This window comes from Acomys minous (genome assembly GCF_964271855.1).
Source record: "Acomys minous genome assembly, chromosome: 5".
NCBI classification, from domain to species: Eukaryota; Metazoa; Chordata; class Mammalia; order Rodentia; family Muridae; genus Acomys; species Acomys minous.
Genome location: NC_140494.1, coordinates 77,671,883 through 77,809,497, shown reverse-complemented (window position 1 = coordinate 77,809,497; position 137,615 = coordinate 77,671,883). Strand labels below are relative to the sequence as shown.

Below are 137,615 nucleotides of genomic sequence, written 5' to 3'. Positions count from 1 at the left end.
TATCTCCCATTGAAACGCTGCAAGGAATACATGCGATGTAATCTAAAGTAACTTATTCATTATCACGTGGTGGTGTTTTCTCCAGTTCTTCTGGAAGACATGCTTTTCCCACCCTAGGCATTTGCATCCTTGAAGACTGAACCAGCTCTCCTTTTTTCCTGCTGTTGTTTTTGTTTGTTTGTTTTTTGTTTTTTGTTTTTTCTCTCTCACACATAATCAATTCCAGTAAAATTAGCAGCATAGAGCGTCTCTCAATTGGTTTAACTAACTGGAGTGAAAGGAAAACCAAATGCCTACCGTAGCTTGAAAGGCTCCAACCATGTACCAAAGTTTCTTCAACAGAAAAATTAAGGAAAATTAAAGACTAAGCAAAACAAGAAAATTTAAGGAATAAGTAATGATGATGATGACGATGACAACAACAATGATGAAGTAAGTACAAAGACTGGAGAGGTCGTGAAGCAGTATGGTTCATTCTGTGTGCATCTTCCTGAAGCCTCCAGAATTAGTTACCTCGTTTGCAAGATGGATTCTTGTTAATACTGAGCAATCTAGAGAGAAGAAAGATCCACAAAGGCATTCATTTCTGGCTCATCGTTTTATCCATTCGACACTCAGGCTCATTTCGTCGTTCTCATTGTGGATCTAATGACATCCTCCTACGCATCTCTCCGCAGCAAGACTTGTGGGCTCCAAAACTGGCTTGATGGAGAAAATAGCTCTCCCAGGCCGGAAGCAAGTTGCCACCTCATTTGTCTTGCTTTTCCACCTTTGTAAGCACAATGTGTTCAGCATTTCCTCCCAATGAGAAGCACTGTAGCTGAGACTGGGGATGCTGCAGTTCCCAGGAAGGTTCAGGAAGGTTGCAGGCCCTTTGAGGTGCTTTGAGCAGCTGGGCAGTGGTGGCACACGCCTTTAATCCCAGCACTCGGGAGGCAGAGTGGATCGCTGTGAGTTCGAGGCCAGCCTGGCCTACAAAGTGAGTCCAGAACAGCCAAGGTTACACAGAGAAGCCCTGTCTCAAAAAAACTGAGGCAAGAAAAGTGATGTTTTTGAGCTCTATTTTCACACAAAGCCACCCTAACATGGGCAAGTTCTGGTAATGAAAGAAATGAGGGTCTGGGGAGATGGTTCAGAGGGCAAAGTGCAACCTGTGCAAGCAGGAAGAGCTGAGTTTGGATCTGAAGTATCCACATGACAAAGCCAGGTGTGGTGGCATGGGGATGCACACGTGTAATCCCACACCTAAGCAGAGCCAGCAGGATCTCTGGAGCTCACTACAGCCAGTCTAGCAGGAAAGGCTATTTTCAGGTTAAGTGAGAGACTCTGCCTCAAAAAATAGGGCAAAGCATGACAGAGAAAGAAATCCAAACTGGGGCACGGGAGGGGGGAGCTGGAGAGATGGCTTAGAGGTTAAGAGCACTGATTGCTCTTCCAGAGGTCCTGAGTTCAATTCCCAGCTCACAACCATCTATAATTTGAGCTGATGCCTCTTCTGGCCTGCAGGTGTACAAGCAGACAGATCACTGTATACATAATAATAAATAAGTCTTAAAAAATAAAAGATATCCAAATTAGACTTCGTGGACAAGGTCACATGCACACACAACAAGGTCACATGGGCACATATATAACTTAAACTTAAAAATGAGACATTTCAGCCAGGCACAGTGGCACACACCTGTAATTCCAGCACTCGGAGACAGAGCCAGGCAGATCTCTGTGAGTCCAGGACAGCCAAGGCTAAAACTAAGTTGCTTTTTGTCAAGACATTTTGTCATGGCAACAGAAATGAGATGAGTACAATTATCATGTATTTTAAAAATTAGATAATCATTGATTTCACTTTAGATTTTTATATTTCATTGATGGACTCAGTTAAATACATTCAAATACTGAGCTAAAGCATACTGCTAGAAAAAGAGAGCTGAGGCTGGGGAGACGGCTCAGTGGTAAAGAGCGCTGCCTGCTCTTCCAAATGTCCTGAGTTCAATTCCCAGCAACCACATGGTGACTCACAACCATCCATAATGTGATCTGATGCTTTCTTTGACAGATAACGCACTCATATACAATACATAAAGTTTAAAAAAAGAAAAACAGACCTGCCCAACAGTAGGTGTTGGTTGGAAGAAAACATTCCCTACTCCCAATTAGAAAAATCTAATTTTTATCATTCAATGGACATCATAGTCACATCCTGATTTCCAGTAGTTTGCACCACTAGAAATGTAAATTTTATTGTATCACTGAATAAAGTTGCAATGAATTTTACACAGGCTTCTCTTTTCAAAAAAGAAAGGGAGAATATTAGCCAGCAATAACTATGTATTGCTAGTTAGTCTGCCAGAGCACAAAACAGGATCCACTTCCTTTCATATCATCTTTTTTCCTTTTTCACATATACATTTATATTATTACACATAAATAAAATAAACTACACACAGCAAGTAAAACCACAGAACAACCAGGAATTATATTCATGTTACAATAATAGTGTTTTGGCTGTTTGTATTTGGCAACCTTGAAGAAAACATTTTCTTATCTTGTTGAGTCTAAAATTCTGAACATAATCCAGTATCTATCATATCTCATCTCTATCAACTTAAAACATCTATCTAGACCTAAAAAATCTTAACCCCTAAACAACCAAGCTTAACTGTGAAACTAAACTATTTGGTCTTCAACCCCATCAGAGACTTGAGAAGAAGTAAAATTAATTACCTGAGTAAAGAGGAAGTTCAGGTTAGCAGCTTCCAAATTAGAAAAAAAAAAAAACATGACAGAGACAGTTTGCTGCTTGGAGTCACCCATAACTCTCTAAAACATTGGAGCATCATCTTCAGCCTTCTGGCCCAGTATATCTGACAGACACATTTGTGAGGCAGGAGCTATTGAGGACATGCTTCCCATCTTGGCAGAGTTTGGCTGTCAACTCTGCCTGCATCCAAGCTTGCCCAGTTTTAGGCAGAATTCTGTCAGTGGTCGAAACGAGGACATTTTTCCCAGTGGCTGGTTTGCCACACTTGAAGCCATCTCCATAAGGAGGTTCACTGATGCTCATCACCATCTTTGAGGTAGGCTGGGTGTTGCCAGGAGTTAACCTGTCTTGTTGTCAAAGAATCATTAAAACAATATAAACATCTCTAAGTACCATATTCTGTGGGACTCTGAGGCTTTTGAAGACTTTATCTAACTCTTTTACCTTATCTGTCTATAGAATCATACCTATCTGTTACATCTAGGATGTATATCCTTGTGATATAAATAGACTAGTAACTGAAATGGCCATGTTCAGTTGACAATTAACTTGTCTAACCTACTTATCCTAAACAGCCTGCAGTAGCATTTTCAAAATATTGGAGGTAAAAAAAATATATATATATGGAACATTTCACGACTTTGTGTGTGCGCAGGGGCCAATTTTATTATATATATTCCAATTGCATATCATTCCAATTTTAGTACATGTGCTGCCAAAGCGAGCACTCATATCATCTTGTGGAAGGCTGAGGACATAGAAAATATTGGGAGAAACTGCACTTGTTTTTAAAGGTTTAATATATATATATATATATACACACACATATATATATACACATATATATATATATATACACACATATATATATATACACATATATATTTTTTTTTTTTTTTGGTTTTTCAAGACAGGATTTCTCTGTGTAGCCTTGGCTATCCTGGACTCACTTTGTAGACCAGGCTGGCCTCGAACTCACAGCAATCCGCCTGCCTCTGCCTCCCGAGTGCTGGGATTAAAGGCATGCGCCACCACGCCTGGCGTTTAGTAGATATATTTTAAGATTTATTTTTATTTTTTTAATTGTACGTGTGTGTGCAAGAGAGTTATGTGCATGTGAGTGTACATGACCACACAGGCCAAAAGAATATTTTAGATCCCCTTAATTAAGGGCAGTTGTGCCTTGCTGAGTGATGTTGGTGCTGGAAACAGAATTCGGGTCAACTGTAAGAGCTGTATGCATTCTTAATGCCTGAGCCACCATCTCTCCCAGCCACTGTTTTTAAATGTAATAATTTACACCTAGACTTTAAATATGTGTGCTACATATCCACATAGGAAATGTACATTTAAGTAGGCCACAAATATGTTAATTTGATCTCCCCTTTGATATAAAATTCTGTGCTATTTTTCTTCTATGTAAAAACCTTCCCTTTTGTTGTTGTTGTTGTTGTCAGAAGAACGTTTCTCATAAGGTCTTGCCCTCTTTAAGCTGTAAGTGCAGAGAACAGCGTAGCCACAGGCATAGTGCCACCCAGAAAACATCTGGAACGTAGGCATTTTCATAACAGAGGCGTTGTGCCCAGCGACCACCTCTTTCCCACTTCCTTCTATGCCCCACCCTGGAAAATTCATTCTCCTCCACACCAGAGAGTTTACTTGTTTAACAACCTCACGTAAGTGCACTCACACAACGAGGAGCAAATTGCACCTTGTGTCATTAAAACACAAAGAAGCAAAAGTTCCTGCCATGAAAAGGAGCTGGTGACGAGCACTGCCTGGTTCCAGGGTTAGCTATGGAACAGCAGTGTGGGGCAGCGGGCTGTTAGTGGGTGGTAGCAGTCAGTGGAGGAAAGCTGAGATAATCCAGAGAGAGATAACAAGTTGACCCTTTTTTTTTCCTTGAAATTAATTTTTTTTTCTAGAAGGGAGAAACAACTCATTGATAGGCAGAAAGACAAATCCTAGGTTTGTCTAGTGACATGGACGATGGTCAGGTTGCAGAACGGCTGGACAAGTCATCTCAAGGCTGGTTGGAATTGTCTACCTATGTGTTACGGTGATATTTTGACAGGTATGACTTTCAGAAATCATTTGCTCCCACCATCCTTTGAGCAGAATGTTGTTCTTACACAGAAAGCACATGCAATTACATGGATTTCTATTTATTTATTTATTTATTATGTATATAGTGCTCTGCCTGCACATACACCTGCATGCCAGAAGAGAGCATCAGATCACATTATCACATTATAGAGGGTTGTGAGGCACCATGTGGTTGCTGGGAATTGAACTCAGGAGGCTCTCTGGAAGAGCAGTCAGTGTTCTTAAACCCTAAGCCATCTCTCCAGCCCACATTTAGTGGTTCTGTGAAACAAACTCTGCTTATAGCCCAGGTTGACTTGACTTCATGGTCTCCTGCTTTAGTCTATAGAGTGCTGGGATTACAGGTATGGGTCACCACACCCAGCTTCCGAGAGGATGATTTTTGAAGGTAGATATCCAAGGATAACTAATTTTATTTTATTCCTCCCTCCCTCCCTCTCCCCCTCTCTCCCCCTCCCCCCCCCCCCTCTCTCTCTCTCTCTCTTCTATAGCATGCAAGGGACACATGATAACCTCTTTTTTTGTTGTTGTTTTGTTTTTTGAGACAGGGTTTCTCTGTGTAGCCTTGGCTTTTCTGGACTCCCTTTGTAGACCAGGCTAGCCTCAAACTCACAGCAATCCACCTGCCTCTGCCTCCAGAGTGCTGGGATTAAACGCATGCGCCACCACCTCCAGCACATGATGATCCCTTACCCAAATTTTAGGAAGTATATTTTCTTGCGGACCTTTTGGGATATTGCAAATTATCAAAAAAAAAGTGTATTTTTACCAATTCATTGGTGTTTAAAATCCCAAGCAAACAAGCCCTTGTAAGGGGCAGCTTCTCCATTATCTGACAGACAAAGAAATAAAGCCAACTGCCCCTAAATTTAACACACTTGGAAACATTCTATGAATTTGAAACGATGGCCACTTACTATAGAGGAAAGACTGGTTGGCTTCGAAAATAATTTAGGGCTGTCGGACTTGAGATGAGATGCTGAAGGGAGTACAGAACCTACTTCTCTGAGGATGCATAACAGCACAAAATGCCCCATCACTTACTCATTACCTAAACCTAACAAATAGATGAGGGCTCTTGAAACTTGTCCTAAATCTAAAGAATTAAACATACAATGTTAAACATATCCACCTAGATTTTCACTAAAATACTATTAAATCATCTGATTTAATACATTAACTTTGATAATATAATAGCCTTTGGCTTCTTTTGCTAAAGACTTCATGTTTTCACACTGAGTACACACACATGTGTACATGTGTGTGTGTGTGTACATCTGTGTGCATACACAGTGTATGTATACACAGTGTGTGTGTACACAGTGTGTGCACATGTGTGGACATCTGTGTGTGCATGTGTGTACAATTGTGTGTGCATGTGTGTGTGCGTGTGCGTGTGTGTGTGTGTGTGTGTGTGTGTGTGTGTATACATCTGTGTGTGTTATTAGATTAGGTGTTTGGTTTTGCCTCCACCTGGTGGACATTTTTATCTTTTTCATTTAACTACAAAGAGAATGAACCAACTACCCTGTTTTTATTGCTCATGTTTTAGTTGTTCTAGAATAAAAAATATAAACAGCTAAAATAATATATCTTATACATTTTACCAATAATTTATACACAAAAGAATTTAAAGTGTCACACATGTATAGTGATTGGAAAATTTAAAAGGCAAAGTGATAGGCCAGGCGTGGTGATAGGTCTTTAATCCCAGCACTCGAGAGGCAGAGGCAGGCGAATTGCTGTGAGTTTGAGGCCAGCCTGGTCTACAAAGGAAGTCTAGGACAGCAAAGGCACACAGAGAACCCCTGTCTCAAAAAACAAAAAACAAACAAACAAACAAAGGCAAAGTGATAGAAAAGAGAAGAAAATAAGCTACCTAAAAACCAAAAATTAAATAACCTCCAAGTTTTTGGTGTTGGAGAAAAGAGGAAACAAAAATTCTGTGACTCCTTATTAATGGATCAAATAAACCACATTGTTTGTTATTATTCAACTTTCAGACAAACTTTTGTTTCCTAACTAAAACATGCTTGTTAATTTGTAGAGATATACCCTACAGACAATAAAATTTAGAAACCGTGATGAAATATACAAAATGAACAAACTGTGTAGCTACCCTCAGATCAAGGTTCAGAATACAGCTGGAGGGAGGCCCTGAACAGCCCCGGTATTTCTTTAAAGCTAGCCACTTGTGACGTCATCATCATTACTTAATCTCTGCTACACCGTGGAATAATTTACTCTGTAATGTCACATCTATGAAATTCTCCTACATGTCTGCATAAAGGAGGAGTTTACTATTCTTCACTGTGGCCGTCTAATGCTGTTGTTGGGAACATTCTAAGGCCTGTTTTGGTGGACCTGCTCCACAGCTCAGGACGTGTCTCAGATTAGGGCTGTGAAATGCCTACACTCCTCTTTACCAACTAAACACCACCAGCTCTTAAACTGGTCACACACTATTGTTTTTGACAAGCTCTCACCGAGTTGCTCCAGCTGGACATAAACCTACCTATGGCCAGCTCGGGTGACCCTAACAGCAGGGGAGGAAAGCCTGGTTGCTATGTGCCCTCCTTGTTGCGGATGCCCAAACTCTTCAGTGTTTCTTGCTTTAGCAGTCACTCCAGTGTGCGGGCAGTAACAGCTCCTTGCATAAGCCGTTGCTCAGCCTGATGAGTAATGCTTTGGAACAACGTTTCATGCGTTCCTCACCTACTGGGATCTCCTCTTTTGTCATGTGTCCATTTGCCTATTTTTCTGTTTTCCCAGTTGGCGACTTAACTCCCCACACTCTTAATAGCTGACTTTAGTCAGGAGACTCTCAAGTTCTATGTTCACTAATTTCTCATTTTCTTACGGTTAATGTCTTTGGTTGCTTGCATAGGAAATCGTTCCCAACTCCTGGGTCATGACCATGTGCCATAGTCATCACCTAGACGCCTTGGTGCCTCACCCTTAGGACTACGGTCCGTCTTAATCTGCTATGTGTGCTGACCGCACACCAGGAGTCAACGTCCCGCTCTTTTCCAGATGAATATGCAATTTACCTAGTGCCACCACTCAAAAGTTCCTTCTCTCTGTCACCCTCCCCCACCCCACCTGAACACGCACACACACACCCCTTTGTATGATATCTGCTGCACATGCATGGTTTGGTCAGTTTCTGGACTATTCTATCCCATTTATGTGGTTTAACGGATGCAAACATGAAAATATCAATCAAGAATAAAAGTGGTTGTCACTGGGGAGCAGTAGACACATGGGGGGGGGTTGTCTTCTGAGAGTGTTAAAAAGTCTTGGAGAATTATTTAATTTTCTAAGATAAGACACATTTAACTTTTGTAAAAAAGTAATGCCACTTTTTAATGACTGCAAAAAGAAAAAAAACTCGATTTTTAAAAAACTCACTTTTGCAATTCTGTGGGTTTATCACCTGTAAAATTGGTGATTTTCTGAGCTGATATAGACCGTGAGTACAAAAATACTTGTAAACGTTTGAGGCCAGCATGGTCTAAAAAGTTCAGGACAGCCAAGGCTACACAGAGAAACCTTGTCTCAGAAAAAAAACAAAAACAAAAAAAATCAAGTAAACACACCCCTCCCAAAAAAATCCTTGTAAACTACAACTGTTTAGTAACTTAGAGCCCCCAAATTACAAGTGTTTAACCTGAATTGGTTAGGATTCATGTCCAGTCTTTGGAGCTGAGTCACATGCCAGTTGTGACTCTTAGTTGCCTTGTCACACAACTCAAGCACCTGTCTTGAGAAAGCCGGGTCCTTTGTTTGGGGTCTGTATCTAAGGAATCACAGCTCCTGATAGCAGGGCGGGGTGTCTCTGGCTCTGGAGAAGTCAGCAGAGTCCTTGGAGGCCCAGAGCATCCGCGGTCACTATGACAACCTCAGACGCCTCGCGTTCCAGAGCAGCGGGTGGCGGAGTTGAGAGGCCTGGTGGCCCTGGGCCGTGGAGACCCCGCTGTCATGAGGCGGCAGGAGGCACTGGTGGCGACGGCAGGGACAGCTGTGGAGGCGGGCCTAGACGGGGAGCAGCCGAGGCCCGCAGGGCTGGGGTGCCGCGGGCGTGCGGAGTCAGGTGGCCCCCAAGAGTCCCGCCAACAATGTAAGTTCAGCTCCAGCTTCAGAAGGTGGCATGGAGGTGGCGACTTTGGGGGACCAGTGACAACAAGGCTGGGGGACGTCAGGGTTGAACTGGCTGGAGCTCTGAAGGTTGGGGGCGGGGCAGGCGGGAGGAGGGGGATGGAGAGCTGTTGTTTGGAGGTAAGGTCACTAGCAGAGAGCATTCTGCATCTCCTCAGGCCTAGGGCTACATAGAAGGGGACCATTTCCCCTTCTCTAAGGACTCCTGAGCCCAAGGGCTGGATATCACCCTCAGCCGAGTTGGTTTATGAGGGCATTGCTTTTGAAAGAGACCATGAGTGCGCTAAAGCCAGAGGAATGTATATAGTGATGTTGAGGATAGAGCTTGGTGATACGCCACTTGCCTATCATCCACCAGGATCTAGGTTTAGTCCCGCCACTTGTCTAAGAACCCCTCACCCCATCCTGAGCATCTGTACACTTATACCTGTGTGTGTATGTGCCTTCCCACTCGTGCTTACGTCTCTCCCCCCCCCCCCCCCCCCGCCCCCGGCTTAGGACTTCACACTGCAGTCTTGCCTACCTCTCTGCCCATGGAATATGCAAACCATAATTCAAGTCAGCTTAGACAGTCCTGAGGTGCTTGTAGCTGGATTTCTAACAGGGCTGCAGCTGAGTCCTTAGCAGCTGGAATGATGGGTGACAACATAGGGCCGAGGAGGAGTGCGGGCCGCTTCCAGGGCCTCTGCGAGCTCCCGTGATTGCCTCTCTGGGGACTAGCTGGAGCAGCTGGGAGAGAGTTTGCTTCTAAATACACGTCATTATATTTACCCGCATCGATACTGTGTGTGTGTGAGTGCGTGTGTGTGTGTGTGTATGCGTGCGTGCGTGCGTGCGTGCGTGTGTGTGTGTAACCCACAGTGTCATTCCTCAGGCGTCATCCACGTTTTGCTGAGAAAGGCTGCACCACTGGCCTTGGTGCTTTCATGCAGCCTAGGCTAGACAGGCAAGATGACTGAGTGGCCAATGAGCTCCAGAGATCAAGCTGCTACCATACTAGGCTTTTCTATTATAAGCCATAAATAACTATACTGGGCCACAGGGAACTGTAAGAAAAAGAAACACCCAAGAAGAGACTTGATACCCTATGAGCATATACAGGGGGAGGAGGTCCCCTTCAGTCACAGTCATAGGGGAGGGGAGTAAGGGGAAAATGGGAGGGAGGGAGGAATGGGAGGATACAAGGGATGGGATAACAATTGAGATGTAATGTGAATAAATTAATAAAATATATTTTAAAAAAAGAAAAAGAAACACAAGGAAGATGCTTAGGTGCATTAAAAAACAAAACAAAACAAAACAAACAGAAAAAACCTTCAGTGCCAACTGTTGTTAGAAGTCAACAGGTGTCAAACCCTATTCCAAAGCAAGCCCCGGAGTGACCCAGCTCTCAGCAGTCCTTTCTTCCTCCCCCTCTGTCCCTGCACACAACCCTACCGACCACCCCGGAAATGTAGCAGCCTGCAGAGGCACAGTGTGTGGGTTTCCCCTTCCATCCTTTTTTCCTGTCTCTGGTCCCTCTCCCTCCCTCCTTCTCTTCCTTTTTCTTAACTGAGGACTTTCCCCTCACTAGCCCTTCTTCACTCTCAACTTTGAAGGTTTCACAAATCTCCTGGAGCAGTTTCCTCTGTGAATTCCCTTGCTGCCAAACTGCAGTCTGTCAAGAGACCTGTGCTTGGAGCAGGCAGCTCTCCACGCCCGTGATCCAGTGTGACTCGGCCTCCCTCCTTCCTTGCCAGGTCGTGATTCTACACAGAACCTCTGGAACAGTTAGGCTCAACTACCACTGCCTCTTACTCGCGTGATCTCCCAACCCTTAGGAAATAAGAATGAGAAGCCAAACGGGTCTGCTTATGCCTTTTCTGAGTCTAGCGGGTAAATCTGAGTCCTCGCCATCAGACGTGGCCCAGGCCAGTCTGCACTCAGGACAGGCACACTCAAGCTCTCTGTTGGTTAATCTGGAATAAGAGGAGATGCCTGCCATAGCGCTGTGCAAAGAACATCATACCTAAAATATGTAAAGAACTGGCTTGAGTTCTCTCTGACTCCTTGAATTGTGACAGGGACCCCTTGTTCTCTGATGATGTAAGACTGTGTTGACTGACACGTATGCAGCTGTGCTCTGCACACGTACGTACCTGAGCATACATCTGCTGTCTTTCTCTTACGTCACACTCTGTTCTAATTGTCCAACAGGTGGAGCAGAAAGACTTCTGCCTTTATGAATTGATGGATGGTTTTTGTTTTTGTTTGTTTTGGTTTGGTTTGGTTTTTTGAGACAGGGTTTCTCTGTGTTGCCTTGGCTGTCCTGTACTCGAACTCACAGAGATCCTCCTGCCTCTGCCTCCCAAGTGCTGGGATTAAACGGTACCACACCTGGAAATGGATTTTTTTTTAAAAGCAGGTATTAAGCCAACAGCTACACAATAATTTCATGCAAATATACAAATGGAAAAACAATATATATGAAACAAAAGAGGAAAGAAAGATTTCTAGGCAGAAAAGGACAGTTCTAGGTTACAGAATCAGTGAAAGCTTCCCCCGAGCAACTGGTACATATTAAGGCTGATACTTAAAATCTGAATGGCGCTTACTTAGGCAAAGAAAGGCTCAGGAGAAAGCCTGGTCAAGCAGAGAAGACAGCACGCAAAGGTGGGATCAGCAGAGAGGACTAGGAGCAGGGGGCAGCATGGAAAAGCCAGCCATGAGGTGAATCTGAAGACACAGCCCAGGCCAGGAAGCACACAGCTCTGTTCTCCTCTTAGGGCTCTGTTCTCTGGGAAGGCAAAGAATGCAGAGAGATGTTAAGAACAAATGCCAAGCCAGGCATGGTGGTGCACGCCTTTAATCCCAGTCCTTGGGAGGCAGAGGCAGGAGGATCACTGTGAGTTCAAGGCCAACCTGGTTTACAAGTAAGTCTAGGACAGCCAAGGCTACATAGAGAAACCCTGTCTCAAAAAATGAACAAACAAACAAAACAAATGCCAGCCCTCAGCTGGAGCAGGATGAGGCCAGCCAGAGAGGCCAGGAAAAGGGCCTAAGTCTTCCCAATGATTGACATCTATGGGTTTAATCCCTTGTTTACTCTAAGATTCAGTTTATTATTTATTAATTTTGTGTGTGTCCATGTTTCCGTGTATATGGGTGGCCACAGAGGCCAGAAGAGGGTGTTGGATCCCCTGGAGCTAGAGTTCTAGGCTGAGCCACCCTATAGGTGCTAGAAACAGAATTTTGGTACCCTGAAGGAGCAGCAAGCACTCTGAATTGATGAGTCAACAGTTGTAATCTTTTTCTAAAAGGAAAGTTAAAGATGCTGGGGTGAGGCTGGAGAGGCTTGCCGTGCAAGTGTGAGGACCTGAGTTCAAACCTCAAGAGCATGTAAAGTTAGACACTGTACATCACCTGTAGTTCCAGGCTCCGAGGGTGCGATGGGCCGTTAGCACAGCAGAGTTCCTGGAAGTTTTCAGGACAGGAAGCCTGGCATATGCAGTGGCAAATAACAAACAAAGAGGAGACACTGTCTCAAACGAGGTGGGAGGTGAGGACTGAAATCCGAGTGTCTCCCAACAGGCACACTGGAGCATATACATCACACACACACACACACACACACACACACACACACACACACACACACACACTCTACATCTGGACACAGATCTGTCTTACCCTTTACTCTGTCCTCATCTCCAAGCCAAAAGTCAGGTGCAGAGTAGGTCATTAATCAGGATTCGTTGCTGGGCCTGGTGGTCCATGCCTGTAATCTCAATACCAGGAGGCTGAGGCAAGATGGCCCCTGCTTCTGCAGCAACCTGGGAGACCTTGTCCCAAAACAAAGCAAACCAGGAGCCCTGGACCCCTTCTTATTGATAAGTGAAAGTTCAGGAAGGCGATGGGAACATTTCATATATATCCTCATCATACTTAAAGGAGACTCCAGAAGCTTACCTGACAGGCTCAGAGATTACAGGAAAGTATGAAGTCCTCCAAACCTGAAGTTGTGGCAAAAGAGACCATCCCAAGATAGAGCCTTCAGGGCAAGCTGGCCACTACTTCTTTGGTTTTTCGAGACAGGGTTTCTCTGGGTAGCTTTGGCTGTCCTGGACTCGCTTTGTAGACCAGGCTGGCCTTGAACTCACAGAGATCCACCTGCCTCTGTCTCCCAAGTGCTGGGATTAAAGGCATGCACCACCATGCCTGGTGACATTGCCATTTTTTAAAAAAAGTTATTTATATAGGACTAATGACTAGAAGGCTGGGCAACGCTGGTGATAAATGCATTGTGAATGCCTTTCCAGGGAAGACGTTTTTATACTGTGAGCCCCATAAGAGAATCAAGGAGGTGCTGGAGGAAGAACTTTCTATGAAGAGGGATGAGTGCCACATCAAAAGCCCTCCTGCAGGTAACCTTAGCCACAAGGAAGTGCCTCTGCTAAATTAATATGAAATTGTCTATTTGATAGTGGGTGGTTATTTTGTTTGTTTGTTTTCTTTTAAGTTTTTTTTTTTTTAAGACAGGGTTTCTCTGTGTAGCCCTGACTGTCCTGGAATCACTCTGTAGACAAGGCTGGTCTCCAACTCACAGAGATCCACCTGCCTCTGCCCCTGAGTGCTACCATGCCCATGGCTATTTATTTATAATGAACTGATAACTGACAAGAGAAGTAAGTTCCTGGGAAATCTTAGAACTCTCTCTCTCTCTCTCTCTCTCTCTCTCTCTCTCTCTCTCTCTCTCTCTCTCTGTGTGTGTGTGTGTGTGTGTGTGTGTGTGTGTGTCCAAATATACTTCCACCTGTAGAGGAAAATTAAATCTTCAACAAATATTTTGCTGTCCATCCTTTTGGATGGTGTTCTTTCTATGTCATAGTAAGTAGAGCATGTTCACATGCTTGGGGCACAGAGTAACATTTTCAGGCACATAGATGTGGATCTGCTCAATGACAGGGGTTTCCAAACGTTACATCATTTCCGGTTCCCTAAGAGCTTGTTAAAAAGTGGCCAAGATCCCAGGTGATCTGTGTTCCGTGTACAGAGACCCTCCCTGCCAACCACTGTTCCGGCAGAACATGAGCCACTGAATTAGGTCACATCACCCATGGACCTCATAAAAAATAAAAATAAAAAGTCACCCAGCACACGAATGACACAAGCAGGCACAGATAGCTCTCCAGATGGCTCCTGCAATACCATGTTCCCACACAGACATCAGACTGAGGTGACTGGCCCCTCGTGCCCATGACTCCTTTGCAGCAACTGGTCACTAAGAGAATACTTCCTGGCTTTCAAATAATCAAGTTTTTCAATACAATGCTCATGGGGTCCTGAAATTGCTAGAAGAAATAACATTTTTTTAAAACCCATTTTTCAAGGGTCTTCCCACATCAAGAAGTAGCACACATTCCATTTACTTGATTGGGGCAGCGTTTAGAAGTCAAGCCCTCAGGCCCCATTCCAGACCACTGGTTAAGCTTGCTGACTCCATGTGTGGAAAAGCCCTAAGTTTCCCCAGCTGGACCATAGTCCACCCCCAATCCCTTCCCATCTCAAGCTCAGCAACAGAGTTTCCAGTGGCTTCCACTGTGGTCTCCTAGGTCTGCTCTCTCTACACAGAAGCCAGAATGGTCAACAAGACTAATCACACGACCTCCACACCCAACCCTCCACAGTGCCTTTTCATTGTTTGAAATGAAATTCCATCACCTGGGAGGTAGAGGCAGGAGGATCAGGATGCTGAATGTCATCTTTGGCTCTATTACAAATTCAAGGCCAACCTGGACTACAGAAAAACTGAAACAAGCACACATCCGAGGAAGTCACGCTCTCCTGCTCACTGGCCATCTGAGAGAGTTCTAGGTCAATTAAGGTTACACAGTAAGTCACAGAATCAGACACGACATTTAAATCTAATCCAAAATTCATTGACTGCCTACTCAGGATGGTACTCACGATGCCTACTCAGCCCTGTGAGGTTTATACCACTCCTCACTGGCACAGGGTTCAGTGTTTACTGTGCCTGCTGGCTCTTCCCCAGACTCCATGACACTAAGCCACCCTGACTGTCTCCTGGAACACCCTTATTTTTTGTTCCTTAAGAACTCTTGTTACCTCCCTTTTGCTCAACATCTAGTTCGCCAAGATGACACCCATGATCTTCTAATCTTGCCCCACCAGCTCTCTCTGAGTTCCTCCACTGTGATCTCACCAGGGCACTCCTGAAAAGTGTTTCTCTAGGCAGACTCTCTCCTGGATGTCCCTTAGGCACTCAGGATCAGCACATCTAGGGGGGAAAACCCCTCCCGCACAACCCCACCCCGCCTTGCCAACTTCCTCCTCCCCCTGCATCAGAATCCAGCAAGTGCAGGGCCTTTCCGGATTCCTTCCCCTCTCCAGGCAGCCAGGGACTGCATCTGATAAAGCGTAGATTGCCAAACCATTGTCCATATGCCAAGTCCACCCTTCAAATACATTCTCTGGAGTACATACTTTATCAGGACCTGCTGTCTACGATGAAAAGTCAGCACCATACCTGTAATACTTGACGGAAGCAGGGACAATCAGGAGTCCAGAGTCATCTGTGACCACATACAGGCTTTGAGGCAAGTTCGGGTTCTATTAGACCCTGTCTTAAAGAACCCAGAAAGGGGGCTGGGGGCGTAACTCAGTCATAGAGCACTTGCCTAGAGTGCGCAAGGTCCTGGGTTTGCTTCCCTGCCCCCCACCAAAACAAACAAACAAACAAACCCCAAGTACTGTCAGATTTATCTACAATGTATAAGGGGCTATTGGATACCAGCTGCCAGGTCAAGAGCCTAAGAGTCGCTGAGCAGAAATTAAAGTCTCTTGAGGTTTTCCTTTTCCTAGGTAAGTCTCTGGACACATTCACACAGGGAAGTATGGGAGACATGCCTCAACACTGGCCTTTCAAGTCCTCCCGTTCATCTCAGTCCACAGAGAGCCGAAAGAACAAAAACGTTTTTAAAGATGAGTTTAACTTCCGTGTGAGATCAGCGCGAGGCACTGGCCAGACTCTGTAGGTGGTGGGAAGCATGCATGGATTTGTAAATTTTAGATGTAGGAAAAAAAATCCATGGAAAGGGTCTTTGAATAGTAACAGTCAAGGGTATGAGGAGATAAAAAGAATCTCTAGAAGGTTCTAGGACAGAGATTTGAGTATTTTGTGCCTGCTGCTCCCTCCCCTGGTATGCAAGCTCTGAGGTCTTGTTGGCTCTGCCCGTCCCTTGTCTTCCTGCTACCTTAATAAAGGCACATGCCTGGAGCACAGAGAGGTCATGTCCCTCCCCCCCCCCCCGAAAGAGCAGTGGTCTCCAAGGACTTCAGTGTTTCTTTTTTTTCCTACTTCAATATCTTGGGAAACTTCTTCACCTCAATTACCACATCAAGCGCACACAGTGTTATTATTAGTTTCCCTATCAGCCTCCTTCGAGAGCAGTAATCACTTTCGTGCAACTTTATTTTGAGGTTTTTAACACGTCTGAGCATCTGCACATGTATTTTGAGTGTCTTCTCTGTTTGGTTGTAACCTCCAGGACTCCTGTGATTGTATCAGGAGCAAAGCTGATTGATACAACTTTTATCCGGTTCTGTATGGCTGGTCTGGGGAGCCCTGCCTGTAGATGCTACACTGCTTCCTACCTCCTAGGTCTTCCAGTGGCACAGAGCAAACTCGTAGCTATTTTATTGGTCTCTTGCAGGCTGTCTTCACAGGAACTGTGGGGTAAATACTTAGGTCACCAGCACTTAGCACCTGTTCTCAGAGGCCAGGAGCAGCCGTTTCCCTCTCTGGATAGGAGAGAAGAGGAGACTGGCTTGAATGAGAGGTGAAGATGTAGCTTAGATTCAAAGAGCGGCGTCAACTTTGTAAGATCTTGACAGAAGGAGATTGTGAAGTCTTCTCTTAAGGACCTAGAAAAGGGATGACACTCATCTTGATAGGCAGCTGCAGCCTCCCAGTTGGTGAGAGAGAGGCTAGTGTAGTACTCAGCTTGGCGAGTGTGCTGCACTGCACCTCTGGAGACAGAGTGAGTTCACCCTCGGACAGTAAGATCACTGTCCTTGAGAAAACAAGAGCAACCATTTATTAAACACAAAACGCTCAGTATGCATCCCATCCACATCCCAGAAGGCTCTCCAAGGTGGTGGTATTGTCCTCATTTCACATAGAAGGAAATAGACACAGCAGATTCAAAACAACGTCATGTCAAGGGTCTCACAGTTGGTGATGGGAGGACTGGGTCTGAAGCCCCACACCGCTCAGAGCCCTGGACTGTGCTCCTTCCTGGGCATTGATTACGGTGGGATCTTTTAGGGCTGGAGCGATAGTCATGCGAATGTCAGTAGGACTGCTGGGGAGCAGAGAGTCCTAGGTCTGTGCAGAATATTCATCAATAAAGTTCAGAATCTGAACAAGTCATAGCAGCTGACCGAGTTAGTGAACGCAGTCAGTGTGGTTTGGGCTTTTCTTTGTGGTTAAAACTGTCTTAGTCAGGGTTGCTATTGCTGTGATAAACTCCATGACCAAAGCAGCCCAGGAAGGAGAGGGTTCATTTCAGCTCGTAGGTCACACTTCATCACTAAGAGAAGTCAAGGCAGGAACTAATGCAGGGGCTGTTGAGGGATGCTGCTTACTGCCTTGCTCAGCAAGCTTCCTTATATACCCCAGGGCCATCAGCTCAAGTCTGGCACCACCCACAGTGAGCTGGGCCCTCCCTCATCTAATCATCAAGCAAGAAAATGCCCCCAGCGCTTGCCCATAGGCCAATCTAGTGGTGAAATTTTTCTCAATTAAGGTTCCTCTTCCAAAATGACTAGCTTATGTCACATTGACATAAAACTAGCCAGCACAGAAGTTAAAGCAATACCTGAAAGGTGGTTTTAGGATCTAGTGGAGATCTGGGCTCAAAGGATTACTAACACTTAGACCTGTGCTAACCGTGCAGGCATCCTTTTCAGGATTCCAGATCTGCCGTTTGCCAGATAAGAGTGTGGATGCCATTCTCCATGTATTTAGCACTGTAACAGCAGGGTCCAGTGAATTCGTCATGGATCTTTCATACAGACAGTGAGCCACACCTGGCTCATGACTTTTAAGAGACTCTCAAGTCCTCTGACTGGTTTTCTTACATGTGGAAATATTTCCACTTATTGAAGGAATTAACTTAGAATCAGATACAGAAAATTAAATAATATATAGAATTTGTTTTATTTATTCTTGATCTTCTTGCTTTGCCACATATGCTGCCATATTGACTGTTCGTGTCTTTACAGAGACTCAAACATAAGAGCATATGGTAGTTTAGTTCCATAATTAAATGCATGGCATGTATTAAAGATTACTTAGATGACAAAGAACTACCGTTGCTGATTAAGTCAAATATGCCTCTACCCAATGAATTAAAAGCATAATCACAAAGGAAACACTTCGTGCTGGTAAGAAAATATACTCACTGCTCACTGTTGTTGTCTTGCTTTTACAATGTTCACAGTGGCCCTGGATGGAATTTGGAGCATTAAAAGGAATCTCCCTGTGGGAGGCATGATGCCAGGACAGCAGAGCAGAAACAATTCACTCCCACAAGCCAAGTACTATTCAAGGCATGGAGGGCTAAGAAGTAAGAGCCCTGTGCCCTTTTCCCCCCACCCCCGACGAGGGCCCTGGGGGGATCCTACTGCTTCCAAACCAGTGGCACATGCTTAAGAACCTCTTCAACCTCCCCTCCCCCATCCCCATCCTTGCTTCTGTCCGGTCACATTTTTCTTATCCACTTTGTCATCCTGGGACTCAAACAGTTCGACTAAGGAGCATACCGCTACAGACACCAGAGAAGTTCATATGCAGACTTCTTAGACATCTGATTCTTTACTTCTCATGCACATGAGTTTCTTGTACACAGCCAGGCTCTTGGGGAGGAGTAATGTGCATTCCTTTCTTCTAAATGTGTGACAAAAGAGGGGTGAGGGAATTAAGGAGGCACACAGCAAGTCTTTTGCCTGGATCCCTTATTTCACTTATTCTAGGTAGATGGGTCACCTATCTAGTGTACTCCTCAGAAAACACAAGCTTGGAGAGAAGCATTCTGACACTCCTAAGTGTCTCTTTGTCATACCATCTTTAGTAGGATGTGGGAAGGAGACAAAGGTCTTGACCTAAGAGCACTAAGCACATAGTGTAGGGACACACAGCTGGGAAATGAGTCCTGAACATCACTCTATAGCTGGGAGGCGACCCTTGTGAAAAAACAACAGCACACAGAAACCAAACATGCATGGGTGTCTTTTCTTCCCTTCTCCCTCTCCCTCTCCCCTCTCCCTCTCCCTCCCTCCTCACATTTTCCTTCTTTCTAAAGATATTTTTGTTATGTGGGTATGCATTTACTAAGTGCCTACAGAGGTCAGAAGTCAGAAACAGGATTAGATCTTTTAGTACTTGAGTTAGATCTTTTGGCATCTTCTGATGTAGATGCTGGGATCCAGACTTTGGTCCTCTGATAGAGCAGCTCATGCTCCTAATCACCGAGTCAGCTCAGCATGTGCACCCTCAACCAGGATGTGAATCATCCCAGCAAATTCTATAAGCACTACTTGTTTCAGATTCTTAAACACATTATTCTATTTAAGAATCACCCCAGCCATAAGGAATAGGCACAATCTATTTTTCAGATGAGGATATTGAGGGACAGAAGAGCTGAAGAATCTACCCAGTGCTTCCTAGCTGTTGGGTGCAAGTGATTGCTTTGAACCCAGGCAGCCCATCCCCAGAGCCCACAGCCTCAGCTATGAGGTCTCTGATGCCCAGAGTCTAGAGGCTGGGGATCGACTGACCCTAAGTGACAAGTAGGCATGACACAAGTACTACAAAAGAGGAGGCTGGACATGGGCCTGTGAGATATGGATGATGCAGCCACTAAAATCCAAGACACAAGACTATAGGACAAAAGCAAGGAGGACTCAGCCACGGAGCATGGCAATAGAAAATAGTTGCCATTATTTACCACTTGCAAGGCAGGACAGCAAACATTTTACATAGCTGTGTAGCCCACGTGATCAAAGGTGGAAAACAATAAGCTGCATCTTCCAGGGCACATAATTTGGTAATAGGAAGAACACTCTGACCCCTGGTCTGAGAGGTCATGTAGTGGAAATTACCAGCCTGTGCCCATTTGCTTCCAAGACTGTGCCATACCCACTGGCCATCAGGGCAGATTTTGGTCACTGGACAACAGGGTGGAGCCAGTCAAGTCACATGGATGTGGTTAACCAGGCACAAATGCCAGGGCTGTGGCAAGGCAGCTTTAGAATCAGAGTGAGTACACTTAACATTTACAACCCACAGAGAATTCAGTGTTTTTAGTAAACCTGACTTATCCTGTGATCCTAGCTGGACAGCTTAAGCCAGGAGGATTTCTGGAGCTCATTGGCCAACCAGGCTAGCCAAATGAGTGAGCCCCAGGTTCAGGGAGAGACCCTGTCTCAAAGAACAAGGCGGAAGCAGTCAAGAAGCACTTACACTGACCCTGGCCTCCATTATGCACATGTACACATAGTAGTGTGCATACACACTCACACTCACATGTATACGCTCACCACACACACGCACACGTACACACGCATGCACACACACGCACACGCATACACATGCACACACACACATGCATGCCAGATCCATAAAGAGTGGGACAGTGTCTCTCTCACCATGGTGTGGCTCAGTATTAGTTTGTCTTGAGAATGACCCACGACTGAAGGAGCCAAAGAATCTGTGCCAAAGGTCGTGCACTTCATGCGCAGCAGCTACTTGCTGCTAACCACATCTCCCTCTCCACCGAAGTGTGTGGGCTTCTTTACTGTACTGAACAGAATACAGACTGGGTGCAGGGAGCAAGAGAACGTACATACTGAATTATGAAAGTGTGCATGCATTTTAAGTATATCCTGGACCCGGTCACGCTTTTGAAGAGTTTTCTGTTCCCAAGAACTTCTGCATTTACATTCACCCCCTCCTTCTCCCTCTCCCTCTCCCTTCCCTCCCCCCCCTTCTGCGCCTCTTGCTCTCCCTCCTCCCCATCCCTCCTCTCTCTCACTCTTGATGTGTGCGTGTGCGTGTGTGTGTATATGTGTGTGTGTGTGTGTGTGTGTGTGTGTGTGTGTGTGTGTGATCAAGATAGTGTGACTCTCCCAAGTTTAGAGTCATGGCTACTCAGTGAGTTTAAAGTTTGTTTTAGAGACTGCACAACATCCGCTGGCCTCACACCATGGCGTTTACTCATTTCCTTTCATCACTTCCTTACTCTGAACCACGTTAACAAACCAAGAGGGAAAACAGTCATGTAGCCACCACTAAGCTTGAACATGCCCATGAAGTACACGGGTTTCCTAAGACAACTCAGATTCTGCTTCAGGTCAGGTGGGGGATATCTCAAACCAGCCCCTGAGTGATGCCTGAGGATATCTCAAGCCAGCACCCGAATGAGTGATGCTGACACTGCCCAGAACCATCCTCAGGGGCTGAGGGGCTGAACTGTGGGTTCTCTGTCACAAGGAAGTGTGTGGCTTTCATATTCTGCTCTGCCGAGGACGATGATTCCAAAGTCACATTGACATGGGGTTAGGGTTAAAGGTCATCTCCTAAATAAACCACACTTGCTCACATATTCTTTTTCTCACTCTAGGGTAAGATGGACTTATCCTTTCACAGAGATGGGACTTTCATTCTCCTAATGTCTGGAGACAGAAGAAACCCAAGCATGCTTCTCAGTTTAAGATGTATGGAAGAAAAGTTTTTTAGCCTGGAATACATCATCAGTCCAAAGCCATGAAATACTATTGGGAAAATGTGCTAAGAGAAATATACTTGTTTTTCAGTTTTCCCAATTGGGGAGTATTAGGCTTCTGTTCAGTTTATTCTATTAAATGTATAGAACTAAAGGCATAGCTCTTCTTTATTTCAAGTTGAACATTACAAAGTTGAAACTTTACCTGTAGTGTACTTGGCTGACCCATGTCCTGTTCGGTGTAGAGGCTGATTCAGTGCAGAATGCGCTCTCTCGCTCTCTCTCTCTCTCTCTCTCTCTCTCTCTCTCTCTCTCTCTCTCTCTCTCTCTCCCCCCCTCCCTCCCCCTCTCTCATGTACTATAGCTAGAAAATTCTTATGAGTTTAAAAAGATGTTAACAAGAAGACAAAAACCCTTTCACCCATTTCATAGAAATATACACACGAAATTGAAACCTTGGAAGATAAGAAACTGTGAGGGAGGGCTGGAGAGATGGCTCAACCATTGAGAGTACTTGCTGCTCTTACAGAGCATCTAACACTCATACTGTGTGGATCAAAACTATCTGTAATTCCAGTTCCAGAGAATCTGACACCCTCCTCTGGCCTCTGTCACAACTACAAGCATGTGGCACACAAACATACGCGCCAGTATAGCACCTACATACATAAACAAAAATAAATCTTTAAAAAAATTAAAAAATGAAATGTAAAGAAGGGCTAGGCTGTAACTTGGTAGGTAGAGCCTTTGTCTAACATATCTGAAGTCCTGGGTTTGTGGTAAATATTGTGTGTTCAGCACACAAGACGCAGAGGCAGGAGGATCAGAAGTCAAAGGTCATCTTTGACTACATAGTGCATTTGAGGACAGGGTAGGCTACATGAGATTATCCCAAACAACCACAAAAGAAATGTGAAGGGAAAATAGCTTATATTTGATCTTACAGAGTCATAAACAGCGCCTTAATAGATTTTATTCATTTTCTTCTATGCCTATTTGCCTTTACCTGTTTGACATCAGGCTCTGGAGCAGTGCTTCTCAAACTGTAGGTTGTGACCTCCTGGGAATTGAACAACTTTTTCACAAAGGTCACTTTAAACCATCAAAAAACACAGATATTTATATTATTATCATAACAGTAGCAAAATTACAGTTATGGAGTTGCAGTGAAATAATTTTATGGTGAGGGGGTCACCATATATGAGAACTTTATTAAAGGATTGCAGCTGTAGGAATGTTGAGAACCACTACTGTATAGTTTGTACATTCATTATCCTACTTAATTTAACAATACTTAATTTCCAATTAATTTATACATTTTGAATAATTGCACAAAAATGTGTATAAAGCTGGATGTGGTTACTCCAGTCTATAATCTTAGTACCTCTGTGGGAAGAACAGGGGGTTAAGGCAGGAGGATTGCCAAGAGTTTGAGGCTGGCTTAAGCTACATGGTGGATTCTAGGTCAGCTCAGCTACAGAGGGATACTTCTCAACAACCAATTGTGTCTACTTTATTCATGGATTAGTCTGTTTGCTAATATTTTGGACGTTTCCAGTTTTTAACCTCCTATCAGCTGCGGTATAGCTGACAGTGAGGATTCTGTCTCCTTGTTTTCCAACTTGAGCCGCCGTGCCCTCCCTTCCATGGAGCGTAGGCTCATTTTAAGCCCATTCAGTTCCTGTTCTCAAACTCAGCTCTGTTTCTAATGGGATAAGCAAGCAGTGATTTGCTCACTGGCATGTCCCGCCCCTGCTTAAAAATATTCGCACTGTGCAACAGTGTCTTGAGGCAAGATCCAGACTTTTCCAGGCTTAATACAAAACTTTCCACGCTGAACGAGGTGAGGTGTGTCTGTGACAAGGTGTGGGTGTGTTTCGGGTGTGTTTCCAGCCACTGCCATGTTCCGGAACTCTTCCCTCACTGGTGACTTCAAAAGCAGCCTTGTGAGGCAGAAGCTGACAGCCACAGACTGCATCTTCTCGGGCAAGAAACAGCAAACACTGCTTAGAGTTAGGACAAAGCACCAACAAAGTCTCCAGATCTCAAGCGCCTAACTCACCATCCAGCTCGCTTTCTGTGAGCATGCACACGCAGAGGGGAGACAGTCATTAACCCTTAATACCGATTTGCAGTCACTCAGGAGGAAGGACACCCTCATCCCATTTGGGTTCCCAAGGTGACCTTACGAACACGCTCAGACATTTCCGTTCTTCCTGCACTCTCACTAAATAAACAACCCACTCCACCGCGACTCGGTGGATTTCCAGCTTGCTGCCTGCTCTGCTCTGCCCCGTTGTGAGCAGCCTCTGGTGCTGGCAAGCGCACAGCTCCAGGCTTTGCCTCCTGCTCTCCTGCTTATTACTCCGTGACCAGCCTGCTTTTGCAGTTAAAGACTGAGCTTACTGGTCGCTGCGTCACTTCTTCCCAAGCAGATGTACGCAAAGGCTTTTCAGCCCAGCATAATTGATTTTAAAAGCCGTCTCGGTACCCAGCACGTGGGTGCTTCTGGGAACTATGATTTGATTCTGCCTTTCAGATACACATTTAAAAACAAATCATAGGTCAGAGCACGGCTCACTGGGTAGAGCACTTGGCTGCAACCATGGTGATCTGAACTTGACCCCTAGAACCTATCTAAAGCAGATGTGGTAAGCATCTGGAACACCAGCACTCTTATGGTGAGGTGGGAGGTGGCGACAGGACTGGGCTGAGAAGCTTGTGGGCCAGATAGCCAGGAGAACGAAGTAAAGTAACACCGGGGGCTGGACATCCAAAACAGCTCAAGCAGACACAAGAGTCCAGCAACACACGATCTTTATCTGAATCAGGCAGCAAAAATTGACCAGTCAGGGACAACCACACAGGCCCTGGAGCTGACTGCATCTTTGAACATTCATCTTAAGTATTTAAGCAGGTGACAAAAATTTCTTGTACTCAGCCTGATACTGATGGATCAGGGCCCCAGAACAGACAGGAGCTGAACTGTGAACCCCCAAGCCAGAATGTTAGAGGTTTTAAAGCCCCAAATCCACAAGCATCTAAGTGAAGCTATGCTATCAGTCAGGATTTAGGGGTGGGGACTTGTCTTTGTGGTACACTTATTCTGTTCAACTGTGGCAGGGCAATCTGCCTAGTAGTCATGTCTCAGCTTATGTCAGTTACCCAGAAAAGTCTTGGGAACTTACTCAAAAATGAAAATTTTATTCAAAATGGCTTTAGCAAATTAGCAGAATCATGTAGCAGAAACACAGTAGCAGAAACAAGAGACCTTGCCTCAAAACAAGGCGGGAGGTAAGAACGTACTCTAAAAGTCATCCTCTGACTTGCCGGTTCTGTCCTGGCCTTGCCGAGCACAGCCTCCTCGGTTGCTATCAGAGTGTTACCCCAGTCCCAGGATACACCCTGTCGCCCAGGTTAGCCAGAGCAGCCAAGAACCACACAGACTGAAGATGAGAAGTAAAATCATAAAACCCAAATGGCAAAATTCCTCTGTCTCATCTGGGCCGAATGCCTTTTGAGAAAATGACTTGGCGGCCTTGCTTTGAAAGTTCTCTGCCCTCTGCCCTCTGCCCTCTGCCCTCTGCCCTCTGCCCTCTGCCCTCTGGTTAACAATCTTGCCACCTTTGTTTCACAACTGGGATGTTTTTAAAGATGGAAGTTATATGAAGAGGCTTAGGACTTTCTATTCATTAAAAATTCACATTACACACACTTTATAGCTCACACTGTTTTCCCCACGTAGCTATTCATCGTGATCATTTCCCTAGGTGACATATGCTTGCCTCAATTGTGATTTTATATATTGTGGTGATTTCATATGTGTTCCGTGTTATATGCTATGTCGTGATATGGATGGCTCTACCTTGTGTAAGCATGGGCTCTCCTGTAGGGCCTTCTACCAATGTCTCTAATTTGACATTTTAACTTCCCATCCACTTAGGGGACTCAATTACATTTTCTTCAGGAGTTCTTACTTTGGAAGGAATAAACTAGAAGGACGTTGAATGAAGACAAAGTAATCCGGTTGCAAAGAAAGACTGGTTATCACAGCAACTTCCAACGCTTTAATTCTCAGAGTGTTGCAGGCTGGTTTCTAACACACACACACACACACACACACACACACACAGAGAGAGAGAGAGAGAGAGAGAGAGAGAGAGAGAGAGAGAGAGAGAGAGAGACAGACAGACAGACAGACAGATAGACAGACACACAAACACACAGACACAGACATACACATACCCCCCACAGGGGATTGGAGGTCAACATAACTAAGCCTAGCAGACATAATGGCACGTGAAACATTCATGGCATGGCCATGATTCTAGTCAAGATTCTAGCTCTGTTAAGAATTTAAATAGTCAATAACAGAAGAAGAGGGTAGAAGGTGGCCAGCAGAGGCTGGGGTGAGAAGGGAGCATGGCTAATCAACTGGTATAGGGACTGGGGCTATGACTTAGACAATAAACCGTCTGCCTTGTAAGTATAAGGATCTGAGTTCAAATTCTAAGTAACCACAAAGAAACTGGGTGCCACATTGTATGCCTGTGGCACCAGCAGAGACAGGAGGAGTCCAGGTTTTCATTAGCTAGCCTGTCTAGCTAACTCATGAGTTCTAGGTTCGCTGAGAGACCCATCTCAAAAAATAAGATGGCAAACAACCGAGGAAGGCACTCATATCTGCCTCTGGCCTCTGCTCCCCTATACACGTGCCCTGCACACACGCACACATGCACGCACAGACTACAAACACACACTTTCACCATCACCACCACCACCAAAAGTTATAAACTTTCAGGTGCAGGATGTGTCAGTTCTGGGGCTGTTAAGCATTTATGGCTACATACAGCATTATTGGCTCATACACTTAAAAAAAAACTGTCACAAGGTCACGCCTCTTGTTAAATCTTCTTACCATAGTAAAATAGACTTGGAGAGAAAAATCACAAGGAACTAAAATTCTGGCAGGGCTTGCTGGTGGGTGAGTTTCCCTGTGTTTTAAAACTGAAGGACTCCTCGGCCGCCTTTAATTTTGTCTGCTTTAATCACAGTTCTGGCTTACAGCACATGTGAGGCTGAAGGGCTTCGTTTGGCTGCTTAATTACTCATCCCACGTCTGTATCGAAAGCAGGGAAAGGATAACGCTGGTCTTCCTGCCTCCTGAATGTGAACTTGCTTCCTTTCAACCCAGCAGTTTTGCTTGACCATCTGACAACCTTCGCCAGGAAGGCTGTAAAGGAGGTGTTGAGGCGGGTGCCTGGCACAGTGGCATGCCTGTACCCAAGCTACTCGGGAGGCTGCGGTGAGAGGATGGAGTGGGCTTAGAGTTCAAGACCAAACAGGCAACAAGAGAAAGGACCCCCCCCCATTTCAAAACAAAAAACCAAAATGATACTGATCAATGTAAAAGTAGTAAGAACCCAAGGCAATCAAGAACACACAGTCCAAGGTGGCAGGGTTGCTGGCTCCTAATGTCAACCTTTAGTCCTCCAGATGGAATTTTCCTGAATCTGTGACTCTGATGGAAGGGGTGAATGTGACACTGTGTCTTCTGTGTTTGTTTAGTTACACCCCGTGTGCCCTGGCACCTAGCTGGCTTTGGCAAATCTGCAAGCTGGATGCTCAGAAAACGTTTTTTTTTTAAACCCTTGCCACGGAGCAGCCTGCATTTAATCTGCCATTTTCCATGCCATAATTTATAGGTCTGTCATCTTGTGCACTTTAATCCAGCAAGTACTTGTTGATATTTAAGTGGCGTGGGCCCCTTTCGGAGGCTCACAGGAATGGATGTGATGAAGGGGTCCCTTGTGTTGGGAGCAGCGCAGAAGGAACAGCAAACAACGGCTCTAGAACTTATGGAACGTGGCCCACGGTTGGCACATCCATGATGGGCGTGTCTCTGAAAAGCAGAGCCCTGAGGACTATGTGTCCTGAGGACTTCATGCTGTTATGGAGCATAGCTCAGCTTGTTACCCTTGCGGTCCTTATAATCATCCTCATACATGAATTGTGTGAATACCATGTGGGGCTTCTAGCCCCTCACTGGGCAGTATCACTAGCACTCACAATATCAATGCTTGATCTCTCGCAGGCATTGCTGCTGGAGCAGATTAATGATTCAACCATCACCCTTGAAAACAACTAAGAGATGTAGATTGTTAGCAATGACCACCACCCTTAGAAAGAATTTGGAAAAACAGATTGTTTAGCAAGATTAGGCAAAGGTGTTTTTGCCAGCAGCTCTGATGTAGAAAATCTTAGGGAAAAATAGATTGTTCAGTAAGGTCAGAATAAGATGGTTTTGCTAGTAGCTCTGATGTACAAAATCTTAGGAGACAATTTGAAGTTCAGGAAGGCATACGCTTAATAATAAAGCTGGAAGGGGATGGAGAGATGGCTCAGAGGTTAAGAGCACTGACTGTTCTTCCAGAGGTCCTGAGTTCAATTCCCAGCCACCACATGGTGGCTCTCAACCACTTATAATCTGATCTGATGCCCTCTTCTGGCCTGTGGGTGTACATGCAGGCAGAGCACTGTACACAATGCAGGAATCCTTCTCCATCCACAAAGGGCTTGGAATCTTTTTACATCTTCAAAGATGTATGTATGTGTGTATATGTATGTGCGTGAGGTAGGTTGGAACTCATTCTTTGGAGTTTACTCCATCCATGCTGTGTGTGTGTGTGTGTGTGTGTGTGTGTGTGTATGTGTGTGTGTGTAAAGTAAGAGAAGCTTGTAGACACAGCTTGTTCGAACCTACCTGCTGGAGTCTGTCTTATTTCATCAACAAGTGTAAGTATGTGTGGGAGTGTGTGTGTGTATTTTTCTCTCCTTTTTTAGATGCTTTGCCACTACCAGTGGAAGTCCCCACTAAGAGCCAACAGCTCTAGCCCCCAATTACAATAATAGCCCCCACCAGGAAGTTACCAGCACTGGCCTACCACCAGGAATTTAATTGTAGCCCCTCAGCTTGCCACTGTCAGTGGAAGGCACTGTCAGGAACAATCATACCCAGCCTGGAAAGCTACCCTCAGAGAAAGTCTGCTGGGTGGCCAGCCAGCAGCCCATCTACGTATGCCCTGACTCAGGTGAGGCCTGGAATGTTGAAGCTGGTCTTCAATACACTTGTTGTCTGCTGATCAGCTGCTTGAGAGGAATGTATCCAGCAAGAATTGCCTGACTGTCTGAGGAACCTATGTGCTTTCTTCCCTGAGGTATGCTTTGGGTCTGTGGGGAAAATGGAGGTCCGAGAGCAAGAGGGGGAGGCTAGCCAAGCCCCAAGCCCCCACCTGCAGAGCACCCGGCAGGTGGCTGTCTAAGGTAGGGACTAGTTACCTGATGGAACAATGCAGAAACTCCAACAAGTGGCAGGTGCCACAGTAAGCCAGACAAGGTTGGTCTGGGCTCCTGAAACTGCACAGAATTTGTGCTAACTCAAGTAGGTTTGGGTTGAGAGGAACATTGCTGACTTGAGTTGGTCAGTCATCAACGTTTTCACTCGATATGTAGGAGGCACACTGTTTAATCTTAGTCAGTTTAAAGCCTTTTGCATTATCTGAATACCTGCAGAAATCTAACCACTTAATATTTCATGAAGTGCAAAATTAATAGTGATGCTCATATAGTTATTTATAAGTATTCATTAGGCATAAGCCAGATGCATGCAATGTTAAAATGGTTTTTAAAAAAGATTTATTTATTTATTATGTATACTAGTGCTCTGCCTGCATGTACGCCTACACAACAGAAGAAGGTATTAAAACACATTATAGGAGGTTGTGAGCCCCCATGTGGTTGCTGGGAATTGAACTCAGGACCTCTGGAAGAGCAATCACTGCTCTTAACCTCTGAGCCTTCTCTCCAGCCCTAAAATGTTTTGGTTTTTTGTAGTTAAAAATTTCATAGCCGGGCGGTGGTGGCTTTAATCCCAGCACGCAGGAGGAGAGGCAGGTGGATCTGTGTGTCTGAGGCCAGCCTGGTCAACAATGTGAGTTCCAGGACAGTCAAGGTTACACAGAGAAACCTGTCTTGAAAAAGAAAAAAAAAAAAAAAAAAAAAGAATTTCATGACACATTACATACTACATAATAAAATAGGTTACAGGTGACTAGCTGGAGTAGATGTTCATAATAGAATTATTTTTCCATCAGTCATAAAAAAATGCTTCTTAATCAATATTCTTCAAGCCTTGTATAGACATTATGTGATAATGAAAATGTCCCCATAGGCTCATGTATTTGAACCCCTGGTTCCCAGTTGGTGGCCCTGTTGTTTGGGAAGGTTCAGGAGGTGTGACTTGTTTGAGAGGTACATCACTAGAGGTGGCTTTGAGACTTTCAAGGCTCTTGCCACTTCCAGTTTGCTCTCTGTGCTGCACCCTCGTGCTCTCAGCTTCCACTCCTGCGGCCACACCTGTTATTTGATGCCTCGAGGAGCTCTTATCTCTCTGGAACCTTAAGCCCATTTAAACCCTTCCTTTTCAAAGTTGCCATGGTCATGGTGGTTTTTCAGGGCATCAGTAGAGTAAGTAACATACAGAGTTACTTTGGAGAGCTTTGGGGAGCCAGCCATCTGTTTCCACCAAACCGCACTGACGTGGAAGATTAACAGCCCTCTCTTGCTTGTCCTACCTTCACTGAGCTTGTGGATGTATGCATCAGGCATGAGCAAGCACAGGCTCTCCTTGCTCAGTGCCGGGAGAATCTCAGCTACATCTCTGCATGGTTGCCCAGACCAAAACCTTACCAGGACTTAGGTTCCTCAAGGTGCCTGGGCTTCACCAGCTCCCTTCTTGGTCAGAACAACTTGGTTTTGGGCAGGTCTTGTATTCCACATCCCGCCACTTTCATATGTGATTGCAAGCAGCCACTACTTCAGGAAAGAGTGGTGTGAAAGAACGCAGAGGCAAGTGGTGTGCAAACACTTCTGACCTTACCCCAAATTTCCCTATGTTCCTCTTCCTGAACACTCAAAATTCTTGCAGTACCGCTTAAGTCAAGAAAAATTACACGTAGAAGATGTGTGCACAAGGCTTAAAACTGTATAGTAAATGCAACAGATTCTAATATTGACTAAAAATTTAAGGTCAGTGGTTTATTTGAACAAAAAAAGAAAAAAAGAAAAGCACATGTGTCCATTTTATTTTTCTATCAAGAAGTTAATGGGGCAGGGGCTAGACAGCTCATCGGATAAGGGCCTGCTATTCAAGCATGCAAAATTCAGATTGCTATGTAGGATTACAGGGTCTACCTACATAAAGCCAAATATAGTAGCATGTATCTTTTATCCCAGCATGCGCAATTCTAGATGGTTGACAGAGAAATCCCAGGGGCCTCACAGGTCAGCTAGCCCAAGGTATATCTAAAATTGGGAACAAAAGAGCTGCCTTAAACAAAGGTGGAAATCACAACCCTATATATAGGGTTGTCCCCTGACCTCTATGTGTATGTCTGCACTTGCGAGTGCAAGCGCGTGTGCTCGCGCACACACACACACACACACACACACACACACACAATGTGCATACACACAATCACATCACCAGCAGCAGCAGCAGCAGCAGCAACTATAACAGCAGGGGAGAGTAAGCTGTGAGCTGCTGTTAATCTTAAACCATTCCTAACTTTTCATTAATTGTCCTTTCCAAACCTATTTCCCCAGTTATGGAGATAAGGTGTGACTGACAATGACAACAACCCACCCATTTGCCCTTCCTGCCACACCTGCTCACTGGCCCTTCCCTTTTAGGATAAACACATAACTTGCTGGACTTTGAACCGCCTCTTTCTCTCTTCAGGAAAGCAACTGAAGGTTAACTTGAGAGCTCTGTGCTTGGCTCAAGAAACCTTACATCCAACCAAAAACCATCAGCCTCTTTGACATCAGCTGGGCTCTCACAGGGCTGGGTACAGCCTGAGGCCATCAGAACACCTTCTGGAGCTTTCCTAGGAAAGCTGTCTCTAGTGAGTAACACCAACGTAGTCTTAGGAGGAATTAGTGTGGTCTTAGTTTAAATTGTCTCCTGCTAGGCATAGTGGCATCCACCTGTAACCCCCTGCACTTGGAGGCAGAGGCAGGAGAACCAGCTTTGGCTGCCCAGTGAATTTAAGGTAAGGCCAGCCTGGGCTCCATGTGACCTTTCCTCAAAAAACAAAACAAAAGACAAACAAACAAACAAAAACAAACCCTATATGCCAGGCAACAGTGGCGCACACTTTTAATCCCAGCACTTGGGAGGCAGAGGCAGGTGGATCTCTGTGAGTTCGAGGCCAGCCTGGTCTATGAAGAGAGTTCCAGGACAGCTAGGGCTATTAGAAAGAGAAACCTTGTCTTGAAAACAAAACAAAAAATATATATCCAGAAGAGTCAAATGAACTGTTTGCATGGAGGAAGAACAAAGAATGAGTTTGAATTTAGGAATTAGAGCGTCCTGGCTCCTTTTCTCCCGGATCCTGGTCCTGTATGAAATTGGAGGCAAACAGGCAACCTTTGCATGCTGTGAATTGATTTCCTCCACTTGACTCATGAGTTAAGCATTTCTCTACACAAACCTCAGCACCCAGACGCCCTTCCTTTAGAGTTGACTTGGCTGTTAGCTTCATGCAAACAGTTGGAAGATGGATGACTCCCCCAGAGGGATGTTCTGTGAAACCTGGGAGGCCTCTAACTGTACAAATCGGTCCTCGTTACTAAATTAGGAGGCTGAGGGCTCAGTTAGTCCAGCGGCTGCTTCATCTTCTAGCAGTGCCCTCCTGACTCACGTCCCTCCCCTCTCCTTTAGGTAGTAGAACTTTATAGGAGGAACTACTTTCTTCCCATTTTTATCCCACGAAATTTACATGGGGTCATTTCCATCTCTTCGGTCTTGAAAAAAGTTCTAAGAACAGCCGGGTGTGGTGGCGCATGCCTTTAACCCCAGCACTTGGGAGGCAGAGGCAGGCGGATCTCTGTAAATTCAAGGCCAGCCTGGTCTACCAAGCTACAAAGAGAAACCCTGTCTTGGAAAAAAAAAGTTCTAAAAACACTCCACATCTCCCTGGTCGTCGAGGTATGAATGGACAGTTGATCCAGGCTCTATCAACCTTAGTGACCTAATCTGGTGGAGTTTGAATTCTAATGCACACAGGTCTACTGTTTTCCACTTGAAGCTTAGGGGGCACCTTAAGGCCACAGTAAGCTATTCCGCTGTCATAGCTTCTCATAGGGAGTGGATATTGATGAGACAATTTTAGCAACGCACTGGGAGCCTGCTTTGTCCATTTGCTCATCCAGTGGGCGGTCACTGAGCCAATGAGCATTGCTAGATGATTGGTTTGGGGCTATGGGCGGAGTTAGATAGGACTGAAGCAGTCACAATCCCCTCCTCAGAACAGAGCACGCACATTGGCACACCCACACCTGTTTCCAATTTACAGCGGACATGGGTATGTGGGTAGCCAGAAAGGCTTCCCACGAAGCACCTGGAGTACCACGTAGGTTCTTTCTCTGATGTTCTTCCTCATCTTCACAGCTGTTGCCATAGTTTAGGACAACTTTGGCTCACATCTGAATTACAACAGGGGTTTTTGTTGAGTAAAAAGAATGAAGAGGAGCAGTGGTTGGCCTAGAAAGGCAAGGGACACATCATTTTCTTCAGAAGATGCTGCTAGGTGAGAGGAATGGCCTCCAGGGCATGGGCAGGCCTCAGGGTAGCAGAAAGAGCATTCGACAGAAGCAATACAATATGTGGGGGGGGGGGTGGAAGCTTCCAGAAAGGAGCTTCACCGAGAGAGGGGACAGGAGAGGAGAGGGACACTGCCAATGAGGAGATGGAGGCAGCCAGAAGATCCTCTTCAGACAGCAACAAAATACGTACCAGACTTTTATAAGTTTGGGGGGTGATGCTGCCAGAAAGTTTCACAGCATAGCGCGATCTACTTCAATATAGCATATGTGAAAACAGCATGGAGGAGCCAGATAGCATACGGTGAAAGCTTCTTAACTCTCTTCCAGAGAGAGCTGCAGACAACTGTGGCCTGACTCTTCAGGTGATGGCATCTGGCCGAAAGGGACCGGCCCATGTTCTCACAGCTTTCCCTTCTGCTCCCGTTTCCCTCACCCCATCCTTTACTGATGGCATAATGGCTTTTCTAAGAACATAAAAGGCTTGTTGCATTTCCTTAACCAACACAGCTGTTCACTAGAGCCTACGTGTATGAGCAGGCCAGTTTATCAAAAACTGATGTCTATAAGTTCACCCTCACTTACGACAAAAATTTCCCTTTCAAATATGAACCTTATTATTGCCTCCGGGTTGGACACACTCCTGGACAAACTTCTAAGATCCCTTTGTCCCTCGTGTTAACTGTTCCTAATTCCTCCAGGGCATCTTTCTCAGTCTTTGCTGATCCCTCCTACTTGTCTGTTTCATAGAAGGAAAGCTATTCACTCCTTCCTTGAGTGAAACGGGATGTGCCTTTATAGCTCTATGTTAATAAAAACCAAAAGCAAGCCAGGCCCTGTGGTGCACACCTAGAACCCCAAGATTTAGGAAGCGAAGGCAGGAAGACCACAAATTCAAGGCCAGTATCCAGTCAGCTCAAGGGCAGCCTGGACTACAAGGGGCCCAGACTCAAACAAAAATAGTGGGAAATTACTGAAACTTCTCTTTTCAAATAAAAATTTTTGAATATCTTTTTTTCCCCACTTAAAAATTTACCCTAGAAGCCAGGCAGTGCTGGTGTATGCCTTTAATCCCAGCACTTGGGAGGCAGAGGCAGGCCTGTGAGTTTGAGGCCAGCCTGGTCTATAAAGCAAATCCAGGACAGCCAGGGTTACATAGAGAAGCCCTGTCTCAAAAAACAAACAAACAAAAACAAACAAAAAACCAACCCCCCAAACCAAACCAACCAACCAAACAAACAAACAAAAAACTACCCTAGAAACACTACAAAAGGTGTGGGAAGAGAAAACCAGTAGACAGGTAAAGAAGAGTGTCCCGGACTCTCCAAGGCATTCCTGCTTGGCTGCTCAGTGCTGGTGGGAAATGTCACCGGAAGACACTTAAAGCAGCTTCTACCTTCTATCCTTGGCTTCCCAGGAGCCCATGGCAGAAGGAGAGGCTCAAGTTGTCTCTGATCTCCATTGCATGAATCCCTTCCCCTGCGCGCGCACACACACACACACACACACACACACACACACACACACACACACACACGATGAATAGAAATATAACAAACATTTAAAAAATTAAACCAATGAAGATGCACCCGAATAGCAAATCCAGGTGTGTAACAATATTGTGTCATTTGGGGGCCCTTTTCAGTCACCCATTCTGGCTCCCAAAGAATAAGACAGAGACCTGCAGATTTATCCAACGAGCTTCAGGGCACTAGAGCTGGGTCGATACCCATCTATTCTAGCTACCCAGCTGCAGGCCCCGAATTACTTGCCATATTGGTCCAGCCTGGACTGCTTCTGCTCCATCAGGTCAGTCCCCAGGGCCACATCCTTTCTCTACCTCTTCTTCCTCCTCCTCTCTCCTTCGTGGTCCCCACTTGAGGTCACTGGACTGGGAATGGAAGTACAGTCCATTTGTCACCCCCCAACCCCCCCTCCTGTTTTTGCTCACCAGCTGTAGGGCCTCAGCTTCTTTATTAACCAATCAGAGATAATTGGGGAGCAGTGTTTATACAGCATTGATACAGGAGGTTCTTCATTAGAAAGACGATGCCCGTGTCTAGGCTGTACTCAGAGCTCAGCGCACAGACATCACATCTGAATACACAGTGCACCAGCCCAACCCCCTGCTCCCAGCAGCTTTTCCAGAACATCTTATATGGACACCACCCTGTAGTGGAGCCCTCAGCCACACGGCAGGAATCTACTAAAAACTGCCTCCTCGCCTTAGAATTCTACCTAATAACAGATGAGTAACTTCATAGAGAGGATCCAGCTCAGGAAGTCATTCTAGCTTGGGGGGCAAAGCTTTCCACGCGACTGCTGATGTGGGCGCCTGGCTGTGGCCTCCCAGACACACGTGAAGAATTGCCACACACAGCCTTTACTTTGGGCACAAGGACATTTATCTGATTTCATAGCCCCACATATCCAGCACACCCTTTCTGGGAGCAGAAATTGTTTCTGAAGTGCTTAAAAGTGACGATCCCCATCCACTCAGCTAAGAGTAGAATGTTCTTCAGACACAAGGGCCTCAGTCGTCACTCACAGTTTATGCATTCTCAACCCTGAGGGTACAAGGAACTTTGTCAGCCAGGTTAATTTGTCGGGGTTGGGGAACCTAGCTCCTATAGTTCCCGGTTTTGCATCAGAGACTTATGTTAGAAGTTATATAACTCAAAGATTATGTAAAAGGCATTCAACTGCACTCACATTAGCAGGCATCAAATTGCTTATGAAAATCAGAGTACATTTGAAGTTAGACTTAATTGAATTGGGGCAATATAGCCCTGTGGCAGCGTGCTCCACATGCCTGTGTGTGACATGTCTGTCTATATTAAAGCGTTCGCATAGGTCATCCTTACACTGAATGTTCATGTTGAGAAACCAGCTGTTTGAGGATGAGAGAGATGGATGGTTCAATGCTCAAGAGGGTTTGTTGCTCTCACAGAGGACCTGGGTTCTGTTAAAAGCATGCATACGGTGCCTTATAATCATGGGGATCGACCTCCATGGTACCAGGCATGCATGAAGTACACAGGCAAAACATCTATATAGCCGTCGATATATTGATATATCAGTAAATCTAAATAAATAAATAAATAAACCAAACCTGTAAACATATGGGTTGGAGAAACTGAAGCAAATTTAGACGGCCTTAGCGGGTAAAGGCATGTGTGTTTTAAGTTTCAGTGAAATAAACTCTTTAAAAACTTTTTTGGGAGGGGGGGTGGAGGTGGGGAATCAAAGAAAGAATGTTTTTCCACAACTCAGATAACACTTTTGCCTTCTGTCCTGTGGTGAGCCCCCATGCACCTTTTAGAATGTTCTTAGGAGCAGTCACACTGCCCGGTGGTGCCTGACTCCACAGCTGGCCTGCGTCTGGACTACATTACAGCTGTGTTAGGGTTTGTGTCCTCCCTCCTTCCCTCCCTCCCTGGGGCGTCATTGGCCAGGCACAGAGAAAATACGGAAGGAAGCTGATTCTGCTCTGAGTTCTGCAGTGGGATTGCATACCCCAACCCACCTCCCCTTCGAGGCTTCTGGAGAGGTCTCCAGTCCAAGGCACTGGAGGCTAAGGTGAGGGCTGCCTAGGCTCAGGAACCGAGAACTCGGAGAACTCGAGCCAAGAGGCCACGACCCCCGGTGAGCCGCCAACAGGGCGCAGTTTAGGAGCTCTGGAGCCCCGGCTGGGCAAGGGAGCCAGCGCAGGCGCAGCAGGAAGCGCCCCCGGACCCGGCCCGCCGAGCTCAGGGAGCAGTGTCTGGGAGGGACAGGGTGGCGCCGGGCCAAGACTGCCCGCACAGCTCACCTCGTCCTGGACCTGGGAGGGGCGAGGCACCGCCCGTGGGACTTCGGATGCCCCGCCCGCCCCCTCTATGGTCCGGGCCGAGAGAACGGCAGCATGAGAGCCGGTGCCGCCCCTCACGGCCGGTGGACGCGTGGCGAGCCGCGGCCGCCGCTCCTGGGCGCTGCATGGGGACCCCAGGGGCCCGGCGACGCGCACAGCATGGAGTCTGGGGACTACCCCGACGCTCCTCTGCGCTGGCCGCAGCGGGGTTGCTATGCACCGCGTTGACCGCTTGCTTCTGCTGGGGACAGCTGCCGCCGCTGCCCTGGGCGTCCCCAGCTCCAGCACGCCCGGTGGGCGTGCTGCTCTGGTGGGAACCCTTTGGGGGGCGCAGCGGCTACCCCAAGCCTCCCCCTGATTGCAGCCTGCGATTCAACATCAGTGGCTGCCGCTTGCTCACCGACCGCGCGGCCTACGGGGAGGCTCAGGCAGTGCTGTTCCACCACCGCGACCTTGTGAAGGGACCCCCTGACTGGCCCCCGCCCTGGGACGCCCAAGTACGGACGAATGAGGCGCTGGAGTTACGCGTGTTCGATGACCGGGAGGGAGCAGTGATACTAGCTGGCGAAGCTCTGGAGACTGCAGGCTCTAGACCCCCGGGTCAGCGCTGGGTGTGGATGAACTTCGAATCGCCCTCCCATACCCCGGGGCTGCGCGGCTTGGCGAAGGACCTCTTCAATTGGACACTGTCCTACCGGATCGACTCGGATATCTTCGTGCCCTATGGCTTCCTCTATCCCAGGAGACATCCAGCTGACCAGCCAACGGGCCTGGGTCCTCCGCTGGCCCGCAAGCGGGGACTGGTGGCCTGGGTAGTGAGCCACTGGAACGAGCGCCAAGCACGGGTCCGTTACTACCGCCAGCTGAGTCAGCACATCTCTGTGGACGTGTTTGGCCGGGCGGGACCCGGGAAGCCATTGCCAGCCAGCGGGCTGCTGCACACTGTGGCCCGCTACAAGTTTTACCTGGCCTTTGAGAACTCACAGCACGTGGATTACATCACGGAGAAACTGTGGCGGAATGCCTTCCTGGCCGGGGCTGTGCCAGTGGTGCTAGGTCCGGACCGTGCCAACTATGAGCGCTTCGTGCCTCGTGGTGCCTTCATCCACGTGGACGACTTCCCTAGCGCTGCCTCTCTTGCTGCCTACCTCCTCTTTCTCGACCGAAATGTGGCTGTCTATCGCCGCTACTTCCATTGGCGCCGGAGCTATGCGGTGCACATCACCTCTTTCTGGGATGAGCCATGGTGCCGGACATGCCAAGCTGTGCAGATCTCTGGGGACCAGCACAAGAGCATCCGAAACTTGGCAGGCTGGTTCGAGCGATGAGGCCATTCTGCTGTGAATTGACTACATCACGTTGGCTGAGTTTTCTAAACACCCAATTTTAATTGATGGGAAAAAGATGAGTTACCAATTAATATTATTTAGCACAAGAATGGGAAAGTCGGAGGCCCTCATGGCTTTTTTTTTTTAACAGAGAGCTGCTCTGGCTCTCTGTTAGGGACTGTAGTGTGCTGGGTGAGGAAGGAGGCCCCTTCCTTACCTGTCAACCATGTGAAGAAGTGGCTTTTCCTTTTGGCTACAGGCCTTATCGGGCATCTATGCGCCCTCTAAAATGTAGATATATTTGTTCTCTGCTCCATGGCTGCTTGGACCAAAGAGGAGCAGACCACTGGTTTTTAAAAGCCCGTGGGTGTGAGATAGTGGAAGGGCTGTGCCCACAGGTGCATTTTTCTTTGGTGGTTGGATCCCTCAAAGCCTCTAATCCTGGAAAAGATAAGAAGCCATTGTCTTCCTTCACCAGCTGTGTAAGCCCCTAGCCCTGTGATTAGAAAGCAGAGGCAAGATTATCCTCAGAGGAAAACTCAGATGAAGATCTGGTGCACCTCACTTCACACTAACAACCTATTCCTGAAAAACTGCATCTAAGTGACACCCCAAAATCCTGGGGCCTAAGGGTGTGCAGTATTTAATTGAAATAAATGGAAAGTCCCTTTACAATGTGAATGACCCTTCCCTCATTATTTCTTCTGTTTTTTTTGTTTGTTTGTTTTTGTTTTTTTTATAGTTTCCTATAACCTGGATTAGGAAAACACTCAAAATACAGATATGGAAAAAAACAGTCTTCTTGCCACTTTCCCAACCAGTGTTTACAAATGGAGGAAAAATGATGTCATGTCCGCAAATTTGTTTATTCTGTGTCTCTGCTGGACCTGAAATTCAACCTGGAATGTTAGTCCTTCAGCAATGTTGACAGTGTTATGCAGAGAAAACAATAAAGATTTTGGTGAACTATGGGTCTGTGCAAAAGGGGGGGAAACCTTTTGTGGCATCTGTATATGGTGGTTTGTTTTTTGTCCATTTTTCCTTAAATGCAACTGAACTAGTGCCTCCCACAAGTTGTCTGTTCTTTGTTAAGTGCTAAGATGTACAGGCTCTCCCTGGAATCTGTATCTCAGCACACTGTGTCCAGTGCCTTTGAGCCTGTGCTGCGGGACCAATCTTGAAGATACAGCCATTGACTTTCCAAGCTCAACAGGTGTCAGGGCATGCCTGCTTGTGTGCCAAATACTGGGCTTGGGCTCCCCAGGGAGGGAACAGAAAGCTGTGAGGAAGTGCCTGCTCTTGGGGGCAACTACAGTCTGTTATGGCTGCAGAGGAACAGGGTCCTTCATTAAACCAGCCAGTTGACTGAAGGCCTCAAGCTATTAAGCTAGGAGCCTCTGTCACTGGTCCAAGATTCATTTGCTGTGTGCCGAGTTCTGCCTGTTGGGTCAGGACGGTTATCTGAATCTTAGATCAGATTCACTTCCAAGGATGTTTGTATGGGCTTTGGCAAAACTCGCTTAGGCCCAGGTGTTTCTAGTCTCTGTCTTCCATAAAAGGAGTAATTAAAAGCTGTGAATAGCAGTGCCTCGTTAACACGTTACAGTGTGGGCAGAACCGCAATTACAGAATACCAGCTGCCCAACAAAGGCAAACGAAAGTTTTGGGGGGATGTGATTGTTGGTTTGTTTGGTTTGGTTTTCAAGACAAGGTTTCTCTGTAGTCTTGGAACTCTCTTTGTAAACCAGGCTTGCCTTGAACTCAAAGATCCACCTGCCTCTGCCTCCCTTGGCTGGGATTAAAGGTGTGCACCACCACGCCCAGCTTAAAAATTCTGTTTTTAAAAATGAGTATTGATGAAATATTGGCCAGGGGTCTCAGTGTTGTTGGGGATCTGCACTGGGCAGTGGAAGAGGCTTCAGGATTGGTAGTTTGTGTTAGCTTTACCTTTCAGCTGGGGGACACTGGCCCGGGGAGTGAACCAAGTGTAGAGTTCCTCTTTTGTGAAGTGAGGATGCTCCATGTTTGGTTGGCAGCTGGCTAAATATATATGTATCTATGAGCATATTTCCTTATTTCTTTGCAGAGATTTTAGGATACCCTCATAGGCATTTTTACCTCTGAAATTAAATTTCAAGATCTATTACAGAACAAATGTAAACTATGAAGGTTAGTCATGTATTGTGTATTTCAAATAAATCCTTAAAGCTGAGCCACATTTTAGGGTCATAGAGTTTCTATTACGCTTGTATTTTCAGATTACAAAACATATGTTTTGGTAGAGTTGTATAATTACATTAGTATGGATTGTTTCGCCTATACTTTTTCCATTAAATCATGTAAAACTAGCCTGTGTTTATGGAATGCTTCTGAATGTGTTGTGTATCTCCTATGACTGCCGTGGCTCTGTGTAAGGCCTAAGTTTTGCTTTCAAACCGATCACAAGTGTAACCTTCTCACCCCTGGATGGCCCTCATTCCAAGAGCACATCTGCAGGGATATTCTCAGAAGAATTTGCTGGCACTAATTAGATTCTTTTGTGTTCCTGAGCCCTCCCCTGACAGTAAGAGGAAGACAGTTAGGGTGCCAGGGTGGCTTCAGGAAAGAGCTTGCAGTGGGGAGCCAGAACCTGAGACAGTGGCCCAAAGTTCTTGAGTTGTATGTAGTTTCCGTTGTATTGCGTGAATGCTGCAGGAAACCATTCTATGTGTGCCCAGGCGTTCTGCCAGTTGGAGGTGCTATGCCTTGCAAAATCCAATCTTTCAAGGCTCTAGAGCACAGCTTAGGACACGTTTTCTGCCCAGGGACAAGGTGAATAGTTCAAGCTTTGCAGGCTGGACACTGGCCTGTGTTCACCTCTGCTGGGGGGTTGGGGTGGGGGGGGTGCAGGAGCAGCTAGGAGGATGCAGGACCCAGGGGGGACCCTAGCTGCTGGCTTTAGCCCTTGAGTCAAGAGTTCACCAACTCAGCGCTCAATGTTTACAGATGACATTTGGGGGAATTTAACTGTTTTTGAAAAAGTATAAACTGAGGCGTCGCTCTTGAAAGGGATTTAATAATTAGGATTTAGGAATTCCGGAGGTGGATGTTGCTGGGCTCCTAGACTCGCTTTGCAACATTCTCTAGTTGTCTGATCTTAGGCAAATTATTGAAGCTTTCTGGGTTTGGGTGGTCTCATCTCTCATTGAGGGCAATCGTGTATGGAGGCACAGAGGGCGTGAAGTAAGACCCTAGACAGTCCTGGCCCGGGAGCATGTGCCTAGAAACTGTTGCTAAGATGACCTCCAGTCCCTCCTACAGAGGGAGGGGCCAAGGTCCAGAGCCTCTAAAGGACTTATGTAAACAAGTGACAGTAAGGTACCTTTTGTGTGTCACACCCCTTGAGTGCTGTCACTTGGAACTGCAAAATAACGGGGGTGGGGGCTGGACAGAAGCTCTAGGGGCCATCTGGTTCCACTTGCTCTCATTCTGCTAATTGGCTCCCTAGAGCTTAGAGAGTTAATTGCCCTCTTGTGGGTTCACGCCCAGGAGCAGGAAACTGGCAGCAAACCAGGGGATGGTGTAGGGGAGGGGAGAGAGAGAGACTCTGGTATTTAGGTTTAATCTGTGCTTGCCTCTGTGCGTATGTACAGATTATATTTCTTAGACACTGAGGAGAGGGGTCGAGTTCTTGGTGTTGAGTTTGGTAAGGACAAGGTGTGTACATTTCAGGTCACTCTTGCCTGTGTCTCAGGGGCCCTTATGCCACACGGTCTCCTAACAAATCCAGCCTTAAACCCACTGTGGTGCCACACACCTGTAATCCCAGCACTCAAGGAGACAGAGGCAAGCAGATCTCTGTGGGTTCGAGGCCAGCCTGGTCTACAAAGCGAGTCCAGGACAGCCTAGGCCACACAGAGAAACCCTGTCTTGAAAAAGCAAACAACAAACAAAACCAAAATAACCCCACACAAACAAAACTATCAAATCCAGTCTTTATGTAAATATACTGAGGTTATTTTGATAAATAACTAATAATAGAAAATGGCTCCTTGTTTATAAGCACTAACAAGTTCTCCTCTGAACCACAGGCATCTTTCTGTTGGTGGGTAGAGTGAGTTCATTGGTCCTGCGCTGGTTTGCCAGTGTGGAGTTCCACCAGGCCCAGCTCAGCTGGTCTCTCTCTACTTCCTTTCTCACTTTATAGAGACTTGTCTGCACGGGTGCACGCTTGGGTTCCAGTTGGGCTTGCTTCCCACAGGCGCCTGTGTCCTCAACGGTAGAGTTACTGGCTTCCATCCACCACATTAAGTGACGTCAATTTTGGGTAGAATAAAGACTGCAAACCTAATGGTGGAATGGCGGGCCGAGAGCAGAAGAGGCAAGCTGCTTTCTTTATAGAGGGCACAAGAGTCACTGAGAGGGGAAAATGTGAAGTTGGAACAAATACTATGGATTCCCTTCTGTCCTCTCCAGCAAACACACAGTGACAGACTCACTTAATTACCAGAGGAAAAGTCACCATGGCCGTCTAAGGGGAACCAGGGATCTCAGGGGAAAAGATTCAAAAGTGTATGGATTAAAAGTGTGAAGGGGGGGGGGGCTGGAGAGATAGCTCAGTGCTTAAGAGCGCGCCTGCTCTTCCAAAGGTCCTGAGTTCAATTCCCAGCAACCACATGGTGGCTCATAACCATCTGTAATGTGATATGGCGCCCTCTTCTGGCCTGCAGGAGTACATGCAAGCAGAGCACTGGATACATAATAATAAAATAAATACATCTTTTAAAAAAAAGTGTGAAGTTGGTGGAGAGGGACATGGAGTCAATGAGAAGCAAGTGAGGAGATGCTGGGCGTGGTGGCGCATGCCTTTAATCCCAGCACTCGGGAGGCAGAGGCAGGCGGATCGCTGTGAGTTCGAGGCCAGCCTGGTCTACAAAGTGAGTCCAGGATGGCCAAGGCTACATAGAGAAACCCTGTCTCGAAAAACCAAAAAAAAAAAAAAAAAAGAGGAGATGATGAATCCAAGGAAAGGGGGATAGAAACAGAAGGGTTGCAGGCCAAAAGAGGCAGGAGGAGGTGGGATGTGTGCACCAGAACGAGGGCCAGTCTAAACAGCCTCTGTGGGCAGATGGGAGTGACATCACAGCCGGACCTTGCTGAACAAGGAATAGATAAACCCAGATTCACTATAGCAGGTCCCCAAATGATTCTGAAGGCAACTATTTTATCTGGAGAAAAATTCAGTTATTGCCCTTCATTTAATTCCAGTTAATATACTTCACCAGCTGTCATTATCAATTTTTAAAGAAACTGACTTTTGCAAATGACTGCCAACATTTTTTTTTTAAAAAGAAAATGAGTGAAGGTGTGTGTGTGTGTGTGTGTAATATAAAGCACATTACATTGCATGGAAAGCCTTGTAAAACTGCTTCGAATAAGATGTAAAGAATTGGATTTTTTGACATTCATTTTGTGATCTTTATATTTTTTAAATGATTGTGTCTTGGGACAATGAGATGATGGCCCAGTGGACTGGCCACCAGCCTGGTGACCAGAGTTTGATCTTTAGGCCCCCAAGTGGTACAAGGAACAAACTAATGCCCTAAAATTGTCCTTTGATTTCCAGTTGTGTGTATGGCATGCTCATGCCCACACACATATAGAATAAATGAATAAGTGAATGTATTTTTAAATTGCTGAGCCTTATCTAATCCTTCAGCAAATAGAATGTCCCATTAGACCACAGGCTAAGCAAAGTCAGAGAAGTGGACTGCTAATAACTAAATGTGTCTGGGGTGCTCGCTATGTGCAGGCTCTGCACTAGGACTCGGAGATGAAAATACAATGAAGGTGAGGATGCTCAGACTTGTATGTTCTCACGGAGGAGGTGGAGATGTAGACAACGTGAGTAAAAACTCCTGAAAAGAAGCTGCATCTGGCTGTGAATGAAAAGCCCTGGAAGGAGACTGATAGGCAGATTCGAATTTCAGTACTGTGGAGAGACTAGAAAGTGGCAGGTCCAGAGGCTAATTATCCTCCCTGGGGTTAAGGTCTTGTCCTCCAGATCAGCCATTCCTTGCTGTGTCAGGACTAATATCTTTGACAACTGACTTAAAAATTAACTTTGAGAATCTATTAATTTAGCAGGCAACTAGCTTCTACCAATGCAAAAAGCTAAAAAAAAAAAAAGTCATCAGGTAGCATTTTGAGCCGTCCCAGCTTTTGAATATTCTAAGAAGCAGGAGGAATTAAATTTTTTTTTTTCTGCTGTTGCTTTAAATCCCTGCTTACCATATCCCTTTTCTTTGTTGTTTAGACACCTGGCAGGGCCTTCCTGTTGCTGGAAGGAAATGGTTCAGGCTGTTCTTATCCAAGAGGTTGAAACGGCTGGTGCCCCAGCAGCTTTGCTGTGGTGCTGTTCCAGACTTCAAGTCTTTTCAGTCAGTGTTATCTGACATTATTCCTATGGTGACGTGAACACCCCAGATACAGAAGCAACAACAGACCAAAGGGCACCACCAAAGTCCAACTTGGTGGACCAATGAGTTTGATTGGAGTTACTTACAGGAACATGGATGCGGGGTAACTGTAGGAGCAGAAACGACTCTAAGGTGCATCACCGGAAGTCCACATCAGCATGGGTGACCTTGATGGGGGCTGGAAACCTGGCGCTTACTACCCAGCTCCAGGTCGCTTTCCAGGTTGGGACAGTTCGGTTGGTCTGAGGCTCCTAATGGACCTCCTCTTGTCTGAGAGTGTCTCTCAGCTCTCCTTTACAGCTTCCACATGGTTGAGAACCGAGAGGGCTAGCATATCTGGTCAGTTTTAGGAACTTGGCGAAGCCTTTGAGTTGTTTACTTCCTGAGCCCCAGAGTTTGCTTGCAGGATGGAATGTTTCATCTTCTGTGGTGTTTCACATCCTTCCAAACGCTGTTGATTGAACATTTGGAGTTTCTCTCCAAACCCACAAGGTTTCCACCTCAGAGAAAGCTATCGGCTCACTTAGGACGCTCACAGCCGATTGCTGGACACAGTCCCTGGAGGTCCCCAGTACAGTACTGTTCTGCCTGGACAGATTGTGCAGTGACTCATCCGTAGTCACACAAGCAGCTCTGTCCCCAGTGATGTCACCCTCGAAGCTCTCCCTCATCTCACCAGCTCCGTGTCTCTTAAGAGTTCTCAAGGCCCCGCACACACTTTAAAAACTATACTTTTAAAAACCATTTTTATTTGTGCGCCTGTATGTGCACCTGGAGGATGCAGGAGCCCCCGAAGGCCAGAGGAGGGTGTCAGGTCCTCTGAAACTGGAGTTCTAGACAGTTGCGAGTCACTGTGTGGATACCGAGAGCCCAACCCTGGTCCTCTGAAAGAGTAATAGTAAGCCCTCTCCAGCCCCAAACCTAATATTTAAAAGACTGATTCACATTGTTAGAGCCATCTCTCCGACAGCATTCCCAACTTCTTCTGTCGAACGGTCCATCGACTAACCTCCCACACTTTTACTTGCTCTCAGCCCTTCTCAGGGTAGAACCCTCACAACACTCAGATGAACACACTTATGATGGGGTAATTTCTAAAAGCTAGGAGCAGAGAGATACATCTTCAAAATGATGTACTATAAGCTGGGTATGTATTGCAAATGAGGGAGCATTGAGGAAAAGAAAGTGCCAGGAGGGGACAAAAAGAAACACATACTGCGAGAGACAGAGTCAGAAAGTCCCGCGATGCTACTCGAGGCCCACCCCCGCACTCCTGCGCCGCCCCACGTGCTCTTGCGCGTTCTGGGGGTCCACGGCGTGCCCGCCCACGCTCGGGTGCTGTTTGCCACAACCATCTCAGGAAGCTAAATACTCTCAATCTCCTAGTCACAGCCTCATCATCACCTTGCAGGAGAGGAAACGTGTTGAGGCTCAAGAGCTCGGGAAAGTCTCTGGGTACCCAGGAACATGAGTGGCCGGGCCCGTGTGAGGGCGCGAGGCAGCACCCCAGGCCACAGCACAAGGGCAGTGGGGGATGCTCCAGGAGACCTCACCGTGAGTGTTTCTCCCTCTCTTTCCCATGTGTGTCCCAGGCAGCGCTTTCCTCTGCACGCCTCTGTTCGCTGACTTCTTTAAGGCTTTTTTTGGGGGCGGGGGGGGGGGGCGAGGGGAGGGCGGTTCCCATGGTTTTCTTTCAAGTGGATGCTTTTATTGAGACCCGGGAGTGCAAAAAGCACTTTGGCATACTTGTCTTCTACTTTTCTTAGCTTTAATCCAGTTGGTTGTAAATTGCTTGAGAAAGTATGAGAAAAAGAAAGAATAAATGAAAGAAAAACAGGCAGCAAAACCTGAAGTAGCCTAGCCTTACTTGCCTCTTACGGTGTGATACAGGTGCTTTTGATAACCGGTGTCAGAAATCGTCTCAAATTCCGACGTGGCTTAGATTCAGCTGCTGGTTTGTTTTTTGTTTGTTTGTTTGGTTGGTTGGTTGTTGTTGCTTTGTTTTGTTTTTTGTTTTCTTTTTTAAGATTTATTTTTTTATTTATACAGCATTTGCCTGCATGTGTGCCTTCATGCCATAAGAGGGCATCAGATCACATTGTAGATGGTTGTGAGCCACCATGTGGTTGCTGGGAATTGAACTCAGGCTCTTTGGAAGAGCAGTCAGTGCTCCTAACCTCTGAGCCATCTCTCCAGCTCCCTTCAGCTGCTGCTGATTGAGCAAACACTTGGGAGTGTGGCTGCTTGCTGGGTGGCCAGACAGAGCTAATCCTGAGTAACAACTACACAGCCTTTTAGACCCAGACCAGGACAAGTGGTTTGTGAACACTTTTGCCTTTGTTATCACTTTGTGGAGCTCTCTTGACTTTGCCCGCCCTCCGTCCCTCCTTCTCTCCCCTCCTCCTTCCTCCCTCTCTTCCTTCCTTTCTTTTTAAACAGGCCAAGATACAATAAGCTCTTGGGCAAGGAGAAGTTTCTGCAATACCAAGGGCTCTGTCCTTCCCTGTTTTGTGAACTCATTTGGGTTCAGTGCACGTACAGGGGTCATCCCATGCTCAGGACCCCGCATCCACATCTCAGACCTCTGGGTTCTGATGTTGTTGCGTGGCTCATGCTCAGATGCCAGCGTGGCTCATGCGAACAGCACGTGGCAAGGGGAGTGCCCCCAGCGTTTCCTTAGCCTTTTGTAGAGAATGGCCACCCTCCCTCTTGTCCCTCAAGGGTTTCTGCTCTTGATCGCCGTCATCTACCATGTCAGACGCCATACCTTTCTTGCCTTTTGGTAACCTTGTAGGCTGTGTGTTGGTTTAAATCTGCGCAAACTTTCTGCCTGCTTTGTAGGCCACATCTGCCACCAGTCAGGCCACCAGCAGTGGAGCCAGCATCACTTCCCAGCCAGGTAAGTGCTGCTGGGTCAGCTGAGCAGAAGGACCCACCTGAGACGGCAGACAGCATCGTTGTCCACCGCCCTGCTCCCTTTCCCTGAGGGATCCCTCTCACACGTTCACTGTGGAGTCCCTGGGCTTCCTGGTGGCACCCGGGACACAGGAATCCAGATGGAGAAGCCAGTCTTTCTGTTCATGCCACTCAGCGGATAATTTTGAAACCTCACCAACCTTGAGACGGAGCCTCAGAGCACAGCTAGCCTCAGACCTGTTGTATTCCTGACGACGACCTTGAATTCCTCACTCCCCTGCCTCCGCCCTCCCCAACCCTTCAGTCCTGGGATTACGGCAGCGATATTGTGCCACACCCATTTTTTGCTTGTTTGTTTGTTTCTGGGCATTGGATTCAGGGTCTCATGCGTGCTAGACAAAACCCTTTGCCAGCCAAGTTACATTCTGAGCCCTTGATAAAAACATTCCAAAAATGCCCCTGTCTTATGGGATGGGAGAAGCCAGGCACACACCTCTGCTGCCCTTGTCCCCTCTGCGGCTTGGGGATACATCGATCCAGGATCAGTCTCGGGATTCTTGGCCACACAGCTTGAGTCGGCATGCCAGGTGCCTTGGGTTTTGCCTGGGCTGCCATGATGAAGTACCATCAGCTGAGGGGCTTAAATAAGAGACATTTGTTCTCCCCTAATTCCAGAAGGTTAAAATGAATCTGGGGAGAACAGAGCTCATTCCATGTCCCGGGGTGAAGCCTGTCTATAATGTCCCTTCTTCTGGCCATGCAGTGAAGTCATTGGTTTCTAGCCGGTGGGTAAGCTGTAAGCACTGAGGCGCCACTGACTCTCAGAGGCGGTCTCTGGCGTGGCTCTGGGTCCTGGTGGCGGCTTTCCAGGTCCATGTGCCCAGTGATCTGAACTGCAGTGAAATTCTACTACATGGACCCAGAAGGCCTGTTCTGACAGGCAGCGTGGGGCCAGTCTGTCACTGCCACTTAAACATTGCCATTCCAACGTCATCATCATCATCATCATCATCATCATTGTCTCCATTCTTTGAAGACAGACTGAATTTTTGTTGATTTCCCTGGATTATGGTAATATACATATAACCTAACTTTTTTTCCTTACGTGTACAGTCCTGGGGTTTTAAATGCACTTATATTGTACAGTTACCACTGGCATCTGTCTCTAGAGCTCTCTTGTACTCTAAAACTGAAACTTATTATTTGTTAAAAATAACTTCCCACTGGCCATCCTCCCAGTTTCTGAGAACCACCATTCTAGTGTAGTTTGAACTTTATTGGTTTTGGTTTGGTTTTTTTTTTTTTTTTTTTTTTAAGACAGGGCTTCTCTGTGTATCCCTGGCTATTCTGGAACTCACACTTTCTCTATAGACCAGGCTGGCCTCAAACTCAGAGATCCTCCTGCCTCTGCCTCCCAAGTACTGGAATCAAAGGTGTGTGCCACCACCGCCCAGCCTAGTTTGAACTTTTTAAAAAATAAGATTTGAGTTTATGTTTAATTATGCATATTATGTGTGTCTGTGTTGTGAGGCCAGGGCATTGGATTCCTCTGACGTAATTGAGCTCCCTGATGTGGGCTCTAGGAATTAAATTCTTGTCCTCTGCAAGTGCTCTAAACCACTGAACTTTTGCCCAGGCCCTGTTAAACATTTTAAACTGTCTAAAAATCACTTTAAATCTAGAGCAGTGAGAGATATAGATGGTCAGTTAAAATCAATCTCTGAAAATTAAATGAAATTGTTTTTTGTCTGGGGGGCTTTTTTCCCGTTTGTTTTTAAACCTACTGAGAGACTCCATTTCTATGGAGAAAGGTCTGGAAGGAAGTTTGGAGCTGGTGGAAGGGGCATTTGGGGACAGATGAACTTGGAGCCCAGAGGGTCAGCACACTGTTCGGCATGTTGCTTTGCTGTAAAATCCTGTTACCTTCCAAGTGCTGAAGACATCTAGAAGCTACCACCATCTTCTGTGCTCACTTAAACAGGTCACTCAGATGGAAACAGACTTAGTCAGTTTTGTAAGACCTAAAGTAAATGGTAGACACTGGGGCAGACTGCCTTCCCTTCTCTCTGTGTAGCCTTGGCTGTCCTGGACTCTCTTTGTAGACCAGGCTGGCCTCGAACTCACAGCGATCCGCCTGCCTCTGCCTCCCGAGTGCTGGGATTAAAGGCGTGCGCCACCACGCTCGGCTTTCTTAAAGAATTAGTTATCTGCCTGATCGTTGGTGCCTGTGCCTGTGCCTTGCTGGGGAAAAGGTGAGGGACCCAGCCCCTCAGTGCAGGAGTCGGTGTGGATTGCCCTGCCTGGATCTCTTCAGAGTGCAGCCACCCTAGAGGCAAAGGAGGAGGGAGTGCCACCTGTTAACCTGTGGCACACAGCAGAGCTGCCTCCTGAGCCAAGAAGAGGACGTGTATGAGATTGTAAAAGCTAATGCTAAGTCTCGTTTCTAATTAAACATTCCAGGCTTTCTCTATAACTTTGAGGGTTGAGATAAAGTCCTCTGTAGAGGCAGGAATGTGTGAGCTGTACAGGCACATCTGAGTGAAAACCCTGCCAGTTCTGTCAGTGTGGTCCTGATGTGGACGGTGCACGTATCCCGTGACACTGTGTTACCTTCTTGTTTCAGATGAGGTTGGTGTCTCTTCTGGTGACGGTGGACGTACCTTCAAGGAAACACGAGGCAAAGACAGACGAGACTTCGTAGATTTGGGTGTCTGTACCAGAGAGAAGTTGGCACATGTGAAAGATTGTAAAACAGGTACCAGTCCCTTCTTGTTACTTAAAGGCTACCAAGTGTTGCTGTGGAATTTAAATTTCTAGTTCTAAAATAGGTAAGTGTGTTTATCAACCTGGTAGCTACCGACTGAGCATCTGTGGTGTGGAAGGCATTCTAAGTGTGTTGGCTTTGTTGTTGGAAGCAGAACAATTTCCCTCAAGCCACACATCACTTTTAGAAAAGATACCTTCTTTTTACTTGGGGGCATAGATAGATTCTCTTTCCAAATCCATATCCTATGTGGAGAACCAGCCTGTTGGGGTTTTAGCTGCACACAAGAAATCACAGCCAATGGAGACACTTCTTTATTCAGGCTCCTTCTGAAATTGTATACACAGTTATGGGCCAATGTATCTTCTGGGAAGTAGGGTCTGTGCTTTTCTTTGGACTTGCCAGAAGGCTTTGTGGCTGCCCTCCCCCCGCCCCCCTTACTGATGGGAATTTCTCTGGTTTTCTTTCCCTAAGAAAAAGGCAGAAAAAACTAAAAGCACATGAAAATTAAAAACACATGTTATTATCTAGCAAGCAGACGCACAGTGTGTCTGTCACACAGTGTCACATGGTGCACACCTCACTGCAGGCAGGCGCTCTGGGTCCATTGTGCTGTTCTGGATTTTCCGTGAAACATGCTGGAGAGGGTTGGGCAGTTAAGAGCATGAATGGCACTGTCAGAGGATTGAAGTTCCAGTCCCACATCAGGCAGCTCACAAACACCTGTAAGCCCAGGTCCAAGGAGTTACACGCCCTGCTAGCCTGGATGGGCACCTGCATACATGTGTATATGGGTGTGCACGTAAGTGATAATAAGTCTTTTTTTATCCCCCAACCCCCCCCACCCCCACACAATAAATCCCGTGGATTTACATGCCTTCCTAACCTCGGCTCTGATGGGGTTTGCTGAAGTTTGAAAACACTGGCACAGATAATCTCCAAGGCGCTGCCGGAGCTGACAGTCTAGATTGATGCCTCTCAATCCATGTAATGGCAGGCTGGAATGCGGTGCCATTCACCGGAATCTGAGAGAGCAAAAAAAAAAATTTTTAAGCAAAAATGATTTGTTTGTCTCTTGCTTCTGCTAGACGCAGGTATCATGGGCCGAGGCTGAGGGAGCACTAAGGTACACAAGTGCAGTTTATTTCTTATACCCTTAGGGGCTTGCATTTCCACCTTCTCCATAAAGAAGCAAAATAGTGCATGTTTTGAAGAAAGAGACAAATTGAGTGATTTTCTGTGAAGGGAAGTGAGGGGGGAGAAAAAGCCATTTGTACCCTCCTAGATTCTGTCCTGGAGAGGAGCATGTGACATCCCCTGGACAGCCAGTGATGCTGTGGCCGCTTCTGATTTTGCCCTGCAGAATTTTAGGCTGTGAGCAAAAAGGTGTACGGGGAAGGAATTCCAAGAAGCACACATGGATTCCTTGTGCCCGTAAAATTAGAGGCCCAAGTCACACTGCTTGTGTACAGGATGCCCCTCTCTCAGAGCCTCCCTCTACCTCTTTGGGGGACTTACACCATGGTGGAGCCACTGACAGAACTTTATCAGAACTCTTGGTGAAGGTCTGATCATCTGGATCTCCCAGAGGTTGGGAGTTGTACCGTTCACGGTGAGACTGGGATCGGCCTTTGTTTTTGTTGCGTGTGTGATCTCAGCAGTAAAACCGAAAGCAGCCCCTGAGACGGTTGGGCTACTTAACTGGAGCTGCAGAAGCACATCTAGGTGAGATCACATCTGGAAGGTGTCCTCAGGCTGGTGGTGTTGCCAGGCTGAAAGTGCAAGTGTTTTCCCCATACCAGTGACCAGAAGCCCCTGCTTTATAGCCTCCACTGTCCATGTAAAGTTTCAAAAATAGGGTTAATATCAGCATGGTGTGCTCTTCCTGTGAGAGACATCTTTTTTTTTTTCTTCCCTCCCCAGGTTCTAGCGGAATACCTGTGCGGCTGGTTACGAATCTCTTTAGTTTAGATTTGCCCCAGGATTGGCAGCTGTACCAGTACCATGCCACGTACAGCCCAGAATTAGCCTCTAGGAGGCTGAGGATCGCTTTGCTTTATAATCACAGCATACTCTTGGACAAGGCAAAAGCATTTGACGGCACCAGCCTTTTCCTCTCAGAAAAGCTGGACCAAAAGGTACAGTGTAGTCAGTGTTTCTCTCTCTCTCTCTCTCTCTCTCTCTCTCTCTCTCTCTCTCTCTCTCTCCCTCTCTCTCTCTCTCTCCCTCTCTCTCTCTCTCTGTGTGTGTGTATGTTCAGGCATGCACATGTGTGGTCTTTTTTTTTTCCTTTTCTTTCTTTCTTTCTTTCTTTCTTTCTTCTTGTTCTTCTTTCTTCTTGTTCTTCTTTCTTCTTTCTTCTTCTTCTTCTTCTTCTTCTTCTTCTTCTTCTTCTTCTCCTCCTCCTCCTCCTCCTCCTCCTCCTCCTCCTCCTCCTCCTCCTCCTCCTCCTTCTCCTTCTTCCCACTTTGCTCCCTGGCTTGAGAGCTCAAAGGTTTCCAAAGACATCATCAGCCATGGATGTCATAGATGAAACTGATGCTCCAGCATGCTAAACATTCCAGAGCTGCAGATGCTTAACACAGATGTGCTTGGTAAGCTTCCCCGAGCAGGTGAGACCTGCAGAATCACCGTTTCCATGGCTCTGGGGCTGTGCGTCCATTTACGCACTGTTCTTGCCCCTGTGCAGGGGTCTGTGTGGCTGAATAATGTCATCAGTTTCTGAATGTAGGACCAGCCTTCCTGTCATGACTCAGTCATAGGAAAGATGAGGTATTGTTGGGTAGCTGATGTCACGCCCAAGAGTGTTTGCAAAATGAGACCCTTGAAGTAGTTAAATGTTTGCTCTTCTCTTAGATTCCTTTCAGATTTTTAACATTATCATCCCTCAAATAGACATCAGTATGCATGGCTCTCTCAGTATTCCCCCTTAAAAACAAGATTAGAATTACTATGAGAAAAAGACCCAGGTCTTAAAAAGCTACACTACAACACAGGATTAGATCTTTGATGCTTTCAGTCAGAGAGCTTAGGCAATCAGCTCGACATTTTTAGCACTATGGTGCCAATAGCATAGGTTAAAATTGATTAGAGGTAAGTCTTTGTGATCTTACACAGGAAATTAGTTTCCGAGCATATCTTTATCCTTTTAAGGCTATGACACCAAATGGTGAGGTCTTGTGGCTCAGAACACCTGAGTCCGTGCATTTAAAAATGCTCTTTTTCTCCTTCAAGCCCTTTGTCCAGTAACACCCAGGTGGCCCGCAACATGCCTTCCTATCCTTACACAATGGATTCCCAGTGTCTTGTCAGGCCGAAGATCTTCTTGTTCTCTGAGTCACTTCTAGAGCAGTAGTTAGAGGCTCCAGTGGTGTTAGAAGTCACTTGTGTGGCACTGGAATGGTCCGGTTTACCTCAGCTGTTCCTAGCAAAGCTAGAAAAATTCTGTTCCGTACATGGCAGGAAGAGGTTAGCACTGCTGACCTCAGTTCAGAGCTAGCATGTCATATGTGTCAAACACATCCCCATGCTGGGGACAGAGTCTGGTGAGGGAGGCAGGTGACAAGCTAGGCTGTAGGACAGCGTGTGGCTCTTCAGGGCTGTTGGCCTTATTCCCAGGTTAGGTGACATGGGTGCAGACACAAGATGGCTGCGTTCCTTATTTGGTGTATGTCCTGTCCCTGTTGAGTGAGCTCTGCTCACCCTTTACTGGAATAACCCATCCCACATCACCTCTCAGCCCCCACGTTTCTAGAGTGCTTATTTAGGTTTGAACAGGCTCTGCAGCACCTTCCGTTCCTGTCCGTACTCTGGCAGCAGCCTTCCAGCTGCCTCCTGGCTTTCCTGTGTTCTCCACACACGGTCTGTCGCTGGGAGGTTCTACCATTCACGTCTGTTTGCCGCCTTTGTGCACTGACAAAGAGCCAACTGTGTATGTAGGGTGTTAGCACCACCACGGAGGAAATAAAGACACAAAACAGGGATCTTTTTCCGCTTAACGTCAGAGTTACAAATACACACAGAACCAGATGGAATGGCACGAGTGCTTAGCAATAACTAGACCGGAATTCGTATTCTTATTATACTGTGTTTATTGTCTAAGTGTAGAGTTCTGTGCTTGGCGAGTCTCCAGATCAGCTTCACAGGACTGTCCTGCATGCGGCTGTTGCATCTACCAGACTCCATTTGTAGACGGCGTGCCCTGCCAGGTTCTTAATGACACCCGGGTTTTAACCTTCTTATCACTCAGGGAGCTCATGGAGTGTCTTAGGAAGGACTCGGGGTCAGAGAGATGGACAGCGGGGAAGGGCCAAGGCTGAATGATAGAAGCGAGGGGCCACATGTGAGAAATGTTTGCTCTCAGAGGTTTGATTAGCCAGGTGTGGAAATGGCTCCGGATGGGAAGGAGAACTTTAAAAGTCCTTTTGGACACGGAGGGAAGGGAGGAGAGTTCCTCCATCACAAGAGAGTCTCCCGGTTGCGTCCTATTGCTGTTTCCTGAGAGGGGCGGGAAGAGCAGAGGAAGAGCCTGGCACTGTGTCAAAGGGGCTTGAAGAGAGATCCAAAGCTGTGTTCTCTATTTGACCTTTGCGAGCGTTCTGTGCTCTGCATGAAGATAGGGTCCCGGAGTGTCTTACGTATCTTCACAATCCAGCAGCTTCACCTGGATTCACTCCCACCTCAGAGACAGTGGACGCAGCTTCCTCCAGGCCACTCAGTACCCTGGAAGAGGCAGCTGCCAGAGCCTCTCTGAGCACCGTAGCGTGGTAGTATTAGAACAACTGAAATCACTTAGAAACATTGCAGATGCACGGAGATGTGTGGATGGCGGCCGGCGGTGGGAGGAGGGGGAGAAGAAGTGTGCACTGGGAGGGTAGCAGCCTGGACACTGGATGGGGCGGGTCCAGGAACAGATGGAGGAAGTGCTGGAGCAGTTGGTGTTTGGTGAGAGGGGATCGAGGCGGGCGAAGTGTTTGATCTTGAGAGCTGCTGAGAAATAACGCTTTCCAAGACTGCCTGTTGCCAACCCTCTTCAGCTCTTCGCCTCACAACCATTGTTGTCTGCATCCTTTGTCTGCAGTCCCTGTGGGGCTGGGAGCAGGATGTCCCTCCTGCTCCTGTGTCTAGGACTTACCTTGACCTTGGTGAGGTCTCTGTAGCTGTTGCCATTTCTGTGTTAGTCATCGGAGGCCAGGAATCTCCCCAGTGCAATATCCTACCTCACGGGGAGGGACCAGTTTCTCTTTGCATCCATGCAGTCCAGTTCCTGCTATAAAAACTGACACTGTGACTAGAAGAAGGTGGGTGAGACTATGCAGATGTTTGTTAATGAGCTGACTTCTAATCCATTGCCCTTGGGAAAGCCCCTGATCATTGACTGATATTTATTGACTGATTTATGGATATTTGTATTTTAAAAAACCTGTACTGAGCTTTGGTTGGTTAGAGGCAGTTTTTTTGTTTCTGTTTGAAGATTTATTTTTATTTTTAATTATTAGTGTGTGTGTGTGAGAGAGAGATAGAGAGAGAGAGAATGTGTGTGAGTGTGTGTGAGTGTGTATGTGTGTGTGCGCACAATACTCTGGTCCTCTGCTAGACCAAGAAGACGTTGGAGCCATCTTTCCAGCCCTTGGTGACTTGGAGTTTTTTTGTTTTATTTTGTTTTTGTTTCTATCTTTGTTTTTGTTTTGTTTTTTCAGTTGGGGAGCTTATATATAGATAGCCTATCCCTGTGGTCCTTTCCTTGCTAAAACAGTTTCATTCTAAGTGAGCTCCAAGGCTTTCACTAGCCCTTTGTAAGTTTTTATTAATAGGATGAAATTTCCCATCCCAGCACCCACATTTTCTCTCCTCCCCTGTCTTTCTCTTTCTCCTTTTGGACCCTTTTCCCTTGAGGACTACTGCTCCCCAGCTTCTCTGCTTCGTAAATAAGCTTTTGGAGGAATTTCTCAGGAATTCCTGAAGGAATTAGAAAGGGCCAGACAATCAGTCTGCTGCCTTCTAAAAATATGTACATTGCATCTCTCTATATGTGTATGTGCATGGGATGTTTTTTGAGGAAACGTCTTTTTTTTTTTTTTTTGAAGCCTTCACTTACCAGGAAACTGAGACAGAGGGGAGGACATTCTAGTGGGACTCTAGATGAGAGAAGCATGGGAGAATGGTAAAGTAGAAGGATCCAGAGGGTCCTAGAAGCCTACAAGTAGAACATTATGATAGGCAGATTTGGGCACAGGGGTCCCGCTCAAACTAAGGCACCAGCCAAGGACAATACAGGCAGTAAACCTTAAACTCCTACCCAGATCTAGACAATGAACAGAACACTCTCCACAGTAGAGTGGAGAGTGGGATATTACTTTCTCACATACTCTGGTGCCTCACCTTTGACCATGTCCCCTGGAGGGGGAGACCTGGTGGCACTCAGAGGGAGGAAACGTCTTTTAAAGTAACTTGATCCCCAGATGTAGATTGAACTGTCCCACACACTAGCACCTACAGCCCCGTTGCTGTTGATGTGTGTGCAACTACTTTAGAGGACTTGTGCTCCATACAGGTGAGGATAAACTGTGCCTTTTACCCACCACCCTTTCCCAGGTCACAGAACTGATGTGTGAAACTCAAAGAGGCGAGACTATAAAGATAACTCTCACTCTAACGAGCGAGCTGCTTTCAAACTCCCCTGTGTGCATTCAGTTCTTCAACGTCATCTTCAGAAAGTAAGTGGCTTGGCCTTTCCGCGTACATATTAACGTGATCAGTCACAGCGCTGGGTCTCTGAGAGTGATGTTTCACAGACATTGCTTGGTGTATCCTGGCAGTAAGATAGGACACAATCCATCGCAGCCACTTTTTGGTCCAAATTCTTATTATCCAGTCTCACCCCCAACTTAGGCCATATTGTTTTTAATATTTCCTTTGTTTCCTGTGCACTGCCCCACAGTGATCCTAGACCCGATTCACTGAGGCGGAATTAGCCAGGTGACGGATTTGCTAGCTGGCTGCCTTGGGATATACAAGGCCACGCACTAGCTGTGTTCTGCCCTCGCTCCTTCTCAAGCCCCAAAGCTTTGTCCACAGCATGCAGAGGGGAGGAAGAGTGGGAGTGTGTGAGCTTTTGATGTTCATTAGAATGAACTGACGATTCACAATCACCGTGGGGGATGGAGGGATCTGACCACATACACAATCCCCTTGGCCCCTCTCTACACTTAGCAAAAGCAGATTTTCCATTGGCAGGGCCTGGAGGTGAGGAAACAAAACTGAACAAGCCTCCCTGCAGAGACAAGCGGATACACTAAAGCAAGTGGACTGACTGGTTCTGCACAGCATCATGTGTGTTAGGATGCTGTGTTTGGACCCTAGTTGCAGAGATGCTGACCTTCTGTTCCACAGTAGACTGAGGGGGAGGAGGTCAGGAAGTCAGGGGGCTTTCCAGAATATCTGAGCACATAAAATAACTTCCTCCTTACACAGCATGCTATTTCTTAAGGTTAGTCAAATATTTGACCCTCTGTGGCCTGGTGAGGAGACTCTGTTACACCAGCTGGCGTGTGGAAGGTACTTTCCCATGTGTTTCATCATAGTGCCCCTTGCTTCCCAGAGCAGGCACTGTTCTACACACTTTATATGGGAGACTGGCCTCTGTGGCGGCAGCAGCCAGATCGCCAGAGTTGGCACGTCTGTGTTCTGATGCAAGGTGCTTACGTTTCTCCATGTCCTGGGCACCTCCCCTTCCCAGGGGTGACCAGGATAGATAGTGTCACCAAGATGTGGGGCCCCCAGAGAATGTGAGTGATTTATCAAAACCAGGCTCATCCTCCTGAAATAGGGAGGGGTTAAAAAGAGCCCCATACATGGCATACCTTACTGTTACAGTTACCTAGAATTATAGTTATACAGAATTGACCATCTTATTTCACTTGAAAGCATAAAAAATGTCAACTACATTATTTTAAGTATGAAATTCTAGTTCTTACAAACATATACTCACATATATTTAGTGTTCTAGTTGTATGTATGTGTTGTGTGTGTGTGTGTGTGCACACTCGCCTTAGTGTGTGTGGAGGTCAGAGGACAGCTCTTCTGTTTTTCCTCATCTCCTCTGTCTGAGATAAGTTCTCCTTATTGTTCATTCAGTTTATTGCTACTTAACGCCAAGCTAGCAGGCCCGTGAGCTTTCACGGGTTCTCCTGTGTCTGCCTCCCATCTCCCCATAGGAGGGATGCGATTCTACATGTGTGCTACCGTGTCCTGCTTTCCACGGCTTCTGGAGATCCAGCCTCAGACCTTTATGTCCATGTGACAAGCACTTTCTTCACTGAACTGTCTCCCCGGCCCCCAAATGTTTATTACATTGCTATGAATGTTTACTAAAGATTCCAAACCTTTGCTTCCAGGATCTTTAAAAAGTTGAGTATGTACCAAATTGGACGGAACTTCTACAAGCCTTCAGAACCAGTGGAGATCCCCCAGTACAAGTCGGTTTGCTTATATTATCTGTCCTCACCAAGCCAGTTAGATATAGCGGCTTAATTTATGAGACAGCAAGTACCTCGCTGCTCTGCCTCCTGTGAGGTGTGGGCTGTCTGGAATATGTAGTGCAATGGGGTTTTTAAATTTTCGAGTGTTCTGTTGTGCTCTCTTTGGTTTTGGGGATAGTGAACCCAGATGTTTGTGCTCTTTGGTTAGCATCCTGGGTCATAAAATTCTAGAAGGGATTCAGAACTGGCTTCCTGTGGATAGCCAGCAGACCATCTCATTCTGAAATGTGTCTGGTGCCCTGTGTCCTCACTGATGGAAGTTAGCATGGCTCAGGCGGCTGACACGGGTTCTGGTGACAGCTCTGCAGCACCTGAACAGCTCCAACGAGAAATGCAGGGCCCAAAGTATCAGGGCTCTGTTTAAAATTCTGTTCACAGGAATTGTATCCTAAATCTATGTTTAAAGAAACCCCAGCTGTAATCCCAGTACTGGGGAGGCAGAGGCAGGAGGATCTCTGTGAGCTCGAGGCCAGCCTGGTCTACAGAGGGAGTTCCAGGACAGCTAGAGCTGTTGCACAGAGAAACCCTGTCTCGAAAAAACAAAATCAAACAAATAAACAAACAAAAAAGAAAAAAGAAAAAAAAAAAAGAAAAGAAACCCCAGCTGGGAAAAAAAAAAAGTTAACGTTTTCAGTCAGTAACTGGAATAAATTGCCCCAAAGAGAAAACAAAGATAAAACAGTGACAACAGAAACTACCCATGACCTCCAGAGAATTAGAGTGAATTCACCAGGTTGGGGTTTTTCTGCTACTGTATCTTAAATATTAAAAATAATAGCCAGGCATGGTGGCACACACTTTTAATCCCAGCACTTGGGAGGCAGAGGCTGGCAGATTGCTGTGAGTTCGAGGCCAGCCTGGTCTGCAAAGCGAGTCCTAGACAGCCAGGACTGTTACACAGAGAAACCTGTCTCGAAAAACCTAAAATAAAGCAAACAAACAAATAAAAATACTGTTTCCATTGCTGTTTTTGAAGGTTGTCCCTGTGGCCTGGGTTTGCCATTTCTGTGTCCTACTTTGAAAGCAGACTCCTGTTCAATGCTGACGTGAGCTACAAAGTCCTCCGCAATGAGACTGTTCTGGAGTTCATGACTGATCTCTGCTTCAGAACCGGCATGTCCGGCTTCACTGAGGCATGCCAGAAACAGCTGGTGGGGCTTGTTGTCCTTACCAGGTAAGAGCTGGCCCCTGACTGTTATCTAGAACACATGTTTTAGGAGTGTTTGTGATCCAAAATGTCCCCGGCACATTGGCTCGAGTACTTGGCACAGTGTGTGTGTGTGTGTGTGTGTGTGTGTGTGTGTGTGTATGAAAGAGAGAGAGAAAGAGAGAGAGAGAGAGACAGACAGGCAGGCAGACAAACAGATAGAGACAGAGACAGATACAGAGAGACACAGAGACAGACACACAGACAGACAGACAGACAGACAGACAGACAGACATGGTTCAACCATGTGGAAGGCCTATCTGGCCCCCATCATCACAGCTGACTTCTGGACTTGTGGACCATCCTAAGTCAATGTGGCTGAATGTGTTCTCTCACTGTCCCCCTCTCTCACTGTCCACCTCTCTCACTGTCCCCCTCCCTCACTTGGCCCTCAGCAGCCTGTGTTGTGTTGGTCCAGTACTTCTGCCTGGTTCCCAGTGTCTGGTTCCCCCTTTCAGATCTCCACCTCCCCAAACCCAGCTCCGGAGCTTCCCATGGCCCCACTGGGTTAGAGCCATCCTCTCTTACCCTCCTCTGGCCACTCCCTGGAGTGCTTTGCTTAGGGCCACCACTTCATGGCCATTTTGTTGTTCTAGGACAGAATGTGTGTCCCGCTGCTGTCCCCTGAAGATTCTGAGGCCTTTTAGACCCAAGGGCATGCTTCACTCCCTTGTAGGCTTCCAGGTTTATCACTGTAATTTGACCTCAGTGAACAGTGAGCCAAATTGAACACTGGCTTGCAGGCTAGAAATCTTCCTGGGTTCTCAAAGGCGTGTCAAAGACTGGTCTCCTTTCTGGACCATCCTAGTGACTAGCCGTCTTAAAGCTGGGTTCCTGGCTTAGACAGCAGAGGGGTGGGTTTCCCCCTGCCAGGCATGGGGATGCCCCCTCTGCCTTCCCGTGATGCCTTGATGCATTAGCTCACCACACTCCTTTAGAGACACCTTTTAAGGTACCCGGAGCTTTTGGAAACCTGCCTTGGAGGTCTGTGCTGCAGGCCAGGCCACAGGAGAGCATAGTGCATAGTGCTGAAAGGGAAAGGGCACTTGGAATGGCCTAGCCCATTGGATCTTGAGTGTGGCTGAGGGCCAATCCAAGGAGACAGATTAACATAGGATGCCAGAATAGTGTGATGGGCCAGCTGCATTGGTGTGTTTTATCATAAAGACTACCTGGGAGTTGATATATGACACCAGAGGAAGGCGTGGAAGCCAGATGACGCGTTATCACTGGAACATTTAAGCTTGACTTGCCTGGAACTCGAGTCTGTCAGTGAGATGAGCACTGTGGGGCATGACTTGCTGAGTATGTCAGATGGAATGTGTGTGTGTGTGTGTGTGTGTGTGTGTGTGTGTAGGGGGGGCTCTGCCTGAGTACTGAACAGTTCACACTCTTCTCAGCTAAGAGCTGTTCCCATGGCGCAAAGATGTGAGCGTGCGAGGAGAAGTCTCCACAACCTCAGGAGTCGATCTTGTCTTTTGGATTAACTCAGTCTCGTAGCGTGGTAGGCGTGCACCTAAGGTGATTTGGCAATGTGTTTTCAAAGTGTCTCACATTTACCAGGTACAACAACAAAACGTACCGTATCGACGACATTGACTGGTCTGTGAAGCCCACACACGCCTTTCAGAAGCGAGGCGGCTCTGTGGTCACGTACGTGGACTACTACAAGCAGGTAGGGGTGGCTCCTCCTGTCTCCTGTATTCTTTGCCTAGAGGTAGCGCTTTCTGTCTTGTGGTTGAGACCTCTTCATCGTTCTACCATTGTGAGAAGAGATGGGAGCAGGAGGCAGGAAGCTGGCTGGACACACTGCTGAGAGTGACCAGAGGTGGGGCTGGGCTGTGAAGCCTCAGGCCTGTCCCTCCGCCCCTCCCCCAGACACCTCTCCAGTGACCCAGGTCATTAGCTCCATCTTCTATAGCTTTTCAAACTTTCTAACATGACACTTCCAGCTGGGTATCAAATGCTCAAATAGGGGAGCCTAGAGGAGACATGTTAGAAATGTAGACCACAACACCGTTCCTTCCAGAAAATTCCCTGAACTGTCCAGGTGAGTCTATCCCCCACCCAATTCATTCTCTCATTCTCTTGCTCTATTTTCTTTCTTTCTTGTTGTAGTTGGCTTTAAATCATAGCTGATCATGTCACACCCAAGCTTTGATGTATCCATGACTTTATTGCCTTAGGAGGCAGTTGTAAGCTTCCTCGTGGGGTTCTGGTCTGGGCACTGCAGTTTGTTCTCTCTCTCTCTCTCTCTCTCTCTCTCTCTCTCTCTCTCTCTCTCTCTCCCTCCCTCCCTCCCTCACTCCCTCACTCCCTCACTCCCTCACTCCCTGCCCTTCCTATACCCATTCCTTGTACTCGAAAGTACTGGCCTTTTGTGGCTCTTGACTCAGTTTCTCCCCCATGCATGTTCATGCATGTTGCTTCCTCTTCCTGGATACCCCTTTAAGCCAGACAAGCACTGACCAACCTTCTGTTCTCAGCCAGACAGCAGGCCCCTGGGAGATCCAGGAGGTTTGCCATCTCTGAACTCATCCTCATTGTTGGGGACAGGGCATGACAGTTTCTGGGAGGGAAACATCTGTCTCCTCAAGCCATGCATTGACCTATTTTGGGCACCTCGGGTTATCAGCCAAGTCCCCATCCTATAGCAGACACTCAAGAGCGATGTTGGTGGGCTCTCTCGCTGCCTCTGGAAGCCCCGTATTATGTGCCACAATTCTGTGGCCCTCGCTTTGCAAGCATCTGGAGGAAGTTTCTGTAATCATTCAGACCTCTCAAATCTCACAGAAGAATCAAAAGACAAAAAACTAGATTCATATCCTTGATCCTCACATATATCCTGGAAAACTTCTCTTCCTCCTTAGCCACTTTGGGAAAATAGCTGTGGTGGTTCCAAGTCCTTCTAGCTCTTTCCGGAAGTGTCACTGGTCATGCATCTGACTTTGTATTACAGAAATAGCTCCATGAAGGTAAAAAAAAAAAAAAAAAAAAAAAATCACACAACCTTTTTCAGCCTGAGTGGCTTTCTTTCTTTCTTTCTTTTTTCTTATTTTTTCTTATTTATCAGTAATGATTTTGTTTTCCCCACCCCCCAAAGGGTAGAGATAATTACGTAACCTCCATGATGCATATTTGGGACATTTGTATGTCACATCCCTAAGATCATTGTGTTAAATGAAAGAAGCGAGGCACAGAAAGGCATACACGACACAGTTTTTCTTTGGAAGCTGGAACAGTTGGGCACATTGATGTAGCCAGTGGAACAGGTTTCCAGGAGCCAGGGAGGGCAGAGTTGGGGGAGGTGTGAGGGAGACTGGCTGTTGGAGAAACTCATAGTCACACGGGGAGGAATACATTTTGGTATTCCACGGTGATGGGGGAAGGCTGACTACAGTTAACAATGCTGTATTGTGTATTACAATGGCATCAGATTTCTGTGAACATGCCCATCCGTCTGGCCTCATCCCTTCCTTTCTTGACCCCTGGGTCACATCCTTTGTGGTTTTCTTCTCAGTTTCAGGTTGATCTGTGTTGGTCTGACTTTTTCTCTCTCTCTCTTCTTTCTCCTCGAGAACCATCATTCACTTTGGCTCCTACAAGGCAGCTCTTTCCATTGTAGTTTGAGACATTTTAGTCAGAGCCAGTAATTTTGCCTTGCTTTCTGTCCTTAGCCAGGCTTTCTGTTGCTGCATATAAACACCATTGCCAAAAAGCGTGTTGGGGAGAAAGGGTTTATTTGGCTTACACTTCCACATTGCTGTTCATCACCTAAGTCAGTCAGGGTAAGAACTTCGAGAGGCAGGAGCTGATGCAGGGGCATGGAGGGGTGCTGCTTTCCCTGGCTTGCTCAGCCTGCTTACTTCTAGAACCCAGGACCAACAGCCCAGGCATGGTCCCACTCACACTGGGCTGTGTGGAGGCATTTTCTCAATTGAGGGTCCCTCCTTCAGTAACTCTAGTGTGTGGGTCAGGTTGGCATTAAGACTAACCAGCATACTCCCATTCTCACATTGCACACTCACTTCCCTTTCCTGAGCATCCTGGGGCTGTCTCAGTTGGCTGTCTTTCACTCACCCACTGCTCCTTAGGACTGTGAGTCTCAGCTGGAAAATCCTTTTGCCTTTTCCCTTCCCCTCCTTGCCCTCACCTCCTTATTCAGCTATCACCTGCATGAGCTCTCCACCTTAACCATCACGTTCTCCCAGGACCACCTTCCCTAGCCCGCTGTGCTACTGTGGGACCGCACATGGAGCAGGTAATGCGGTGGTCAGTCCTGTGGTTGCCTTGCTTTGCATCTCTCCTCCCTGTCTCCGCCATTAGAGAGAGCATTCTGTGAATATTGCCCAGGAATGTGGTTATGCCTTTAAATAAGAAGGGCATGGTTTCTTTCATACATACATACATACATACATACATACATACATACATACATACGCACACACACACACATACACATATGTACACATATATGCGGCAGATGTGCAGCTTGATCATCACGTGGTTCGCCTGACAATCGGAGCGGGGCCTCTCTCTGACTCTGTTGTCTGCTTTTGGATCCATTTCCCCCAGCTGGGCTTCCTTGTCTGGCCTCAGTAGGAGAAGATCGGCTTAGTCTTCCTGAAACTTGATGTGCCAGGGTGGGTTGGCACCCATGGGAGAGTGTTCCCTTTCTCTAAGAAGCAGAGGGGAGAGAGGGGAAAGAGGTAGGAGGGGAGGGAGGGAGGCTTGGGTCAAGATGTAAAATGAATAAATTAATAAATTAATTGGAAAAAATAATGACTTTCTTTAAAAAATATATGTATGTATACACACACACACACACACACACACACACACACACACATATATATATATATATATATGACTGCTCTATCTGCATGTACACTTGCAGGCCAGAAGAGGGCATCAGATCACATCATAGATGGATGTGAGCCACCATGTGGTTGCTGGGAATTGAACTCAGGACCTCTGGAAGAGCAGTCAGTGCTCTTAACCTCTGAGCCATCTCTCCAGCCCCAATAATGACTTTCTTAAGATGTAGCATTCTGCCCCCACTGTATCTGACCTTTCTTGGTTAGAAAAATCAAAGATCAACCCTTCAAAGAAGGGGCGGGGAAGGCATGGCGCTAGCTGTGTAAGTTAGACAAAGTAATGTAGTCAAGAGCTTGGGGAGGGACCTTTCTAAGCTCACTGTCATGGGGTCATATCTACCTTTGTGGGGTAGTGTGAGCAGTGCACACAGCGAGTGTATTCAGAACCTTTACCTAATGCCTACACGTTGTGAGCCCAGGAAGCTGGTGGAGACTCCTGCTGCCCTCCACTTCCTCATCGGTGGAATCACAGCTTGGCCCATCCTGCTTCTTAGCCTCATCTCCCTCAGCATCCCCCACTCAAGTCTCCCTCAGAATCCCTGTCTACTTGGTGGTCACTAGCAGCCCAGTCTCCATTCGTGTTTCCTAGATACCTGCATGCAGCCACTCGGTGCCTCTCCCTTGGCTCCCCAGGGCAGATTGTAGCTTCAGATTGCAATTACAGCTTGTCTGTGACTAATGTGGAAGGTGAGCAGCAGCCGCCTGCAAGTGTGTCGCATTGCTCCTGGGCACATTCTCTCTACAGCAGAGATGGCCCTCTGAATCCTGCTGCACAGTAGTGTGTAAGGTGTCCTGTGCACAATGCGAGCTCTGAGTGTGCGCAGTAAATCTGTACTTTGTTAATCGCCTGGGTTTCCGTCCTGTATCAGTAAATTGAACAAATGTATTTTAGGACTTGTCATTTTCTAAAAAAAGGGCACCATAGGGAGACCTGGTCCCTTTTGTGTGGTAAAGTTGGCATGCTCTGTGTAGTTAGGGAGGAAGAACAAACTCATGTCAGGTTTCAAAATGTCCTCCTTTCTGAACTAGGAAATGCACACTGAATTTCTGTATAATCAGTTTTCAGGATAGAAAGCATCTTATGAAAAATGTTTGAGAACTCCTAGAAAACTGGGGCCAAGGGAGAAGGTAGACTCTGCCTTAGGACAGCCACCTCTGCCATGCTTGTCCCTGCATGCTGCGTAGAAGAGCCTCTTCTCGTAGTTTGGAGGGTGGTTCTGTATGACTCCACTACTCTTGTCTGTTCTCCGTCCATGGACTCCTTTATGAAGCGCCTCTGACGAACCAGCCCACGCTCAGCACAGTGTGGTTAAATTCCAGCTTACCAGCTGTGGAGCCTTCAGGAACCTGTCTGATTCCCCACTGCTCTGGGTGGGAGGGGCCATGCCAGGGTCTATCTCCATCATGGGTGCGTGGTCTGTCCTGTGTGTGGCTCTGCTTTCATGTGGTTACCAGAAAAGTCAGAGACTGTTTCTCTTCTATCTCTGTGTCCGCCTCGGTTTATGAGAGAAAGAAAGCACTCCGGTCTCCTAAACTGAATTAATGAAGTTTTGTATAGACTCTTTTGATAAAGGCGAGCCTTTTCCCACAGCATTTTCTGTGTTCACAGCTGTAACTCAGACTTCCTGAACCATTCTTTTTTTTTTTTAAAGTCCTTATTGGACTGGAGAAAAGTTTACATCTTATGCCCTTAATTATAACTTTAAAGGTCAGTAAAACTTAATTCCCAGGTAATTTGTAGATTTTATCATTCTAGTCCTGTCATTAGTTGTACTAGAAGCTAGTATTAGTTTATGATTTGCCTTTGGAGATGAACTTTTGGCAAGGTGAAATTCAAGTTTAAGAAGGGGAAGGAGTATAGTGTGACCAGTGAGGATTCATCATAAGCCACCCACTGCGATACTTGTGAGCGGCTGTCATCCTCATTTCATAGAAGAAAAGTGGACAGAAGAGCTAGGTATCAAATTTCCCCTTGTCAGTTCTCAGCTGCTTCTACTTCATGATATACAGTGCCCATCCTGGGTATCAAAGACCCTTTTGTTCTTCTGGGAAGCTGAGTACAGTTTAACCTTTGCTTGCAAGTTGTATGTGAACATTGTTAAGGTAAATTAAGATGGGTTAGAACCAATTATTTAGACGCGGGCATGTGCTTCAGTCATTTACAATGTGTATGAGACAGCTGAAGGTTGTTCTGAATCTAGAGGAAAACCAGAGGAAGCAGAGGAGTTAAGTCTCGGAACCGGTGTTGCAATATAAAGAATAAAAAAGGAGCAGTGAGGCAGCTCATCAGTGAAGACTTCATCTGCCAAGCCTGAGTGATTTGAATTTGATTTCACATAATGGAGGGAGACAGCAGACTCCACAGTTATGTTATGACATAAACGTATTTACACACACACACACACACACACACACACACACTATACTACACTACACTACACTAAATTAAAATGTAGTTAAAAATAAAAGATAATTAAAGGTATAAAAAGACGAGGCATGGAAAGGAAGTTGTACGGAGTGTTAAAACGATTTACTTAATGACTCATTTGTGGGTTGTGCTGCTTGTAACCACTCTGCTCTGTATCCACATTTGCTGTCCCCTCGTTAATCTTGTATTTTATAGCAATATGATATCACTTTATCTGACCTAAATCAGCCAGTGCTTGTTAGTCTGTTGAAAAGAAAGAGAACCGATAATGCTGAGCCTCAGATGGTCCACCTGATCCCGGAGCTCTGCTTTCTCACAGGTAAGGCTTGGGTGTCAAACTCCACTGCCCAACTCCAGAGTGTCCCTGTAACTAGAGGGCAAGGCCCCCTCTAAATAGCTTAGGTAGTAGTTTGGCCAAATGGGAGGATGAAGGGCTAGACCCTTTTCTCTTAGGCGTTCTCCTGGTGATCTGATGTCAGATCTGCCTCTGGATAATTTCTGGAGGCTGAGCTGCTTTTTTGCTGTGTTTTTGAAGTTTTGTTTGTTTGTTTGTTTGTTTGGATGGTTGGTTGTTGGAGACAGGGCTTCTCTGTGCAGCCTTGGCTCTCCTGGCCTCAAACTCACTGTGATCCACCTGCCCGTTGCCTCCCAAGTGCTAGGGGTTTTGAAGTTTAATAATAGAGGAAATCATAATACGACCCTTCCTTTTTTTTTTTTTGACCAGGCTATTTTGTTAGAGTGAACCAGAATGACCCTTAGATTCTTCATGCACCAATTTCCAAAAATCAATTCTCACTCCATACCAGAAAGTGTCTGAGTGTCAATTCACACTCACTCCATAGCCGAGCCTGCCTGGGTGTCAATTCACACTCACTCCATGGCAGAGCCTGCCTGAGTGGCAATTCACACTCACTCCATAGCAGAGCCTGCCTAAGTGGCAATTCACTCTCACTCTATAGCAGAGCCTGACTGAGTGTCAATTCACACTTTGTGGTAGAACCTGCCTGAGTGGCAATTCACACTCCATAGCAGAGCCTGCCTGAGTGTCTGCAGTGCTGTTAGCAGCGCTTGTGAGTGACAACCTGTGTTGCTTGAAGTGCTTATGACATAAACATTTGCTTAAGGATAGATAATAAGGGAATACGGTGTCTGAAAGGAGGGGTGTTCATTCTAAGTGCTTTTATGATTCAGGGGCTCTGCAGATCTGGCATATAGTTCCTGGTTACATGCATTTATTGAAAACTTAAAGTGTTGCTATCCCCTACCCACAATAAAGTGAAATAAGGCATATTAAGAATGAGAAAAATAGGCCAGAGTCTGAAGACTCAGTATTAAAACTATTAACTGGACAATAATTGTTTATATCTGTTCCATGTAAAATATTAATATGTTTAATACACTGGATTAAATAATACTACTTGAAATAATTTCATATACTTCTTTTTGCATTTTTTAGAAACTTGACTACTAGAAAACGTTTTTATTTTAAAGATCTGTCTCTCTATCTATCTATTTATTTATTTATTTATTTATATTTTAATTATATTGGTGTTTTGTCTGTGTGAAGATGTTAAACACCCTGGAGCTAGAGTTGCACACATTTGTAGTTTCTGTGGGTGCTAAGAATTGAACCCAGGTCCCCCGGAGGAGCAGCCAGTGCTCCTCCTTAAAAGAAAAAATAGACAGTTTTACTATGAGCAGGCTGGCCTAGAACTCCTGAATGCTGGGATTATAGGTGTGCACCCCCACATTCAGCTATGCTATTAGAAACCGTTGGCATAGTTCTCAGTCTGTGGTGGAGACCCTCTGGGGGTCAACATCAGATAGCCTGCATCCCTGATGTTCATTACGATTGATAACTGCAAAATTACCGTTATGAAGCAGCAGTGAACTAATGTCATGGCTTGGGGTCGAGGTAGCATGAGAAACTGTGTTAAAGGGCGGCAGCATCGGGGAGGGTGACGCCCACTCCTGGGGCTTGCCTTCTGCTGCCCAGTGCTCTGCAGTTGGTACCTCTTGCTGATGTGCTTGCGCCAGGCTGGCCCCTCACCTGGGCTCCTTGTCTACGCCGCTTTCGCTTGCCTCTCCAGGCCTAACTAGCCAAGCAACCTCAGATTTCCACCTGATGAAGGCAGTAGCTGAAGCAACTCGGCTCAGTCCTATGGGAAGACAGCAGCAACTGGCCCGACTTGTGGATGACATGCAGAGGTACGGGCCACCTGTGGGACCCACATGTGCCCGGCTCGGGGCTGAGTGTGTAGGACTGGATGATTTTGACGATCCTCTGTTCATTTGTTGATGAGAACAAGGCACTGTGGGTTCGAAACATCCAAGCCCAAAGCCAAGTCCAGCTATGATCTCAGCAGTCACGTCTGATAAGATTTGAACAGGGCATGACTCTGCTCTCTTCTAGAGAGTGCATAGCATTCTGGGTGACAATTTTTAATGAAAAGGGGGGTTATTGTTCATATTAAAAACAAAAAATAGGCCAGGCATGGTGGGACATGCCTGTAATCCCAGCACTTGGGAGGATTGCTGTAAGTTTGAGGCCAGCCTGGTCTACAAGTGAGTCCGGGACAGCCAAGGCCACACAAAGAAACCCTGTCTTGAAAAATAAAAATCAAACAAACAAAACAGGAAACAAACAAAAACAAACCTTACCCCACAGCCATTGGCTGCCCAAAGCTCTGGGAGGAGGAATGAAGTCTCCTCAGCCCCTCCCCCATCAATGCTGATGGCCCAGTCTTGTGCAGGTAGCCACCCCTGCAGTGGGTACAGCAGCCACGGCTTGTCTAAAAGATAAAGCTAAGTTCCTATCTTTACATCCTAATCAGTCCCTGTCTGCCCCAAGCCAGCACACACAAAGGTTCCCAGGATAAATCTGCATACACAAACTCTACATAAACTCCACAGTTTGTTCTAGGATGGTATCTCCCCTTCACTGGCAACAGCGGGCAGCCAATTTTAGTCTTTACAAGCTTATGCACATTTTGCCAGTCAGGAAGCCAAGGCATTTGAAACGTTGTAACAGTTTGCTCAAGGTCATCTGGTATTGAAGGGCAGGTACAGATTGGTGCTGGGCTTTCCTTGGAACCCCTGGGCCTGACTGCGAGCTCCCCTCACCCCTTGGAATGCCTGTGCCTCACCGCGAGCTCCCCTGGCCCCTTGGAACCCCCGTGTCCTCCTGCAAACCTCCTTTCCTTCCTGTTCTTGGGGGACAGTGGTTGACATAATTCTTTTGAGCTGCCTAATATATATATCATGAAAAGTAGGAGACAAAACCCTTAAAGATAATTCAGCAAGTCACTATTGTATCTGTGATTTTTTTAAAAAAAAGATTTATTTATTTATTATGTATACAGCATTCTGCCTACAGGCCAGAAGAGATGGTTGTGAGTCACCATGTGGTTGCTGGGAATTGAACTCATGACCTTTGGAAGAACAGTCAGTGCTCTTAACCTCTGAGCCATCTCTCCAGCCCATATCCATGATATTTAAAAACCTTTAGCAGACACACACTACAGTGATTGTCAATGGCTCTGTTTACAGGAACCAAGTGGCTCGGCTTGAGCTTGAGACCTGGGGATTGCATTTTGGAAGCCAGATATCTTTGAACGGCCGGGTTGTTCCTTCTGAAAAAATCCTGCTGCAGGACTACACTGTGAGCTGTCATTCTCTTTTCATTTGAGCGGGTTTGCTTGAATGTGTGTACATTTGTTTGTTCACTCACCAAGGTGATGGGGCTTGTCGTGTGTGTTAGGCCATGCCCCCGCCCTGTCTTTGTCCTAAGACTGTGTGTTTCTTTTGATTTGCTCTTTGGTGTAAGTTTGGTTGTGAGTAGTTAGTGGCATCCAGTGAGCATGATTTAGGACTGTTAGTAATTGGTATTCAAACCACTGCAAGCCACACATGGCTGCCTATGAACCGCTGTCACTCTTAAGCAACTAAAATCAAACAAGCAAGCATGATCACCCAAGTAAATTCTGATAGAGAGGGTGACTTTAGCAGCTAGCATTGGCCCGTTTCCCACAAAAGGGAAGGGATTCATAGAGACCTTACCCTTGACACAGTGCTTGGGCAGAAGTGGGCTGAGATACAAGGAGAAAAAATCATCCTCCATCCAGGCATTGGTGGAAGAAGTGAGAAGGGCATCAAAATGGAGATGCCACTTGACTGCCAGTGGCTGTGTCATCAGCTTCTTGACCCATGCGTCTCTAAGGCCAGACCCTAGGGACCAGGTGAGCTAAAGGTCTGTAGGCACTTTGTCCTGGGCCATGGTCTCCAAACAGCAGCAGTGAGGAAAGTGGGCAGGGCTCCCTGCACACGGCAATGGACTTGGTCTCCAGTGGAACCACTTAGGGGCCAGCCTTCCTTTCTGTTTGTGTGTTAAGGTCTCCTGTAGCTGCAGCCTAGCCATATACCTAATGCAGGTGGCAGTGGGTAAAACCCAGTGCTTGGTAGAAAGTCCCTTGGCTGTGACAAAGCCACTAGCATTCTGAACTTGTCCTCGCTGTCCCCTTGCTCTCAGCACCTCTCTCTGCCCCTCCGTTTTTTGGGCCTGTAAAACTGTGAGGAGCATCATGTCGCTTCTGCACCATTAACGGCCTCGGTGCTGGGACGATGGTTCAGTGGGACCCAAATTCACACCTTCAGCCCCATGTAAAGCAAGGTGCAGCATCTTAACCTGTAATCCTAGGGCTGGGGCGCAGAGGCAGGGGGATTCCTGGGGCTTCCAGTCTTTATGATTTCTGGCCTTTGCGCGCACACACACACACAAATATGCCGTTTCTCACTAAAACAGTCTTACCTTCATGCAGGCCTAATTCACTGACAGCATCAGTAGCCGTTATGTTGAATGCTTTAAGGAATCCAAAAAGGATAGCCTGCGTGCCCAAATGTCCAAGAGAAAGGACAGACAGTTAGAGGTAGAGGGGAATGCTGAGATCTCTGAGTCAGACACCAGCAACGCGTCTGACCAGAGCTCGCATGCCTCCCCACGCCTCTGCTCCCAGGAAACCTGTGTCCTATTACAAAGAACAGAGGCTCATCTGTCCATCAATTGTTCTGTTGTGACAAACGGCCTGAGTCGCTCTCCGAATAACTTTACTCAGTCCTTTCATCATCTTGGTTTCTCTCAGTGTCAACCTGCATCTGCTGCCGATTGGTCCAGAGATATGCGAGCTTGCAAGGTGTTGAGTTCTCAGCCTTTGAATAGATGGTTGATCGTATGCTGCAACAGGGCTGAGGACTCGATTGAAGCCTTTCTGAGCTGCTTGAGGAGAGTTGGCGGTGGCATGGGGTTTAGCGTGGGCTACCCAAAGATGTGAGTACACAGCGGTTTGCTCTTATGTATTAATTTGACATGGGCTACCCAAAAATACGAATACACAGTGGTTTGTTCTTATGTATTAATTTGACGTGGGCTACCCAAAGATATGAATACACTGCGAATTGCTCTTATGTATTAATTTGCCTTCAAAGTTGGAAATAATGCCTGGCGTATCAACAAAACATTCATTTTCACAATCTTTCTTTTTGAAAGATTTGTTTTATAAAATGACATGTATGTCTGTATATAGGTACACACCCATGAGGTGGACGAGGCCATGGGAGGTAGAGCCTTCAGATCCTTCAGAGCTGGAGTTTAAAAGTGGTTTTGAATTGCCCAGTATGAGTGCTAGGAAATAAACCCCCATCCTCTGCAAGAAAAATATATCCTCTAAGCTTCTGAACCATCTCTCCAGGCCATCAGTAATATTTCTTGAAATGTCAAAAATAAGTCACAAGAAGCTAGACTTCATATTCATTAAATTGCTTTATAAAACTAAAATACAGAGGTGGGAGATACTCAGGGGTTCAGATACCGGCCACTCTTCCAGAGGCCCAGGTTCAGTCCTCAGTGCCCACGTGGCAGCTCACAACTGTCTGTAACTCAAGTTCTAGGCGATATAATTGCCTTTTCTTGACTTTTAGGGCATCTGGCACTCATATGGTGCTCAGACATACATGCAGGCAAAACACTCATATACAGAAGACAAAAAATAAGAAAATCATAAAGAACCCTACAATATGTTTTATTTTATCTTTGCAAAATTTAGTTTTATAAATTTTGATTCCCTTATAATCTTTCACTATCAGTTGAACATATATCCTGAACAAGTTCATGTGGTGCCAGCTCTGCTTTTAACCTTTCTGGTCAGTTACTTATAAAATTACAAACATGATATTAAAAAGTAAACATTGGGAGGCTGGAGAGATGGCTCAGAGATTAAGAGCACTGACTGCTCTTCCAGAGGTCTTGAGTTCAAATCCCAGCAACCACATGGTGGCTCATAACCATCTATAATGTGATCTAATGCCCTCTTCTGGTGTACATGAAGGCAGAGAATTGTACACAGAATAAATAAATCTTAAAAAAAAAAAGTAAACACTGAAGCTGGATGTGGTTGCTCACTCCTGTGATCTCAGACTCAGGGAGGCAGAGGCAGGCAGCTCTCTGTGAGTTTGATGCCAGCCTCATGGACAAGCCCACGACAGCCAAGGGTATACAGAGAAACAAACAAATAAAAAACTAAATATTGCACATCTGGGCATGGGGGCGCATGCCTGTAATCCCAGGGGTCAGTCTGATCTACAAAGAAAGTTCTTAGCCAGCCAAGGGTATTACATACAGAGAAACCCTATTTTGGCGAAAAAACGAAAAGCAAACAAAAACAGAGGAAACATTGCCTTTCCTGATTGACTTGATAGATTTTAGGCTTCAGAAAGTTACAGTAAGATTGGTGGTTAGATAGCTTCCTGACAAAAACTGAAATCCCAAAGCAAACCAAAACCCAAGGGCATTCTTACAATACTTTGAGCATTTCTGGAGTGACTACTGCGTATCATATACTCACCAGGCTGCCAGGAATGAAGAAGATAAAGACTTAGCAAGGGCTAGCCGGGCGGTGGTGGCGCACACCTTTAATCCCAGCACTCGGGAGGCAGAGGCAGGAGATCACTGTGAGTTCGAGGCCAGCCTGGTCTACAAAGTGAGTCCAGGACAGCCAAGGCTACACAGAGAGACCCTATCTCGAAAAACAAAAAACAAAAACAAAGCCAAAAATCAAACAAAAAAAACAAAAAAACAAAACAAAACAAAGGATTTAGCAAGGGCTACATGTGTACATGTACTGTCCAGAACCACAGCTCTTCCCAAAGACTCAGTTTATACCATATTTAGATTTCTACTCTTATCATCCAATCTGCTGACAAATCGCCTGGTTCTCCCGTGCTCGAGTGTCTAAGCTAGGAGTTAAGGCAGGATGGGGAGATGGCGGAAGTCACACTCAGCAGACCTGGGCTTACGGGAGAGCAGTCCTTGGGTCACACGTGTTCAGAGAACAAGCCTGCTCTTGTGTGCCTTTGGACTTTTTTTTTTTTATGCTTTATTTTATTCTACTTTTTTTCACCTATGAAGCATCCATTTGCCTGTCAGATTTGCATGCCTGGCCTCTTTAATCTAAAATGTCTGCCTGATGACAGTAAGTGTGTCTGAGCTGGAGTATGAGGATCAGAAAAAGTCACGGGAAGAGTCAGAACCACAGAATTACTAAAGCAGCGTCTGCAGTCCTTCACGTGGCTGATAGGATCGGCCAGGAGTCCTGCCACCTGCTGGGCAAATATATTTACAAAGGCAGCTAAACACTGAGACGCCCAGCTCCCCTTTTATCTCTTGCTCCCTAACTGTGGAGGACAGATAATTTAACTTCATTCGTAGACTAGATTGGCAACTGCCTGTTTGTAGGAATCATTTCTGTAGCCTCTGGCCCTGATTAATTATAGAATTGACAAATATTTGCTGACTGATAGGCTGATGAAGGCTAAATAGTACAGGCTCCAAACAAACTCCCACACAAGAGCAAACACCACCCCTTTTGTGATTCATATAGATTAATCTGAAACCTTGGTTATTAATGAATGATTCCTGAGGCATTTTGGAAATCTTGGTTCCAGTTCAGATATTTGAAATTATGGGTTTGTAATTTCAGAAGTTCACTTTTAACCCAGTTTGGAATATCAAAACTGTCAACTAAGGGGATTTTGTACAGTTGAGAAAATTTCTACTTTTCCCAATTTTTATATGCTAACAGTGATTCTTGAATATTTTGGCACATCATGTATTAGAGAAACAATGTTAGATTTGAGAGGTTTTAATTTTTCTCTAAGAATTTTTTTCTTAAAGTGACTGGTCTGTTGAAGAGCTTGCCTCTCCTTTTTTTAAAACACCATGTGATCAATTGCTACTAAACAAACAATTAAATAATCTTTTCATGTAGCATAAAAGTAGATGAAAAACCAGCGGCATTCCTTCGAGCCATTCAGCTGCATGTCGACCCTGACGTTCAGTTGGTAAGTGTGAGTATGTATGTAGGTGTGTACATACATACAAGTGAGTAGGCACACATGGGCATACACACATATAGGTAGCCGTGTAAGCATGAATACATACCATATACACATGGCTAAACACACACCCACCACACACACACCACACACACACACACACACACACACACACACACACACACACTCAATGGCTACTATCTTAAAGGAGATTAAATTCAATGAAAGCAAAACTATAAAGAAACGTGCAAGCATGTAGAAGTGTGTTCTTTCCCATGATCCAGAGTTCCTGACATGTCCTGTCATTTTCTGGAACCCTTTGAGGATACGTTACAGGGCGCCCTCTACACTAGATATAAATGTCCTAAGAATGAGGCCACTCCACTACAGAACCACGGGGTGACCAGCTAACCAGGAGAGAAAGAGCAAGCAGGGCATTGAGGAGACTAATGTCAGTCCAGGAGAGTGAGGCGGAGGAGCCCTGGGTGTGTCCATGCAGCTTGAATACTTCTGTAGCCGACTCACCAGCATGGTGGGTACAACCAGAGGGACACTGGCTGAGCAAAAGGGCATGTTAAGTGATTAGTGGCCTCAAGGCCACTTTAGGATCCACAGTCCTGTTTACATTTACTTCTTGGGAATATGGGGCCGACGCTGGGTGCAGAATCTCCGCTTTCATGCAGCCTGTAAGCTGTTCACAGGTGTGAGCAGCTTGATTTGATCTGCTGTCGTCTTTTCGCTCTTAGGTGATGTGCATCCTGCCTTCTAATCAGAAGAACTATTACGACTCCATTAAAAAGTACTTGAGCGCCGACTGCCCGGTCCCGAGCCAGTGTGTGCTGACCCGGACCTTGAATAAGCAAGGCATGATGATGAGCGTGGCCACCAAGATCGCCATGCAGATGACCTGCAAGCTTGGTGGAGAACTGTGGGCGGTGGAGATTCCAGTAAGGGCTGTCACACTTGCCTTTTTCTTTTCTTTTTTTTCTTTTTTTCTCCTTTATTAATTTATTCTTGTTACATCTCAATGGTTATCCCATCCCTTGTATCCTCCCATTCTTCCCTCCCTCCTCTTTTCCCCTTATTCCCCTCCCCTATGACTGTTCCTGAGGGGGATTACCTCCCCCTGTATATGCTCATAGGGTATCAAGTCTCTTCTTGGTAACCTGCTGTCCTTCCTCTGAGTGCCACCAGGTCTCCCCCTCCAGGGGACATGGTCAAAGGTGAGGCACCAGAGTATGTGAGAAAGTAATATCCCACTCTCCACTCTACTGTGGAGAGTGTTCTGTCCATTGGCGATCATAATGAGTGAGTTAACCCAGAATCAGAAAGACTCAAATGGTATATACTCACTTATATCTGCATATTAGCCCAAGGGGCATGTCCCACGAAAGCCTTCACTTACCAGGAAACTGAGACAGAGGGGAGGACATTCTAGTGGGACTCTAGATGAGAGAAGCATGGGAGAATGGCAAAGTAGAAGGATCCAGAGGGTCCTAGAAACCTACAAGTAGAACATTATGATAGGCAGATTTGGGCTCAGGGGTCCCACTCAAACTAAGGTACCAGCCAAGGACAATACAGACGGTAAACCTTAAACCCCTACTCAGACACTTGCCTTTTTCATCACTAGTCAGGGCCCAGGTCCAGTTAGAGATAGTGTTGTGTGATCCCAGTGTCTCAGATGCCCCTTGATGTCTGGGGAGGGGGGAAGGGTTGGGGTCCTTGGATCCCCTGAAGATGTGCTGTCCAAATCTTCCTTCTATTAATTAATTGGTGTGGTGTGTGCATGCTTTCATTCAGCTCCAGATTGCTTCTAGCTGCTAATACAAGGGCGTGTAAACTGTGACCCTCTGGGGACCATTGTTTCTGATGGGTGTGTGGTTGCCCACTCACTTTCCCTGCCCCCGGGTTGTGGCATTACAGAAGCCATTGCAGAGAGATTCCAAAAGCGGGTGAGACGTAGCCCCTCCTCTCAGGGGTTAGCTGCTAACAGGCTTCTTCATGGATACATGACCTGAGGGAGGCCTGATTTTGGGTTCTCCTGGCTGCCATTTTAAACCCTGTCCCATGGCCTCTACCTTGACCTGTGTCCAGCGAGTGTGCCTGCACAGAGGGCACACAGCCCGCTATCTGTACCTGTGTCCAGCACTGAGAGGCCTAGTATCCTGAACAAGCATAGCCTGCTATCTGAACTGCCCACCCATGGTGGGGACTCACCAGACGCCACCCTGGGAGGAAGTGAGGAAAATGAGAAATGGCAGTGTTGCCTGTCCCTTGTACCTCCTCAGCCACTGAGAATGTGGTCACGTATAGCTAAGTGAGGCTCTTCAGTATTCAGTCAGAAAAACAGGAGTCGGGTTCAGCCTCAGGTCTTTCCAGCCAGGCAGAGGATAAAGGGATCAGCCGCCCCTTTGCCTACCTCTGCCCCTTGCCCACTCCTGGGGAGGCTGATGGCCAGCTAGACTCTTCAGCGAAGTGTCTGTCATTATCTTCTGCCCTCTTTCATTCTTGGTTTCTGGTTTAATCATTGGTCCCATCTGGGACTCCATTTCTTTGTCACACAGCTTAACTTGAAAGTGTAACTGGTAACCAGGCTTGGTGGTGCATGCCTATAATCCCAGAACTCAGGAGGTAGAGGCAGGTGCGTCTCTGTGAGTTCAAGTCCAGCCTGGTCTACAAAGTGAGTCCAGGACAGCCAGGACTACAGAGAGAAACCTTGTCTCCAAAAACCAAAACTAAAAAAAAAAAAAAAAAAAGGAAAATGTAACAGGAGTTTTAACAATGTCATTGTTTGGAAGAAATATGTTCATTCATTCCATTTAATCATGACTGACTTGATTTAACAGTTGAAGTCCCTAATGGTGGTGGGAATTGCTATCTGTAGAGACGCCCTCAACAGGGATGTGGCGGTCGTCGGATTTGTTGCCAGCATTAACTCCAGGATCACCAGGTATTCCAAGCTCCTCCTCACCCTCCTAATCTTAACGGTTTAGGACTGCTTATATGAATGTGTGGTTATGGGAGACCTTTGGACAAGGTAACCTCTTGGGGACTCATCCCTGAAGAACACTGATTTCCCCCACATACAGACACACACACACACACACACACACACACACACACACACACACACACACACCATCAGCAGCCATGTTTTACCTATAGCTCTTCATCTAAGGATGGGGCATGAAATTCTCAAAAATATATATAAATAAATGTTAAAACTTATTGTTAGAATATGCATTAAAGTTTAAACTTGTATAGAATGAGTTTCATTATATTTTTAAACATTGAAGAACGTACCTTGATAAGTCCGCCCCATTATTGTTGTTACATTTTAAAAATATTTTATTAGTGTGTGTGTTTGTATGGAGACATATATGCCATGGTGCATGTGCATGTGTGCGTTCGTGTGTGTGTGTGTGTGTGTGTGTGTGTGTGTGTGTGTGTAGACAGCTTGCAGTATTAGACAGCAGCTGGTTCTCTCCTTGTACGTGAGGATAGAATTCAGGTCAGCAGGCTTGGTGTTGCACACCCATACCTTCTGAACATCTCACCTGTTCCCCCACAGATTTTAAATTATATTTTAAAGAGCACACTGACATATTTCCTTACATACATACATACCAGTCTGTATTATTTACTCATATTTTAAAAAGCAGTTACGTTCATGAGTTACATACTACAGTGTGACGGGCACCATTGGAGTAAAGGGCAGCCTCAGGTCACAGCCATTTCTCACACTCAGTGGAGCGAGTGAGTCATGGTTTGTACTCCGGCCACTTCCGTGTGTCATGAGTGCCACATGCCGTGTGCGGTTTGTTGCGTCCTAAGTATCTGTGTGAATTAGGCACCTGCGTATATTAGGTAAGGCACCTCAACTCTGAAAACAGATTGCTTGCATTTGCAGCTGAGGCACAATTGTTTAATTTTGCCACATGTCCCAGGGTTACCCATAAAATGGGGAGAGTGACAGTGACAGTCTTAAGACTTTTGTGGGGACTGTATCAGAAATATGGTCACCATCTGTGGTGAATGCCTCAGTAGACTCGGTTATTTTTCTTGTCAACTTTTGCAGATGCTTCATGTGGGGATTATGTTAAAGGCTGTCAAATGGAGGCAAAGCTAGAAAGGCCTTGAACAGGCTTCTGGTGCTTGTTAAATTGTTGTCTTGGAATTGCTTCAAGATTTACAATTAAATAACATAATTTGAGGCCATAGCAGCCAATCCGCAAAACATTCCCCGGTCTTGGCTGTTTGATTTATTCCATTGAATTAGCCTTCGCTACATGTCTGTGCCTTTAAGATAAAGGAAGAGTAAACACCATGCTTATGTGGACACAACTCATGCGAATTGTGTAGGATTCCGTTACGAGGATCAGCTCATTTATCAAGTGCATATTAGACGGTACCTGCTGTACCATCTTGAGTCACTGAAGACTCCTGGTTTGTCAGAGGCATTTGCAATGGTGTGACTGTAGTTCAAGATAGTTGGGGAACTGTGGGGCAGTGGTAGCAAACTGTGTTAGTCACTTCCTGTTGCTGTGAGAAACCCCAGAACAAGTCTTAAAGGACGAAATACTGATGGGGTCATAATTGCAGAGGTATTAGGCCGTGGTCAATTGGCCCCATTGCTCTGGGCCTGAGATGAGGCCAAATATGAGTCTGTACTGAGCACAGCCACTCACCTGAAAGGTGTGCCCCCCTCCCGCCTCCAGCAAAGCCTCCTGTCCCCCAGCACATTCAGCTATTAGTGCAACTCAGTTCTGTGGACTAAGGGATGCAGTTGGCACCCTGGTGATAGCCCCACAGGCTGAAGAGGAGACCTCCAACATACAGGCCTTTTAAAAGAAGTTTTATTTATTTATTATTTGTTGAGTATTCTGCCTGCACACCAGAAGATGACACCAGATCTCACTATAGATGCATGTGAGCCACCATGTGGTTGCTGGGAAGTGAACTCAGGACCTTTAGAAGAGCAGCCAGGGCTCTTAACCGCTGAGCCATCTCTCCAGCCCCATACAGGCCTTTTGAGGGGGACCCTTCATATCCATGTCCACACACATACAAAGTCCTGACTTCCGTTTTCCATGGACCTTTAACTAACAGATTCCAAGATTGCTTTTCAAAGTCCGGACAGCTTAACTCTGGAAGGATTACCTCTAGGGTTGGGTTAAAGTATTCTGCAAACAGAAGATCTGCTAACTTAGTCTGTTGTCCCCGAGGCATGAGCCTGTGTTAGCACTCACTGTGCACCAGGTACCCTTCGACAAATATTTCACATGCGTTATTGAATTTATTCTTATCACTTTGAGAGATACTAACTATCATCCTGTAAACTTTCCTGGGACAGCTAGGGAGGTTCAAGCTTGGGTTTATGTCAAGGCCACATAGCTGTTGGGTTTCCTGGTCAGAGTTTGAGTCTAGACAGCAACACTGAAGGATGGGTTCAAGTAGGAAGAGACCTGTTGGCATGCTCATGACAGACGGCACAGGCAAAGTGAGAAGCCCTGGCTTTGCTGCTGGCGTCTAACCTACTAGAGGTGTGTTTCCAGCAGGCATCGGGAAGTTAAGTGGCACTTCCGCGTTCTCTTTATTCCAGGTGGTTTTCCCGCTGTGTCCTTCAGAAGTCGGCAGCTGACATTGCAGATTGCCTAAAAGTCTGCATGACGGGTTGGTATCTGAATGGGCGGGCTCTGGGAACTGCTTCTTCGCACCCCAAACCCACAGGCTGATAGAAGCAAACACCCAAACCTGTGGGCTCTCCCCCACTTGGAGACACCCCCCCCACACACACACACACATCTGTGTGCTCACCGACAGGCTGACAGACTGTGCAGTGCTTACGTCGCTGTGTGTGCTGAGCACAAGGCAACAGAGGAACCTGTGTGGTTGGCTACCCAGGTGGCCCTAGCAAGCAATTTGAGGCTAGTAGAAGCCTGTGCTGGAGAAATGAGGATAATAATAGGGCAGCATCAAATCTGCACATGGCAAACCAGCCTTTTACACCAAGGATGGGGGATACTGGAGGAGAAAGTGTGGTGTAAAGACAGACAGGGGAGACAGGAAGTGAGGGGAGCTCTCCTCCTCACAGGCCCAGCCCGCTAGGCAATAAACTCTCCTGAAATAAATACACAGTATATACACAAAAGGGAGTTGTAGCATCTCACTTTCTCCTCATTTAAAAACCTGGCCGGTGCTTTAGCCACTCCTGCTGCGAGTCTTTTCTTGTGGAGAAATTGCCATCTGGCGCCTGCTCTGAGGCACTTTGGAGTTAAGAGTGGGTGGAGATGTTTCCAGACTCCATCCCATCTGTGAGAGTTAGACTCAAGATGGAGAGGCAATTCGAGGAGCTGTTTTGAGAGGAATGCCAGAGTCATTTCCTTGTGTTTTCATGTTTATTCTCATTAGGGAAGGAAACGAGGACACATCCAGTCTGTCTTGAGCAGATTCAAAGACTTGGAGCTGAATTGGTGTTAATGTAGCTTTAGTCATTTCTCTATTGCATGAACTAAATTTGTTTTGTCATTTAAATATTTCAAATTTGGCTAAAGAAGTGTGTTTAATTTAAGAGTGCATTACGCCACAGAAACCCTTGTGGCTGTTTAAGCAGCCGAGATGAAAGAATGGTCCTATTTTACCATTTTTCTATTACTGCAGCTACAACACCAGACTAAGTGACATTTTTTTCCTGCGGTCTGAAATAGCAAAGATATTTCTCCATGAGAACCCATGGGGCCGTTATTTCTGGTGGCCCTGGACCGGTGACTCTTCTCTCATTAACATCACATTCTCCAGGTGCTCTCAACAAATGGTACAAGTACAACCATGACCTGCCAGCGCGGATAGTCGCCTACCGATACGGTGTAGGGGATGGCCAGCTAAAGGCAGTTTTGGAATATGAAGTCCCACAGCTGCTGAGCAGTGTGACAGAGTGCGCCTCAGATGCCAGGTATTCTGGGCTCCTTCTCTGTCCCTGACCCTTCCATGACAGCATACACATCTGTAATCCTGTTTGCGCGGTTCGTGGACATGCTTTTTCTAGTTTCAGCAGGCAATGAATTTTGGCTGTGTTTCTGCATCATGTCCAGCTTGGATGGGTTTTCCTGAGACTGGGGTATATTTCAGATGTTGTAACTAAATACCCTGGTTCTGTAAGGTTTAGGGACCTAGAGTAAGGCACCTAGAGGGAGGTAAGCATCTTTCTGAGAGCCAGCAGGGGTCAGCATATCAAAGACACTGTATACAAACTGATACTCCACTGGGTTGAGGAGCTATGGTTTAAAATTTGAGTCCTAAATCATCACACACACAGAGCCTCTGGATACAGTCACCAGTGCACAGATAAGGTTATGAGTAGGGGTGGAGGAGCCTCATTGCATTACTGCGAGTGCCGTAGTCATTTCTTAGTTCTGGATCCTGTGTTGCCGTGGGTAGTTTTCTTCAATGATTCGGTGGAGGGCCAGATACAAGGAAAAGCCTGGGATGGGGAAGTAAGCAAGAACCGTACTCTCAAAGTGGTATCTTCAGATTCTTAGGGATCATCTTATTCGTAGGCAGTGCAGATCTGTGTCTGGACACAATCCCGTTGCCAACAGCCAAAGGCCCAGGCACCAGCCAGAAACTGCTCAACGTGAAGCTTCCTGCTGAGTCTTGCTCTCCAACGTTCCTTCCGGCTGCAGTTGGCCTTGCTTCTGTGAAATACACTTAGCCCCTGGCCAGTCAGCATTTGCTCTCTTTTTCTCTCCCTCCCTGTCCATCTGTCTGCTCATCCATCCTGCCGCCCACCCCCTAAACATGGGTCTTACGTGATTGTCCAAGGAGCAGGAGGGACCACAGTTCTCCTTGGCTTCTCAGTGAAGGTGGAAATGGGGTCACCATTGTTAACACAGGGCAAGTCTAGTGTAGAGATAATTCTGGAAGATCTTTCCTTAAGATTCGGTTGAAAATCTGGGTAATACAGGCTTGCAGTTCCAACCTGGGCTACATAGACCTTGCTTCAAAACCTCAGCGGCAAAACACTTGGCTCGCGAGACCCCGGGTTCCATCTGCAGTTATAAAGAAAAGACAATTGAAGTTAAGCCATTCTTCTGTCCTGTGAAATGGCATAAAGGGCATGGTTCCCTTTTGTTACAAATCCAAATAGACCCTAATTAAAGTGATTGTATGTCAGAGGAGGGGGGTTCCTGGGTGACTTTTTCCCTTTGTTTTACAGTGTTTTTTTAAAGAATGAATTTCTATTTCTTTAACCTGACCAAACACTAACAACAAAAAGCAAGTTTTTTGGCTCGGCCTCCGTGCCCTCATCTCCCGCCTTTTGGTTGCAGGACCAGCAGACTGTCCTTGGTTGTGGTCAGGAAGCGATGCCTGCTGCGCTTCTTCACAGAGACAGGCCACGCTGTACAGAACCCCCCACTCGGCACGGTCGTGGACTCGGAAGCAACACGTCCTGAGTGGCAAGTGTCATTGGAATACTGAGTGTGTGTGTGTGTGTGTGTGTGTGTGTTTGCACATGCATGTGTGCACAAGTGTGCATGCTCATGTAGAAACCAAAGTTTTGATACCCCATGTCTTCCTGATTGCTCTCTACCTTCTTTTTTGAGACAGGGTCTCTCAGCCTGGAGGGCAGGGGTTGGCTGGGCGGTTCCTGCATCCCCAGTCCTGAGACTGGTGATAGGCAGGCAGCCACACCTGGGATGGTTGGTTTGCATTCATGTGAATGCTGAGGGATCCAACTCAGACCTTGGAGCTTGCTCAGCAAGTGCTGCATCCGCCCAACCTCCCCAGCCCGGAAAGACTGATTTCACATGCACCCACCCACCCACCCATCCACCCATCGTGCGTTGCTTCAGTGCGGCCTGGCACTGTGACTCCTTTCCACCCCTCCCGGTTTCTCTGCAGGTATGACTTTTACTTGGTCAACCAGCTTGCCACCCGGGGAACTGTTAGCCCCATCCACTACAACGTCATCTACGATGACAATGCCTTGAAACCTGACCACATGCAGAGACTCACCTTCAAGCTGTGCCATCTCTACTACAACTGGCCGGTGAGTAACAGCTGCTCATGGAAGGGCGGCACTGAAGCTTACTTCCCAGGACTTGCCCTGTCCCTCCATCCACTCCGTACCCCTGACTTCACAGAGAGGAATGGGTACATGACACCCTAAATCCATAGGAGGGGCCCACTCTGTCACAGGAAGCCTCTCCGTAGGCCCAGTTCAGTCTCCACAAGAGTTGGTGACACTTATTACGTCAGGTGACATGGAGGATAGCACTGACCTGTCATTTCCATACACCTGAGAAATGTGAAGCCAGAACAGGCATGTGCTGCCCGTGTGCCTGCGTGTTAGGCAAGAGCTCGAGGCCCAGGTTAGCTCTTAGCTTCCTTAGAACACGAAGCTCAGAGTAGGCCTGTATGCCATGTCTCCCGCTTGCACACAGTGAAGAGACGCCCCCTTTCACCTCAGCCTATCTTGCCAGTGAACTTAGGTTTCCAGTGGCTGAAGCTGCCCTATGTTGGTGAGTTTAATCGCATTTATCTAGGACCCATTCTGTTGTATAAGCAATCCTTAGGTGAAAAAACTCCAATTTAAAAAAAAAAATCACTTTGAAGGGCAAACAAGTTGTCCCTGCAGTGTTGTTAACACTCCTTTTTCTCCCCAGGGCGTAGTCAGTGTCCCTGCACCATGCCAGTACGCACACAAGCTGACCTTCCTGGTGGCACAAAGCATTCACAAGGAACCAAGTTTGGAGTTAGCCAATAATCTCTTCTACCTGTGACAACCCAGCCAATAGCGGGGCTCGATGGAGACTCCAAAAAGCAGTTGCTACGTTTTGTCCAAATCTGCCGGAAGCTCAAGGCTCTTGCTGCCTAAAAGGGCTTGAGCCTAACTTAAAGTGCTGGGGAGAGGAGGTTTAAGAAAGAAGTGATCTAAAACTGTTCAGAACAAATCTCTGCGGGCTTTTCCTGTGTCCAAAACACACCACCACCACCGCCACCACCACCGCCACCACCACCACTAACAACAACAACACAGCCACCATTTTCTTACAGCATCCTTGTATTTTTTTAATACTTGGGGTGAATTCTCACTTTGGTATTTGGCATTTGTCATCACAGTTAACTGGACTCTTAAAACAATGTGTGGTGTTTTGTTGGTGGATAAGTGAGATTTAACTTTCTTCTTGGAGTTACCAGAGTTTTTCCTAAATATTGTAGTGGGTGTTGTAGAGTGGGTTAAGTCATTTTTGCAAAATAAAGAAATATGAACATCACATGGCTGTTTAAAATGAATGAAAATCCTAACCATATGATTTTACCAGAGAAGATTCAGGATCCAGTTCACAATCTCAGGGTTCACATTGGAATCAAATATCCTGCAACATTTCCCCCCTTTTGTCTAAATAAAAGGCTTTTCCTCTAACATCAATAAACTATATACTATCTGGTAAAAATTACATTCACAATGTCTATTTAGCAACCTTGAAGAAAGTATTCTACTATCTGTCCTTGTCCTGTCTTGGCCAGTCCAAAGTTCTTTACCTAAATCACTTTGTATCAAAACTTGCTTTACCAATCCAAAAACATATTTTTAGACCCAAAATATCTCCTTAAGTCCTAAACAATTAAGCTTAATCATGAGACTATAACTGTCTTCAACCCTGTCGGAGACCTGAGAAAGGTAAATATTATCTGAATAAACAGAAAGTGTAGAGCAAGCAACTTCCAGAACTATAGAAATGAGAGGAGGCTGCTGGTCACTTGGACAGATCAGCAGTCAACTCTCCTGCACCCGATTTGTCCAATATTCTGTCTGTAGTAGAAGCAAGGACATTTTCTTTTCCATATACTAGCTTGTCACATTTGAAGCCATCTCCTAAAGGAGAATTTTTTTTTTTTGATGCTCATCATCTTCAAAGTCAAAAGGGGTTGCTGCCAGGAGCTGATGTATCTTGGTAAAAAAAAAATTCTCAGATTAATAAAGCATCTCTAAATGCCATAGTTTGTAGGTCTCTGAGGTTTTTGAAGACCATTTATCTATCTCTAGTATATATTACTTGTTTCTAGATATATACTGACATAGAAAACATGTGATCAACTAAACTAGTATCTAATAAAACCACAAGTTTGGTTAACTATTAGTTTGCATCTCCTAATTATCCTAAACAGTTTGTGATATCAGATTTCAAAAGGACTAAAACTTCACATTGTATTTTAAAGAATTGCATAGTACAATACCTTAAAAAAAAGTTGATACATAGTATGGTATAACCAAAATATAACCTTAACTTTGTACCAATACACAAAAGATCTATACTAATGTAACTAAATATAACCTTAACTTTGTATCAATATACAAAGATCTTTAAGAGTAGATTCAATAATCTACCCTTTTTTCCTATTGTTACTGTATTATTTATATATCACACCTTCTGTCTGAGTAAAAAGGTACTATTTTAACTCTAATGCAGTAAAATTATTTACAGCAATGAAGCTGTAATTTTTTGCCAAGCTTTCCACAGTGTCCAGCTTTGTTGTATTTGGCAGTCTTAGGATAAGTATTTTTGAGCTCCAAATTCTATAAGATGTTCATGTTAGTCTCCTATAAACTCAGCAATTTGAATGTTCTAAGCAGAATGTAGTCCAAAGATGACCTTTGGGTGGTATTTGTCAGGCTCAGTGGCAATCCTGGCTAGGCAGAACATAACAGTCAACCCAAAGGTGTCCGCTGGTTGCACAGAACCAGGCAGCAGGAGGAGCACACGTTACAGTTTTTCCCAGTGGTTGGTGTTACATAATTCAGGTAGATCTGTTGCGGGGGGGGGGGGGGGCTCACCTTCTTGGAAACTTAAAAGGTTACTGGAGTGGTAGAAAACCTAAACATTTTAAATGCCATATTCAGCAGATCTCAGGAAGGTTTGAGGACCATGATCTATTAAGTACATCTGAAGAACACAAACTTTGTCTCTAGTTACTTGCTTCAGACTCAAACCTAGAAACATGTACTGGATAAAGCTTATTTCTAAAATTAGTTAATACTCTGTATAGCTACTGGTATCACAACACAAAGTTTATATACATTATATATATTCTTTTATATTTTGAGATAATAGCTGTGCCTTAAAAAAAAAAAATAGAGAGTCAAATGAAAATGTGATCAGTGGCAATAGAACAATCCCTTGTTTTTTGTTTTCCTCTGTCCCGTACCTGATACAAGACAGAGATTTTGAACTTTGTTTTAACACGCATGCATGGGTTTAGAGAAGGAAAGAGCCACACTCCAGCGCAGTTTTAATTTTTAATTGAATTGGGACCATATAAAGACCATTTGCCATTTGTGCCTGTAAAGGGCAGAAGAGACAAGATGGAGGTGGCCAAGACCTCTTGGCCAATTTATTCCTTTTCTTATGACATTTTCTCTTGATGATCCGTCCTTTTTCTTCAGATATTTCCTTGTCCAGTGGTTTCTGGATTCCTTAGATGTTTTTATTCTCTTGCAAAGACAAAAACAAAACCCTACCTGAGCCCTAATGCTGTGTGTGCCTGTCCCCCACCCCCCCCCCTTTTTTTTTTGGTGGGTCGTATCTTTCCTAGGGCAAAATCTTTCTTGCTGTTATTTGGCAATTGAAAAAGTGTTAACATTTTTCTTTTGAAAATTTGACACTAAATGGGTATTGATGTGCGTTTATGTTTAGATCATCAAAGACGTTCACTTTGAATTTGAGCTTGCCTTTGCAAGCATTTTAAAATTTAAATCACTATAATTCCTTTTTTGTTTTGTTTTGCTTTTCGTTGGGGGGGGGGGCGTTTCAAGACAGAGTTTCTCTGTGTAGCCCTGGCTGTTCTGGAGTCGCTTTGTAGACCAGGCTGGCCTCGAACTCACAGAGATCCCCGCCCTTGCCTCCTGAGTGCTGGGATTAAAGGTGTGAACAGCTACACCTGGACCTAAGCTTTTCTCTATTTGGGAAATTTGCTCTGTATTAGGCTGGCCTTGAACTCAGAGATCTGTATGCTTCTGTCTCCTGAGTGTTGGGATTAAAGGTGTATGCCTCCCAAATGTCAGGATTAAAGGTGGGAACTATCACCATCCTCTTCATTGTAACTTCTAGAATTTAGAAAACAACTAACTTACAGAGATGGCCTGTCCCTGCTGGGAATAAAGGCACAGACTAACACCACCTTGCTCAAATATTCCAGCTCTAACCTCATAGAGATTTAGAAAACAAGTTTGAACAGTAGTAAACTTTTGCAGTTACTTAAAATTTTAGGGGTGATCTGCTGAAGAAAGACCCCAAGGCAGAATGCAAAAACAGTATTTTTTAATATTTTTTAAATTTATTCATATTACATCTCAATTGTTATCCCATCCATTGTATCCTCCCATTCCTCCCTCCCTCCCACCTTCCCCTTACTCTCCTCCCCTATGACTGTGACTGAGGGGGACCTCCTCCTCCTGTATATGCTCATAGGGTATCAAGTCTCTTCTTGGTAGCCTGCTATCCTTCCTCTGAGTGCCACCATGTCTCCTCTTCCAGGGGACGTGGTCAAATATGGGGCTACAAGAAGAACATTATGGGGGGAGGTTCTGAGCCCAGGGATCCTGCTCAAACTATGGCACCAGCCAAGGACAATACGTGCAGTAAACTTCGAACCCTTACCCAGACAGGACATTCTGCACAGTTGAGTGGAAAGTGGGGACTGACTTTCACAATGAGTGTTTTTATTCTAACATGCTAGGATCGCCTGAAATGAGCACGCAGGCTCAGTTTATACACAGTTGGAGGGATCTGTGACAACAGAATTGAGTCAGAGTATACAAGGGGATTCAAGGCGGGCTGTTTGGTTATTGGGGACTTTTGAGTCACTGAAGTTTTGGCTCTTACTCAGGGGTTGGCCTTTAATTTGATTAGATGGGTCCAGCTGTGTTCTTTACCAAGGCCATGAAGTAATAAAAACACGCTATCTAGTCATTTTGTTCTATAAGCTGATTAGCTGCCCATGAGCTGTCTATAACTTGTTCCCCCCCCCCCCCCAGGAATTGTTAGAAACTTGGCATAGTTAGGCAAAGTGAAAAACCTGAAGCCTGTCATGGAGTTGGTCTAGACAAGCAACTGGGGTCATTGGGGAGAGGGAGGGCAGTTGGGGTCCCTGAGTTCAGATCCCTTCTAAAGGATTTAAAATCTTTTAACTGTATGTTTAATTCCAAACAACAAAAATATCCTTTTTTAATATTTTATTAATTTATTCATATTACATCTAAATTGTTAGCCCACCCCTTGTATCCTCCCATTCCTCCCTCCCTCCTGCTTCCCCCCTATTCCCCTCCCCTATGACTGTGACTGAGGGGGACCTCCTCCCCCTGTATATGCTCATAGGGTATCAAGTCTCTTCTTGGTAGCCTGTTATCCTTCCTCTGAGTGCCACCAGGCCTCCCCATCCAGGGGACGTAGTCAAAAATGGGGCACCAGAGTTTGTATGAAAGTCTGACTTCCCTCTCCACTCAATGTTGGAGAATGTCCTGTCCATCGGCTAGGTCTGGGTAGAGGTTCGAAGTTTACTGCCTATATTTTCCTTGGCTGGTGCCATAGTTTGAGCAGGACCCCAGAACCCAGATCCACCCGTCATAATGTTCTTCTTGTAGGTTTCCAGGACCTTCTGGATCCTTCTATTTCCCCATTCTCCCATGCTTCTCTCACCTAAAGCCCCAATAGGATGTCCTCCCCTCTGACCCACTTTCCTGGTAAGTAAAGCCTTTCATGGGACATGCCTCTTGGGCTAGTGTCTTGATATAAGTGAGTATATACCATTTGTCTCTTTTTGCTTCTGGGTGAACTCACTCATTATGATAATTTCTAGTTCAATCCATTTGTCCACAAATTTCAGGAATTCCTTGTTTTTAATAGCTGAGTAGTATTCCATAGTGTAAATGTACCACAGTTTCTTTATTCATTTTTCTACTGAGGGACACTTAGGCTGTTTCCATGTTCTGGCTATTATAAATAAGGTAGCTATGAACATGGTTGAGCATATGTCCCTGCTGTGTGGAGAGCATTTTCTGGGTATATTCCAAGGAGTAGAATAGCTGGGTCTTGAGGAAGCCCTATTCCCATTTTTCTGAGAAAGTGCTAGATAGATTTCCAAAGTGGTTGTACTAGTTTGCATTCCCACCAGCAATGAAGGAATGTTCCTCTCTCTCTCCACATCCTTGCCAGCATATGGTGTCACTTGAGTTTTTGATCTTAGCCATTTTGATGGGTGTAAGATGGAATCTCAGTGTCATTTTGATTTGCATTTCTCTGATGACTAGGCGGCTGAGCATTTCTTTAAAAAAATATCCTTTTTATTTAAGAAGAAAACTTAGTCTTTCTATGTTAGTTTGAACTGAATGACCAAGCTGTCTGATGAGCTGTCGCCTCTCTTTATTCAGGAGATCTCTCTTGTTCGAATCTATCTTTATCAATTTTGAAGGTATCCACAGCTTTTCTTCTCCTGTGGAAACAAAGGCAGAACTTCTTCCCTAACTTAACACAAATCCTGGTTTCCACTCTGAGGTCAAGACATCTTTACAATATCCAGGCTGATTTAATTCAGCAGTTTTTTCTATTACTCAGTGTCTCTCTGCAGCTGTTGTTCCTTTCTCATTAGCATTTTAAAAATTTAAAGTAAACAGAGCACTGTGTAATCTATCTCTGGGGGTCTTTAGTATCCCTTTCTGTTTATTAAGCATATCTTTCAAAGTGCGATTAGATCTTTTCATAACTTTTTGTCCTAGAGGATCGTGTGGTATACCTGTAATATGCTTTATGTTGTAATATGCAAAAAACCCTTCCATTTTACTAGAAATATATGCTGGCACATTGTCAGTCTTACTTTTTACATGTATCCCTGTAACAGCCATAACCGCTAATAAATGTCTAACTATAGAATCAGCCTTTTCTGAACTTAAAGCAGTTACCCATTGAAATCCTGAATAACTATTTATAGTATGGTGCACATACTCTAATTTTGCAGACTCTGTAAAATGAAACATATCCATTTGCCAATTTTCATTTCTTTGGGTACCTTTTTGGGTTACTTCATGCAAGTGATGGAGTTTAATTATACAAGGAACAAGTAGGACATTGCCTTACAACTTCCTTTGCTTGTTGCCAAATGATGGAAAAATCTTCCTTTAAACCTTTGCTGTTAACATGGTGTTTCTTATGAAATTCTGAGGCTTCTAGCACATTTCCTATTAACAGCTGATCAATTTCATCATTACCTTCTGCTCGAGGGCTTGGTAGACCTGTAGGGGATCTGGTATGTTACATACAACGGCTGATTTCAATTTCTAATTATTTGTTGTGGCTGAATAAATAGCGAAGTTAATTCTGAATCATCAGGAATAAGTTCAGCAGTTTCCATATGTAAAACAACTCTTCTGCATATTGTGAGTCAGTAACTATATTAAGAGAGTCAGGGAAACCATGTCACACCATAAGAATGGCATACAGCTATGACTTTTGAACTGAATCATAAGGGCTCTGAGCCACTTTACTTATTTTTCCTGACTTACAGCCTGCCTTTCCTGATGTATTTGCATCAGTATAAAACATAGGTGCTCCAGAAATCGGTGTCCCTTTTACTGTAAGAATTTGAACTTGAGAGTGAGCCTTCTATTTAAGAGGCTGTATCACAGACATGCCCATCTGTATGTGAAACAGAGCTCAGTACTTGGTCCTGTCACAGGCTCTCATCTCATCCAGCAGTGATGCCCAAGGCTCTAGAGACCAGCTGTGCTTTCTACTCACAGGGAAGGCAGAAGCCACAGGGAGAGGACCTGGGCAGGTTCACTGCATCTACCTCACACAAGCACGCCTGTGCTTCTAGACTCCCCAGCGGTTACCAGTACCCACCTCTGTGCCCTAAGGGCAGGCTCTGTACCTCCACACCAGAGCCACACCTGCCAGCCATGATGGGTGCCCTTCTCTGTTGTCTTTGCAGATCACCAGTTTTTCCTCACTGACCAACTGACATATTATCCCCCCAAATGTTCTTAAAAATATAGATAGCATCTCTCTCTGCAGCCATCACCCTCTCTTTCCCTCCTCTTCATAGACTCTGTGCTCCATGTACATAATCCCTTGATCTAATTAGAAGTTCACCACAATCCCTATGTCAAATCTGCTTCCTTCAAGGGCTTTCACTTTGCCAAGCGTTAGAGCCGGATGTCCTGTGACATCGTTCGACCACTTGGTGTTCTGCTGGCCTCCTCTGTGCCATGATTTGCCTCTGCTCTGCTGAGTCCCCCTTCTCACCAGCACTCGCCCCTGTCCACGGGTCCACAGTGGAAGGTTCCAGGAGTAAGAGTATAGATAGAGGCAAGGAAAGGTTTTTAAGAAGAAAAGACTACTTCCAAATTCTGCCTGTGGTGGAAAGGTCATGGGGGAAGGAGGCAGGTTTTCTTGAGGCCTGAGGAGGATCCAGGTACCTGAGGGACACCAGGCACCAGTCTTGTCACATTGCACAGAGAAAAATGGTTTTTTTGTTGTTGTTCCACCTTTCCTCCTCTCTGTCTCGAGCGAGACATGATATAATCCAGGCCGGTCTAAATTTTGCAGCAGTACACTTGCCTCAGCTTTTTTGTTTGTTTGTTTGTTTCAAGACAGGGTTTCTCTGTGTAGCCTTGGCTGTCCTGGAATTGCTTTGTAGACCAGCCTGGCCTTGAACTCACAGCCATCCACCTGCCTCTGCCTCCTGATTGCTAGCCTTAAAGGCCTGCGCCAGCACACCCAGCTTGCCTCAGCTCTTAGGTACTGGGATTACACCGTGTGCATTGCCACCCATGATCTAAATCATTCTGCCTGAGCCAGGGAGTTCTGTTGAGACCGGCCTGGTCAAGCCTGGCATTCACGTTTAATATTCACAGATCTGTGACTAGACTAACTGTAGCCAGGCTCTGGCTATTTTACTGGGTTCTTTTTCCTACCTCTCTATGCCACACCAACACTAAGTAAGAGAAAGAAGGACAGAGGAGCAAGGGGGTGTCCATCTCATTAGGCCACTTCCTGATGATTAGGGACTTCAGTTTCTTGGGGCCTGTTTGATCTTCAGCCTCAAGATATCTCCCACCAGAGACCAGTAACCAGCAACAGCAGCAACAGGCGGAGCAGTGGCCGGGCCCTAGACCCTCTCAGGGCTCTCATATTTATGCCCTTACAAGAGTCCCCAGAAATCCAAACGTAAACAATCTTCAGCTGGCAAGATCACACCCCTGCTAGAGCACTACACAAATCATAGTCAGCTGCTGTGGACAGTCTGAGGCAGCCACAGCTGGGATTAAAACAACAACAAAACAAACAAACAAACAAAAATATTCCCAACATAACTGGGTTTTAAAAGAAACTCATGTTACTACATGTAACAACCACTGGCAACTGCTAAAATTAAGGATTAATTTGCCTTAATCAGGGAAAGGTTCACCAGAGTTAATGAGATGAACAGGTTGTGCAGATGGGCCCTCGTGTTTGCTTGATGAAGCGTGTTAGAGAAATCACAAAATTCTCCTTCGATAATGAAAGGCACTGAAGAGGCCTCCCAGAGAGTTTGTGTAGGGATTTCCTTGTGTGAGGAAGCTGGTGTCGTGTCCAGGACTGTCCAGAGACACATAGGCACTGGCAAAGGATGGTGGTCCGTGCCAGTCTTTCCTTCCTCCAAACTTTAAGGGTGACCTAGTTTGCTGTCGGTTGATGTGATAAACGCCATGAGCAGAAGCAAGTTGGGGAGGACAAGGCTTTATTTGGCTTACATGTCCTGATCACAGTCCAGTCATCACTATCACTAAGGGAAACCAAGGCAGGAAGTTTACAGGAACAGAGGCAGGGACCTTTGAAGAACACTCGTCGGCTTGCTCTCAATGGCAGGTGGGCCTCCACAGCATAAAAAAGCAAGCTGGCCAAGCCATTAAATCTGCCCTCTCGAAGTTGATTCTGTCACGGTGGGCTGGTCACTCTCACGTCAATCAAGAACACCACCACCACCACCACCACCACCACCACCACCACCACCACCACCACGGGCTTGCCCACAGGCTAATCGGATGTGGTAGTTTCTTAATTGAGGTTTTGGATCCCCAGGCGACTTTAGTTTGTGTCAAGTTGACGAAATGAACCAGCAAAGGTGATCTAGAGGCCCCATCCAACCGGATGCCTCGTATTACCTGCCTTCAGCACTTTGATTCATCACCAATGATGATGAATGCCCTTTGTCTAACCAACCCTTCCTCTGTTGAGGATGCCTTTCTGATCGAATCCACCAGAGGGCGCACGTACACTGTCCTTTGGTCAGAATCTCCTTGAGAGGTGCAATGCTAGTAAAATCAGCTTCCTTGATTGAGGGCAGCATGGGATTAGGAAATTTTAACTTGAGTTCAGATTCCAACAGGCTAGTGTAGGTTTCTCTTCTCTCCTGGGACTCTCTTACCCCTGTCAACACCACGAGGAGGAGTGGACAGCACTATGGGACACAGAATTTACCACAGAAACAGCTTTGCTTTTTTTTTTTTTTTTTTTCTTTCTTTTCTGTTGTTCCTTCACTATTGGGATTTAACCCAGGGCCTCAGATGTGTTAGGCAAGCATTCTAACACTTAGCTACATGCTCCCTCCCCCATACAATGATTTCACGGATCATGGGTGAAACCTGGGTATCAATGTTTTTTACACCAGGTTTAATGTTTTAAAATACCAGATTCCAGCATGCTGCCAGGCTTAAGGATGTTGACCTAGACAGCCTAAGCTCCATTCGGGCTCTCCTGCTATGTTACTGCCTGTTAATTAGCTTCTTGTATAAGCTAGCAGATAGAAAGAGAAAGGAAAAATGCGCCCAGCGTCAGTACAGCACTGGGTTTGAGTCCTGGAACTGCCACTTGGTAGTTATGAAACTTTGGCTAAACTACGTAACCACTTGGAGCCTAAGGGGATCTTGCAAAAATTCCTATGCCCATTTTGTAGAGTTATTGTAAGAATGACAGATGATAGACATCAACCTAATATAGCTGGCATTAGTAAAGAGAACACTGTGAAATCAAATCAGAATGTCAAGATTTAAATCAAGAGATTTGTATGCCAGGCACTGTGCTGGACTCTGAATCTTAAAATCGTGCTTGAAGTGCCACAGTTGTTTTGTTTGTTTTCTTGTTTTTGTTTTTCAGTTTCTTTTCTCATTGCTGTGACCAAATGCTTGACAAAGCTTCCACAATAAGCAGCTTAAGGGAGGAAGGGTGAATTTGGCTCCCAGTCTGAGGGGACAACGCATCATAGCGGGGTACGCATTGAACCCTAGGGTCTGCAGAGGCCAGTGGACAGGAAGGCCCGCCTCTCCATCGACCCACTTCCTTTGGCTAGGCCCCGCCTCCTAAAGGTTCCACAACCCCTTACAACAGCACCACCCGCTGGGAAGGAGCATGGAAGCTCCCAAGCCTGGGGAGGACAGTTCACATTCAAACCCTAGCGAGGCACAGTCAACCTGCAGTTTATGGACAGGGTTTGGGTGAGGGGAGGGGAGTTGGTTCAACTTTCATGGGGGGAATGCAAAGGAGGTGGAAGAAAATGTGGGAGGCGTGGAGGGGCAATAATCAAGCCTCATTTTCTATTAAAAAACCTTTGCAAGGGACGAAGATGACTTACAACCTTTAAATGTTCCAGCTTTAGGATCCGCTAACAATGGGATGCTGTGAGCGTGACTCTTCCCGCGCTACCGGTTGCCCTCAATTGAGCATAGCAGAGGCAATAGATCTGGGCTGGTTCTGCCCAGCTGGAGGTCCCACCATCACGTGACCTTCATTCCTCTACAGCACGGCATGTCTATCTCAGAATTGTGGTCGACTTTCTGGTTCTTTCTACCACTCCTCCTTCCTTCCCCACCTCTTTTTTGTTTTGTTTTGTTTTGTTTTGTTGAGACAGGGTTTCTTTCTCTGTAGCCTTGGCTGTCCTGGACTCACTCTGTAGACCAGGCTTGCCTCGAACTCACAGCAATCCGCCTGCCTCTGCCTCCCGAGTGCTGGGATTAAAGGCTTCCCCACCTCTTTTTACTCGTGGCAGATGGGTGCTGACGTCATAATGCTTGCCCAGGCACTCTTAGACATCTGTTTCTGTCTTGGTGTCGGCTGCTTGGGAGACCCAAGCCTACACAATTCTCTTCTTGAAGCCAATTTTTTGTTTTGTAATAAAAAAGTGCTTTGAGTCTTAAAATGTCTACCAGTCAAAACATGGAATCTAAAAGAAACTGTGTGCCGTGGGCTGCCGTAGCCTTTTAAACTCTGGGCTTTGACTTAGGATTTCTTATGGAAAAATGTACTCGTAAGCCTACTTAGCACACTTTAAGAACTCAAACGTGAATGTTAACTGCTCTCGAGGCTTGCTGTCAAGCCTCAGGGTTTGTGGCTCGCCTAACCTGTGCGTGGCGCTATGATGTGACCAGTGCACACTGGCCAAGAATAAGCTAGTCTCTGCTCCTGGAAGGATGAAGCAAAGACTCCCTTCCAACGAAGAAAGGATATCGAGATAGATAAAAATAAAGATCCTTCCTGTGTACTGCATATTGAATTTTTGTTTGTTTTGTGTAATCATTAACTTTAAATTAGGAAAATTACAGATGGACATTATACAATATGTGGAAAATACAAAAAAAGTAGAAAAAAAGTCAGCAGTTTTGGAACTAGCCAGGGGTAAACATGGCCACACTACGGCGTGTTTCCCTTTCTCCTTCAGCTGTACTATCCATGGACTTTTGTAAGCCTTCTTTCTACCACACAAGGTTGGAGTATGTATGTTTATTAATTTTCTATAGGTATGTTTTAGTGACTAATAGTTGACTGTGTAGATGTAACAAATACCATTATGTTTTTATTGTGTTTAAATTGTTCCCTGCTATGACAACACTGCATACAGTTTTTCTCTCCATGTGTTTCAGGATGGCTTCCTTAGGTTAGATTTCTAAAAGAAAAAATTCTAATACTTACAAATAATCTTTTAATAATAATAATATTTATTATTATTATTATTATTATTATTATTATTATTATTATTATTATTATTATAATAATAATATGTGATCTGGGCTTAGTGACGCATGCCTATAATCCCAGCACGGGATTTTTGAGTAGCCGTGGCTGTCCTGGACTCGCTTTGTAGACCAGGCTGGCCTCAAACTCATAGTGATCCACCTGCCTCTGCCTCACCAAGTGCTAGGATTAAGAGTGTGTACCACCATGCCTGGCAAATTTGAAAATTCCTATTAGTCGTTTATATTTTTGTTTGTTTTTTAAAAATGACTAATATAAAGCCTTGATAAAGGTCATAACTCTTTGCTTTCAGTTTTCTGTGTGCTTTCAAACATGGTGTTTTTTAAACTACATGCGTTTCAAGTTTGTGTACTCAAATGCTCACGAGTCCCTTTAGGGACTGAACTAAAACTTGAAAGCAGTGCAGAGACAGTGTCAGACGCCACACACCTAGAAATATCAGAGAAGAGGGTGCACATGGAGACAAGTTCAAAAAGACAATGCCTGTGAGTTTTCTAACACTGGGATGTATGGCCGTAGAAAAAAATAACACAATGCTGGGCTGGAGAAATGGCTCAGAGGTTAAGAGTTTGTTCTTCCAAAGTCCTGACTTCAATTCCCAGCAACCACATGGTGGCTCAGAACCATCTCTAATGAGATCTGGTGCCCTCTTCCCATGTGTAGGCACATGCAGGCAGAATACTATATAGATAATAAATGAATAAACCGTTAAAAAAAAAAACAAAGCACCATCTTACACCCCCCACCCCCCACCCCCCACCCCCCCCCCACCCCCCCCCGCCTCTGCGATGAGACTCCATGACCAGGGCAACTTCTTAGGGAAAGTGTTTCATTGGCCTACAGCTTTAGATGGTGAAGAAGACATTGCGGCTGGGGCAGGCGAGAGTTCACATCTTCATCCATGGACAGGAAGCAAAGAGAGGGCTTACTAGGAGGGGCTCAAAGCCTGGCACAGTGACGCGCCTCCTCCTACAGGGCTACAGCCCCCTCACCCTTCCAAAACAGTTTCACCATCTGGACACCAAGCATTAGATCAGGCAGCCTGGAGCTTCTGGGAGCGGCTCTCAAACCAGCGCAAAGCTGGCCACCTAGAGTACTGTACTCAGACTACAGAGCACCGAGTGAGGAGTAGGGGGCGGGGGGGGGGGCGGGGAACTCTCAAGACTCCAGAAAAGAAACAGACACACGATGCCTGCAGAGATGCCGGCAACAGCTTTATAATCGGAAGAGGAAAAAAAAAATGGATGAAGCTAGTATCGTGTGAAGCTATCTTGTCTTTCAAGAACTAGCAATTCAAAACTTCACATATAATAACAGTTCACTGCTTGGTTGTTGAAAGGTCCTCTAAAGAGTGCACTTCTGTAAGAGAGACTATACGCCCACTGAAAGACACAAGCTGAGCAAAGAAGTCAGTATCGGCTTTATTGTAGTGGCTAAATTGTATCAGCTTTTAATGAACGGTTGATTAGCTATCAAGATAGCAGCAGTAACAGCAGATTTGGAGGAAATTTTTGGTCTTGTTAGGAAGGAGGCTAGAGATAGTAATGCTATGCTTGATTAGAAGATAAAGTTTTAATTGTATAATTTTTTAATGTATTATACTGTGTATAGGTGTTTTGCCTGGGTGTATTTCTGTGTACCACTTGCTTGCCTGGCACCTGATGAGACCAGAAGAAGACACCAGATGGGGTGAGCCGCCATGAGGGTGCTGGGAATTGAACTCAGGTTTATATGGCAGCAAGAGCTCTTAACTGCTGAATCATCTCTCCAGCCCCCTGCGATCATCTTTTAAAGAAAGACTTCACAGTTGTACTCAGCCGGCAGGGGAAACGCAAGAAACCAAAGCAATGGTACACAGTTAGGTTGCAAGACCTCCCCATGGCATTTAGCAGCGCTGGGCAACATAGAATCAGAGAAACCACCCAATTGGCTGTTTGCCTCACTGCCCTGATCAGTGGCTGCCTGTAATTGGCCAAAGCTCGGTGGTCTGTAATTGGCTGAAATCCTGCTTGTGTTAAAAAATGGAGGCTGTGGTTTATTGCACAGAACTCAAAGTACTGAGGCAGGTTTAGACTAACACTCATTTTATTTTAGCCTATTCAGTAGAGTGCAGACAAAGAGCAAACGAAGAAGAAAAAGAACGTAAGTAGGAAATGCCATGTCAGATACGGAAAATTCACTGAAGGACACAGCATTATAAAAAGTTAGCTAGCTATTATTAAGACCAGGGAATTGTGTCTTAAAAAGACACTGAGCTTTGTGTTGCCGCGAGGAAACGCATCTAAAGTGGAAAACACAAGACTTCTGAGATAAAAAGGGATAGCTCTGTGGTTAAGAGTGGGTACTGTTTTTTCAGAAGGCGGGAGTTTGGTTCCCAGAACCCACATGGTGTCTCACAACCTTCTGTAAATCCAGTTTCAGGGATCTGCTGCCTCCTGGCCTCTGGCTTCTGCATTTATGTGGTACATATAAGCTCACACCAGCATACACTCATGCACGAAAAGTTAAATTTTAAAATAAGGAAGCATATACTTTAAATTAGTAGCTGAAATAAATCTGCAATAGGTATGTTAACATCAAATAAAAGTAAGAATAGCATATATTTCTAAAAATAGGAAACAAACAAAAAAATCCAAAAAAGATGTAATAATCATAAGCAAGCAGACATGCATTAGAGTGACCTGAAACGCAAATATGACACAGTGTTTAAAGACAAGCTTGGTGTTTCCCCCACTTCACAGCAAAACAAGAAGACTTTAACATGAGCTTCTAAAAAACTGATCAAAAATGATCATGCTGAGCATAGTGGTGTGTGTGTGTGTGTGTGTGTGTGTGTGTGTGTGTGTGTGTGTGTGTAAGGCCAGCATTGGGAGGCTGAGGCAGGAGAATCCAGGCCAGCCTGGTGTACAAAGTGAGTCCAGGACAGCCAGGGTTGCCACACAGAGAAACCCTGTCTCGAAAAACCAAAATAAATAAATAAAAATAAAATTTAAAAAGATACTACATGCTGGAAGGTTTGTAAGAGTAAAGTGAAATAGATGTTTCCAGGGAAATGTATGGCCTGGAATGTATGTATTAAAAAGTAAAATGGAATGTTATTTAACTAAGCTGTTTTTCTCCTGGCACTACCAGAAACTGAACTTGGGGCCCCTGGCACACTAGGCAAGCACTCTACCACTAAAATCGATTGATTGATTGATCACAGATCCTAGCTAAGCATTTAATGAGAAGAGGGGGAAATCATTAAGAAAACCTAAAGAAAGAATTAAGGAATAAAAATAAATTCATACCTTCCTGAAAAATAATTAAAAATTTAAAATCCAGCAGAAACATGAACAAAAAAAAAATCCCATTTTAAAAATTTTGTTAACTTTCTATTGTGGAAACTTCCAAATATGCATGAGGGCAGACACCAAGGCCTGGTGACTCAGCTCAGTGTGTTCCCAGATGGATGCCTCACTCCATTTGTCCCCAGTCACCCTCCTAACCTCAAACACCTCACCACGTTGACCATTTACGACTTAGGAATGCATGGCCCAGGAGAACAAAGTTTTAGTAAAACTCATGGATTTAAATATCAGGCACAGGCAAGATGGCTCAACAGGGAAAGACGCCCGGCACACATCAGGAAGACCTAAGTCTGATTCCCAGATCTCACAAAGATTAAAGAGGAGGACCCACCCTGCCGAGTTGTCCCCTGACTTCCTCATGTCCCCCACCTGCACCTCCTCCCATACATACAGAACGATAATAGTAAACAGGAGGCACAAAAAAAAAAAAAAAAAAGAAAAGAAAAAAGAAAAAAGAAAAAAAGAAAAACTTAGGGTTCAGCAAGAGTCAAAATAGGAAACTGCTAGAACACATTTACTAATCTTTCTGACATTTGAAACACCAATATATAACCTTTAAAATAATATGTAAATTAACAAAAGTTTGTCAGGAAAAAAAAGCAGAACAGCTCACTATAGTGTGAAGTTAAGCACAGGAGCTCTGCAGACAGGATGCTCACTGGCTGGGTTTGATTGTGGCTCTGCTACAGTGAGCTTGACAAGGACCTGCATCCTCCTGTCTTCTTTCCGCAGATGTAAAACAGCAAGAACTGCAGCTGCCCAGAAGACTGCCCTGTTGACTAAGTGAATATTAGCAGGTGAACGAACAGCTTAGAGGAGGACCTGGCATTTGGTGTATTAACTCTGCCAATGAGGAGGAAGAGGAGGAGGAAGAGGAGGAGGAGGAGGAGGAGGAGGAGGAGGAGCACTGGCCATCATAAGCATCTTTCCCAGAAAGGAGACTAGCAGGAAAGATCGCTGTGCTCCAAGAACAGACTGTCCCATCTTATACACGTCGTTCCAGATAATAGCCAAAGACAAAGCCATTCCGTTTGTTTTACGAGACAGTATAATTTGATTCCTAACCCAGGCAAGGACAGGATATGCCACCCCATGCAGAGACATCTATGCTACAAATCTGAGACATTTGCAAACACAGATTAATACAGTGGAAACATTTTGAAACTAAGACCTAGCTTGATTTGCAGGAATGCAGGGAAGATTTAGCTGAGGGAAAAAAACTATGAATGTTATTTATCAAATAGCAGATTAAAAGGAGAAGTCCATAAGAAGATAGTTGTAGGCCCCGAACAAGGCACTTGTTTTTTATTTAAAAAGGCAACAAAGACAAAAGAAAGGAAAACTGAAAATTCTTGGCCTCACAAAAGCATCTAAAATTCCTACGTTGTGTAATGCATTTTCCTGGATATCTCAGTGGCTTCTCCATTTAAGTTAGGAACAAGAAGCAGGCGTAGGACTCACAATCCCAGCATTTGGAAACAAGCAAAAGATCAGGGGTTCAAGTTCAGCCTTATCTAAACTGAAAGTTTGAGGCTAGCCTAGGCTACATGAGACTCTGTCCTCCAAAATACAAAAACACACATGAAACAGAGACAGGGGTGGGGAAGGAGGGCAGGAGAGAGAGAGAGACAGAGAGAGAGAGAGAGACAGAGACAGAGACAGAGAGAGAGACAGAGACAGAGACAGAGAGAGAGACAGAGAGACAGAGAGAGACAAGAGACAGAGAGACAGACAGAGAGACAGACAGAGGCAGACAGACAGACAGAGGAGAGACAGACAGAGAGATAGATAGACAGAGACAGAAACAGAAAGACAGAGACAGACACACACACACACACACACACACACACACACACACACACAGAGAGAGAGAGAGAGAGAGAGAGAGAGAGAGAGAGAGAGAGAGAGAGAGAGAGCTGAATTTATTCTGGGTATGGTTGTCAATTATAAAGTCTAGACAGTTCTGCAAAACTAATATTTTCTATAGATGAATCATAAATGCTTCCAATGCTATTTTTAGAAGTAAATATTTACACAAACTGGAAAAAAGTCTCAATGAAAATCATCTGCCTGAGGGTACACACACACACACACACACACACACACACACACACACACACACACAGAGAGAGAGAGAGAGAGAGAGAGAGAGAGAGAGAGAGAGAGAGAGAGACAGACAGACTTGTAAGTTTTTTGACTGAGAAAATATCAAAGCTTCATTGACGTTTTACAAAGCTGATCTTAATGAACCATGCTCCTGAGACAAGAACCAACGTGGTAAAGATTTGTCCTCAGAGCAGCAACCTATGTAATTCCGATACAAACCATAATAGAACTTTTATACATTCACATGGGAGAATAAAGGCCCCAAAGTAGTCAGTATAACTGAGAGAGAGCATCAGAAAGAATTGTGCATTTTACCAGACACCAAAGTCTACTGTGGGGTTGCTTCAGAGGGATAGCATGGTTTAACCGAACTACCCACGAGCAGCTTCAAAACTCTGAAAACAAGCCACTGTGTAGGGAGACTCTTGTCACTGAGTCATCCTGGTACCACACCCCAGGGGGCAGAGTTAGGAGAACTGAGCTTCCTGACTGGGATTTGAAAATAAAAAGATTCTTACATGAACCCAACAAGGAAAGAGAAGGCTCATTAGAGTGAACTTAAGTGTGACAAACCTTGCCAAGTGGGGGAAAATATAGGGAGCAGGAACTACTTCTTGACCAATCACACAGGAAAAGGCTAGAAGCCAGACTCAGTCAAAATGTGGGCTTCTGAATGTCAAATGAGCTGATGTCCTGCTCAGACGCAAGAGTAGGTCAGCACATCTGTGACTATGCTCACACGAGAGGGGTGTGGCCAAAGTTCATTACTTACTTTAGTTTTAATTGTGTGTATGTGTGTGTGGAAGGGATGTGCACATGTGTGTAAGTGCCTTTGGAGGCCCAAAGAGGGCACCGGATCCCTCGGAGCTGGAGGTACAGCTGGTCATGCTCTGCCCAGGGTGGATGCTGGAAATCAGATTCATGCTCTGCAAGAGCAGTGTGTGTGCCTAACCTCTGAGCCATTCCTCCAGCTCCTGGAGGGGCTGTTCCTGTGTGCGTAATCACTCTGGCACCATGATAGACAGATGACCTTGTGAGAGGCTAACCCCAACCAGTCTTTTGACTCTTCTGAAGCACAAAGCATGCACACAAGCTGCCGTGACACAAAGCGGTATGAGGAGAGGCGCCCCAGAGCCCTCAGAACGTCACACCCCGGTCCAGGGCTACAAATGCCCATGATATCAGCATGGGGGATATTGAACTCCCATGGAGCTCACAGTGGAGTTTGCTGGGAATGTACCCACTTCCTAGGTGAGACCCATACTCAGTTCATACATTACATAAAGCAACTGCCTAAGACACACGAAGAGTTTCAATACATGGTGGGGGTTAAATTTCCGGCCCTGCCTTCATTGTCCCTTGTGTGTCTCACTCTGCTCTTATCAGAATGTGAGCTGGTACAGTCTGTGCCGGAACATTCCTTCCCCCATCAGGGCTTGTGATCTTATGATCGCACAGTGCTCCTTGCTTTCCACAGCCCTCCCCCAGTCAATTCCTGGAAAGGTTTCCCAAGATGCTATTGGGGCTGCTTCTGACCTGGCCCCTCTGTGCCTGCTCCTGCCTTCTCTGTAGCTACTGAGGCCTTCCGTGGAAGCTAGCTTCTTAGTGTTGTGCTTATGGGACTCCTTTTGGGAAGAGTCAGTTCTGGCTGAAGTCAAGTCCCTGATGCCCGACATGACCTGAGGGACCCCATAAAATGTGCCCTTCTGTGCTTCTTTCATACCAGCCAAATGGCTTTGTTGTTAAACAGTGCCCCCAAGTGAACTGCGGTAGGAGCACTGACCATTGATGGCAGTGTTTAACATGGTCCAGAATCTCTTGGGACTTCCCCTTTTTCCGAGACAGCCCCCCCCCCCCACCCACTGCAAGTTTCTCTCTGTACATCCACTACAGGTGGAGTCCTGGCAGCACTGACTGCAGCGTGTGTCTCTCTACCCCAGCCACAGCTGACCACACACACATGAGCAATGGGTCAAGGAGAGAGAAGGGAAAGTGGGTCAGGCCTGATTTTGCCGGAGACAGTGAGATGAGGGAACTTACATGTGGCATCCAGTGGAACAGATGGAACAGCACTGGAGAGGCTAGACGTGACTCCCTGGGGGTTAGAAGGACATCTTAGCTCCTGCACCCAGGAAGTGGAGGACCAGTCTACAGGACATCTCTGTTTCCTTAAAGGAAAGTCTCCTGATCTTGCTAAGGTGAACGAAAGCAAGAAGCAGGGCAGTTTCTGTTACAGAGAAAACGGAAACAAGAGAGCAAGGGACGAGAAGAAAGGCTGAGAGACCGCGTGAGGGCATGGAGTGAGGGAGAGAGACCGCTCCGCAAATGGAAGGTGAGGCCGGCAGAATTTTTAAACAGCCTCTGGGATTTCATTTTGAACTTTTACTTCTATTATTTTAAAATTATATGTGTGTGTGCTTGTGGAGGGTATGTGCACACGAGTGTGAGTCCCTGCTGAGGCCAGATAAGTTGGATCCCCTTGAGAGGAAGTGACATAGGTGGTTGTGACTTCCAGATGTGGGCCCTGGGAACTGAACTTGGGTCCTCTGCAAAAGCAGGAAGGGCTCTTTTTTCAAAAATTTATTTACTAAAAAAAAAAAAAAAAGATTTATTTACTTATTATGTATACAGTATTCTGCTTGCATATGCCTACACACCAGAAGAGGGTACCAGGTCTCATTATAGATGGTTGTGAGCCATTATGTGGTTGCTGGGAATTGAACTCATGACCTCTGGAAGAACAGCCAATGCTCTGAGCCAACTCTCCAGCCCACAGGAACAGGAAGTGCTCTTCACCACTGACCACTGAATCATCTCTCCACCCCAAGTCTCTCTGTCTCTTTATGTCTGTCTGTCTGTCTGTCTGTCTGTCTGTCTGTCTGTCTGTCTCTCTCTCTCTCTCTCTCTCTCTCTCTCTCTCTCTCTCTGTATAGACCAGATGTCAACATCAAATCTCTCCTTCAATTGTTCATTCATTATTATTCTTTATTTCTATTTACTACTGTTGTTGTTGTTTTCTACCATACTATTCAAGGCAGGGTCTCTCAGTGACCCTGGAACTTGGTGATTTGCTCAACTTGGCTGACCAGCAAACCAGCCCCCATCCTGACATGCCTGGCCTTCAGGTGCTGTGAGGCATCCAAGCCCAGATTCTTGTGCTTGTTCAGCAAGCACATTATCAACTGAGCTGTGTCCTCAGCCTGAGCCTCTGTGATGTCCGGGCCCAGTGTTCCCACTGTTGAGTATTTCCTTCCCCTTCAGCTGTAGTGGAATCTGTAGTTCTTTCTGCAGCCTCTAATTAACTGACTTACGTTATTAAGAAAAAGGACTCATTCTCAATTGCTGGTCAACAGGGACACATGTTTTCTGCCTACGCTGCTGTGAGCTGGAAGGATCCCAGGCCTTAGGTGAGACTCTGCCCCAACTGTCAATCAAATTGTATTAACCTATGGGACTAGATCCCTGATTCCCAATTAAATCTGCTATGCAGAAAATGAATGCATGGCTGGCTGTTCATCTGGCCTGCTGTGGCTCCAGTGTGTCTGTGGACAGGCACCCTGAGAGGCAGCCCAGTGCACTGGCAGTGCTGTGGCTTACTTTGTACCCTGTACCCTTGCTGCATGCCTCTATTTTACTGAAGTCTCAAGAGACCAATTCCACTCCTCAGCAGGTTGTCAAGAGATGATGCATCCTCATAAAGGATGCAGCACTCAGCCCAGAGCAGTGGCGCATGCCTGCAGTCCCAGCAGTTGGGGAGGCAGAGGCAGGAGGATCTCTGTGAGTTCGAGGCCAAAATGAGTCCAGAACAGTCAAAGCTACACAGAGAAACCTTGTCTAGAAAACAACAACAATCCTCAAAAAACAACAAAACAAAACAAAAAAGAATGCATCACTCCTTCGTCCTAAGTAGAAGGCTGATGGGGAACATGGATAGGATACTGATCCTGGGTCAGGGCAGGTGTGAAATGATACTGGCCTGAGACAGGACCAACGGGCAAGGGCAACAGGCTCTGCAAGGAGGCGAAGGGGCTACTTTAGTGGGAAAGACCCTAGTTCCCTTTTCACTCAGCACAATTCACTGGGGTCAGCTCCCTGCCCTACCATGCCACACTTATCAGCCAGAGTCAAGCAAGTCATGGGCACCAGCATTCCCATGGATATTCAGACCGGAAGCCACAAAGGCCAAGAGGCATGCAATTTGAGAGGCAGGCTGAATAACCAACCCAAACGAAAGACACATGAAACGCGACAGCCACACAGTGTCCCATACCTCCCAGACTGTTGCAAGCTACATTTATCATTTGGTTCCAACCATCTTGGGTACAAAGTGATTATCATTCAATTTACTTATTAAGGCAGGGTTTTATATATATATAGCCCAGGCTGTCCTTGAACTTTCTTTGTAGCAGAGGATGGTCTCAAACTTCTGGAGTTCTGGGACTACAGTCACACACTATATCACATCTAGTTTACACAGTGCCAGGGGTTCAGGTACGCCAGGCAAGCGCTCTACCAACTGAGCCGAATCCCCAGCCCCGTCAGTCACAGTTTGTAGGTGAGAAAGTTGAGATCAAGACAAGTTAACCGAAATCACATAGCTTAGAAGTGGCAGAACTGGGCAGCGAAGCCCGGACCTTCCTCATGACCACTCTCAGCTTTCCCCAAGATGTGTCCAGGGCCTTCTCAGTGCCCGTGAGCAAGGCAGGCATGCCCTAAGTCAGCCATCAGATAGACAGATAGCCACAGATGGTGCAGGAACTATCCTAGTTAGGGTCTAGAGGAGCTTAGCTCAGTTCTGAGACTGGGAACGTCTTCTACAGTAACGCCCACTATGATAGACCCAAACGCCGACTCTTGCTATCCAGGAGACTGGAAAGGGGAGAACATTCCAGATTCAGGGAACAGATCAGTATCCTTGTGCAAAGGAAAAAAAAATCTGGTAACATGACTGTTCATTGAAGAGGGAAAAGGGAAGCAAGGAAAGCTAAGGATGCAGGGAGGGGCCAGGAGCCTTAAAGCTCTGACTAGAATTCCATGCGATTCAGAGACTGATGGGAGCCTTGAGTCATCAGCCGAGGCCTCTCACTCTCACATTTGCAGTGGGAGGATACTAATAGGACTGCTGAGCTAGAGACAGTGTGGGGATAGAGAGCAGCAAGAGCAGAGATGGGGAGAGAAGGCAGCTTGTTGTGATCATCCAGGCGAAGGGTGAGTGAGGACAGATGCCAGAGATGCAGCGTGGCGGTGGCAGAGGGAAGCAGGCATCACAGATGTGCGTTTGGCCCCCTGATGCTGGCCACTCTTTATGCTCCAGTGTAAATGGTTCAAGCATATCTTCCCTCTGATAGAGACAGTGCCAGGTCCTCGTTCACTGCCTCTCGGTCAGGCAGCAGTCTGAGGAGTGCTTTGCTGTTCGTTACGGGTCCACGCAACAGCGGGGCCGGTACAGCGCTCCATCGTGAGGGTCAGAGCCGTAGAGGGAGACTCCGAAGTCCTCACGAGGACTCTGGATAACCTGGGAGCCACTGAAGGACCGAGACGCGAGGCCATCACATGGCCTTCTCATGGCCTTCTTCTTGTTAAGCCCGAGACCTTCCGGCAGTTTCTGAAACCCAAGAGTACTGTTGTTGACGAAGGAGATACTTAAGTCCTTATTTCTCCTCAAAACTCTGGCAATGGAGACATGAAACTGTCAGGGCAGCTGGAGGAAAGAGGAAGGTGACATCTAGTTTGTGCCTTTGAAAGTTTGTGGTACAGAACGAACCTCCCTGGGCGTCCTGTCACCTCCATCAGGCTCCATGTCCCAGTAACAAAGGCAACAAGCTGTAAAGGCCTCTCTATCACAAGGTCATATTCTGAAGCCCGTGTGGTCCCTGGTGTGCCAGCATCCTCGAACCCACAGGGGAAAGTGGTCTTAGCCAGTTTTTGATTCCTTGCTGCTGAAGAGGGAAAAAAACACTTCATTCTCATTAGCAGTAAGGAGGATGGCATGTCTGTTTGAAATCAGGTACTCGGTGTACTAGAAATTTACCTTTGATCCCCACCCCTGCCGTGTGTGTGTGTGTGTGTGTGTGTGTGTGTGTGTGTGTGTGTGTGTGTAAGTATGTCCTATCTGCTCATTTTGTGAAGTGATATGGAACGTCAAGCGCATATAACACAAACCACACCCAGCTGGGGAAGATGGCTTTAAGGCCTGTGTCTTGTCAGTTTTAATGGAGAAGGTCAGGGGTAAGATTTCCCATAAACAGGAATTACTATCCAGCTGAGGGGACAGGGGACATTTGGCAGGGTCTCACTGGTAAGGGCCTTTCTTCCCATATCTGGACATAATTCTGCAAAGCTTACTGAGAAGAAAGTAAATAAATAAGAGGGCTGGGGGGTGGGAGGGGATAAGTCAGTGGTTAAAGTGCTTGTCCAGGAAATGCGAGGACCCAAGCTCCTATTCCAGAGTCCCACTTAAACGCCAGATAGGCCTGTAATGCTAGCTGCGGAAAATAATCACAGCCGATCCCCAGAGCAAGACTAGCCGTATCAATGAGCTCAGGGTTTGACTGAGTGACCTTCCTCAATGAATAAGGTAGAACGGCGCTGAGGGTAATCTCTCACATCAGGCATAGGCTTCCGCATGCACACTGCACACAAATACCTGTGCGCTTACACACAGCTGACTCCCACACACAAATGGCAAAACAAAAACAAGTCCTTTGGGGAATAATAAGGTTACTGAGCTGGGCGTGGTGGTGCATGCCTTTAATCCCAGCACTCAGGAGGCAGAGGCATGTGGATCGATGTGAGTTCGAGGCCAGCCTGGTCTACAAAGCGAATTCAGGACAGCCAAGGCCACACAGAGAAACCCTGTCTCGAAAAACAAAACAAAACAAAACAAAACAAAACAAAAATTCAACGCTCTGGTGTATTCCCAAGACTTTGTCCACCCTATCTCTAAAATGAACAACACAGTGAGTTTCCATCAGCCAGCACTTACTTTTGACGTAGATGCCAGAGAAGTCAGCCAGATGGACCTACTTCAAGAAACCAAGGGCTCCATCAATGTTTAATTCAGGTCGGTGGTACTCTCTGAGCATCCGTCCTGCACAGCTCCTATTGAGCACAAGGCTGCTATGAAGATCTTGGGGCTGGTGAAGGGGACAGTGTGTGTGTGTGTCTGTGTCTGTGTCTGTGTCTGTGTGTGTGTGTGTGTGTGTGTGCGTGCGCGCGCATGCGCGCGCGCGCGCACGCGCGTACAAGTGATAAGCCTACATGCAAAGACTGCTCTCAGCTCTGAGGCCATGCCGAAGACGGATGAGGATTAACCCTGTTAGCAAGGAGTTTGAAATGCCCGAACTAGGTTTGAAGAGAGACTAGCATGAATTTTCAGAAGTTAGGGAGCGTAGGTGGAAGATACACATTCAAATAATAAGCAATTGGCTATGAACACCCCTCCGCCCTGGCCCAGTGGAGTTTTGTGACCCTTTCTTGCTCTGGATTACAGAGCACCGGGCAGGCTGTGTCTGCAGTGTCACCTCACTATTGCTCACCCGGCCCACTTTTAGCCAGTTTTGATCTTTGTTCAAACCAGATACCTATTTGTGGGCTGTCAGTTTTGCTTTTAACTTCAACGGGGGGGGGGGGGGGGGATAAGTTCTTTGTGCTTTATTGAGAAAAGATGTCAGGTATTTTTAGAGTAGGACACTTTGAGTCCCCAGCCTGTAGCCGCAGTCTCTCCATGGTCCAGCACTAGGGCTCTTCTCTGTGGGGGAAAGTGACTCTCACCGAGTAAAAGGAGCCTATGCTGGGCCTGTCACCAGCTGGTGCTGAGGAGACAAATCCATTTAAAACAGACAAGACATGCCTAGCATTCACACCTCCTCAGCAGTGTTCTCTCTCTCTCTCTCTCTCTCTCTCTCTCTCTCTCTCTCTCTCTCTCATCCTAATATGAAATCCAGGTCACTAAATGCGTAATCCACAAAGCATCCCAGGATGCCTCTCTCTCTCCTCCTACCTGTAGGCCTGTGTTGGAGGGCAGGTGTTGGGTGGGGAATGCCTCCTCGCCACACCCAGTGCTCCTTCATCCTTCCCTAGGAAGGTTCTACCTCAGAATGGGAGACTGTAGGCCAAGAGCTCCCTGACGAGGCCCTGCAACTCTACATTGCCTGTCCCAATACTCAACTTCCAAAATCCCGGAGGCCATTCCCAGTCCAGGAAAGTAGGCTGACAGAAAGAGCCCTCCTTGAGCTCTTCCCAGCAGAGAACACCTCCATATCTGAGGGGAGACAGCAACATGCTTGAGATGGATTCCTCACAGCTTCTTAAAATGTCCCCACAGCCAGAGGCCACAGGAATCCCAGGCCTGGACTTACCTCAATGGCTTGCTGCTCAGAGGAATGATCACTGATGCCCTCTCCTCCTCCTGCCTGAGAGATAATCTTTTTAGAAAGCAGAAACAAAAGACAACAACAGACCAAGGCTTTGGCCAGCGAGCTGTGCTGAAGGGAGGAGTAGCGGAGTAGGGCTTTAGAATCTAGATAAGAGCAGCGCACTCCAGGAGGGCGTTTGGGAAAGGCCATTTTGAGCAGATATCTGTCATACCTATGGATGCAGGAGGTAGTCAGCCCCTTTGCAAGGGCCAGCCCAGAGTCCTTTCAGGTAGTAAAAGGCCAAGCAGAGGGCAGAGCTGGCAACGGCTCCTGGGACAGCAGGTGGAGTGACTACAGGCTGGGCAGATGGAAAGGAAGGAGTCATCCCAGGTGTGCTTACGAGATGACAGCAGTGACTTAGACGGAGGAGCATGAGGCATGCCACTGAAGGCCAACACTCTGGAAATAGTTCCACTGCACTCTGCCCTTGATGTCTGTCACTGGGGAACATGCTGACCCGGAAGTCACTGCTTGCCCACAGAGCCTAGCTTCCCCTCACAGTCAGTGAGGAGAATAAGGGCTGGGAGGGGACTTTGCAGCTCAGACTCACTGCTTCCCTCCTGCCTGTGTGGCCTGACCGCCAGCCTCTCTGTCTTTTCCTTTCAGTCTTGACACCAGCTGTCACTAGCTCATATAATTTGGGTTTTGATGGGGTAAGGATATTGAACCTGTAAAAAAAAAAATAATCGCTTGGTTAACTGATGCTATAATTTGAAAGTTGAATGACCCTCAAAGCCCGGGTGTTAAACACTTGTTTCAGGGATCTGGAGATAGAATTCAGGTGGTGGAATGCTTGCCTGTTGTGGTGACTTGAAAGAGAGCGGCCCCCATAGACTCATATGTTTGAATGCTTGGTTCCCACTTGGTGAACTATTTAGGAAGGATTAGGAGGTGTGGCCTTCTTGGATGAGGTGTCATAACACATCCCCACCCCCCTAATCCCCCACCCCCCATCCCTGCAGTGAGCTTTGAGGTTTCAAAGGCCCAGTCTCTCTCTCTCTCTCTCTCTCTCTCTCTCTCTCTCTCTCTCTCTCAGCATCCACCTTGCAGATCAGATGTGATCTCTCAACCCTTGCTGCCATGGCTCTCCCCATCATGATGATAATGGACTTAACCTCTGAAACTATAAGCCGGCCACCATTCAAAGGCTTTCTTCTATAAGTTGTCTGGGCCATGGTGTCTAGCCACAGCAATGGAAGACTAACTAGAACACCTATTATGCATTACACCCTAGGCTAAATCCCATCCCAGACCCACTTACTCTGAGCATAGTGGCACAACTGTGCATGCTGGCATATGCCTTTAATCCCAGCCCTCGGGAGGCAGAGGCGGTGGCTGAAGTTCAAGCCATCTTCAGCTACATAGAGTCTGAAGGCAGCCTGGCTTATTATATAAGCTCCTGTCTCAAAAAGCCAGGCCAAAGCAAAACAAAGCTGTCCCCCTCTTAAATGACTTGATGTGAAGGTGGCACTATCGGGAGGTGGCAGAGTCTTTAGGAGGGGCTATGAGGGGGTGTGACACTGAGGAAAACACTGGGATGCTGGCCCCTTCCTCTCCACCTTTGACTTCCTGGCCATGAGATGAGGAGTCTGTTCTGCCATGCAATTCCGACATGACCACAAGACGCCCAGAGCACAGAGTTTGGTGGATCTTGAATTGGAAATAATAGAACTGAAAGCCAGAACAAACATCCTCTCTTTATATGTTGATTAGACAAACTGCCTGAGCAAAGCCTCACTACCAACTGCGCATAGGAGACTGGGCTGCAATGCAAATGAGAAGCCATTAAGTACATTTTAGCTCAGGGGACAGGGTTCTCCTCCTCCTCCTCCTTCTGTCTGTCTGTCTGTCTGTCTGTCTATCTGTCTTTCAGTAGGAGGCTTTCTTGCTGATAGAAGCCAAATAGAGACAATCGTACCTGAGGTGGCTCCGCAGAGGGGTAAGGCAGTTGTAAGTGCCACCTACATAGGCAGCGCTTGCCTCGGGTGCTGAGCTCTCTCTGCTCCTAGGGGCCCCTGCTCACTCTTCAGACCGAATTCAAGCACCTCTCCATCTCTGCTTCAGAACCAGCCTTCCATCCTCCTGGGCGTCCACTGTGGATGCAGTTGTCTATCCCTCGGTGAGGGTGGGATGCTCTTGAAGTCGTGAGCCTCTTTTTGCCAGAGGCTATTAGAGAAACTGCCTGATGCGTGCCTACTTGTTGCTGAAAGTGAAAGTCTGTGCAGTGCCTCGTCCTCCCTGGCCATTTCTTGAGTCTGCCTGACCTCCAGGAGTGGCTGGAACACAGTGCTACTAGACTGAAGGAATGAACCAATGACCTCCTGAAATGTCAAGACTCTTCAGAGACGTAGTCACTAAACACTAGCTTGTGGGCATGTACCGCAGGTGTTAGCTTACTGTGAATTGGAAAGGGCACAGCTGCAGGCTAGTAAGTACTTGGTCTCCAGAACATGACTGCATGCACACACACACACACACACACACACACACACACACACACACACACACACACACACAGAGAGAGAGAGAGAGAGAGAGAGAGAGAGAGAGAGAGAGAGAGAGAGAGAGATCCCTCCTTGGTTAGATGTCCAACACAGAGGGTACAGGCAGGACCTCAGGGTCCTGGCATTTAGCTCCCATGTATCTCAACAATTTTTCCTCCAGGAGCTGCTGCCATGAAGCCCTGGAGAGCAAATGTGACTGTCATCCATGTGACTCCCCCACAGAGAACAGCAAAATGTTGAGACACATTTCTAAGCTGCCTGCCTTCCTAAGCTCGACCCATGGCTTGAGCAACCCATGGAATGTCTTCCTTCTCCTTTTCCCGTTGCTAGGCCACAGCAGAATGGGCATGGGGATGCAGCTCTCCTCCTCAGGACCACTGATGTGGGAGTCCCAGCTGCAAGAATGTCAGGCTGGTGCAGAGATGCAGCGAGACGCTTTGCCTTGCTTCATCTGCCCTCTTTGCAGCGGCCCTATGAGTCAGGCAGACAGGTATTAATGTCCCCATCTGTAGCTTTGGAAACCAAGCAAAAAAAAATGTAGAAATACTGGTTCCTGATCACAGGACTGGGGCCACTGCCAGATTTCTGCCACCTCTTATGATAATGCTGTCCCTTATAAACTGAGGTAATGTGCCTGGCCAGGTGCCCTAACTCCCTCGCTCCTTTCTTTCCTTCCTGCGTTCTTCTTCATTTTCTGGAATGCTGGGAACACAGACAAGCTCAGTGGCATTGGGGCTTAATCCCATGATGACAGTCAGCTCTGATGGAGACGCACACCCAGAGGAGCCAGAAGACAGGACCAGGCATCTCTCAAAAGAATATATACACTTTATATGCACACACGTGCAGGAGGGTGGGGGACCATCACCCTCTTGTAAAAAAGAAAAAAAGAAAAAAGAACTTTGCTTTGCCCACCTTCCTTGGACTCTGTTCAAATTTGATGGGCAGAGTTCCTGAGAGCCAGGCAAACAGGGAGGCACCCATTCCAGGGCCCTCTCTGGAGGCGGTTTTGAAGAGAGCTTGCCAGCATGGTATTGGAGCATGATTGACAGCCCACTTCCAGGTGGGTGCCTGGACCTGTTTCAGCAGCTGTGGGCATAGCACGCAGCCCTTCTGTCCTCGGGAGATCAGGGCAAGCATGTGCAAACAGATTCGGGCAGGCCCTCTGTGGCTCTTAATATGAGCCCTTAGCATCAAAGGGTGGGAAAGGCTCTGAGAATCTGCCTTTCTGAGAAATCCTGTTTCCCACTCGCTTGGCTCTCAGCCTCAGCTCCCTCCCATCTATGCCTCTGAGAATCACCTCCATCCTGGTCCCGGGTTCATTCAGCTCACCTACTCCACAGACATGCGCAGTGGTCTTGGCGCAGCCTGTGGCCAGTTGCACCTGGCACCCCCCCCCCCCCCCCCCCCCGTCTGTCCATCTTCTCTGATGTAAAATGGCTACGCCCACAGCTGCGGTGGAGGAGAAAGAAGACCACCCCAGTATTTTGCAAATTCTAAATTAAGAGTCTACTGGCAACTGTTATCATAATGTGTTTCCTGGCTGGCTTGGGCCTGAAGACCCAGGGAACAAATCCAGATGCTGTCTAGAGACAATTTTCAGGAAACACTCCTCAAGGGAAGGAAAGATTCGCTGAATAAAATATCCCTGCCTCTCAGTTTAGGGCTGAAGGGGGAAGGGAGCGTGCGATGTGTTATGTGGCTGGCTTTTTTGGGTTGAGAAGGAAGGAAGTAAGGGGCACGGCACTGTAATTGGTTCCCTGCCTACTCCTGGTGCCAGCAAGTAGAAGAATCCAACCAGAGCTCCCGGGCCCGGGTGGGCTCCCTTCCCAGAATGAACAGCGGCTGTCCTGAGGGCACTACCTACTCCCGTTGGTAGCCCACTGCTCAGGAGAGGCACTGATTGGTACATGGAAAGACCTCATGGTCCTCAGCCCTGCAGAACCAGAGCAGGGCTCCTGCTCCTATCCAGGGTTCTAATCTTAGAGCCTGCCGCTTCAGCCATTGGAGCAAGCGGTGTGAATGCATCGCAGAAGGCCCTCAGGATTACGGGACCTGCGTGGATAGGTTCATCTCATTTCTCGGTGTCATTCTTCTGAGACATCTAGCCTGGGTGGGCTTGAGAACCAGTTCAAAGCTTTAAATTCAAAGCTAAGCACAGTCTCCTAGAGACACAAGATTTCCAGAGCTAAATCTAGAGTTAAATTTACATTTCTGCCGGCGTGGTGGTGGCGGCGCACACCTTTAATCCCAGCATTCAGGAGGCAGAGGCAGGCGGATCGCTGTGAGTTCGAGACCAGCCTGGTCTACAAAGCAAGTCCAGGACAGCCAAAGCTAACACAGAGAGACCCTGTCTTGAAAAACAAAAAAACAAACAAAAAATTATTATTATTATTTATTTATTTATTTATTTACATTTCTATATGTACACGTGTGTGGAGGCCGGTGTCGGGAATTATCTCCCAACGCTTTTCTACCTATTCACTGGGGCAGGGTGTCTTAAGTCAGTCCAGATCTCACTGATATGGCTAGTGTCTCTAGCCAGCTTGCTCTGGGTCACATATTTCTGCCTCCTGGGGCTGGGGTTACAGGCAGGTTACTATACCCATGTGACACTTCTGTGGGTTCTGAGGAACTGAGCTCCTGTTCTTACCCTTGTATGGCAAGTGATTGACCATTGGGCCATCCAGCCCTGAGGAACATGTCTAAAGGAGGAGAGGAGACTGGGAGGTATTAATGGAATATATGTGATGTGAAAGGGACGTTAGTAGTGGCCTTGGTGGGAGGGGACACAGTGTAGAGTGTGATGACAGATATATAGGAAATGGTTCTTTTTCTCTGTATGCTGGCCAAAAAATAAACTTTAAAAAGATCTTCTGGTCTAGCATAAGAGAGATACTTGGACTTGCGTTGTAACTCATCCATTTTCTAGCTGTGGGATCTGAAGTGCCTTTTTTTTTTTTAAATCCTGAAGGTTAAAAGAAAAAGTGCTCACCTCAGTAAGACGCTGAACACGCCTGGCATGTAGCAGCATTCAGGAAATTCCTGTGGTTCTGAATTGCTTCAGCTAAAAAGCCTGCTCTGTGGAAGGCAGACAGACAGGGTTCAGCGCTGTAATTATTTGTCATGAGGAAATTAACCCGGTTGCCTAAACCAGAAACCTACTAACCATTCCTGATGTCTCACTCTCTCTCTTCACCACTGGCTGAGCAGAACTCATTATTTACACATAATTCTTACTGTCTTTCATACCTTCGTTTTGGCCGCCGGGGGCTTTTCACCATTTCAAAACATTTTAATGTGCAATATCAGCTTTTCTGTTGATCAATCTATTCATCAAAGACATGTGCATCTGACCATTGGTAAGAACCACGTTTGTTGCTAAAACTGATGGGTGAATGTGACCCCAGGCAGCACTGGCTCTTAAACGTCTGATTTCAAGCAGCCTGCTGCTGTTGGAGCAGGGCTGTTGCTGTGGGTCGGTCGGGAGCTGCTCCCACAGCATTCCCACAGGCTCCTGGGCTTGGATACTGGGTTGCCAGACTGTGGTGCTATTTTGGGCAGTTAAATTTGTGGAATCTTTAGAAGGAGGAGCCTCACAGGAAGAAGTGGGGTGCAGGATGAGGGGTGGCTTGATTCTCCTGGGAGCAGTGGTGGGGGTGGGGGGTGGGGTGGGGGGAGGTAGAGAGGGGTAGAATACTTCCTGTTTACTATCTCTTCCTTAGTTCAGATGCTATGTGACCGCTGATTTGCTCCTGCAAGCACTCCTTCTCTGCCGTGAAAAATTGTAGTGTCAAAAGTGTAAACTCTCTTAAGGGCTTCTTGTCAGGCCCCAGCCTTGAGAAAAGCAACACAGTGTAGAATCATCGTTATCTTTTTTCAACAGAGGTCGTTTACTGGATCCAGAGGAATTTTAATTCAGAACATAGCTGCTCTGGCAAGAGATCCCACCCAAAGACTTAAGTCTGTGTGATCTGCTGGAGTACAAACATGCCTTTAATCCAGTAAACAGAGGCAACCAGATCTGAGTTCAAGGCTGGGCTGATATAGTGCAAGTATCAGAAGAGAAAAGCTTAGGTCCAGGCGTGGTGGTACATGCCTTTAATCCCAAACAATGAAGGTAAAGTTAGTTTGTAGAAGGAAGAACTGATGGATGTTTTAAAGTGATGCTTAGGGCTGGAGAGATGGCTCAGGGGTTAAGAGCACTGTCTGTTCTTCCAAAGGTCCTGAGTTCAATACTCAGCAACCACCTGGTGGCTCACAACCATCTTCAATGAGATTTGGTGCCTTCTTCTGGCGTGCAGGCACACATGCAGACAGAATACTATATAAATAATTAATAAATAAATCTTAAAAAGAATGAAAGAAATTGATGCTTAACGCAGAAAAGGTAACAGATCAGAAAATGATTTGACAGAATAGGTTATGCCCAATTCTGATGAGAAGAGAGAGGAAAGGGAAGCTCCTTAAGGAGGGAAGGAGGGAGAGAAAGAGAGAGAGAGAGAGAGAGAGAGAGAGATTGTTGGAGTTAGTTTGAGGCCAAGCAGAGAACAATTGAGGAGCCGAGAGAGATTGACTAAGTCAGCTAAGGGAGGAGAGGAGTTTGAGCCAGAACAGCTGAGTTGAACCAGCCAGCCACACCTCAATAAGAACAAGACAGGGTGAGCTTATTAAGTAGTAAGCATCAGAGGCTGAAAACATTCTAGGCCTAGATTGTACGGAGGCTAGAAGCTTCCAGGACTAGGCCTAGGATAGCAGAAGGAAGCAGTCAGCCTCTGAGACAACAATAGAGCCAGACAAATGAAAGCTCCTTTTATAATGGGGTGCTTCTCTATACTTTGCCCCTGGGTGCCTCCTGGAAAGTTCTTACAGCCTGGTTAACTCAAATTCATGCCACTGCATTTATGTATGCTACTATCTCTGGTTTTGGCTTGTGTTTTTGAAAAGTAAGATTTACTTATGGGGACTGAGAGGTCTGATGGCAACACTGGCCAAACCTTCCCCCAAGGCAGTGCACGGAAGAAAGGCTAGTCAAGCCTGGTGTCCAGGCTCTAGCTCTGGGGCTGCTTCTGATTGGCCCGTGTTTCTAAGGCATGGTATGTTTATGGCAATAGGAACCTAATATCCATCTGTGAGACGGGGTGGCCTTGGAGTTCTAAGTCCTCAGCCCTTTCCTGATGCTTTCTTCTCGCTCACCAGGGAGAGTCCATGTCACTTAGTCTAGTCAAAGGCATTGAGAGAAAAAGTATCTCCCAACGCCACACTCTCTTCCTGTGCTTTTCTTTTCGCCCCTGTGCTGCTGACTCCCAGTGCAGCCCTGACCTCCACTAAGGCCCCAATCTCTACTTAGCTGCTGCTTTCTGCTTGGTAGCTTGGCCTCCCTTCTGTGCTGATTACAAGCTGACAAATCACCTGCGGGGCAAAGCGTTGCAGGGCGCATGGCTCGCTTCAGGAGTGTCTTCTTCCGTCAGACTCTTTTCTTCAAGTCCTGGCTGCCTAGGCAACGCTCTACCACTCAGCTGGTTTCAAACCCACCTTTTCCTTTGTTGTTTGGTCTTCAGTGGGAGGCTGGCTCTGCTGCAAATCAGTGCGATGCAGTGGAAGTAATGCCAGGTTTTCACTTACAGAGTATTTGTAGACAGTTTTTAACATGACAAAAATTGACCTTAGCTATGCTTAGTGGCTCATGTCTGTAATCCCAAACTCAAGAGGCAGAGACTGGGCTGGAGAGATGGCTCAGAGGTTAGGAGCACTTGTCTGCTCTTCCAGAGGTCCTGAGTTCAATTCCTAGCAACCACAACCATCCATAGTGTGATCTGGTGCCCTCTTCTGGCATGTAGGTGTACATGCAGGGAGAGTACTGTATATGTAAACATAAATAAATCTTAAAAAAAAAAAAAAAGAGGCAGAGACTGGAGGATCAACATAAGTTTGAGGTCAACCTGGTCTACATAGCAGCTACAGAGCTACATATCGAAACTCTTATCAAAACAAGAAATGAACATACAGAAGCAACTAGGCATGGTGGTGCACATCTGTAATCTCAGGACTCGGTAGGCAGAGGATTTCAAAACTAGCCTTTGGTGCATTGCATGGAGAGTTCAAGCCCCCTCCCCCCCCCCAAATAACGACAACAACGAAAACAAATGGAACCCAAACTGCTTTCATAAAGGCTGAGTCTGAAGCAAGTCCCACTGTGTGTGTTTGGAACTAGACAGGGCAGGCACTTGCACAAAGCTGAAGGCGGCCATGCTTCTGATTGGGTGTGCCCTGGGGGTAAGTGAGCCTGTCCTCCCCTTAGGCAGCTTCTGTGCAGGCGATACCGAAGGTCCCTGGGGGGTAAGTACAGATGACAGCGTTGGCAGCTCCCAAATGCTGATGGTCTCTCCTTGCTTCGTTTCTGTACAGCAGACTCACCGAAGACTGCATTTTGGTCTAGAAACTGACACCCCAGCAAAAGCTTTTCTATGTTATTTTGAATTTCATGTAATTTTCATGTTGTATGCTGGCTTTCAAAGCTTCTCTACCCTTGAGGCATCCCTGCTTCTGCCGTACCTATCCCACAGCCCCATGCTAAGCAGAGGACCCTTAGGGCTGGTCAGCATGTCCACCCTAGAAGGTGAGCATCACCTCACAGCTATGAGGGGATAAAAATCCACAAGCTCTTTCTGCTCGCACACCAACTACTTCAGCCACTTCAGTCTTTGTTACGTCACCTCATTTCCCCCTTATCCTGCCTGTTTTCTTTGCGTGACTAAAATCAAAAGGGTCTCTCCGGATGAGAGAACCATCTCATGGCTACTTGTTGGTTCCATGCTGGAAAGCCTAAGGGTGAGGGGTGTGGGACCCACACAAACTCGAGGAATGCTAAGCATGCTCACTTGCCACTGACCTCACTGAAAGGTTGTGCGTATATATACACAGGAGGGGGCAAGAGAGAAGGGGGAGGGAGGGCAAGAGAGGGGGAGAGGGGGAGGGCTAGAAGGGGAAGGAGGGAGGATGACAGAGAGTGTATGGTGTGGTATATGTATATGTATATTTGTGTACAAATGGTGTATGTGTGTGTATGCTTGTGTGTATGTGTGGTATATGTGTGTATTTGTGTATATGTATGGTATATGTGTGTGTATGTTTGTGTGTATGTACGATATATGGGAGGTGTTTGTATATATATATATATATATATGTGATATGGATGTATATGTTTGTATGTACATGTGTCTATGTGTGTTATGTGCATGTGTGCATGTGTGTAGAAGCCTTGGGTACCTATTGGCATTGGCTGTCTTCTACCATCCTTCATGTTTTCTTTGCCTCTCATTGAACCGCAACTTCCTTACTGGCTCAGCTGTCTAGCCAGTGAGACCCTAGCATCTGCCTGCCTCCTGGTCCCTCCCTTCCTCCTCCTCCCTGAACTAGCAGTACAGGTACCACCCATCACTCCTTGGTTTTGCGTGGGTGCTAGAGATCTGAGCTGAGGTCCTCACGCCTTTGAGGCAGACACTTGACTGGCTCAACTCCAGGCCCAGGGATTCCTTCTCTATGCTTCATAGGCCCTGGGCAGCGCTGTGAGCTCTGATTTGCTCTGTAGCACCAGATGTACCTCACAGTTCTTCCTCCTCACCCTGAAGTTTCTCAACCCACACCTGAGCAGGAAGTCATCACATGGAGCCTGGTCCGGGAGCAGGAGCGCCATTACCAGTTCTCAGCAATGTTTCTCTCACATTGCTTCTATGGCCACGGATCACAAAGCATTCAACAACCTGTTCTGTCTTTCTCACAGCCGACTTCCCTTCTGCCTCTCATTCTCTGCGCAACTCACACTCTGTCCTCGCCCCAGGGTAGGCAGTTAACAACCCATCCCGCCTCAGTAAAAATTTTAGCCTGTCAAATAGATTTCCTAGGCAATGTGTTCTTGGCATGAAGTAGATTCGTAGACCATGCTGCTGCCCTCAAACTGCAACCGTGAGGAGATCCTGAGGGCAAGTGGAACTGCCTGGCCTTGTCTCACATCAGATGTGAGTCTGGGACAATCTAAATTTAGCCGCCTTCCCTGCCAGGCTGAGACTCTGCTAGAGCAACTGTAGCCCGGGGGCTCAGCGCTGAGTGGTAGAAACAGGTGATGGAAAATTGGCCCTGGAAGGAGAGCCCGATCAAGTTCAGAAACTGGAACCAGAGCGCTGGGTCCAGGAACCAGGACCACTAATCCAGGCTGACGTGGCCAGGGTCAAGGAGAGATAGCTTAGAAGTGAGCCAGGCCTGCCCACAGCAGTGTCTGCAAGCTGGGGAGGAGGTGCAGGTGGGGGTGGGGTGGGGTTTAGGCACCTGCTGGGGCCCATTGTTTTCTCATCACTGATTTCTTCTGCCATTTGTCTCTTTTATGGTTACCCAAACAGAAGTCAGATGTGTGCAGCCACTAAATGGTAAAGTGGGGGGTGCAAATCGAAGCTTACAAAACACAAGATCTGGCACTTTACTCATTCCTGTCCCTAGAAGTAGCAGGATGGGGGTGTTTTTAGTCTTCCTAAAGTCCATGACATGGGCCATTAGCCTCACTCCATTGACTTTATTATCCTGGGTCATATTTTAATTATCTGAAGAACCTTGAGAAATCGTTGGGGGCTAGGAAGATGTGCCAGGAGGTAAAGCTGTTCAAGGCAAGCCCGGAGACCCGAGTGACTCCCAAGTCCCATATGGTAAAAGGAGGACAGTCAACTCTGACAAGTTGTCCTCTGATCTCCATCATGTGCCATGACACGCAGAGCACACACAGCCACACAAACACGTGCACTCTTGTGTGCACACCTGCAGCATGCACACACATGGGCGCTCGCATAATTCAAATACTTTTAAAAGAAAAATAATGCTTCTGGGTATTAGCTCCCAGAAATTCTGAGTTGACTGTCCTGGGTTGTACCTAAGATCAGGTGTGTTATAAACACCTCAAGGAGTCCATTGTGTGGCTTGCAGCAAGAACTGTGCTACGTAACCACAACAGGAACAGAACAAACAAAACGGCAGACCTACTCAGTGGTGCTCTCCTTTAATCCCAGAGCTTGGGAGTCGGAGGCACAAGGGCCAGAAGGTCAAGGCCATCCTTGGTCATGTATTGAGTTTAGGCTAGCCTGGGCTATATAAGACCTAGTTTTAAACCAACGGGCCATGCTATCTGTTTTGCTGGCCAATTTCCCTGGGCAAACAGGTCAACAGGATAAATACTTACTCTTTGTTTCCAAACAAGCAGGACATGTGTCCAACAATTGTGTGTACCCATAGGCAGGTCTCTGGCTGAGGATGGTCTTCTCAAATTCTCAAGTGACAAATTAAAACAATGCCTCAACAAAGAGGGGACAGAAGTCAGAAACCTGGGTTTAGGATTCTATAAAGCAGAATCATATAGAAGCTAGGTTACAGATAATCACACTAAATGCAGATTAATTGAACAGGCCAAACAAAAGGACAATGTTAAAATGGATTTTAAAAGGCACAGAAGCCTATCTATTGTCTGCTATCTATAAGAAAATTTCTTGAATTTGATTATCAGTCTATTTATTTATTATTTATTGGTTTTTCTAGACAATGCCAGGCAACCAATTTATTTTTCTTAATGAGAGTCAGGTCAGTCACTTGATTTCTCATTAGATACTTCACTGGTCTTATATTTAAGTGCAAATTTTCTTATTTTTCTGTTAAAAACTCTGTGTGTGTGTGTGTGTGTGTGTGTGTGTGTGTGTGTGTGTGTTATGCATGCCATGGTATCTCTGTAGATGTCAGAAGACAATTTATAAAAGTCTGTTCTTTTTTTCCCTTGTAGGATCCAGGGATCAAACTCAGCTTTGGCCACTGAACGATCCTGCTTGCCCAAAACGATGCAGTCTCAGTTACTAGCACCAGTAATTGATTCTCAGTCTTTTAAGTGAAGAACTTTACTGTAAATACACAGTCACGGATCATTTGAGAGTGAATAGAGAAACAATACAATGTGAACTGTAAGTGTGTGATGCAATGCTGATAGCAGATGAAGTAGAAATTATAAGAAAGTATATTATAAGAACATCGAGGGCATTTAAGATGATGAAAAAGTTAGTACATTAGGAAGAGGTCATCAGAAATGGCCATGTGCTCAACAACAGGTCCAAAAGGAACTAAGCAAAACGTTATAGAACTAAAAGAATAGTGCTACAAGCACAGGGAGAGGCCACGTTCCTGCTAATAGCTGGATTTCAGCATGCAGAATCACAAGACTATAGATTTGTGTCATTTAAGCCAGTTTGGAGCACATGGTTAGGGCAGTCTTAGGAAACTAACCCAGTTATCAGCCCCCTTAACCTATGTAGTAGTTACAGGACAAACCTCAGTAAATACACGCTCTGTTCAAGTACACATGGTTTGCGCACCATGGCAGTTACAAGGGTGACATCATGCAGAGCATGTCCCCTGACCATGGGGCTGTACTAGAAGTCTATAAGACATTAGGAAACATCATATATTAAATAGTCTGTCTTTAAACAATACATGGTAGTAAAAAGAAACAAGGGGACTTAGAAACAGTTTGAACTGAAAGAGCAAAGTCTTAGGGGGCATCTTTAGCTTCAAGATATAATATATTCAAAGAATGTGAAACCAAAGACTTAAGACTTTGCCTTAAGAACCTAGAAAAAGAAGAAAGTCAGACAACATGAACCTAAACTAAGCAGAAGGAAGAAAAAAAATATTTTTTTAAAAAAATCACTAAAGTCAAAAGCTACATTTTGTTTGTTTACTTGAGATCAGGTCTTGCAGTATAGCTCAAGCTGTCTGCATTTCCAGAATTCCAGGGTTTTCCAGCTTTAGTTTCCTTAGTGCTGAGATTACAACTGGCTTAAAAGTTACAACTTTAAAATATTAATAAAATAGATAGATCCTTGGGATGATCAGTCAAGAAGAAGGGAAGAGAAAAAAAAATACAAGGTGTCAATATTAGAATTGAGAGGTTTCATATTCAAATGCTAATTTAATTAATCTTATAGAGTAGGGATAGAAAATCAAGTAATGATTTTGTACATCCAGTGAAGCTCAGTACCCAGTTGTAATAAAAACTTGTAGCTAGCCTGAAGTAGACTGCAAATGCCTTAATTTGGCAGATTATCCACAAAAGATCTTCGGCTCACCACATCATGCTTGTGAAATATTGTGTACCCTTTCCTTAAAACTGGGAGCCAAGCAAGGACCCTGACTATCGCCATATTTATCCACTATTGGGTAGAAGGACCTCGGCCATTAAATAAGAGAAATAAATTGATAGAAGACTTGCAGTTCAGAAAGCTGTAAATAAACATTGGACAACTTGACTGCATACACGTCTTCACATGAATGCAGGATTCAGGATTAGTATACTGAAGTTGTATGTCTATTTTATGCATTATCTGGAAAGAAATGGAAAATTAAAATGTAAAAGTAACTTCATTTATATGTGTCAAAAGGAAAGTGCTTGAGAGCACGTTTAGAAGCCACAGCTGCCCAGACAGGGAGAGTATGGGTCACCGAACCAGCTCAGGGCAGGTCTCATGCGCTCGCTCTAAGCTCAGCTCTAAGGTCACCTCCCTTTTCCTCCAAGCTGGAAAGTTTTGATAGAATGTTGACAACAAAGGCAACTGACATGTTGTCTACCCTCGTGGATGGTGTCTTGGTCCCAGGGAAAACACACGAATGTCCAGCTGACGTCAAAGAAGATGAGGTCTGACAAGGAGGCTCCTGGGTCTGGAAACTGATGTCCTCTAGTCCACTGTGACTTTGTGACTTTGGGAAGGAACCAGAAAGCCGAGACAGCACAAAGGACGAAGGTCTCCCTCATCCCACAAACCTGGTTTCCATCTTTTCTAACCTGCCTTAGAACAAGATGGTGACTTTAAACATTCTCACAGGCCTGTTCTAGAAACGCAGAATGGACCAGGCTGGCACCGCGCATCCTCTATTGGACACTTGCTGTGTGCCTCTCTCTAGACTAACCTCTGAGGATACTATGATGAACCAAATAAAAATGTCCCCTGCCCTCACGGATCTCATCACTGATGACACCTCACCCCTGCTCTCTTTGGATCACCATCTGCACCCTGAACAGTAGCCTCCCAGACCCTTTCTAGAATCCATGTTAACATTGCTTATATATCAGAATTCAAACCTCACCCTTTCTACTGTTGGATTCTAACATAATATTTGATTAGATAGGAATATTTTCTTGTTTTTTTTTCTGCACTGAAACTTGGCACAGAGAGATTGAAGAGGCTCAAAATAGCTCAGCAAGAAATCGAATACATGCCCAGTGACCTGGATTCTCCTTAAATTCCCATGTCATAGAGGGACAGTCAAAGAGCAGTAAGCTGCTCAACTCAAACCTCTGTTCCACTTCCAAGGTGGAATGTGTAGTCATGGCTACTCAGCACCCTGGCTAGACCAAGGGGTTGGCGTGGAGAGGTGGTCCTGGACCACTAAGCTGCTGACTCAAATGATGCAATTCGCATGTTAGAAACCTGATTGTTGCACCCTCTGTCTAAAGTACTGAAACAAAATTGCTCACGGAAATGTCCTTTCCCAGTCTTTCTGTTAAAATCTGGACACAGTTAGGATTGATTTGTCAAGATGACAAATGACCGCCCCCACCCCAAACATTGTTGGGTGAATAATAGAAAATTAAACCCAGCTGCCTCTTTGCTTAAATGACTATTTGCCCCCTGCAAAGTCCAGTCACTCACTCACCACCTGTGTGTGCTCTCAAATCCTGGAGCTCTGAGAACTTTTTAGCAAGGCAATTGTTCCAAACTTCTCACTGCCTTCTCTTGACAGGACTTGATAGCTCTACCCCCTCCCCCTCCCCCCCGCACCCCCTCCCCTTTCCGAGGGATTTTTGCCTTTCAGATGGCTAACTACCTGTTTTCTTTCCCTAGAGTGCTGGGGTTTTAGAGTTGGATTCTTGGGAGATAATGACCTGGCTCAAGGAAGTAAGCGTCTGGCTTTCGTCCTCTTGGGCCAGCCCTGATTGGTGCTTCGGGACCTTGAGAGGCTCCAACACAACAGAGCTGTGGGATTCCAGCGCTCCACCTTGTGAGGGCTGAGCATGTCTGGGCAATGACGGTGGCTCTGGATGGAGTCATCTGGATGAGGCAGAATTGGCTCGGTCAGGGAGCACTCGCTGCTCTTTTTAAACTCCACGGCACCAGCGATTGAGTCACCTTTCTCCTTTTAAAACTAGCTGACTTATTTGTGAATCCCTGTCACTGCTGTTAGAACCTAGTGGGTTTTTTTTTCCTCTCCCACGACTGGGCACCAGAACCATCTCTCAGGTAAGCACATTTTTATTTAGTAAGTTCTCACCCAGGGATATTGGGTTCAGGGGACTTTGGAGGGCATCCCAGGGAATTCAGGTTTGGGTGGGGGTGGGGTGGGGTCTGTGGTCTTAACCTACAGAGTAGCCCGACCCTGGCTGGGTGGTTCAACTCTGAGCCTCAGTGGTGGGCAGGGAGCTGTGCCTGGTTTGTGCGCCTCTCTCCCAAGTTCTGTTTTAACTTATCAGGTAAGTAGAAGGGACCTGTGTTGGGCTAGCATCCTCCACACATCCTTTGCCCTTTTGACCACCGATTTTGTGTTTGAGTCAACTCTGACAGAGTTGGGGTAGAGAAGAGCAGCAAGTCCGTGGCAAGCCTCGGTCTGTTCTGCAGATGGCTTGAATGCTTCCCTTCTTTCTCAGGCATGTAGCAGGAGACAAAGGGGCCCCCAGATCCCTGCCCTGACATGCAGGTACCTCGCGTAAACAAGGGCTGTGCTGCTTCATGGCAGAAGTGAGCAAACACGTCCTAGTGCGAGTCTGTGCAAGTTCTTCTCAGGAGATGGGCACAAGGTGTGTGTGTGTGTGTGTGTGTGTGTGTGTGTGTACAGACCCTGGGATTCCAAAGACCAGAGGACTCTCTCCCCTTCACTGTCCCTGAGTTACATCACCACTGATTGACTCATAGAGATCTTATTAACTTTGGAAGGCTTGATAAAGGCATCAGATTATCACGGAGATGCCTACAAATAATGGATGGGATGGGGGGAAAGCTGAGCCATGATCAAGGTAATACTGGCAGTGCAGGCCTTTTACATAGGGTGCTCTCTCACATGACTACTTGACTCAATCTTGAAGGACACCAAGACCATCTTTTTTAAATTGCTATTTTATTTTATTTTTCAAGCAAGGCTATGTAACCTTGCCTACCCTGGTATTTACTATGCATGCGAAACTAGCCTCAAACTCACAGAGAGCCTATACCTCTTATTTTGAGAAAGAGTCTCATTAAGTTGCCCAACCTGGATTCGAACTTATCGTACCCAGATAGGATCCTCCGTGTCAGCTTCTCAAGCAGCTAGGGTTTCAAGCCTGGGCCACTAGACCTGTCCAAGCTTATATCCTTCTTGGCCACGTGGTCTTCTTTTGACTGGTTTTCTGGATTGTGGGATGGAAATAAGGCCTAGCTCACTGCAATATCAGAACTGAGAAGACCTGACCCTGGGCAGTTAAGAACTGCTATTCTCTTCCTTTTCTCTGAAGGCGTGTAACCTCTCCCTGAAACAGTGTGCATGTGTGCGTGTGTGTACATGTTCATGTGCATGTGCATGCATGTGCCCATGTGTGTGTGTGTGTGTGTGCATGTGCCCGTGTGTGTACATGCATGTGTGTGTACATGTGCCCGTGTGTGTGTGTGTGTGTGTGTATGTGCCCATGTGTGTGCATGTGTGTGTGCATGTGTGTGTGCATGTGCCCATATGTGTACATGCATGTGTGTGTGCATGTGCCTGTGTGTGTGTGTGTGTGTGTGTGTGTGTGTGTGTATAGTTTACCTGTATGTGGCACAATAGGAACGAGGCACAGCAACAAACACAGAGGGACACTTGCAAGGGATGATAAATAGCACAGAATACTGAGACAGCAGGGACAGAGCAGCCACTGAGCACGCCGTGGGGGGCTTGAGTGAGCTGGTGCCTATGTCCCTGAAGATGGAGGGAAACATTCATATCTGGCACTTTTCTAGCAGGATCCTTAGAAATTTAGAAAGTGTGTAGGACTCTCAGATACTGAAGTAAAGTCTTCCAGAAGGCTTTCTGCTTTCAGAGTGTCATGCTGGTGCTCTGTGTGCAAGCTCGCTCATTCTCTCAGTGACCCAGCGCTGGATGTCTGCTCTGAGTGGGTCCTCTGCTACTTTTTCCATAAGAGATTAACAGACACTTTTCTCTTTTGAAACTAAGCTAGCCTTGGGTTGCTGCTTGGCCAACAAAAAAGAAGAAAGTGGTCTTCAGGGACAACCAGAGCTAAGGTTTGCAGCTTCTGTCTGTGTCTGTTCACCCCTCACGCAGGGGGAAGCCAGCCACCAAGAAAAGGCACAAGTTGCCGCACTGGCTTCTGGGAAATGAAGAACTTGAATTTTGTGTTGACCAGTTTTCATGGTGCCAACACTCCCTGGGTGGCCATTTCAAGCTACTAAAATGGCATGCAGAGATCAGCACCTTTTTTTTTTTTGAGACAGGGTTTATCTGTGTAGCCCTAGCTGTCCTGGACTCACTTTGTACACCAGGCTGGCCTCAAACTCACAGAAATCTGCCTGCTTCTGCCTCTGAGTGCTGGGTTCAAAGCTGTGATCTACCCAGCATGGCTGAGATCAGCTCTTATGAGCTGGAACAAACTGCCTTCAGTCCACAAAGGCCACTGATTTTGAACCTCTGTGGGGTGTGAAATCTCAAATTCACCACAAGTATGGAGAGGCTACAGTAAAAAGAAAGCTGAGGCCGTGCTGGGAGTTTTTCAGTCGTCCGGCTAGGTAGGACAGGAGCCTTTAGGTGCCTGCAGACTTAGCATTGTCAGAGGACAGCTATGTGAGGAGCCCACACAGCAGGACTGAGAACTGCCCTGCACAGCCCAGCCTCCCACAGCACTGTGGGCGATAATAATGTGTGCTCTCCAAGCTTGGGGGGTGGATTTGCGCAGGGTTAGGTAGCCTGAGTGGAGGGAAGCCTCTTTTAGTTGGACCCCAGCCTGAATTGAGCCCCTGACCTGGTGTAAGGGACAAAAGACTCCATCCCATGATATATTTGGTTAAAAAACAAAAAAACAAAACAACAACCCAAGATCATTATTTGTGTTTGTTTTTGTAGGAAAACTTTACTGAGTCAATAGTTCTTGCTTGACCAAAGAAATGTGAGAAACTTAATAACTTTGCTAACAAATCCTATCACTGCAACAAAATCACTTACCATGTTCACACTTAACAGCATGTCTTGCCGTCTCCTATCTTACCCAGGCTCTTAGCAGCGGTTCCGGGAGCTCTGTATTGCCTGTCCTGTTGGCCCCATTTCATCTTCCTACACAAAATTTTAAGGGAAGCAGGTACAATGGAGAAAACATGAAGTTAGGGAATATCCCAGCAGAAAATGTCGGATGCCCCTAGGAGGGAAAAATCAGTAAAGAGAAGGACACAAAACAAGTCTTTAGAAGACACCAAGGGTGCCGGATATGGTGGCGCACACCTGTAATCCCAGCATTCGGGGAGGCAGAGGCAGGTGGATCACTGTGAGTTTGAGGCCAGCCCGGTTTACAAAGCCAGTCCAGGACAGCCAAGGCTACACAGAGAAACCCTGTCTTGAAAAAACAAACAGGCAAGCAAACCAAAAACCAAATAAAGAGACACAAAGATCCGTGTTAAGAGCGTGGATTTTGAAATCAGATGGCTAGAGATAGGGTCGAGACTCTGACATTTCTACTTGGCTGACCTAAACTAACGTGGAGACATTTCTTGCCTTAATTTCCGCATCCTTCAAGTCTTTTTTAAAAAGTGTTTATTTATTTATTTATTTATTATGTATACAGTGCTCTGCCTGCATGTACACTTGCACACCGGAAGAGGGCATTAGTCACATTATAGATGGTTGCGAGCCACCATATGGTTGCTGGGAATTGAACCCAGAACCTCTGGAAGAGCATTCAGGGCTCTTAACCTCTGAGTCATCTCATCTCTCCAGCCCCATCCTTTAAGTCTTGATGATGATGTCATTGCGCCACGATCTTGTGACAATTAAGTAAGAGGATGCTTATAGGGTCACTAACAGTCGCACAGTGTCCCCACACACATGCCACATAGGCAAACAGCTAATTGTAGTAGTGATCGTGTTGGTATGGTGTTGCTAAGTTTTGTTTAAGGAGGCATTGCAGCTGGATGACTTTGACAGGGATCCTGAGGCCAGGGTGCTAAAAAAAAAAAAAATCCATTTACCAGCTGATTGTTTCCCCTTTGGTAAGAGGTACATATTGAGTTCACCTACTTTATTTATACCTTGTGAATACCAAATTTTAGTCTATGAAAATGTAATCTATTGATGAATTCTTGGCAGGCATGCTTCTTTGGGCTTATGGCTGGTCCAGACATGCAACAGCCCTACACCAAGCACGATGCATATATTCTGACTGTTAAAGAACGGCTGGCCCATATACTTTATATCTTTTGTTATGAAATATTTATAGATCTCTGAGTCTGCGGTCCACTTCACCGAGCCTCACTCAGATTTAGCATTCTGCATAATTGCACTGCTGTATCAGAACTAGGTGCCGGTGTTGGTACCACCTAGTCATTCAGATTTCGCCAAGTGTTTGACTACATTCTCTCTCTCTCTCTCTCTCTCTCTCTCTCTCTCTCTCTGTGTGTGTGTGTGTGTGTGTGTAATTGTATGTGATTTTACCTCATGTAGCTTCATGTAACTCCCACATCAATAAGATACAAAGCTCTGACATAACTGCAGACCTGTTTCTACCTCCTCCTCCTATTTTTAATCCCTTGAAGCCCATTGTCCAGATCACACTTTAATAAGTGTGCTATGGAGGAATTGAAGTAGCATTGGGTTTGCCCACTGGGAATATAACCTTGAAGACCCCCAGATTTTTGCACACATCACTGCTGATCCTTTCTCTTTAAGAAGCAGCATTGCTTTTGGTAAGATGGCCATTTTTACTATGTTAATTCTTTCAATCCACCAACAAGGGAGATCATTCCATCTTCTCATGTCATCTTCAATCTCTTTCTTCAGAGTTCTGAAATTTTTTTTTCAAACAAGTCCTTCACTTGCTTGGTTAGAGTAACTCCGAGATATCTTATATTGCTCGTGGCTAATGTGAAGGGTGTAGTTTTCCTAATTTCTTCCTATATAGGAAGGCTACTGACTTTTTTGAGTTAATTTTGTATCCAGCCAATTTGCTGAAGGTGTTTATCAGCTGTAGGAGTTCTCTGGTGGAATTTTGGGGGTCACTTATGTACACTATCATATCATCTGCAAATAGGGATAATTTGACTTCCTCCTTTTCCATTTGGATACCCTTGATCTCCTTTTGTTGTCTTATTGCTCTGGCTAGAACTTCAAGAACTATATTGAAGAGATATGGAGAGAGTGGGCAGCCTTGCCTTGTTCCCGATTTTAGAGGAATTTCCTTAAGTATCTCACCATTTAATTTGATTTTGGCTATTGGTTTGCTGTATATAGCCTTTATTATGTTGAGTTATGTGCCTTGTATCCCTGATCTCTCCAAAGCTTTAAACATGAATGGATGTTTGATTTTATCAAATACTTTCTCTGGATCTAAGGAGATGATCATGTGGTTTTTAATTTTCAGTTTGTTTATATGGTGTGTTACATTGATGGATTTCTGTATATTAAACCATCCCTGCATGCCTGGGATGAAACCTACCTGGTCATGGTGAATGATATCTTTGATATGTTCTTGTCTGAAATTCTCTTTCTTTGTTGGGTCTTTGTGAGGTTTAGGTATCAATGTGACTATGACCTCATAAAATGAATTTGGTAATGTTCTATCCATTTCTATCTTTTGGAGTAGCTTGAAGAGTATCGGGATTAGCACATCCTTGAAGGTCTGATAGAATTCTGCACTGAAACCATCTGGCCCTGGGCTTTTTTTGGGGGGGGGGGGAGACTATCAATGATTGCTTCTATTTCTACAGGGGAAGTGGAATTATTTAGCTTGTTTATCTGTTCTTCACTTAATTTTGGCAGCTGAGACATTTTCTGAATATTTTTTAATTTTTTTATTAATTTATTCTTGTTACATCTCAATGGTTATCCCATCCCTTGTATCCTCCCATTCTTCCCTCCCTCCCATTTTCCCCTTATTCCCCTCCCCTATGGGGAGATTTTCTCCCCCTGTATATGCTCATAGGGTATCAAGTCTGTTCTTGGTAATCTGCTGTCCTTCCTCTGAGTGCCACCAGGTCTTCCCCTTCAGGGGACATGGTCAAAGGTGAGGCACCAGAGTTCGTGTGAAAGTCATACCCCACTCTCCACTCAACTGTGGAGAATGTTCTGTCCATTGGCTAGATCTGGGTAGGTATCATTTTCTGAATATTTAAAAAGACTAAGAAATATGGTGAGTCTATGGAAGATAAGAATAACATTTTATTTATTTGTTGCCATGTGGACTCTACCTATTGCAATGAGAAAAGCGTGTTGAGAAAATCCAGTTAACTACACCATGAAACGATGTATTTAGTCTTAAAAAGATTCCCAAGTATTACCACATATGTCTTTCTGGATCTTGGTTACCTCACTCAGGATGATCTTTTCTAGTTCCATCTAGATCCATCTAGTTCCATGTCTGCATATTGCACTGTATCTTTGTTTTTGGTAGCTGAGTAGTACCATTGTGTAAATGTTCCAAATTGTCTTTATCTGTTCTTTGGTTGAGGAATATCTAGGTTGTTTCCAGTTTCTGGCTATTACTAATAAAGCTACAATAAACATAGTTGAGAGAAAAAAAAAGGAGTGGCATTTCACAGCATAGACGCACCACAGTCGGCTACTTATTGTCCATCCTGCCCATGGGGTTATTGTTTGAGGGGTACAGCCCATCATGGCAGGGAAGGTGGCACAGGCTGGAAGCAGCTGGTCACCCCAATCAGGAAGTCACACTGTCACACAGAAGTGACAGGAAGTAGGCGGGGTTATAAAATTCCCACAGCAACCTACTTCCTCTGGTAAGACTCCCACCGCCTAAAGGTCCTGCAACCTTCTAAAGTAGTTCCACCAGCTGGGAGCCACGTGCTCAAACGCATGAAATTGTGGGGGAATACTTCACACACAAACCAAAAGCTGCCATTGGCGCTACATACAAGGCTTTGCATGAAGGAAAACGTGCACTTCTCTGTGAGAAATGCTGAGGAGGACAGTGTGTCTGATTCTCATAGGAAGTTGATTTTAATTTTAATGGCAGCTGCCAGACTATTTTTCTAAAGAAGGGGGACATTAAGTTGCCACCAGCCATGTATGATGGACTTTATTTGTATTTTTGCCAGCATTTGGAATTACCACTATTTCTTATTTTTACCCATTATAATAAGGGGGCTATGATCTATTGCTGTGGTTTTAATCTGTGCTTGCCCAGTGGGTTTTAATGTGGTTATCTGTTGTCACTATGTACTTTCAGTGACATGTATACCTGGATAGTTTGCCTATTTAACAACTGACAATATATATATATATATATATATATATATATATATTGCTAGATAAAGTCATTTACTATGTTTGCAAACATTTCCTCAATTCTACAATCTTTTGTAGAACATGCATTTAATTTTCATAAAGTTAAATTTATTAATGTTTTTGTTTCAATAAAGTACTGCTCAAGTGTGTCACATCCCAGCCTCTCAAATTTTCCTTTGGTGCACTGTGCTCTTATTGCAAATTTTAATCTTTTTTTTTTTTTTTTTTTTTGGAGTAGTTATTACTTTATTCTTAACCCTGTAAGTGAATCTAGGTTGCTCCCAGTTTATATGCAAGAGATATTTCTACTTTGTAGCTTCCTGAGTCAGCTCCTTCTCCTGATATCTCCTGAACCTCTCCTGGGGCTGAGTCTCTTACATTCTCCTCTCACTCCTCTTCCCCTGGCTGGCAGGAAGGTCAACCCCATTCTCTCCCCTGCTCAGCAACTGGCTGTAAGCTGCCTTAGTGACATATCAGGGGACAATTGTGGAGCCCTGTTTATACAACATTGAGACAAGACATTTTCGAAACAAGAACTGCAACCAGATTAGGAGGCAGGGGTACAGAAATCAGCATTTGAATTTTACAATAACCTTATACCTACAATTCATTTGTCTGCAAATTTCATTATTTCACTTCCTGTATATCTAAGTAATATCCAACTTTCTTTTTTTTTTTTTTTTTAAATTAATTTATTCATATTACATCTTAGTTAACCATATTCTTGAAGACTCTACCCTTTTTTGTAAAAGAGTTGTAGCTTTATATATTGCATTTACATCTTTGATTTACTTTGCATTGATTTTTTTTTTATAAAGTGTTATGTTAAATCAAAGTTAATTTGGATGGAGGATATAAATTTGTCAAAATGCCCTAGCACCATATTTTAAAAAGGCTAAGCTTCCTTCATTGACACAGTTTTACACTTAGTTAAGAATAAGTTGGACTGGGCCTGGTGGCACATGCCTGTCATCCTCACCCTTGGAAGGCTGAGATGGAGGACTGCTAAGAGTTTGAGGCTTGCCCTGGGGACATTGTGAAAGCCTCAAAAACAAAAGCCAAAAGTACTCAAATAAACAACCTCGTGTGAAATTTCACTTCCTTCCCTGCAAGTGTTTCCACTCAAACCTTAAGCTCCTCCCAGCCCTTCCTTATGTGGTTTAAACATGCGTGTGCCTTTCTTTTATAATCAGACTCTATTTATAAGCTGCTTTATAATGTACAAATCAGCATGATTTTCAGTCAGTACTCACAGAATCTTTCAGTGCTAATTTGCTTTAATAGCTGTGTGCTTCTGCAGTATAACGTGTATTTTGTTAACTGTGTTTTGAGGGCTGTCCAAATATTCCCATTATTTTACTTAGAAAGAATACTGCATATACACACACCTCAGAAAGACCTCACTTGCTCTGTAATTGCATTCTGTAAGGTAGGTTTATCAATCTAACTTTTCCCTCACTGATTTGAAATGTTATTTTTTGCATATACAAAATCAACTACATCAATTTGGTTTTTTTGAGTCAGGCCTCACTATATAGACCAGGCTGGTCTTGAACTCACAGAGATCTGCCTGCCTCTGCTTCTGCCTCCCAAGTTCTGGGATCAAACGTATATGATACTCTGCCTGGCTGTACATCAGTTTGGGTTTTTGTTTTTGTTTTGTTTGGACAAATAGTTTAGTCCAACTACAAGAGCACAGTGTTCTTTTTCAGCTTTATGGTGAGTGGCTTCATCGATGTTATGATGCATCCCCATATGTATTGGTGTGTGCAAAGATAGTTATTGGAAATGAAAATAAGAATAACAGTTGCATCTGGGGAGGAACTGTTGGGATGTCACTGGCAGTGAGATGTTTTTATATGCTTCATATGATAAGAGCTTGGGGAGCTTTTAGGAGACATGGAAGGCCTGGGGACCGCCCCCAGGATTTTCAGATTCTGCTCCAGATTTGGTACATTAACATAATTTAAAGTTCCCTAGAAAGTTCTAATGCACAACAGAAGATGAGAACTTCTGTTGCAAGGGCTGAGAGGCGTCTAAGGGTCCCCAGAAGGCCACCACGGTGTGGCATTCTCAGCAGAGAGTTATTTGGTAGCACAATCCAGAGTGATTGTGTTGACATGAAACTAAACTCAGATAAGACCAGGGGAAGATGGGGCCAGCCACGCGCACACTGTGGGCACACTCTGGTCCTGGGGCAGGCCCCTTTTCACCAAAGTGGAGCCACTCAGCCGCTTCCAAACGGAAGATAGAAGAGCCCCTCCTACCCATGACTCTGAGAAACCACACCAGAAATCTGCAGTGGTGCCTTGCCACACAGTGACTGCCGTCAGAAGGTAGGAATTCTCTTTTTCTCTTATTGTTGTTGTTTTTGTTTTTGTTTTTCAAGACAGGGTT

General features: G+C 45.9%; 4 protein-coding genes across 5 annotated transcripts in view; all 4 read left to right on the top strand.

Moving 5' to 3' along the window:
• The first annotated feature begins 8,772 nt into the window (after nt 1–8,772).
• LOC311597161 (uncharacterized protein C11orf97 homolog) lies at nt 8,773–21,950 on the top strand. The gene is made up of 4 exons (XM_084781317.1): nt 8,773–8,987; nt 13,324–13,428; nt 18,529–18,654; nt 21,709–21,950. The coding sequence occupies exons 1-4, from the start codon at nt 8,849–8,851 to the stop codon at nt 21,711–21,713; spliced, it is 375 nt and encodes a 124-aa protein (XP_084637443.1). The 5' UTR covers nt 8,773–8,848; the 3' UTR covers nt 21,714–21,950.
• A 14,969-nt stretch (nt 21,951–36,919) lies between these two features.
• FUT4 (fucosyltransferase 4) lies at nt 36,920–41,000 on the top strand. Its single transcript, XM_084781114.1, has one exon. It carries the CDS (start codon nt 37,333–37,335, stop codon nt 38,650–38,652), a length of 1,320 nt encoding a protein of 439 aa, XP_084637240.1. The 5' UTR covers nt 36,920–37,332; the 3' UTR covers nt 38,653–41,000.
• Nucleotides 41,001–46,489: 5,489 nt separating this feature from the next.
• On the top strand, nt 46,490–86,507 carry PIWIL4 (piwi like RNA-mediated gene silencing 4). Its single transcript, XM_084781302.1, has 20 exons — nt 46,490–46,664; nt 47,952–48,009; nt 50,650–50,781; nt 52,714–52,928; nt 57,385–57,506; nt 59,187–59,267; nt 60,307–60,504; nt 62,101–62,212; nt 68,038–68,161; nt 69,933–70,050; nt 71,392–71,503; nt 72,981–73,165; nt 76,161–76,233; nt 76,974–77,174; nt 79,077–79,180; nt 81,833–81,903; nt 83,029–83,182; nt 84,558–84,686; nt 85,132–85,279; nt 85,896–86,507. The coding sequence occupies exons 1-20, from the start codon at nt 46,578–46,580 to the stop codon at nt 86,010–86,012; spliced, it is 2,541 nt and encodes an 846-aa protein (XP_084637428.1). The 5' UTR covers nt 46,490–46,577; the 3' UTR covers nt 86,013–86,507.
• Nucleotides 86,508–127,752: 41,245 nt separating this feature from the next.
• AMOTL1 (angiomotin like 1) overlaps nt 127,753–137,615 on the top strand; it is a 123,269-nt gene continuing 113,406 nt past the window's right edge. Inside the window, exon 1 of one of the 2 annotated variants that reach the window (XM_084782910.1) lies at nt 127,753–127,990. The gene's annotated coding sequence lies outside the window, so the exon portion shown is untranslated. The remainder of the gene's footprint in view (nt 127,991–137,615) is intronic. The other variant, XM_084782909.1, reaches the window with a different exon arrangement.

Coding starts and splice junctions, on each gene's coding strand:
- LOC311597161 (XM_084781317.1), top strand. CDS start 8,849: ATGAGGCGGCAGGAGGCACTGGTGGCGACGGCAGGGACAGCTGTGGAG. Junction 8,988..13,323: donor CCAAGAGTCCCGCCAACAAT/GTAAGTTCAGCT, acceptor ATGCCTTTCCAG/GGAAGACGTTTTTATACTGT. Junction 13,429..18,528: donor CATCAAAAGCCCTCCTGCAG/GTAACCTTAGCC, acceptor CAATGTTCACAG/TGGCCCTGGATGGAATTTGG.
- FUT4 (XM_084781114.1), top strand. CDS start 37,333: ATGCCCCGCCCGCCCCCTCTATGGTCCGGGCCGAGAGAACGGCAGCAT.
- PIWIL4 (XM_084781302.1), top strand. CDS start 46,578: ATGAGTGGCCGGGCCCGTGTGAGGGCGCGAGGCAGCACCCCAGGCCAC. Junction 50,782..52,713: donor TGTGAAAGATTGTAAAACAG/GTACCAGTCCCT, acceptor TTCCCTCCCCAG/GTTCTAGCGGAATACCTGTG. Junction 62,213..68,037: donor ACGTGGACTACTACAAGCAG/GTAGGGGTGGCT, acceptor TGTATTTTATAG/CAATATGATATCACTTTATC.